Source organism: Vicia villosa, linkage group LG6, assembly GCF_029867415.1.
Source record: "Vicia villosa cultivar HV-30 ecotype Madison, WI linkage group LG6, Vvil1.0, whole genome shotgun sequence".
In the NCBI taxonomy this organism is placed as follows: Eukaryota; Viridiplantae; Streptophyta; class Magnoliopsida; order Fabales; family Fabaceae; genus Vicia; species Vicia villosa.
The window spans coordinates 9,144,576-9,288,754 of record NC_081185.1 but is presented as its reverse complement, the minus strand read 5'-3'; the positions used below and the strand labels follow the sequence as shown (position 1 = coordinate 9,288,754).

Genomic DNA, 144,179 nt, shown 5'->3' with positions numbered 1-144,179 from the left:
GTGTTAGTTGATTAGTTTGTTTTGGGTCTTGTGTTAGGCTTTAGTTAGTTTGGCCCAATATGGGTTTCGTATATATTATAATTTTGCTTTGTAATTGAGTAGAGTGTAGAATCATGTTGTAACCGTTTTTCAATTGAGGAAAGGTTAGTTACAATTTTTCTCTCTCTTCTTCCATCTTCATCTTTTCTGCTGTGCACCGACATTAACATTAAAAAATTCATATTAGTCCCTTAATTTTTTAAAATATATCATGTTAATCCTTTTGTCTAATTAAAAATAGATTTAGCGATCAATTTTTAAAATTTTCCATTAGACGAAAAAGACTAACATGATACTTTGAAGAGTTAAAGAACCTATATGAAGCATTTTTAAGATAATATACTAAAATAAACCCCGAAGTTAACATATAAGACAAAATAAATATTAAGTCTAATAGATTAAAGGGAGCACTCAAATAATTTTTAAACATAAAAGTTCAGATTTTATTTCTAAATGAAATAAAATATTGCTCAGGGGCTGGTTAATAGGGACGACAACGGGTCGGGTCGGGTGCAAGTTTTATACTACCCGCATCCAAAATCGGCACCCGAACCCAAATTCAAACCTAAATATTATTCGGGTGGCAAATTAACTCCCACACCCACACTCGTTGGGTTCGAGTTTTTTCATCCAAACCCGAACCCGCAGCAAAATACATAAAATATATTTTTCCTACAACTTTCCAATATATATATATATATATATATATATATATATATATATATATATATATATATATATATATATATATATATATATATATATATATATATATATATATATATATATATATATATATATATATATATATATATTAGCGGGTGTGATTTCGGGTGGCACCTGAACTCAAACCCAGTCAACTTGAATTTTCATCTGTTGACTTGAATTCGGGTGTGGTTGGGCTCCGCGGGTTTGGGTCTCTTGCCATCCCTATTGGTTAAACTATACTATATAAAATACTCTTGAAAGTATATATATATATATATATATATATATATATATATATATATATATATATATATATATATATATATATATATATATATATATATATATATATATATATATATATATATTGTTGTTAAGAGAAAATAGGAGATACATTGAGAGTGTAAAGTAAATTTACACTGTCAATCTATAAATATTGTGTATTTTGCAAATTATTTTTATATTTTAAAATTATTTAAATAATATGACAGATTATTAGTTTGTTATTGGACGTATCAAATTATTTTATATTGTCAATTAAACTCTTAAATTAAATAATTACTAATGTTTAAATTATTTGAAATTAGATTGACACTCAGGAATAAAACAATAAAATTATTTTAAAGGTAGAGATGGTTTTCCAAGAAACATTGGCACTATTTTTTTTATAAATTCTTTAGGATACATGAATAAAATAAAAATATGTGACATTGATAATGATAACGAAAAGGATATTGATTATCAAATGAATATTAAATTTGAGCGTAAAAATACACTCCCTCTATTATAATTTATGAGCAAAATAAACATATGTTTTATGGAAAAATATAAAAATAATTTTATTTTATTGTTGTTTAAATAAAAAATGAGAAAAAAACCAAATTAATTACGATTTATATTTAATTTATCTTGAAAAATATGATTTTGTTAAAATAAAAATAATTACATAAATTAGAATTGATGTTTTTTTTCCTTCTAATTTGTAACAAGAAAAATGAGTGTTTTTTTTTATAAATCGTTACGAAGGAAGTAAGTTATTGAGTTATAGGAGCAATATTATAGCCAAATAGATACAGCAACACTAACCAAGCCGTATCCCGTTAAGTGAAATTGACTATATGGATCAATTTTTGTTATATTGTCCTATCCAAGACCATGTTTTAATTTGAATTGTAAATTGAGGCATTTCTTAATAACTTTTCTTATAATTTTCCTAAATTTTTCTCTACCTCTAACTATTTGACTCATCTCCATTTGATATGCTCTCATTACCACATAATCTGTAGATCTTCTCTCTACATGTCCAAACCACCAAAATCTATTCTCCACCATATTTTCTACTATAGGTGCTACCCCAATACTCTCTCTAATATTGTCATTTCTAATCTTATCATGTATAGTCTTACCATCAACACAACATCCTCATCTCTGCTACACTTACTTTATTCTCGTGTTGATTCTTAAGCGCACAACATTATGTCCCATACAACATCGCAGGTCTTACCCAAGTTCGATACAACTTTCCCTTCAACTTGAGAGACAGCTTTCTGTCACATAAAATCTCTAAATCCATCATCCATTGCAACCGTCCAACTTGAATTCAATGGTTTACATTCCCTTCTATTTCTCCCTTGTCTTGTATTATGGATATTTAACCCGCGTGACTTGTGAGATGATATGGTCTTCAACTTCCACCTCTAGGTTAGAAACGCTTCTCCTTTTACTGAACATACATTCTATATATTTTGTCTTACTTCTACTTAGAAACACATCCTTTCAGTACAACTTTTTGTTGAATGTTGCAACTTTTCACCTACTGCAACACTTCAGAAATGTTGTCTATTTTGACTGTATTCTACAACACTTCAAAAAGCGTTGTCTATTTTGAATTCAAAATACAAACTTCCTACTACAACATTTCACACAGTATTTCCTAATTAAAAAATAAACTACATACTGCACATTTCAAAAGTGTTTCCTATTTTTAAATTTAAAAAAAATAATCTTCACTTGCATATGTTCTTGTCATAGAAGTACAACAACATAACAAAAATAGTATTACATAGCAAAATAATGCTAAAATATAAAGAAGAAGTTACTTTTAATATTTTATAAATAGATTTAAATATTCTTATCTTTAATTATTCTATAGATTTAATTTGTTGTTTGTAAAACTATTTTTACACATAAACGTTAACTAAAATATCCTTATATAGACACTTAGAGATGTTTTGTTTTAAAACATATCCATACTATAATTAGAAAAGAAAAGTAGATTCTATCTTATCATTTATATTAAGTTCATTATCATGTAACAAACACTCTAGCCAAAAAAATTCTATATAATCACAAGAACAAAAGTACTAGGTAAATCAATTAATTGTAAACAAAACAAAAAAAAACATATTTTATGGTTTAACATTAAAAAAGAAAATTTCTTTGCCAACCTCCCAACTCTCTAGCCCACCTCTGGTGAAAAATCCAAACTACCCCTGACTTCGGAAGTTCATTTCCGAAATGCAAGAAAAAGGTGTTTTCGGAGATGCATCTCCGAAAGCGCCTTTTTTTTTGAAAAAATTGTCTTATTTCGGAAGTTCATTTCCGAAAACAGCATTTCGGAAATGAACTTCCGAAATAATGCGCGTTCTGCAGATTTAACAAAACACTCCCCCTCCCCCATTCATTTACCCTAACTCAAATCAAAACACAACCCCTCTTCAAATTTTCTGCCAAAATCAAGTGTAAGATCAAAGAGCATTCCCAAGTCTTCTTCCAAACTCATCATCAAACACTAATTGGTAAGTTCTACATTGTTTTTTCAAGTTTTAGATCTATTTGAATAAACTCTAATAGGGTGTTTAGAAACTAAAAAAATCACATTAAGATAGGTTAGTACTGATATTAGGATGTTTAGTAGGCATAAAAGTAGTTTTGGTTTAGGTTTTTTGGGTCTGCCATTGAAGGTTGCAGAAAAGCTCTGCGCAGGGGTGTTTCGGAAGTTCATTTCCGAAAACACCCCATCCCAGTTTCGGAAATGAACTTCCGAACTGTATCAGAAGTGCATTTTTTTTGTTTTTTCATTTGTCTCGCATATTAATCGATTTCGATTGTTTACAGGAACATGTCAGGCAACCAGCCAGCACGCATCAGACAGGGCAGGGAGTCACAGACTGCGTCGGCTAGACGCGAGCGGGCGGCGGCGCAGCTGGCGTCGACCCAGGGACGGGGTCGGGGACGCCGTGTGCGCGTTCCACAGGACTTGGTGGAGAGTTCATCTGCTTCAGGCTCTAGGAGTAGGCTGGCTCGGGTATCTTCTTCCCGCCAGCGAGAGGAGGAGGAGGAGGATGAGGAGGAGGTCATACCGGATGTTGACCCTCCAGTCGGGGAGGAGGAGGAGCAGGAGGTGGATAGCTATCCGGGAGGGCCTTTTGACACTTCCCTGCTGATTCACTACCAGGATCACGTCGCTCGGCGGATCTGGGAGGGAGAGGTATTTTTTTTAACTTAGTCGTTTATTTGTCACCATTTTTTATAATTTTACCGTTTATTTCTCGCTTATTTGTTTTTTTTTGTAACAGGAGAGAGAGCCATTGAAAATGGTGAACCACTCCAGGAAGATTTTCGGTCTGTTTAAACCATCAGCTCAGTGGTTTAACGACCATGTGCGAGGTTTAGGGCTTAGCGGGCTCTGCATGACCGGGTACACCACCATCAGCACCGGCATGCAGGGGGCATTTGTGGAGCGCTGGCACAAGGAGACGTCTTCTTTCCACTTGCCGGTGGGGGAGTTGACGATCACCTTGCATGACGTCCAGTGTCTTCTCCACCTGCCCATCAGGGGGTGGCTGTTGGACCACTCCAGGATCCAGAGGGTCGAGGCCATTGAGTGGATGATGCACTATTTGGGCATGCCGCACGAGGTTGCTCACCTGGAGTGCGTCTCGACTTCTGGGTGTCATGTCCGGTTCAACACACTGAGCCTCTATTTTGAGTTCCACCTGGACGCGGCGGCCGAGGCCGAGCAGGAGGGTAACGACCTATTCAGGGAGTACCACCGCGGCTGCGCTCTCCGGTGCTGGTACATGCATGTGGTAGGCGCTGCATGCTTTGTGGACAAGAGTGCCAGGTACGTCGACGTGGCCTACCTCCGCTATTTCATGGACCTGGATACCGTTCACCAGTGGAACTGGGGGTCAGCTACTCTGGCATATCTCTACCAGAAGCTGAATGAGGCCTCCAACTGGAGGACGAGGCAGTTGGTCGGATCCTGCACACTGCTTACGGTACGTTTTATTTTAATACATTATCGTATTTATTTATATATGTTTCGTATTTAATTTTAATACATTATCTTGTTTCTGTTTCAGAGCTGGATCATCTCCTACTTCTCCCGCATCCACGGCTACCACCTCGATCCTGCGTACGTGGACGCCTTGCCCAGGACCGCCAGATACGATCTCCAGAGGGGGAACGATGCGGTGGGACCATACCGTGGATACCTGGACCACACTCTGCACGACGATGTCACCTGGAGGCCGTTCATCGACTACGCTCAGATTGTCCCCTTTGACGGCATTGCACTTTATTCTGGCTGGTTGGCTTGCGGGACCGGCATCATGGTTCGATATCTCCCTGAGCGGTGCATGCGTCAGTTCGGATTCGTGCAGCGGATACCCAGGTCACCCTTTGAGGCTGCTCCCGACACTGTGACCCGAGTGCAGCTCACTGCCATATGGGAGCATTGGGAGGATCATGTGGTACCGCTGGAGTACCGTCTCACTCGGGTCACCCAGGACTGGCACAGTGAGGAGGGATACGTCACATGGTTCTACCGGGTGTCACATCCTCTTCTGAGACCCGACATTCCCGACGCTCCTAGGCCAGCACACGAGGAGATCCTGGAGAACCAGCAGGCCGAGGATGATCACGCCATTGATCTCATGCTGATCTGCCAGCGGATATCGATGCTTGGGCGGGACGCGTTGGGTCGAGGTATCGTGGAGCGGGGCGGTCCAGAGGCAGTCGCCGTGATGGAGATGATCGTCACTGATGCGGACCGTGTGGCGACATACAGGCGGCAGAGGAGGTCTCAGGGCGAGAGGTTTAGGCACACCTAGTAGTGGTCGGGTTTATATATTTTTTGTTATCGGATTGTATCTTTAGCACACTATTTTTATTTTTTTCGGTTTGTATATATTATTTTCATCGGATTAGTATTTTTTTTTGTTTATTTATCATATTAGTATTTTCAGTTTATCTATTGCTTATTTTATTTGGCGTTTACGTTTAATTAAAATGCGAGACTGTTTTAGATAAAACATAAAAAAAAAACACAATTTCTGCATAATTCGGAAATGAACTTCCGAAACCCCCCAAAATCTGAACAAAGGTGTTTTCGGAAGTTCATCTCCGAAGACACCCCCCATGAGGTGTTTTCGGAAGTTCATCTCCGAAGACACCCCCCATGAGGTGTTTTCGGAGATGCACTTTCGAATTAAGGAAATTTTTAAAAAAAAAAAAAAAGCGCTTCGGAAGTTCATTTCCGAAGCAGGGGTATTTTGGGATTTTCGCTGGGGTGACCCCATAGGGAGGTGGGTAAAGAAAAAATCTTAAAAAAATGATGAGAGGAAAACATTTGCTTAATTATACTTTTTTCATTTTCAATAATTGCATCAATTTCAAACTCTCTTCCTCTCTCAACCAACGAGAGATGGATAGTAGATGAGACAGGAAAAAGGATAAAGTTACATTGTATTAATTGGTCAAGTCACCTAAATGCAATGATAGGTGAAGGTCTTGACACAATATCCTTAAAAAATCTTATATCTCAATTGAAGGAACTAGGGTTTAATTGTGTTAGATACACATGGGCAACACATATGTTTACACGTTATTCAACCTATAAAGTTGGAGAAAATTTTGACAAATTTAATATATCAGATTCTAGGTTATTAATTAGATATTATAACCCTTCTTTAGAAAATATTACAGTTGTGGAAGCCTTTGATTTTGTGATAGATGAGTTTGGAAAACAAGATATGATGGTTTTGGTTGATAATCATGTTAGTGATCCTAAATGGTGTTGTGATGGTAATGATGGGAATGGGTTCTTTGGTGATCAATATTTTAACCCAGAAGAATGGTTAGAAGGACTTTCCAATGTTGCCAATCGTGTTAAAAGAAAACCTCAGGTTCATAAAAAATTATTTTATCTCTTTTAAAAATATATTTATTATTATTATTTATACAAAATTAACTCATCTTTTCGAAAGGTTTATTAAAATAACACCAGCACCCCTCAAATTTTAAAATATGTATTGACCTTTCTTGAAGTCTACTAAAATGACACTGACATTCCTATATTTTTTAGTGATATAGTAAAAAATCATAAATATGGATGATATTTACTTAGAGTTTTTCGTATGTTACTAAAAACTAATGTTGGAATATGTAAATTTAGAGGGAAATTATTGCATATTTTAAAACTAGAGCAAATGTCAGTCTCATTTTAACAGACCTCAAGAGAGATGAGTGTAATTTTTCCAAAATTAAAGTATCAACAACATACATATTTAAAGGAGAAATTACACTCACTTGCGATTTATTAAAAGCGCATCAATACCCCCTATAATATTAAATATGCATTAACTTCTCTTGAATTTCATTAAAATGACACTAACATTTTCTCTAGCAGCTAAAAATTGTAAGTATAGATAACATTTACTTACTATATATATATATATATATATATATATATATATATATATATATATATATATATATATATATATATATATATATATATATATATATATATATATATATATATATATATATATATATATATATATATATATATATATATATATATATTAGAGCATATTTTAAAATTAAAAGTGTGTCGGTTTCATTTAACAAACTTTTAAAAGAGGTGAATGTAAGTTTTTCAAGTTTTATCAATAATCTTAGGATTAAATTGAGGTCCCTTGACAGTAGGGGTGGAAATAGGCTGGGTCGAGTTAGGCTTTGCCAAACCTAGGTCTGGCCTGTCAAAAAAATCGAAGTCTAAGCCTGGCATGTGGCCTGTCGTAGGCTTATTTTTAGGCCTGAGCCTGGCCTTTTCGAAGGCCTGGTTAGCCTATTAGCCTACATAAAAGCTTATTTGTTTTGACATACTAACTAAAATAATGTTTGAATAGACTAACTAACTAAAATATCAAGAGATTAAAAATTTATTTGTATTGACTTATTTTAACTTACCTATTAGCATAAGTTCTAAGAGACTATTTGTTTAAGATAACTTATGAAAACAATGTTCATTAGGTATTTTCATCTTATTTTCACAAGTTCTTTAAGATAACCAATTTTTATTTATGTATTTTAATTCAAAGTACAAAACATAATATAACGATAATAAAAAAATTATTCATATTTATTTAAATAGGCCGGCCTGATAGGCTTAAAAGGCTTTTTTTTTGGCCTGGGGCCTAGCCTTTTTAACTAAATAGGCTTATAAAAAATGTGTGGCCTGGCCTGAGCCTTTATAGGCCAGCCTGTAGGCCCCTGTTATCGGCCTGACCTATTTCCACCCTTATTTGACACTAAATTATTTTTTTATAATTTTGTTTTTAGAGATTCTATAATATTAAATAAATATTTCAAGAATTATAGGTAGATAAATCCATTAATTTGACATATTAAAACAAACAAACAACATCTTTAATGGTTGAGTTTTGAATTATATATAGGTTATGGCAATAGGGTTAAGAAATGAAATAAGAGGTCGAAATCAAAACCAAAACAATTGGTACAAATACATGAGTCAAGCAGCTACAACAGTTCACTATGCAAATCCAAATGTTCTTGTCTTTGTATCAGGCTTGAACTATGACACTGATTTAAGTTACTTGAAAACAAATCCTCTAAACACAAACATAGGTAACAAATTGGTGTACGAGGTACATTCCTATGCTTGGTCAAATGGGTCAAGAAGTGATTGGATTGATCAACCATTAAACCAAAAATGTGCCAAAGTAATGAATGGATTGAATGATAACGCGGGATTTATCATGAGTGGTTCCAACCCAAGTGCATTGGTTATGAGTGAATTTGGTATGAACATGGAAGATTTGAATAACATGAATCAAAGATTTATGCCTTGTATAATGACTTATCTTGTTGGGAATGATTTGGATTGGGCTTTGTGGGCAGCACAAGGTGCATATTATGTTAAAAAGAATGAGACTAGGGTGAGTGAGACTTATGGTTTATGGAATATTTATTTTAGATCACTTCGATATGCGGAATTTCCACAAAGGTTTCAACTATTGCACAAGACGCTTCTAGGTATGATATTTTTACTATGATTTTAAATTGTAGTTACGTTTACATATGTAATCACGCATGTAAACATTGTTATTGCGATTATCATGAATGTTGCTATGCACATTTCTGATATTGCGGGCCCAATGATAAATAAGAAGTTATTGAAATACAATTGAAAATTTGTGTATATTAACAATTTTCAATGTATTTATAGAAGATTGATATTTAGGGTTCTAAAATTGAATTTTTATTTTAAAAATTTGAATAAACATAATCGAAATTGTCCGATGCGACCGCTCATGTGATTTAAATATCACACTGCAACTGCGGATGCTGACCACAATTTAAAAATGTGATTTTTTACTATGAAAAAAGTTTGAATTATCAATATAAATAAACTTATATAATATTTTATGTTGACAAGTGAATTTTAATTTTCATAATTGTAGAACCAAGTTCAAATTCAAACAAGTCCTACATAATATATCACCCATTAAGTGGGCAATGTGTGAGAGTGAGCAATAATCATAAACTTGAATTGGGTGATTGTGAGAGACCAAGTAAATGGAGTCAAGAAGGACAACAAATTAAATCGGTTGAAAATGGTGCTTGCATTGAAGCAATTAGTGAAGGATCTCAAATGAAGCTCTCAACTAATTGTAAGAGCAAGCAAAGTTTTTGGAAAAAGTTATCAGCAACAAATCTACATTTGAGTACTTTGGATAGACAAGGACAAAACTTGTGCTTGGAAAGGGAGTCCCCTACTTCACCTAAGATTGTCACTAAAAAATGCATATGTGTGGATGATAGTCCTTCTTGTTTGGATGATCCTCAAAGACAATGGTTTCAACTAGTTGCAACAAATGTATAATAGTTTTATCTAAGTGTATGTTTCTATTAGTTTTTTTAAGAGTCCAAAGTAATTCTAGAGATATAGAATTGATTTTGGAATAGTTTTCTATTAGTTTTGGAAGAGTCCAAAGTAATTCTAGAAATGTAGAATTAATTTTGAAATGATTTTAAGGTGTTTGGTTCTTGTAAAGTATAATTGATTTTGTCTGTAGAATTGATTCTACTTAAAGTTAGACTAGAATTTATAACTTTTGAGTTTAAACGTAATTTTTACATTGAAATTAAATGTTAAACTCACTTATACATAAATTTATCAAAACATTACTTTACATTCAACTCACTTTTAGTTAGAATCAATTTTATAGAATCAATTTATTTAAAATTCTTTTTATGGGAGAACCTAGGACACGCTAATATTTATTTGAAAGTTTTTTATTTATAATGGAAAAGGTTCATTTGGTCCAATATGTAATTTGGTTCAAAAGCTTAATTGACTAAAAATAAATATAAAAATTATATATACTTAAGAGATTTGAGAATCTTGCTATGAAAGAATGCAACTTATAATTTACTCTAAATTATATGCTACATTGGATATTATGGCTTTAAATAAATTGGTTATTTTTATTTGGGGTGAGATTTTGTTCTTTTATTTTTTAAAGTGATCTTAAGATCAAAAGTATAAGTTTTAGAAATACTTAGGAGACATGAGGATTTTGTTATATCTTACCATTTGATTATGATGATCACTTAGTTTGGAAAACCTCCTTTTCTAGTGATTTACTTTTAAAAGATGTTTATCTCTATATTAGACTCATATGTCCTCACATTCCTTATGCTAAATTAATGATCCATAATGGTATTCCAACTTTTAAATCTTTACATAATTTTCATTTGATGCATAATAAGCTTCCTAGTGATGAACATCTCATGAGAACAAGTTATATCATATTGTTTCCTAGTACAATTTAAGTAATTATCATGTGGAAACCAGCAAACATTTCCTTTAGGATTGTCCATTTTCTACTAAGTTATGGAGATGGTTTACTTCAATTATTCAAATCTAAATTGATACTAGCTTAGTGACTAATATTCTTAAACACAATAATGTATTTATGTATCTTATATATTAATCTTTACCTAATTTATTCATGATGTTTTGTATATATTTCTGGGTTAATACCTATTCTCCTCCCTGCCATATGAATGCTCTTTGAAAAATCCTCTGTAAAAATTGAAGATTCTCTCATCATTTTTTTTATTGACTTGGATGGTCACTAGGCCAGTTAATTTGTTTGTTAATATATTCCCACCAACTTTATTTATCTCTTATTTGATACTCTCATTGCTCTTTTACAAAATGGCACACCAGTAAGTCATTATCTCATCTCTTGCCCCCTTTCAATGCCCTTGTAAAAGTAACATAATCATTAACTGAACAACAATTTCCTATTCAATCCGGAAAAACAACAACAAAACAAATCAAACATGAACCATTCAAATGAGGAACAAACAATTGTAAACTGAAAAACTAACCTAAATTTCATGTCTCAAACCCTTCCTATATTGTCCACGATACCTACTTCCTCTAGCCCATATTTCAACACCAAACCAATCATACTTCCCATCAACCCAATCCCTTTTAACTCCTCATGCTTCGACCTGATTGACCATATAACATTGATGAGAATTGGTTGAAGTAAGGCTTTTGGTAAACGAACGTGTGAAGAATAATCGAATAGAGGGTAAACGAAGGAGTGCTAGGTTGATAGAAATAAAAACCGCGGAAAACAAAACGAACACCAAAACAAAATTTAGAATAGTTGGTTGTGAAATGAGAAAGTAGAGAGAGGTTAAGGATAGGAAGATGATGAAATGCAAACGAGTTAGAATCTTGAGAGTTGTGAACTTTGAGGTAAAGGGTGAAGTGTTTTGATGAGTTTTGTGTGGTGTTTGAGATGGAGAAGATGAGTTATTATTGGAGAAGCGTTGTTCATAGTGAAAATGAAAAGGCGTTGGTGAATGCGGAGAAGAAAATGGTGTAACTTGGATTGAAAAATGGGTTATTGGTGTGTCATTTTGTAAAGGAGCGATGAGAGTACCAAATAAGAGGTAAATAAAGTTAGTGAGAATATATTAATGAACAAATCAACTGGTCTAGTGGTGGGGCACTGCAGCTTATAACGTGAAAGACATGGGTTCAACTGCCACTTGAATCATTTTTTAGTAGTTAACATATTTTCTAATATAATCTAAAAAAGAACATAAATAAAATGTCAACATGGCATTAAAAATAAAAAAAAAAATTAAAATAAAAAGTCATTTGGCCATCCAAGTCAATAAAAAAAAACGTGTCACATCAATTTTTTGATGACAGAGAATTTTCAAATGTTAAGGGAATTCATGCAACTTGCGCTCATATGGTAAATGGAGAATTGTTCACCGTGTTCAACGTGTATTTTTAATAAAATAATATTATTTTAGAAAATATATTTTATTTTTAAAAAAATATTTATTTTAAAATTTAATTTGTAACATAAATATAAAATTATGTCACTAACCAATATCACAATTGTATTAACCATAAATTATTATCCAATTATTTTACTTATAATTCATTAATCACTTTTACTACTTCATTAACCAATAATACAATCATTAACCATGTTGACACTAAATTATAAATGTATTAACTGACATTTACACTTCATTAACCAACTTTATTTACTATTTAATTTTTTTTTTATGTTTGAGACCTCATTAATCAAGTTATAAATTGTAATAACCAATTTTATAAATTCGATTAACCAAAATCTGTACTGCATATATTAATTTTTTATGTCAAAATATATATTAACTAAACTTTAAACTGTATTAACTCAATTTTAACATTTTATTAACTAAAATATCCTTTAAAAAATTAAAATAAAATAAAAAAAACTGTTTACATATTTGTGAATCCATACAAATTTGATGTAATTTGATGTAAGAATATTATTTTTCTTTTTTATTTACTAGCTTGCATTTACCAACAACCCTAATATACTTTCTCTATCTAAACTTATTATTGAAAAGAACAAAAAGAAATGTCAGCTATCAAATCAAATGACATACAAATCCCATTCAAAAAAGCACACGTGTCGAAACCAGCATACGGCGAACTCAACTTTTAGTCTAGCAACATCGCCACTCTTCACGAACTTGCCAGAATGCTCCACACACATACACTCTTCCTATTTTTCAATAATTAACAAAATAAATTCCTCTAAATTTTAAATCATCAATTTCTAATATTTAACGGCTACGGCTATTTTTCATATATTTTTATTATTTTATTTTGTCAAATTATTAATTGGTTAGAACTCGTATTTCTGCATCTAATATGTCGCGAGTTCAAACTCAAGTTATAATGTCGCAAATTTGAATGTCGCGAATTCAAATTTGTACTTTTATATTTGATGTGTTACGAGTTTAAATTTGTATATCTTATCTGATCTCTCTGCACAACTATCAACTGAGTCTGATATGAAACTTTCATATTTTTATTAATCATTTAAATTGCTTTGCATATTCTACAAGGATCATAAATAAATTCTTCATTACACTCTCTCTTATTCTTTTCTTCGCTTACACTTTCTTTCAACTAAACTACTATCATCGTTCATCACACTCTCTCTCTTTCTTTCTTCGATTTCAGTGATGGCTTCTACGACGTCGTTTTCTCTTCCTCACACAGTTCCAATTCCATCTCACAGAAACCATGCTCGATGCTTCTCTCACCATCGCCATGGTTCTCTCTCTTTCTCTGCTAAACCAATTTCCCTCAGATCATCGTTTTCGTTCTATCAAAGACACCTTCATGCAAATGGATTTTGCAGAACTCAAACGAAGTTCTCGCGGTTCTCTGTTCGATGTGAAGCTTCAACTGGAAATGGAAGGGTAAATGTAACTGTCACAGTAACAATCATCATCATAATTAACACTTTTGCTTAAATTTTTTTATTTTTTATGATTTTCCTTTTAATCACCTTGCTTGAAACTAATTACAGTTGAAGCTTTTTAGTCTATAAGCTTAAAATTGTTTGAAATTGTGATGTGATTGATGAAGTAAGAAAATACCTACTGTAATTGTAGAACCGTGTAAATTTAATTATCTGCATTAATATTAATTCAAATGATCTCTCTGAAATTGTAAAATGTTAATCAGATTCTTTCCAGTTGATGTTTTTTGGAACTATAATGAAATTAAGTTGGTGATGTTGAGATGCATGATGTACTAGAACGGAGCGGAGGAAAATGAAACAGGATGGCATGATGGAATGGAGCGGAATGGAATAGAACATAGATTTCATTCCATTGCATTCACCCCAAATTTTGGGATGAATGCAATGGAATGAATTCCGTCATATTTCATTCCACTTCATCCATTATTTACAAATCCAGATGATAGAATCTAGAATCTGATTAGAATCTGATTATATGCCATTTAATTCCATCACATTCCATGACTTCAAACATATACCCAAAGATACCCTAAGTGATTAGAGTTAGGGATACATTTGATATTAGATCTAGTAGAGAGCTATGTAGCACCGATACCTCTGAAAAATGTGTGTTCGTGTCAGTGATCGTGTTCGAAACCGATACCTATAATTGTGATTACATTTGATGTATTCAGTTTTTTCAAATTATTATCTTTGTCAAATTATTATCGGTGTCATGTCGGTGTCTATGCTTCATAGGTAGAGAGACAAACATGATTAATATTTTGCAATTTGCAAAAAAAATGTTATACAATTTTTACAGTGAGAGATTATGTTGATATAGTTCTACATTTTCAGGATCAAGTTGAGTATTTACTAATTTAAAAATGATGGTTAAGTGATGAGAAAAAATAAGCTGCATGTTCATGTTGCTATGAAACCCCCTTTGATACTTTCATTGGAGATGCTCTTAGCTTCATTATATTCATTGCTTTGAGTTAAAATGTCGTGTTAAGTTCACTATATCTCTTTTTCTCATTGATAGAGATTCTCTCTGTTTTAAAACACTGTATAGATGAGAGGAAGTTGAGAGAGAAGTGATGAAAGAAAGCAAATTGATTGAATAAAGATAAATGGGAAGGGAATTAGGTATCATTTATTAATCGAAATGTAAGCAATTACTAATAATCTTCTAACTAATTAATCATCAATTGACTAACTAACTAACCAAACTCAACCAATTTAGAACTACATGGATAGTTTTCTCAGCTTATTTGCAAAACTGGAGATTCATAAATTTATATCTTGTTTGTTATGTGTATTATAGTTTGTGAGATATAGCGGTTGATGTTGGGAACTGGGGTTTTGATGCTATGGCAGATTACACAGCAAGAGTTCACAGAGATGGCTTGGCAGGCAATAGTTTCGTCTCCGGAGGTGGCTAAAGAGAACAATCATCAGATTGTGGAGACAGAGCACCTAATGAAGGCTTTGTTGGAGCAGAAGAATGGACTTGCTCGCAGGATCTTTTCCAAGGTTGGAGTGGATAATACTCAGCTTCTCGAAGCTACTGATAAGTACATTCAGCGGCAACCCAAGGTAATCAATTAAGTTTGAACAAGTTTTAATTGCAATATGAGCACTTGCAGTTTTGTATATTGTTGATTGGTTTAAACAGGCCCTAGATATTTGTTTTGGGTTTTCTTAATGTGTACCTCAAAAGCTCAGTTGATTGACTCATTTTCAATTATGTTTAGATTGTAGGGGAATCAGCTGGTTCAATGTTGGGGCGCGATTTGGAGGCATTGGTTCAGAGAGCCAGGGACTTCAAGAAAGATTACGGGGATTCATTTGTTTCAGTTGAGCACTTGGTTCTTGGATTTATCCAGGATCAACGATTTGGGAAGCAACTCTTTAAAGATTTTCAAATATCTAAGCAGGCTCTAAAATCTGCAGTCGAGTCCATTAGGGGACACCAGTCAGTGATTGATCAAGGTAATGACATTTTCCATTTGTATCATTCTATATTTTTTATTATATGATTATGTCTTTGTGCTGTTCATTTTCCTTCTTGTGCTATTAATTTTGTTTGGCGAAAAGGGTTGTTTAAGTTGTTAACTTTGTCCTATTGGAAACTTCCATATGTTTGGGAAAATTGTGAAGTGGATTCATGTTAATTCTTGAACTTCTTCTCTACAAGCTTTTAGGAGCTACGCATTGTATCTGATTGTCTACCTTTGTTATTGATCAAAACTTACTTTATATTCGCTATAGATCCTGAAGGAAAGTATGAAGCATTGGAAAAATATGGAAAAGACCTGACAGCAATGGCAAAAGCAGGAAAACTTGATCCAGTTATAGGAAGAGATGATGAAATACGCAGGTGCATCCAAATTCTCTCTAGGAGAACAAAGAACAATCCTGTGCTGATTGGTGAGCCTGGTGTTGGAAAGACTGCAATTTCTGAAGGGTATCTCCTTAGTTCTTCCTCCTAATTGTTGCATGAGATTGGATTATTTTCCCTTCTATTAAGCACCATAATTATTTTCTTCCTTGCACCATAATTTTTATGCTTATGTTTGTAATCCTTACTATGTTATGCTTATTGACCTATTTCTGTCATTGTCACAGACTTGCTCAGAGAATCGTGCAAGGAGATGTTCCTCAAGCTTTGATGAACCGTAAGGTATGTGCTTTATCAAAATGCTTAGGCCGTTGTTGATAGAACTGGCCTGGTTTGAGAACCGGCAAAAGTGAACCATATAATAAAACTAACTGGTTTTTAAGTTTCTATCACATTTTCAATTTCACTGTAATGGTCCTTACTATATATCCTCTGCCAGTCTAGTTTGTATTTTCTTATCTTATACTCCTTCCAAAGTTTGTATATCGGTTTAGAATTCTAAAATTGATCTTATGCACTGGTCTCTTTTCAGCTTATATCCCTTGATATGGGTGCACTTATTGCTGGAGCAAAATACCGGGGAGAATTCGAAGATAGGCTGAAAGCTGTTATTAAAGAAGTAACAGAATCTGATGGTCAAACTATCCTTTTCATTGATGAGATTCATACAGTTGTTGGAGCAGGTAATATAAGCTTCAAATAGCTGGTTTTTGGAGATTATAAAATCTTCCCGAATTGTTATCTATTACTTGATGCAATTTAGTTTTATACCAAAAAAAACTGTAGAAAATATTTCTGATACATTTCGAAGTAGTTGTAAGTAGGATACAAACACTAACTCATTTAAACAGATTATTTTAATTTAATGGGGTGAATACAGATATACAGTATTTACAACAAACTCTTTATTAACGAGGATTCTGATCATAGATGATGACACACTTTAATGAACTTTTATATATAGTAGCCGAAGCCAAATGGAATTTTAAAATTAACATGTGGATTTTGGATTTTATTGCAATTTCAAATTTGCTTATTTCAGGTGCTACAAATGGTGCCATGGATGCTGGCAACCTCTTAAAGCCTATGCTTGGTAGAGGGGAGCTGCGGTGTATTGGTGCGACAACACTTGATGAATATCGGAAGTATATTGAGAAGGACCCAGCACTAGAACGTCGTTTCCAGCAAGTATATGTTGATCAACCTACTGTTGAAGATACAGTTTCAATACTAAGGGGGCTGCGGGAAAGGTACGAGCTACATCATGGAGTCCGGATTTCTGACGGTGCACTTGTGGAAGCTGCAATTCTCTCAGATCGATATATCAGTGGGAGATTTTTGCCTGATAAAGGTAATTATTGAAATTATTGTAACAATCCTTAAATCTATAGCTCTTGGTTACCGTTAAAAACTAACATATGACCAGAGTTTAGTCTTTTCGGAAGGATTGGTTTTAAATTATCTAGATGTAGTTCTGCATTATATCTCTTTAATTCGACTTCCAAGATTATTGCTTAAAATATTTATCTGGAATGCAATCAATGATGTTCATAAAGCACTAACTGTTAACTGCTAACTTCTTCCAAACTACAGCTATTGATTTGGTTGATGAGGCAGCTGCCAAACTGAAAATGGAAATCACTTCAAAACCTACTGTACTTGATGAGATTAATCGGTCAGTCCTGAAACTAGAGATGGAGAGACTCTCTTTAATGAATGATACAGACAAGGCTTCTAAAGATAGGCTAAATCGTCTTGAAGCAGAGCTATCTCTCTTAAAAGATAAACAAGCTGAGCTGACTGAACAATGGGAGCATGAAAAGACTGTAATGACTCGGATTCAATCAATCAAAGAAGAGGTGTGTTGATAATTAGTATTTAAATTTAATTGTGGAAGATGTTTTATTTTGACTAATGATCAACACCAAATGCTAATGTGTTCTGTATTTATTATGCATCAGATAGACAGAGTGAATCTTGAGATCCAACAGGCTGAGCGAGAGTATGATCTAAACCGTGCGGCTGAATTGAAATATGGCAGCCTAAATTCCTTGCAACGCCAACTTGAGAGTGCAGAGAAGGAGTTAGATGAATATATGAACTCCGGGAAGTCTATGCTGAGAGAGGAAGTTACAGGAAATGATATTTCTGAAATTGTAAGCAAGTGGACCGGCATTCCCGTTTCAAAACTTCAACAATCGGAGAAGGAGAAGTTGCTGTATTTAGAGGAAGTGCTTCATAAGCGTGTTGTAGGTCAAGATCCTGCTGTGAAGGCAGTAGCTGAAGCTATCCAACGTTCCAGAGCAGGTCTTTCAGATCCTCACCGTCCGATTGCTAGCTTCATGTTTATGGGACCTACGGGTGTAGGAAAAACTGAGCTGGCTAAGACACTAGCTTCCTACATGTTCAATACAGAAGAAGCACTTGTAAGAATCGATATGAGCGAATACATGGAAAAGCATGCAGTTTCAAGATTGATCGGAGCACCACCTGGATATGTTGGGTACGAAGAGGGAGGGCAGCTTACCGAAATAGTTCGCCGTAGACCTTACGCTGTTATTTTATTTGACGAGATTGAGAAGGCACACTCGGATGTCTTCAATGTGTTCCTTCAAATTTTGGATGATGGAAGAGTAACTGACTCACAAGGTCGAACTGTGAGTTTTACCAACACTGTTATCATTATGACCTCAAATGTTGGATCACAGTACATTCTCAACACAGATACAGATGACGACACTGCGCCTAAAGAGTTAGCTTATGAAACCATAAAGCAGCGAGTAATGGACGCTGCAAGATCTATCTTTCGCCCCGAGTTTATGAATAGAGTTGATGAATATATTGTTTTCCAGCCTCTCGACCGTGAGCAAATAAATAGCATTGTCAGAATACAGGTAAATTTCACTCCTCCCACCCCTTCTTTTTCCAAAACTTACTTGATTGACAATTCATGCTAGTATGATCAAATAGAAGTCATCCCACTATAAGCTATTCCTGCTATCCTATTTTTGGGTCGGCCGCAGTCATCCCACTATAAGCTATTCCCGCTATGCTACTTTTGGGTCGGCCACTCCACTATCTGATACAGATTACTCTTCATTTGCATTTAACGTCTCTAACTTGTCTCTTATGGTTTATTACAGTTGGATCGTGTGCAGAAGAGAATAGCCGATCGCAAGATGAAAATCCGTGTGACAGATGCTGCCGTCGAACTTCTCGGAAGCTTAGGATATGACCCTAGCTATGGAGCTAGACCAGTGAAGAGAGTGATTCAGCAAAATGTGGAGAATGAACTTGCAAAGGGTATTCTGAGAGGAGAATTTAAGGATGAGGACACAATTTTAGTAGACACGGAAGTTTCGGCATTTTCCAACAATCAACTTCCAACGCAAAAGCTAGTTTTTAGGAAGATTGAAGCTGAGTCAAAATCTTCACCACAGGAAAGCATGGAACACGCTCAACAAGCTTCCTGAATGAATTTTAGTTGCTGCTCCTAATTTCTTAGCATGTAAAGTGACATTTTAAATGTTAATGATGTTTTCTATCAATGAATTAGTACAAACACGAATATATTATAAATGACAAATATCACTGTTGTCCCTCCAGAGCAGTGTAAATATTTTTGTTTAGTGTTATCTAATGGATGAGTTGCATCACTAAATTAATTGTTTTGTTATTAAGAATCATTTGAATAGATATAAAAGGAAGAAGATTTAATTTTTAAACTGGGGCTACTAGATGAGATTGCCTATATATAAATATTTTATATAATTCATCTAGGATTCACAGAAATTTTGGACAGGTTTTTTTTTACAATGCTAAAGAAACAGAAAAAGGAGTAAAATAAAATTTAAATTCTTAAAAATAAAGTGGTTACTCAATCTTTGAGGAAGGGATAGGTGAATTAGAGGATCGATGACATCAGAACTTTCGAGCTTTGTCATAAAATCAACACTTTGATTACCTTTTCAATGAAATCAACACTTGATGCCAGACCAAAATTGAGTTAAAAATAACTCTAATTTGTGACTTCTTTTTGCAAAGGCAAAAAGGCGATCGTCACCTAATGATGAGGGTTGGACTCCAAGAATCACTACCAATTGCATTAGAAAACAGATGGTGAAAGGGAAGGCCTGAAAGGTCTAATGTCATTTTAATTCACTTACATTATGTTGTCATATAGATCATTAAACATAGGTAATTCACTCATATCATGTTTGGGTGTTTGAATGAACATATTCAAGATTTTTGTAGAGATTGAGAATTAAAATTTTATGATTATTAAATTTTTAATTTTGACTACCATAAAAATATTGAAAGGATTAGAAGAATTTATCCATGCCTTCTAAAATCTTTCTCCAATTCATTTTTTCAGTTCCACCATATTTGAGAGACACTGCATTATGGAAACCAAATAAATCCCTCGTTCAAGTTGAGACTGGCATCCTTCATTTATCTTGCACTGTTTTTTTTTTTCAACGCCTTATCATCTCCTAAAACTTACAAACATGGCCTTATGGAATAATTACAGTGCTAAAATTTGTTTTACATGAGTTCGTTCTTACATACTGATAGATAAGGGATCATGCTACACCCTAGACTAAGTACTCTTCATCTGCACAAGTGAAATGCATTTGAAGAGTTTTTCAACCATTTTTTCTACATATGAGATACTGGTAGCACATCATGAACCACTCCAAAAGGCACGTTTTGCCTGCTTTCGCGTTTCCTCTAAATAATCTTAATCTGGAATTTAGCAGATTCAGAAAGAATGATGACAGCTGCAGAAACAATTAGTACACAAGTGTGATTAAATCGTCAAATTAATTTAATCACATAACCTCTTTGTTACAAATCAAGAAAGTGGAGAAACATAAACACGATAATTATGGTTTGCGATACACTAAAATACCTGAAAATCATTGAACTGTTACTCCATCCAACTCAGGTGCCTCTTCTGAATCAGACAATGGTAATAGGGTACATATCCCAATCATGTGACCGTTGAGACACACATAATATTCAATACCATCTTCATAAGAACCAAGCCTGCAACTAGCACTTTGAGGAATCATTTTCGCTTGCTGCATGCTCCAAAGCTTCGCCTTACAATAAGGGCAAACTTCTGTTTGATGGAGCTTAACACCTTTACTAATAAGCATCTTTCGGACCTTTGACGTTGCAAACGACTTAAAAACTCCTCGGAAGAATCCTAAATCTTCTTCTTCACCTTGATCAAGATGCTCACAAGGATCAGACACATACAAAACATCAGTTCTGCATTGTGGCAAAAGAAAGCTCTTCCCCGATGTTCTAGAAAACCGAGTCTGATATACAAAGTGACCAGGGATCTGGTTCTGAATAGTTTTAAACAAGCCACCTTTTGTGCATCCTGAACAGTATGTAAGAAGCTTCCCTAAAGCTCTCCAGTTCCCATCAACAACATGGCTCCCGGTAGATTGCAGATCACACAACATCTTTGGAGCTCTTGTTCCACAAAACTCTTTCCAAAGAACTCGCTTGGCAAGATCATCAAACCATTTGCACACACATGACAGTGTAGCAATTAGCTTTGGATTCCATTTTAAGTTATGAAACACTAAGAAAATCGCATCTTCACTTAAATGACCTTTAGAGCATTGACAGCTAGCGGAATGTATGCATCGGTACTGCTTGGTGATAATCATTTTCTCCACCTAGCAAAACTAAAAGAAAAAAACATTAGTTTACAAAAACTATTATTTGGATAATTTATGCAAAATTGAGTTAAACAATAAATTTCAATGTAAAAATTACGTTTAAACTCAAAAACTACAAATTCTAGCTGCAAGTAGAATCAATTCTTCACTTTAGAACAACCCAACACCTCAAAATCAATTCCAAAAGCTACAATACAAGTTCTACCTTCAAGTAGAATCAGGTAGAATCGATTCTACTTTAGAAAGAACCAAACACCTCAAAATCATTCCAAAATCAATTCTACATCTCTAGAATCCCTATAAATAACAATAACTTACCACAGCACACAAATAAAATACATTTCTGAAAATTTCCATAAATAGCATAACTTAACCCCAAATTAGTTATAACCACTTAACAAAAAAAGCTCAACTATATTTTACCAATCCAAACCAAATCAACCAGTCCCAAGATCATAGATCACCACAAAATTCCCCATGAATTAAATACACATCAGCTCAAAATCACTTTTCATCCTAAAATTGAACACTATATTTAGCACAAACAGAATTCAAATGAAGATAAAAATCAAAACAAATCGAATCGAATTTAGAGTGAAATTGAAATGAATCAAAGAATCACAACAACTTCAAATTCTAGAGAGAGAGAGAGAGAGTATACATCACCTTACTTTATTGACCAGTTTCAGCACAACTTGGAAACCCTAGAAAATTTCACTACTGCGTGCAATAGGAACAATCGAGAGAATAACGAGTTATCAACAAGACGATTTGGTAATTTCACATAATAGCAGGGGTAGAATGGTCAAGGAAAAGGGAAACAGAGGTAAAGAGAGAATGAGTAACGACAGTGCAGAAAGTAATAGCGATTGTTGCAAGTTGCAAGATTTGGTGCAAATCATTGGATTATAGCTCTGTTGTGATCTAAATGTTGAGGCCCAGTTATTTTGCGACACGTGTTAGATGATGTCAGCATTTCATAGCTGGCATTAGGATAATAGTTTTATGGAAGGTTGTTTTAGTAAAATGTTGTTTGTAGAGGAGCATCATTTTTATATTCTTAGCAATTCTTTTCTAAATGTGAAATATGAGAAGCAAACAATTATAAAGGATATGAAATGCATGATAATATGGTTTGGATCATTTGTAAACCAAGTTATTGATCATATTTGTTTAGCTAAGTCAATCAATCTACGAGCCTCATAAATTTTTTGTTTACCATTAGAAATAACAAAAATTAATCAATAAGAGCAACAAAATAAAATAATTGACAGGTTCAATTGTAGCAATCGATCTTTGTTTTGGAATTGTGTCTTGCTAAACATTAATTTTGCATGGGATAATGTATTGAGCCTTACATGAAGAAAACAAATTTACCAAGCTTAAAAGAAAAGAGCTCACAGGAAGTAATACAAAGGTAAGTGAATACCACGCGCCGCTTAATGGAGTTTCTAGTTTCCCGTTGATTGCACCACGCGTTCATTGAATGTAACACTCATTCATTGGTCGCATCACTTGACCTATGTTGAGTTTGGGTCAAATCACTCGTCACCCACTTGTGAACATAGGGGTTGACATGTATTTGGACACTAACGGTATAGAATTTCTGTCAAAGGGAGTAGCCACGTCTCGCACAAGAACAAGGGTAATACGCTCCTAAGAAGGGGAGAATAACAACCTCATGAGTCCAAGAAATCAGACCAAATAAACCTCCATAAATACCTCAACTACAGGGTTAAGACGGGAGAGTCAATTAACCTAAGATTTACATCGACTTAGCTTCTCACCACGCTACGTGAGATTACTCTAACACAACTAACAACCTTAAAACACCATAAATAGTCCTCCAAATACATGGTTATTTCTATTGTACATTTTTAACAAGTACAAAGACATCCATCGTGGACCCTTGGTAAAACTCACTTAGATCACCGTTGCATTAGACAATTAAGATGTTATCCACATCTTAACCCCTATTAAATATTGTGAACAAATGAGTAGCAACTTCAGCCAGCAACAGTTTAGGTGCCTCCATGTATGATTTAAGTCGCCATAATCAGACTTTGGAGGAAAGCGTCCTTCACCTCTAGCAATGCCAACAAGAAATTGACCCTTGAAGAAATAGAGTTTTTAGATCCCCACCCTCTCACTGACGAAATATGAGGAGCTCTTTTGCCAAAAAAATTTAAGCTTTCATCACTGACCATGTTTGATGGATGTAGTGACCCCCAAGAGCAGGTCGCCTCCATCAACACACCAATGATAATTATTGAAGCTTTTGATTTCTTGAAATGCATTCTTCTCTCTAGAATTTTCAAGGATGCAGCGCTAAGGTGGTACATGAGCCTACCACGACTCTCAGTAACCAACTACCAAGACCAAGTAAAGAAGTTGGCACATTAGTATGAAGTATCTGCTATAAAGTATATGCATGAAGTATCTGCTACATGGTAGGCAATATATGATTATCTAGGGGGCCATGAATCCACCAGGAGATGTTATATTGATATTTTGAAGCTGAAAAAATGAAGACTATGGTCCTGGCCCACACCCATCAGCCAGCCACACAAGAAGTTAATGTTGTAGACTTGAAGCCAGAAGCATATCCATAGAAGAAACCTCTCGGTGATGAAGATTAGGTCGCCATATTCTAGAAAAGGATAATGGTGGTAGATGACGGGGCCATACAGAGACCCTAGTATTCTAATCAACTGTCAAGTTAGCTTTTTGTTGTGTTCTGAGGGATAACCGTAAATGGCTGAGAAGAATCATTTTTCTTCACTATCCTCATCTTCAAAATACCCTTATATATGTTTGAGAGAGTATGATGAAATACAGACATTCAAATATTCCTTCTACATAAAAGTTATACCTCTAACTACCTTCTTCCATGGTCCATTATAATATACTACCAAACAAGAACTGAAATCATACTTTTGCATAATCATTTCCATCTCGTTCACCTTTAAATTTGTCTCCATAAAAAAAACTAAAGTGGGATTTTCTACTTGGATGAATCTTGAGAAATGTACAAGGATTCCTCAACCCCTACAATTCCAACTTATATATGGTATTCATTTGTTTAGGCGATGTTGGTTATCCAATAACCCTTTTGGTTGCTTTTAGAAATCACTATTTGTTATCACCGCATCTTGTATCCTCTTTTTCTCACTACCTAGCAAACCCAAAGGTGAGCCTTATGAGATCGTCACATCCACAAATTGCTTCTTGCCCAAATTTGTCTCAAAATCTTTCACCCTTGCCTAAATGTGAAGTCGACTAGAGCGATATCTAGTGCTTTCCGATACGGTAGAGAGGGGAGGATCTGCAAAGTTATCACTCCAACACTCAAGTCAATGAGATGTGAGAAAAGTGGTGATGTGAGTTATAGTGAGAACATACCTGCAAATATTGTGTGGTAAAGCTTATATATGAGAAACGATTAAAACTGACATGTATCCTACGACGTGAGATATAGGGAACATTCTAATCAAATTTGACGACCAATGATCCTTAGAAGGAAGGGATCGTGTGTTTGATCATTTGATGTAGTTCCATCCGATCCTTAACTACTTAGTGAAAGTGTCTTTTGAGTCTCTCATGCAATTAGGCCTCAATCTTTCGCACCTTCGGTTGGCCCGAAATGGCTTTAAAAAACATTTGAATTCGTATAAAGTAATTCTATTAAAAAAATTAAAAAATTATGCATTTTGATGTTATGAAAACGATACACACTTGATATCTAATTCAGTCACAAAAAATTTAGTTGATATTTATTTCAGTCACAAACTTTAGTGATCAATTTTCTAAATTTTATGAATGGATAGATGAATATTATAAGAATCTGTTCTCTAATTTTTTATAATGTTTTTTCTGAGTTAATTGAAATATTTTGAATTAAAGATTTTAATTTTTCACACTAATAAGTTTATGCTAATAAGTTTATGATTTTTTTTTTGGTTTTGTGACTTTTTTCTTCTCTTTGAATTAGCACGATAAAAACGATGAAGATGAAATATAATAGAAGACTTTTCGTAAAAAAAATTACATAGTAATCTGCAAAATATTTTCTAATAAAATTAGAAAATATTTAAAAAGAAATAAAATTATATAATAGGAATAGGAGTGACAATCGAAGAGTAAAATAAAATTCATATTGAAATTTAAATTGTATTTATAGAGAGTAAAGCAAAATTCAAAATAATTTATTCAAATTTAAATGTGTCACTCAAAACTATGTAGATCCAAAATAATTTGGAAGACATTAACCATCTCTTAATTAACTTGTTCAATTAATTTGAATTCTAACTAATTTAAAAAGTTTATTTAGTGTATTGAGCTTAATGATTATTTTGATAGTGAATTTCTAGTTTGATTTTTTAAAACAATTTATAATGTGAACATAAAGGTTATAACAAAAAGCATTCATGAAAAAACAAAATATATTGATCATTGATATGAATCACTGTTTTATTCAAAAGATAAGAATCCATAAACACAATGATTCATGTTTATTCAAACTCAACAATGCAAAGATTATCCTTTCAACTCTAACCCAACCTTAGCAAATAACAAAACAACTCTAACTTCCAAATAACTGTGAGTTTGACAAATTCACAGTCACACTTTAATTTCGTTAAAGTTTAAAATCGTAACTTTAATCAAAATAAAAGTAAATATACTGTGATTCTGTCAAACTCAGTGACAATCTAAAGAAACACTAGTGCATGCTCAAGGTTTTTTTCTCATTGAGAGAGATTAAAGTCTCAAATGCACCAACCAAAGCTTTCACCTTACTTCTTTGAATCTCAACCAGTTTACTTGCTGTTTCCTCAATCACATTATTCAACAATCCTTGTTCATCTTTCTTCCCTTTCACATCTTGATGTCTCAAAACAACTTTCTCGCAACTGGTCTCGTCTTCCCCCTCATCAGAATCTGCATCGTTTTCTCTCAACACTTTACCTCTTTTGAACTTAAGCTTCTTGGTACCACTTTCCTCAATTTGAGGTTCAACCAAAATCACAATCTCGTCCTTTCGCGGTTTCTCATTCTCAACTTTCAAGTCCAATGTCTCCAGACTTTCCTTGTTTTCCTTTTCGTTGTTTGCAAATTCGAAACAAGAATCCTCCTCGAATTCACTAGCTGCATATTCAGATTCCTCTTGATCTTCTTGTGATGAAAACTTGGATGATGAAAATGATTGAGACCGGGAAAGTTCAATTTCCTGGTTTGCATTTTGATCGGATTGAAAAGTATTGTCTTCGTTTTCTATCTCGATGACATACAGAGTCTTTTCTTCTGCCTCAGCCTCAATGCAGTGTACCTCAGGTTCAATTTTTCTAGGCTTTGGTTGATTCTTAACACGCGACACAGTTTTCAGGCTCTTGTGCATATTAATACCCACAACTCTTTTGCGCGAAGGTTTGGGCGAGGAAATAGGCAACAAAGGTGAAGCTATTTGGCCCGTCTTCTTGAAAGTTGATTTCAATGGAGTTTTGGCCGAATAAGTTGATATCGGATGGATTTTCACGTTATGAAAGATTGATTTCGATAGAGGTTCCTCCTTCTTAGAAGATGACATTGATGAAGCTTCAGCCTTCTTGGAAATTGGTTTTGGGGTAATGTCCATCTTAGAACTTGATGAAATTTCCTGCCTCCTAGTTTTGCAGGTAGAGGAGAAATGTGATTTCGGAAGAAGTGGTGATTGTTTCACTTTGACAGATGATGTTTTCGTTTTGTTCACCACGACAACTCCATTGTCAGGGTGGACTGGTCGGCCTGGTTCGGTTTTGATTACCTTGATTGCGTCAGAGGCATTAGAATCAGTTGATTCTCTGCGTTTGGCCAATGACATCCTTGTTGGTCCGAAATCAACTGATGCTCTACGTTTGACACTTGGGGTCACTGCTGCTACTACGTCACCTACTGAACTCCGGCGGAGGTGTGTCCTTTCAGCAATTCTAGGCATTAAACTCATTTTCTTTGGTTCAAGTGCGAGTTGTTTCCCATATTTGCAGAAATCGTGACAGGATCCGGTCGAAGCTTGAAGATAACGAGGAGCAGCTTTTTCTTCATTGTTTTCAGTACTTGTTTTTGCAGAAGAGTGTCTTCTTCTCAATTCACCAACATACGACATTGTTACTTTTTCAGAAATCACTGGTATTGGAGAGAAACAAATCCTGAAACAACAGAAGAAAGAAAGTTAGTTTCAAAAGGCCTATTCAAAATTTCATAATCCTTGTCAGTTACAAACAAAAACAGAATATTTTTGGAAATGATTTTATGATCTCTGATTCAAATTCGAATAATATACATGAAACAATAAATGCAAATTGAAACGCTCATAAAATAAAATACAACTATGAAAAAACTGAAAAGATTGAATATAACTAACTATAGTCTTGTGTCAGCATTGGACACCGACAATTACGGTTGTAATATAAAGGATTTTTGAGACCTCGCAATTTTATTATAACCTATGAAGCAAGGACACGGAAATACGACACCGACTATAACGCATCGATATCAATAATAATTTGAAAAAAAATGAATAAGTTTAACGCAATGACAAGTGTCAGTGTCGGTTTTTGGCACAGACATTGACACGACACGGATATAAATTTTCAGAAGTGTCGGTGCTACAGAGATTATAACTGCAATTTCAACATTACTTTATTTTCTCCTTATATAAAAAGTTTATATAGCACATTTCTCAAAATACGACTGCAACTACAATTTAAAATCATAATCGGTGCTACAAGACCATTTCAAACAGCTAAATTTGGTAATTTTCATCTTAAATCATAATATAAAAATGCTAATAAAGTAATGAAAAATATGAATCCAAAACAATCAGTAAGATCCATGCATCATCATCCATTTCATGCTATAACAAAACACATAACACAAACAATTCCATAATCCATATAAATTACATTCATAAAATTAAAAAAAAAAAAGATTTCAAAAAATCACCTTACACTAATTCCTCAGCACAATCACAGATCAGAAACCAACACAAACCGTTGCAAATTCACCAAAACCAAACCAGTTCAAGAAAAAGCACTATCGATTTCAATAATCGTACACACTTCGAAACCCTAATTCAAGTTTCAATCAAACTCGATCAAAACTCAGATAATAGTTTTCAAAAATCACGTACCTATTTTATAACACCAAAATGGATTAAACAGAAAAGCGATTAAAAAGGAACAGAATGTAACGAATGAACACTGAAACGATGCATTTGAAGGGTATTGAGAATGTGAAATGAAGGTGAAGGTTGAAGAAAGTAACGGTTTCTGGTTTTTGTTAATTGTTCCGTTGAGCTTGTTTCTTCACTGGCGCGTTTGTTATATAGAATTCTAAAAAACAAGAGAGAGAAAATTCTTTATTGTTTTTGGCGCGGGCATAAAGATTATATGCATATTAATTATTAAAATATTTTCATAAATATTTATATAGTGAGATTTAGTAGAATACATATGTAAAGAAAATATATTTTAGTATTTATTTATTAATGTCTAAAGAGTGTTGAGATAGGTAATAAAAAAAAAGTGTGGAGATATTTTCTAAATATTATTGATATGAATTGTGAAATTTAATTTTGGACTTTGAATTTCTTTTGATATGTGTTTGAATTTCAAATTTTGAAATAATGAATTGAAAATTAATTTTGTAACCGGGTGATTAAATGATATAAAATCTTTAGCTTTAACTAATGAAAATTTAATTAAAAAATGAAACTGAAATTTGATCATTTAGTACTACATTTATTTTTTTTCTTTTAACAATAAGATAAAGGATTAAATTAAGGATGGACCGTTTTGATTCATTTTTATTATTTGATAATTTGAATTTGAATTTGGGATAAATGTAACATCCCAAGTTGTCAAAAATAATAATTTTACTTTGAAAAAGCACTCACGACAAACATTTTATGGTTAAAAATATAAAAGTATTAGTTTGTAGGTACCCTTGAAAGCTAAAACATATATTCAAGAACTCAATATAAATTAATGTTTTAATAGTTGCATTTTCATTTTTAAAATTTTTAAAATTTAATATCAAAGTTATATTTATGAATTGTTTAACATATATCATTAAGACATAAGTTAAATAAATCTCAAAAAGTCGTAATGATATCTAAAGTTATTAAAAGGATTTTGTTTAATTTTCTTTGGGGGTCTAATGAATGAGAAATATTTAGATGAAAACAAACTAAATTCATATTGAACACCAATAAAAAGAAAAATAATTTAAATTTTTTAATTTAATTTTTTTAAAATTAGAATCATAGGATAGGATAATTGTGATAAAAAATAAGAAGAAGAAAATTTTAATAAATAAAAAATTGAGATTTATTGTTTTTAAAACCACGTGTTAGATTTATGTCTATCTAAGAATTTTTTTCTAACCATAAGATTTAACCTTATAAATCATGTTATCCTGTAAAAATTATTGAGTTAGCTTTCTAGAACAATAAAATGGAAGAAATTCTTGAAATACATCTAGGTCTATTTATGGTGGATGGATATTTTTTTTCTCCTTTTTTTCTCAATCAAGTCACGCCTAAATATGTTAGAAATTCGAATGATGCTCTTTTTTAAAAATTACGTTCAATCTTAACTTCATCTCTTATGTCTTAGATACACTTCTCTCGCAATGTTAAAAAATATTAAATAATTAAAACAAGTATGTCTTCCAAGATTTTTATATAATTTCTGAATTATCTCTTTTATGTATGGTCTTTCCCTTCGTCCCTAACCTCCCTTCGTCCCTAGCCTAACATAAAAGGTCGTGTGTCATCCCGAGCAAACAATAATAATTAGAATAAGTATTAAATTAAAAAATAGTAACACGTATACTTAAATTATAAGAAAGAAATTTACGAGCTCCCCTCAGGAATAATAACCCATCTTCCATCAATCTTCTGACACTAATCTTCCATCGCAACCACATCGTCCTCCTCTATGGTATCCTCCTCCTCCTCATGGCCGTGTATAGTAGACTCACCCCTACTATTTTGTATGTTTTGAATTATGAGAAGTTCTAACCAGTTTTATAGAAAATAAGATAAATATGTGTGTCACGTATTTTCTTGGATTGGGCATCTGAATGTGTTTAAGGCACAACTAAGTAAAGCAACAAGAGAACTACGTCTTGTCACGTGACGATGCTCCTTGATTGTTTCTCAACTGAGATCAAGTTTCCTTGTCTGTGGTGCCTCAAACTCAGTTGTTATTAGAAGATTGTAGGAGAAGTCTTAGTGTGAGGCTTGTACAAAGATCTAACAATAGTTAAAACCTCTCATGCGATGTGTTAGGTGCCAAATTGTGTTAATATTTAGTCTTGTATTTGGTACCTTTCGACTATTTTATCGCATATTTTTGTGATCCCCGTTTATTTTGAAGTAAATAATAGTAGTTTAGTTAAGTAAGCTTTTGTTTTCTGTTAATCTCTTTTCTAGTTGAATTTTGTATAGGTTTTCTCTTTTAGGTGGAACTTGAGGCTTGAAAAGATGAAATAATTGCAAAGAAGAAATTTCAAAGTAAGCCTCAAGGGCGCGTCGCGAGTAAGTGCGCGCGCCGCACGCTGAAGGGAATATGTTGGATCAAATTCCAGGGGCTTGCGCGCGACGCGAGCTTTAGGACGGTTTGATCATTAATGAGGTTGGCGCGGCGCGGGCAAGAGTGCGCGACGCGCACATGACAGAATATGATTTTTGTATAAATAGATCAGTTCTATTTTTTAGGAGGGAGACACCATTTTGAGAGCCAAGAAACCCTAATACCACTGTAGTAACATAGAATCGAAGAATCAGAGCATTGATCGTCGAGAAATCATCGTTGATGCTTGCTATTCTTCCTTCCTTCCTTCTTGTGCAAGCTACCATGTCTATGGATAGCTAAACACTTTTGGTATCAAGGCTTTCATGTAGTCTTCCTTACCTTTTGTATGTTTTTCTTATGAATATTGTATATGAATAAGTTGTTAATCAATATAGATGATCTAGTTTGTTTACTCTTGAATTTCTATGGTTTAAATGTTTGTGAAATACAATATTTCAACCTTGATCTAATATTTTAATGGTTGATAATCACTTTGTATCGGTTTATAAATGTTATTGTTCAAACGGTTGAGAAATCATTGGTTGAACAATACGGTAAGTCTTGCTATAACGTTGCGGAAATGAACGGTATAGACGAACGATACGTGAAGTATTGGTTGATAACGAATTCATAAGCATATTCGTAGGAGGACATACAATATTAGGTCGATTGAATCAAGTCTTGATACTTTTCTTTAAACTTAGAACTTTCCGAATTTTAATCTTTGCTACTAAACTTGTGAATGGTCTTTTATCAAACCAAACCCAAAGTAACTTTAACTCAAGACAATATAAACTATAGAACTGCGGTGATATCGCACCAATCCCTAAGTACACCAAATATACTTTCAACACAGTGTGAGGGGACTAGATGTACCCTTGGTTGAAAAGGGGAACTAGTATACATCTTTGTATTCTTTATTTTTCTGCATTTAAATTATGAAATTTTGGAACTTGTAATACATGTCACTGTTGATGTCCCAACATTAGAACCTGATGTCAAGACAGATGTTACAACATTTGTTGACAAACAGAATAGAATAAACCGCACTAGATTGTAGGTATGTAGACTTAAAACTACAGAATGATAAACAACAAAGACACCAGTTAAGACAGATGTCTCAATACAAATCATAATGTCAGGATAGATGTCTTGACATCATCTGCTGACATAACACACTTTTTCCAAACAGAAAATCATGCAGGATTAAGAAACATAATGGTAAATAACACAATAGATTGTTAACCCAGTTTGGTGCATCATCACCTACTCTGGGGGATACCATGCTAGGAAGGAAATTCACTATAATAGTATTAGTTCAAAGTCTAAACAAAACTCCCAGTTTACAACTTTTCTCCTAATCACTAACCTGTGCAACTTCTACCTATAAATCACCATCTAGATATGAGAAATCCCATCTCACTTCCAATCACCTTAGTGATAAAACAATCCCAATCACATTTACTATTTAAAAAAAGTTAAAATCTCAGTGACAAAACAAAACAAAATATTACACCTCCAATAAACAATACTTAGTCAAGAACCTTAACTAAGAATAATACTTGATCTTGCTTAAAAGCTTCAACCAAGAACAATACTCAACTTCGTGCTTAAAAGCTTTAAGAGTGAGAACAATAATTTGACGACCATTTAAGTAACAATTAGTCTACCACATGGTATCAAAAGATACATGGGTGACTTAAAACATAAGAGACTCTCAAAACCTAAGACTTTTAACCTTCCCCTAATTTTACAATTTTGTGAGACTTGGTTACATTAGGTCTATGTTCCTCTTTAAATACTACTCACCAGTCCATGGGCTTCAAAATCTTCAAACAAATATTACTTGATCCACAAGATGAGATCTGCACCAATCCTGCAAAGAATCTCCTTAAATCTTAGAACACAACATTAAGTTTCCTAAATTGTCTAAATATTCAATTTAAGAAACTTATGTACAGATGGAGATTTGATCACTTGTTCCAGATTAAATATGTTTCACTTGCGTAAATATCTGTAATATATCCAAAAGAAATATCACAAAATCAAATCAAATTTGTCAATATTTAATACAATCACACCACCATAGTCTTTTGGAGCTTGTAAAATCAGACAAATCCATATATCAAAGATAACACGTTGTTTCACATCTATCCAAAAATACTCCCCTGTCTCACAGAACCAATTTTTTTCACAGGGAGCCAATTCTCCCCCTCAAAAGGAAGAAGAAACTTTTTCTGATGCACAAGAAATCCAACTTGAACTATTCAAGTTCAACATATTAGAATATCATGCAGCAGAAGGAGCACACGTAACTCAGAGCTCAGTATCCAAGACTCTCCATACACCTCGATAGTCAAGATGTTAGAACATCTGGTAGGACATCCTGCACACATCAAGAGAAGCAAGAGCAGCAACAGTACCAACAGTAGCAGCAACAACAATCAACACTAACAAGCATGACAGATGATCATGCTCCCCCTAAATAGTTGAAAATAATAAGCAATCACACTAGACTCTTCTATTTAACATGTCAAGACATGTGACCTACAACACTCTTTACTCCTAAAAAAAAATACTAATCCCACTGATAAATACTAACACATTATACTCCCTATTTTTAGCCAAAATTTGACAAAAATAGAGTGAGTGTACAAAGACAATGAAAACATACTAGAAAGGAAAAAAACAAAAACAACATTTTTGTATTTTTTTTATTTAGACAGAAAACAAAAAAAAAAATCTTTCCACCTGAGTCCTTGAAGTTGACTCAATCTTCATCAATATCTGAGTCAGAGTCATGAATATGATTTTTCTTGAAGGACTTCATCTTTGACATAGATTTCTTCCCTGTTACTGATGCTCTAGTAGATGTTCCAACATTGGACTCAATCTTCTTTGGATCAATATTCTTATCCTTCTTGGCTTCCAGCCGGAGATCCTTTTTATCCTCGGCATTTTTGTTTGATTTTCTCATATTGAAACGTAGCTTGAGATGAGGAACATAAGTAAGGTATTTGAAATGCAAAGAGAGTTACCTTGTTTGTAACGATTTCTTGCTTGTAACGACAGCTCAGTCAATGAGAAAATGCGTTAAATCAACCTTATTAACACTGCACCACTCATCATAGGAGAGATACTCTCTCTCTCTCTCTCTCTCTCTCTCTCTTGTTCTCCTTTTTCTCTTTCCAAGTTTTGACTGCTGAAAAATGTTCCAACATTTGAAATAAAATTTTTATGCCATTGGAACATGTTTCTCTGAATATGTACGTATCACTAGATGAAGAAGGAAGAAATGTTGTTGGCACGTCTTCCAGTCAATATTTGTTATGATTCTTCATCTATACAGAAATTCCCAAATTACCCTTCAAAACTCTCAAATGGAAAGTCTCCAAAGACTTAAAAATATATATCCTAGTTGCTTCTCAAGAGTCCCAAGCTTAGGAGAAACACAATTGCCTGTAGCAAAGCCCTTGACAAGGATATGACCAATAAAAATAACTTTGACTTGTTATGCCATCTGTCATCCTTGAATGTTTCGTCTTAAACCATTTTTCCACAGTACAATGTCATGACATCCTTTTGGACATTGTATTCCTTTAGCATCCAAAAAAATTGAGAGTAATAGCCTCCTTCAGCAAACTATTAAGCCTTTATAGAAGACCGGGATTAGCTCATTGTTGATCAAAGGGACAAAACTTGTTTTTAAATAAGAAACTTTCTTCATAAATCTTTATCAAACTTGACCAATAAGTTTACTCCTAAATTCACCATAATTGGATATTTCCTTCTTGAAACAAAAGGTGATACAAACTCCAAATAATGAATTTCTTTATATAGATTTACTGATCTCTAGAGAAAAACATTGGTGACTTGAGAGTTGTCTGATTTAGTGTGTAACACCTTTCTAACCCACAATTAATATTTGCGATATAATACAAATTAAATCAATTTAAAACATACACACAAGGGTGTCACCTTCATAAAAACTTCATAAATACGAAGTCCTTCTCCGTAACACGGGTTCTCAAAACTATAAAAATTAATTGCTTCTTAAACACAACAAAAATATAATCACTTTACTCGCATCGGAATTCATAGTTTAAAAACATCATTAAAAAAATTCATAAAACATCATTCACGAATTCACCGTTCATGTTTCACAACCAAACGTCATAATACTATAAAAGTATTTCATTATGTTAAAAACAATTCAAAATGAACATATAGTTCCAAAACACACGATCCCGACCTCGATGTTACGTATCAGAGCAGGATTCCCTTTATTCTAAACAAGCGATAGAAAAGACTCCATGAAGCTATCCTCTAACTTCATTGGACTACTCCTGATTACCTGCGCGTTACCCACGTGGAGGCAACATTCAAATATTCAAATAGAAATGGTGAGTATTTCATAATTATTATATAAGACATAAGGAATAAATAATCATCAACCACACATATATCGATACAACGTATCCTAATGCTAGTGGTACATAAATAATCATCAACCACACATATATCGATACAACGTATCCTAATGCTTTACTTACTTACTCACACCTGCACATCATCATCTATCCACAACATCATCACACAAGTCAACCACAATCATCATTTAAATCATTTGCATCACGAATAATCAAACATCATTTGTTCATGCAATGTCACAAACAATGCAATGCAACACCAATAGACTCATGCATGTGGTACCAAACTTCACTGATGATTCAATCATCGTTCTCCAAAGATCCCCACCAATAGGATCGATTCCCTCTTAAAACAAGAGTACTTCACAATATCACACTCAATCCGCACAATGAGATTGAGATTATCACTGGACCATATGTCCTACAAACATCACTAGACTATCGTCCTACAATATGCTATGATGCACAACTTCACAATAATCAATGACCACGACTAGTCAAAATGACATCATCATTTATTTATTCATCAAATCATATAATCATCTCAATATAAAAGCATCATAATCATCTCGATCAACATAACACATTATTCAGAATCAACATTCATCATTCCTCATAACAACATCTCATTGCAAGAAGATGAACAAAATTTGGAGACAAAATAGAGAATAAAAATAGCTTATAATAATAGTGCTTTAGGTTATACTACCTTGACATGACTTGCCCTGACTTATTTATCTTAAGTCTTACTAACAATTATGGACTACTTGTTAAACATTACTTTTTCTGATCACAATTATTCTCTATCCCTTAAATTATACTTTTTGTGATCATAATTATTCTCTATCCCTTAAACTATATCCCCATAGAAATAGTGCACATAATTGTTTTTTTATGCAAGTACATAAACGACACTAAAGAAGGAGAGGTAAATAGACTTTTGAATATTTTAATTGTCTTGGTGTATTTGTTGGGAGCAATTGCTTCAATTTCACTTCAAAATTAGGAAAGAGAGGTACACCTCTTAATTTATATCTTTGTACGGAAATTTCAAATCAAATTAAGGTCCCACAAATATAGGGTTTTTGTTGTTTTTCAATCATTTTGAGAATACTTGTGCTTGTGTTTTATTGTTGAAAGTGATTTTCGACCTCAAAATTCTAGAAAAATAATAATGTTGTGGTTCTTAAAAGTTCCAGGTACGAAATGAACACTCCTAGAGATAGGCATTGGAACTTGCATGTCTATTTAATAATAATAATAATAATTTGTTTCAAAAAATAAAATAATAATAATAATAATAACAATAATTATTATTATTATAATATAATAATAATAATAATAATAATAACAATAATAATAATTATTATTATTATTATTATTATTATAATAATAATAATAATAATAATAATAATAATAATAATAATAATAATAATAATAATAGGACAAGACATGTCAGAGAGGATAAAATAAAATATCACTATCTCTCATGCAATTTTTTCTATATTTAATAATAGACTACAATCTCACATCTAGGTGAAAATTACCTTGTTGCTCTTTTTTAAATTAAAGGTTTATATATGTATTTGATTTAGGATATATTACTTTTTTACAATTATAGCGTTTGTAATTTAATTTTTTGATTTTGGATTTTGCAAATATAAAGCGCTTTGTTTTTTGTTTTTATTTATTTGTTTTAGTTAATGTAAAATTAATTTGAGTTAAATGTAATTTTGAATTTTTTTTAAATTGATTTATCTATTTTAAAAAATTAATTTTTTTAATTTTCAATTTCAATTTATTTTTCCTTGAGTTTTAGTCTCTGATTCTAGTTTATGGTCGACTTTGATGACGTGATAGTAATTAAATAATAAATTTAATTTTTATTTTATATTTTGAAAATAATTTTATTGAGGTGTCATATTAACTTTTCCCTAATAGATGCTAACCCTAAATTAAGGTAAGTGACCGAAACACAAAACTTGAAATTGAATGGTCCAAAAAACTAATATTTAAAATTACTAATATTTAATTGAGTTAGATGTACATAAATGATTCATCTAAGATTTAATTTTTTTTACTATAATATTTATTTATATTTATGTATTAATATAAATAAATTATTGATAATTTTGACTTTTTGTTATACACATAATGGTCTGTTTAGTTTTTTTTTTGTGCGAATCGATAAATTCATTTTGTTCTTTAATAATTTTTAGTTTTTTTATTAATATATTATTTTATTATTTAAAAATTATATTTACAAAAACTAAAATCAAAGTAATTTTAAATTTACAAAGTTGTATATTTGGAAGGTAAAATAATACAACTTTTTACATGAATAGTGATATAATGGAATCTTTTCTATTACTTCTAAAAATGTCGTTTTATTGACATTTTCATGCAATGGTGGGGAGTTACCGGCTTACCATACTTTGTCTCTTTATGTGTATGATCACATGGAAGATCTTTCTTTACATATCATGATGATGATAGTGATTTAACAGTCATCTTCACCAATACTATCTATAGATAAGTTTTTTTTTTTTTTTGACAGGATCTATAGATAATATTTTATAAAGGGTTAAATATTGACCTTGTAAAAACTTCCCATTTAAATTATACCAAACAAATCATTGAAGTTTAGTCATTGATTTAATGATTTTGATGATAATTTTCTTTGATTTTGTTTAAAAGGCATTAAATGAAAATTAAACATAGAAATAATATTTTTATAAAGATTAAACTTTATAAATAGATATTTTATAGGAATTAAATGTTTATTTAACTATTTTTATAAAAAAGTTTATCCCAATATCCCAATAATTAACTTACAATTTGATTTTATATATATATATGGGGACGACTCAAGTGAGAACACTTGGTTATTATGATAAATGAGAACAATGAATCACGACCATTAAATTTTGATTTTGTTGATTTTAATGGACTGGATTGATTTCTCTTTCTATGATCCTTAATATCTATTTTAAATCAATATGGAAAGAGACACCAATCCAGTCCATTAAAATCAACAAAATCAAAATTTAATGGTCGTGATTCATTGTTCTCATTTCTCATAATAACCAAGTGTTCTCACTTGAGTCGTCCCCTATATATATATATATATATATATATATATATATATATATATATATATATATATATATATATATATATATATATATATATATATATATATATATATATATATATATATATATATATATATATAATCAAATTGTAAGTTAATTATTGGGATATTGGGATAAACTTTTTTATAAAAATAGTTAAATAAACATTTAATTCCTATAAAATATCTATTTATAAAGTTTAATCTTTATAAAAATATTATTTCTATGTTTAATTTTCATTTAATGCCTTTTAAACAAAATCAAAGAAAATTATCATCAAAATCATTAAATCAATGACTAAACTTCAATGATTTGTTTGGTATAATTTAAATGGGAAGTTTTTACAAGGTCAATATTTAACCCTTTATAAAATATTATCTATAAAATAATTTTTCATTGAATAAAGAGATTTGAATTCTACTTTATATGAATAATTATCAAATTGTTGTGAAATGTAATTATATAAAAAAAATGTTTTACTTAAATATCAAGTTAGTAATTATATATATATATATATATATATATATATATATATATATATATATATATATATATATATATATATATATATATATATATAACAGTATAGTTGAATATGTATTTGTGTTGGAGTTTGTTTGAAACTCCATATTGTTTAAATTTTTGAGTTGTTGAAGGTATACATATATGAGAGCAATTTTATCCTTTGAGTTAATTTTTGAGATTGAGATTCAAACATATTTAACATGGTATCAAAGTCGGGTTAAAGATTGTAATATGAACATTTGTGTTGCATATGTATTTGTATTTTTGCAATTTGTTTGAAGTCTCATATTGCGTAAGTCTCAATGCTGTTGAATGTATAAATATGTGAGGACAACCTCACCCTTTGAGCTATCTTTTGGGACGAAATCTAAGTATATTTAACAAGTTGAATGTATAAATGTAAATGAAAGAGCCTATCATACCTAGTTATTTTCCCTCGACTACATCCTTTCCATCTTCGTCCTTGTACATTATGTGCTTATATGGGTTGAGATTGACTTTGTTTTATCCATGATGAATCTCTTTAGTAACTCTTTATAGTATTTTGTTTGGTTGATGAAGACTCCGTTCTTTGATTAATGAAGTATTGCAGTTTCCCCATCATAGACTTCTCGAGTTTATTATGCATCATATTAGAAAATTATTTGCTTAAGGATTCATTAATAGCACCGAAAATAATATCAACGACATAGATTTGCACAAGTAAAATGTCATGCTCATAATTTTTTTTAACCATTTGTACCAAGCTCGAGGGGCTTGTTTCAAACCATATAAAGCATTTTTCAGCTTGAAGACATGATTACAAAAAGAAGATTTTAGAAATTTAGGAGATTGATCAACATGCACTTCCTCCCAAATGTAATTGTTCAAGAACACACTATTTACGTCTATTTAGTAGAGTTTAAAATTCAAAATGCATATGAAGGCTAAAATCATTCTTATGGCCTCTAATCTAACTACATGAACATAAGTTTCATCGAAATTTATGTCTTTCTATTGAATGTACACTTTCGCTCGGAGTTTTGATTTATTTCTTAAACAATTCAATTTTAGTCAAGCTTATTATGAAAGACCCATCTGATTCCAATCATTGTATTAAATGATGGTCTTGGAACAAGTTCACATATATTGTTTTTCTCAAATTTATTTTACTCTTCTTGCATAGCAAGAAACTAATGTTCGTTAATGAGAGCTTCATTGATGCCCTTTGGCTTAATTTGGGAAACAAAAGCCATAAGGTTACACACATGGTTAAAGGAGTGTTGAGTTGCGACTCCCTTATAAACATCTCCAATGACATTATGGATTGGATGATTTCTTGTGGTCCTCCATTGTTTGAGAATATTAATGTGTGAATTTTACTTTGATGATCTTCTATTTGACTTTAGTCTTGATCTTGAACTTTATCTTAATTGTGATCTTGTTCTTTGTCTTGATCTCGATCTTGATTTTTATCTTCTAGAGATGTTTTCTCTAAGATACATGCATAGTCAACAACATTTACTTCTACCGACTTTGGATTAGTTTCATCAAAGGTAACATTAACGGGTTCTTCTATAGATAAAGTCCTTTTATTGTAAACTCTAAAAGGTTTACTAGAAGTGGAATATCCTGAAAATATTCCTTCATCAGCTTTAGTGTCAAACTTTCCAAAATTATTTTTCAGTTATTAAGGAGACAACATTTTCATTCGAACACATGAAGGTGAGAAATATTAGGATCGCTTCCTTTATATAACTCATAGGGAGTATGCTTTAGACATAGGTTGCCACGTAACAAGCAGTTCTCCCTACATCAGCCCAAAAGTATTTAGAAAGATTAGTTTCATTTAGCACCGTCCTTTCTAACTCTTCAGGTGATCTAATTTTTCGTTACAGTATCCCATTTTGTTAGGTATTTGGTGGATTATAGAAAGTATGCTCAATTACATTCTTACTATAATAGTTTTTAAAATCCACATTTTGTAAATCATCACCACGATCACTTGGGATTGATGCAATGTTTAGGTCTTTCTCATTTTGGATAACCTTGGTTAATTTCTGTAAAGAAAAAAATTGTCTATTTTATGATATAAAAAGATCTTCCATGTATAGTGATAGTAGTGATTTATAACTACAATGACATAGTATTTTCTGCTAAAACTTATGGTCCTGATGTGCCAAAAAGATCCATATGCAACAATTGTAAGGGAATATTTGTAGAAACAATATTTTTAGAATTAAAGGAGACATTTACTTATTTATCCTTTTGGAACACATCACATAATCCTTGCTTCTCAAACCTTCAATTTTGGAAAATAGATTACTAAATTCTTACGGACTAACTTGTTGTAGATGGTCCATGTGGATATGAGCTACTATTTTATGTCATTGACAAGATTTATCCTTATTACTTATAAGAAATACATAATTTAAAGGGATTTTATTAAAATTCATGGTGTAGGTATTTCCATTTCATGAACTAGTAAAGATGGTTTGATTTGATTTTGATTTTATAACGTTACATCCAGAATAATCAAAGGCTACATTGTTACTTTTGTCGCATAATTGACTGATACTTAATAAATTTTGCTTCAAACTATTAACTAAGATAATCTCCCTAATTGCTGGATTGGGGAACTTACCAATGGTACCAATACCAAGGATTTATCTTTTGTTAGTCACCATAAGAAATATATCCTCCCTTTTTTAGAGTAAAGGAAGAGAAAAAAGTTATATTCAGTCATATACTCATAAATAACCACTATCAAGGTACCACTTGATACTGTAAAGCATTCCTCATCTTCTTCATGTTTTTCCTTTATTGTTATTTTCATTCATAGTGTTTCTCAAAGATATTTACTCTTACACCATCAAATGTTTAAATAAGAAACATGATTTTCATACCAACTGAAGGTGTAAAAAATACGAGAAATGGGGTTTAAATTGTGTTGGGGTTTAAAAATTTCTAGTTTATTAAAATAAAAGTATGTTAAAATAATATGTTTAGGTTAAAGAGACATGGAAGAAACAATACACACAAAGTTTATCTTGGTTCATCCAATAATTCAGAATAATGTTTATTCTCTTGATACATGAGAGATTTTATATATAATCCAACTTATAATTGTTGAAAGTAATTCCTTGTGTCGAAGCAGTTTGTTCGATAGAGACAAGGGAGTGTCAAAAAGATTTTTTTTGTTTAGAAGTGTGGAAACAGTTTGTTACACACAGAGTTTTTTTAGATCTAGATAGATTTAAAATAGATTTTATTTGATTTAGTTCCAAAATAGGTATTTTGGGCTTTTATAATTTTTGGCTTTGGCTTATGAAGCACACTAACCTAAATTTATAAATAGGGAGTAACCCTCATTATTTTGTTATCAAGTTAAAAGGTTGTATTCACAAAATTTGCAGTTGCAAGTGAATAACAAAGTTTTCCACAGTTTGTGGGCCGAGAGTTACTCTACAGAAACCCTAATCTCTTTTCTTCTTTAAATTTCTTTTCTCTTTTCATTGTTATTGTGTGGTGATAACAATCTTGTTCATCAAGATTGATAGAAATTCATCATAGGTTTTGGTGGATTTCCAACTTCTGGTATCAAAGCTCTGGTTTATCGATCAAGGAAAGAAGAAGAAAATCACAATGTTGGTGAATTATGGAAATGGAAATTATGCATCAAGTCTACCAATTCTGAAAGTAGATAACTATGAGAATTTGTACAAATAGATGTAGGTTCTATTCAGGTGTCAAGGTCTTTGGTATCTTGTAAAGGATGGAGTAGATGAGCTTGAAGAAGACGCTTCAGAAGAAGAAAATAAAGGACATGAAGAATCGGAGAAGAATAGTTATAAAGCACTCTTTATAATTCATCAATGTCTGAGTCTAGACAACTTCGAAAAGGTTAGTGATTACGAATCTGCAAAAGAAGCTTGGGAGATTCTTGAAAAGTCTTTTGGAGGCCCAGAAAAGGTGAAAGAGGTGAGATTACAAACTCACAAAAGAACGTATGAATTGCTTCACATGGAAGATAGCAAAAGCATAACTAATTTCTTCACCAGGGTTACAAAATTAGTGAATCAAATCAAGATATGTGGAGAAGCGTTAATAACAAGAGTTGTTGTTTCGAATATCTTGAGGTCTTTGGCCCCGAAGTTTGACCACATGGTGGTAGCCATAGAAGAGTTGAAAGATTTGTCGAAATTGACAAAAGAGGAGCTTCAAGGGATGCTTGAATCTCATGAACAACGAATGGTTGAAAGAGCTAGAGGCAAGTCGAAGAGTGATGTGGCTTTGAAGGCTCAGTCGACAAACGAAAAGAAAGGCAAAGGAAGTTGGAATGGAAATAAAGGTAGAAGTGGCTACAACGATTCGACTGGTCGAAGTCAGCAAGAAGGAAGTTGGTCGAATCAGAGAAAGTCTTCATTCCAAGGCAACCAAAGAGGTGGTGTTGCAGATAGAGGAAGAGGTGGTGGTCGAAAGTCTGACAAAAGTCACATACAATGTTTTAATTGTCAAAAGTATGGCCACTATATGAGTGATTGTCCAGAGAAGCGTGAGAATCAAGAAAGTGATGCAAAGTTTGCAAAACACAAAGAAGAAGAGATGTTGCTGATGGTCACAATAAAAGATGAAGATAAATTCAAGGACCAATGATACTTGGATTCAGGATGCTCATCACACATGTCTTCCAACAACAATATATTTATAAAGATCAACAAGGGAAAACAGGACGGTATCACCCGCATCCTGGAGGTACCCCCTACGACCTATATTAGTTTCCTGGGGTAGGAGGACGTGGGAGGAGATATGTCTTTGTCACAAGTGGTGTGGTGAAAGAGTATGGGGAATAACCCACGTCTCCCTAGGAAATAGAGATTCAATGGTCCATTTCCCTTTACTAGCGGTTTCCATTTTTTAGAAACCCTAAATCCAAGCCTATAAGCCTCTATAAATATCCTAACGACAATCTCATATTTGTTGGACATGAGACTTCACACACAAGAGGGGGCGTGGGTAAATTGTGTGTTTAAGAAAATTTTGATTTTGAAATTTTTTTAGGATCAATTTCAGAGTTTGAAAACATTTTAGAAAATTTTTCGAAATAAGAAATGGAAAATAAAATGCAAAAAATAAAAATTTAAAGGATAGAGATAACACCAGAAGTTAAAGAGGTTTCATAAAAAAGAAAAGACCTAATCATCTCCCTAAGATTTGTTCTTAAGAGTATTCAATAAACTTAAGAGTATTCTTCTTTTCAAACACCAACTTGAGCAGTTAGTTTTCAAGTTGAACTAAGATTTTATATAAACTGATCTTGAACCTGGGTGAGCTTTTAATCCAGGCCGAACTCACGAACCTAAGAGATTTTATACCAGGCTGATCTCCAACCTTAGTAAGCTTTTAACATTGGGCTGAGCTTACGAAGCGAAAAGAGATTTTACACTGGATAACCACCAACCAAGATGAGATTTTAACACTGAGCTAATCTCGAACCAATGAAGACTTTTAAACGGGCTGAGACTTTAAACCGAACCAACGACTTACTAACTAAATCCCCAAACCAAACTATTACCGCGTCTAGATTAATATCCAAATAAATAATTCCTAAATGGATGAATTATTCAACCAAACTAAAAGAAAACTTCATTGGTGAATTTAAATTTAATATTTTGAGAGAAAAATCATCAAACTTCACCATTAGAGAATAAGCTTCCTAAAGTTAAGCTTACTATTCACTAGAAAATAAAACTCTCAATGATAAATTGTTTGATCTTCTATATGGAAGATCAAGTGTTTACTTTGTTGCATAGAGTTGATTAGAGGATAATGACAACTTTGCTCAAGGATGTACTTGAATAGAGAGAGTAACAATGTAAGGACTATCAAGAGAGTATACTGGTTTTTAGAAAGTGTGCCTAGATTATCAAGAGAGTATACAGTGGTCTTTAGAAAGTGTGCCTAGATAATGCGTTAGCAGATATGCTCTCTTATTTTTTTTGTGGATCATTGTATTGAACATTATGTTTTCAAATGTATCTTGAACTCATATGATCACATTTATAAATAGTTTTTCATGTATTTTCGAAAGTACTAATTAATTTGAGATATTTTAATAATACATATATATATATATATATATATATATATATATATATATATATATATATATATATATATATATATATATATATATATATATATATATATATATATATATATATATATATATATATATATATATATATAGGGCATATCATATGAGAATGTCTTTTTTGTATGAGAATGTGAGAATGAATCTGAACCATTGGATTTCAAAATAAATGGTGGAGATTATGTGTGAATATTTTTTTCTCTCTCCTCCATCATTAAAATAAAAGATTGAAGAAAGATAAAAAAAATATTCACACGTAATCTCCACCATTTATTTTAAAATTCAATGGTTCAGATTCATTCTCAAATTCTCATATAAAAAAGACATTCTCATATGATAGGCCATATATATATATATATATATATATATATATATATATATATATATATATATATATATATATATATATATATATATATATATATATATATATGAGGAGGGATCAAATTACACTCTAAGAGTTACACCACGAATTACACTCGTTCAATAACTACATTTCGAATTAATATTTTTTAAATTCAACCGTTGGATTCAAACATAATATCATATAGATCATACCTATAAAGTTTGAGCTTAATCTATAATGATTTGTTATACGATCAAGATATCCAAAGATTAACGTCAAAATAAGCTTTCATATAACGTTAATTTTAATGTAATTCAATGACATAGTAAATCATTATAGATTAAGCTCAAAATTTATAGGTATGATCTATATGATGTTATGTTTCAATCCAACGGTTGAATCCAAAAAATATTAATTCAAAATGTAGTTATTGAATGAGTGTAACTCGTGGTGTAACTCTTCGGGTGTAATTTGATCCCTCCTATATATATATATATATATATATATATATATATATATATATATATATATATATATATATATATATATATATATATATATATATATATATATATATATATATATATATATATATATATATATATATATATATAATAAAATTGTTCTCTTACCCCATTATCACCAAAATAAAAATTAAATGACATTATTGTTCTTTTAAGCCAATTTGGATCAACAAAAGGTATGGCATCAATGCCCAAGTGTTGCCTGTGATGCCCATGGCTCTCCTAGAAGGCTGGAACATATTCAAAAGGCTTCATAAACTATTTTATGCATGATAAAAATAAAACCTATGTCAACACTTTTCAATATTCCAAAATTTCAAACAAATTTTATCATAGCTTATATATCAAACACTCTACAACTATACGGTTTTATTTATAAATAATTATATTTAAATTATTTATTTTCTTATTTTATTTTTTAAATGAATAATAGTCTGATATCATATTTGCACATAGCATAAATTTAAATGAGTTAAATATGTTTGTAGTCCCTATAAAATTATCAAAAATAATATTTAGTCTCTAAAAAAAAAAAAAATTTGACTTTTAGTCCTTATAAAATTACTTTTGCATGCATTTTTAGTCCCTCTTCAAGAATTAAAACTGAATGCAAAAATAATTTTACGTGGATTAAAAGTCGAAATTTTTTTATAGGAACTAAAAACTAAAATTGAGATATCTATAAGGACCAAAAATTAAATTAATCTTAATAATTATATTTTAACATATAGTTGTTTATAATACAAATATATTTTATAAAATAATATTAAAAAAATTTGCATAAATTTCTACTTTAAAACTCAATATTTAGTGGACCTACCTTAAACAAGTTGTATGAACATTTATAATAATAATAATTTTTCAAAAAAATAATATAAAAAAAAAAAAAGAATAAGTTGAATGTTCTCGTAAAAAAAAGAATAAATTGAAGGTTGACAATGATTGAGGTGATGGACACGCCTCATTATTAACTAAAAAACAGATAATTGAAGAGATGGAATACAAATTTGAATCATACATGATGAATTTTCACTCTCATTCTTAATTGATTGATCCACAAATGTGAACGAATTATTCCTTTATATTCTCTCGAAATTTATAAAAAAAAATGTATATCCACAGAACATGTAGTGTTGATATTTATGCTATTGTGATGCAGTGCTCAAGATAAGAAGAGAAAAAAAATTATTATAAGCATGATTTTAAAGAGTGGTATGCAGCTACAATTTAAACGTAACTCAATATACAAAGTTGAAAAATAGTTAAAAATAAAAATTTAGAGCACTAGGAAAAAATTATTACTAAAATTTAAATGAACATGATTATTTAATATGGTTATAATGTCTTATGAGCATATGCGAGGCTCGAAAATAATGATTCAATGATAAAGTAGAAGAAGTCGAGCGCGCATAATAGGTAGGTCATCTCCTCTTTAGAAGTAGACAATTCTGTCCAAGAAATTTTGCTAGATCAAACCAACACTACTGAAAGGATTTTGATCATAGTCGTTCAGAGCGTCAAATTGACACTTTAGCTCTAGACAAGTGTTTAAGGTTGTGATTTATAATTCAATGGCCTCGTAATATGGCTTCTGAATCCTCGAAAAGAGGAGAAGGAAACACCTATCAGAAAGACAAAGAAGAGAAAAAAGGTGCGCAATGCTATAACTGTGAAAAGTAGGGTCACTTGGCTAAAGATTGTTGGTACATGAAAGACAAGGGATCAACAAAAGGCAAGGATGAAGGAGCAAACCTTGCACGCCAGGATTCTGATGATTTTGAAGATATGGTGGTTATGGCTGCAGTTGCAGATAACCATGTTGAATCCAAAATCTGGTTCCTCGATTCAGGCAACTCGAATCACATGATTGATCGAAAAGTGTGGTTAACATATTTCGACGAGTCGGAGAAGAGCAAGGTCAAACTTGATGATAATAGCTCATTGCAAGCAGAAGGTATTGGCGACATATTTATTCAAAAGAGTAATAGAGCAAAAGCTATGATCAAAGATGTACTATATGTACATGGAATAAAGGGCAATTTGCTAAGTGTTAGAGAACTTGTCGAAAAAGGGTTATCAGTGGTTATGAAAGTTGGAGCCTTGGAACTGTTCGACACTCAGAATAATTTGGTCTTGAAATCTCCTCTGTCGAAGAATAGGACATTTAAGACCATGATCAATTCGACTGGGGTACAATGTCTGAAAACAGTTATCGACCACAAGAATAGTTGGTTGTGGAATTTGAGGTTTGGCCATATGAATTTTAGACCACTTAATCAACTGATCACTCAAGATATGGTAACAGATATAACAAGTCTTGTGATGTCTGTCAGGCTCTATGAAGGTTTCTTAATAGGGAAGCAATCCAGATAGTCTTTCGTTTCGACTATGCCAATGAGATCCTCCTTCATACTCAATGTTGTACATTCAAATGTATGCGACCCTTTTGAGGAGCATACCATTGGTGGAAATAGCTATTTTGTTTCATTTGTCAACAAGTGCAATTGAAAGCTTTGGATCTATGTGATTAAGTGAAAAGACGAAGTATTCAAAATCTTTAAGAGATTCAAGATGCTTGTCGAAAATCAAAGTGAGAAGAAGATCAAAGTTCTACGAACAGATGGAGGTGGCGAGTACACATCCAAAATATTTGAAAAGTTCTATGCAAAACATGGTGTCGATCATGAGGTAACTTCTCCTTATACGCCTTAACATAATGGAATAACAAACAAAAAAACAGGACCATATTGGATATGGCGAGATGCATGTAAAAGCAGAAGAATCTACCAAAATCCTTATGGGGTGAAGCATTCACCACTACTGTTTATATTCTGAACAGGTGTCTTACAAAGAAGTTGAAGAACAAGGTTCCTGAAGAACTGTGGAGATTCAAACGACAATCAGTGATTCATCAGAAGGTGTTTAGCTCTATTTTTCCCAAGTATGTTCCTGATGCAAGAAGAAGGAAACTTGATGATAATAGTGAACCTATGATTCTGTTAGGATATCACAAAACTGGAGCATATAGATTTTTCAATCCAATTGATGAGAAGATCATGATGGGTCGAGATATTGTGATTCATGAAAATTTTGAATGGGATTAGAATTCTGGTGATGCATTAATAAGCCATTGATGGATTATGGCTTCGACGAAGAAACTGATTAAGTCGAAGACAAAGCAATTGCAGATATTCTAGTCGAAGTCAAAGTCAAAAAAGTTGTTGAAATTTCCGACCCAATCGAAGTCCTAAAGGGTGTGACTAGTACAAGCCAAAGACCTCAAAGAACTAGAGCTCGTCTAGCAAGACATCAAGACTATGAAGTGACTAGTGATGATGAAATAACACCAGATGGAGAATTAGTTCCTTTCTCTTTACTTGTATATGCTGAACTAATCAACTATAGCGAGACTTTAAAGAATGAACAGTGGAAGTCAGCTATGGTCGGAGAGTTACAAGCAAGAAACAACACATGGGAGTTAGTCGAATTGTCAGCACATACAAAAGCTATCGAAGTGAAGTGGGTGTTCAAGTTGAAGCACAATGTTGATGGGTCGATAGAAAGACATGAAGCAAGATTAGTAGCTCGAGAATTTCTTCATAGAGAAGGACTCGACTACTCTGAAGTATATGCTTCAGTAGCAAGATTGAAGACTATTTGGCTAGTGATAGCCTTGGCATGCAAGCAAGGTTGGTCAACATTTTACTTAGATGTGAAATTAAGATTTTTGAATGGTCCTTTAGATGAAGAGGTGTATGTCACACAACCTCCTGGGTTTTTGATTAGGAGGATACAAGGAAAGTATACAAGTTTCACAAAATGCTCTATGGCCTCAGGCAGGCACCTAGGGCATGAAACAAGAAGATCGACTCATACTTAGTTGGATTGAGATATGTCAAATGCAAATCTGAGTATGGTGTCTATGTTCAGGTTGTGGCACAAGATATAACAATTATCTACTTACATAAAAGGAAGTATGTCAAAAAGATACTCAAGATATTTAGAATGGATGAATCGAATCCTGCATCCTCACCTATCGAACCAAACTTGAAATTGGAGAAACGTGAAGATGAGGACAAGGTCGATGCTACTTTGTTCAAACAAATTGTGGGATCTTTGAGATATGTGTGTAACAGTCGGCCAAATATAGGTTTTGCAGTCAGATTAGTGAGCAGATACATGAGTGAACCAAGGGTGTCACACATGAAGGCTGCAAGAAGATTCCTGAGATACTTAAAATGATCGATAAACTATGAAATTCTATTTCGACGAGACTCTAAAAGCAAAGAAGTTGTGATTAATTTCTATTTCGATGCTGATTGGTGTGGAGATAAGGAAGATCAAAGAAACACAACTTGTTACTTCTTTCAAGTCTTTGGTACCCCAATCTCATGGTGCTCGAGAAACTAACATGTGGTGGCATTGTCATCGTGTGAGGCTGAATATATAGCCAGATCTTATGCTACGTGTCAAGCAATTTGGACCAGGTCTGTGCTGGAAGAGATTGAGGTCGAAGTGAAGAAACCTTTGGCGTTGCAGATCATTAACAAGCCAGTCATTAATCTTGCAAAGAATTCAGTTCTGCATGGAAGGAGTAAGCACATCGAAGCTAGATTTCCCTTCTTAAGGGAGAAGGTAAATCAGTGTGAACTTGAAGGGAGACATTGCTCAAGCGAAGTACAATTGACCAATATTTTCACTAAAGGATTGAAGATGGATAGATTCTTGAATTTGAGAAAGAAATTAGGAATAGTTCAGGTCGACTATGATTAGCGTATGTTCGACAACTTGGATTATAAGGGGGTATGTTGTGATATAATCCAAGTTGTTTAGCCCATACCCAAAGTTAATTAGGTTTAGAGTTTATTACTTAGTATACAAGTTAGTCGTATATAAATAGACATATTGTAAATCAATTTTATATAATTCAATAATATTAGCAATCCTTATTTCTTTATTCTCTCTCTTTCTCTCTTCACTAAAAGTGTCTCACGCACTAACAATTTCAAAAATTGACAACTTATTCCCATGCAAAAACGCAATTCAAGCAATTCACGGTTTACTCCACGCTTTCAATTGTCAACACTTTCTCTAGTTAAGAGGAAGGACATGTCATTTTTTATGTATTCAAATTTATTCTCATTTACATATTACTTTTTCATTCTCCTACTAACTTAAATATTAAATGTTAAACATATTAGTGTCACCGCAACAAACTTTGCCTCTTCATTTACCGATCAATTTTAATTCCACAACAAAACACCATGTAACCTCATGCGCGATAGAAAACCATATCAAAATTGTGTTACGATGGTGTTGCACTTGCACTTACAACCACAGTTACAAATACATGCAATTTGAAACCATGTTTAAAACCACGATGCTGGTCGAGATAGCATCAACTGTATTTGATCGTGATTCTTTCCAATATCAAGAGCCGTGGCATGATGGGATTAAGCAACCACTGATCAAAATCTGGTTGCAAGCACTGTATCTCTCCATAACTAGCCAAAAACATGACAAGAGTGGTCCCTAAATTTTGACACAAAACGGCAAAGAACCAAAAACAAAAAACATTGTAGGAACGTAAGTAGTCACACACGGCCACATGAAACACCAACGTTATATAACCCCACATACACTCTCTCTCTTTTCAATAAACACTAGCATCCATTCTACGTTGCGTAACCGTAAGAACCAGTTCTTTTTTTCACTTCACCAATTTCACATGCAAAATCAAACTCATCTCAATTTCATTTGCATCATCTTATACACATTTATATACACATACACTCTCTCTTCATTTTCCATCACCAATACCATGTGCTCTTCACTACTCTCTTTTATGTAACTAACTCCTTCATTTTCTTACTCTCCCATGGTTCTTACTCTTCATCTTCAACCATGCCCACCTTCTCCTCTTTCCCTAGGTATATCAATTTTTACTTATATTATTACTGATGTTACAGAGATGTTACTGTAACAGCTATCAACTGAACTGATTTAACCGAACATAATAGAGTGTTTTTTTAGTGATATATTACTATGATTTGATATTAGTACTTTTGAGTTTTTGAAAATTGAGTTTTTTTTATAGGTGGATTGGAGGAAAATTCTTGGGAAGGAATCCTAAGAGTACAATTAACAACGTTGGTGATACTAGTGACGACTCTGGAGTTGTCGTCGTAGCAGACGACAACCCAGTGACCAGCGTGGTGGAGTGTTACGCCTGCACACAAGTAGGTGTGCCGGTGTTCCACTCCACCAGCTGTGACAGCGGTCACCAGCCAGAATGGGAAGCATCGGCCGGGTCATATCTAGTCCCAATCCAAAACCGTCCCGGAAAATTCGCGAGAGCGGTTGCAAGGGCAAACTGGGGACCGTTAGGAACGGTTTTGGATCCAAGGAGCAAGCGCGTGCAAGTGTGGAACCGCGCGTTGTTGTTGGCGCGTGGGGTGGCGTTGGCGATTGATCCGTTGTTTTTCTACGCGCTGTCGATTGGGAGGGAGGGTTCGCCGTGTTTGTATATGGACGGTGGATTGGCGGCGGTTGTTACGGTGGCGCGTACGTGTGTGGATGCGGTGCATTTGTTTCATGTGTTGTTGCAGTTTAAGTTGGCGTATGTTTCGAGAGAGTCGCTTGTTGTTGGGTGTGGGAAACTCGTGTGGGACGCACGTGCCATTGCTTCTCATTATCTTCGATCTTTCAAAGGTTTTTGGTTTGATGTTTTTGTTATTCTTCCGGTGCCTCAGGTAAGAATTTTTTTATTAATTTATTTTTATAATAAACTATTTAATTAGTTAAATCAGTTACTTTTATTAGATTTATATAAATAAAGAATAAATGTTGGACTTAGATAGAGTTTACTTTTATTAGTTTATAGTTTTTTATACTCTAGTTGAGTCTAGTTTTATTAGTTTAATAGTTTGAATAATGAGTAAATATTATTGGTACTTTAAAAAGCAATTTAAAAAAATGAAGAAAAAAATTTCCTTAATAATTTTAAACGTTGGTTAAACTTGTATATTTTAAGCGTAATTATGGAAGATATTTTAGTTTTGTATCAATGATTAATTAATTTAATTAGCCTGACACATTTGACATTCATAAATACATAATTTATCTAAGATTATTAGATTTTTTCCGACTTAACTAGAGGATCTGGTTCGAACCAAGTCCTAAGCACCTAATAATAGTGTTGAATTTTTAAGAGAATTTTACTGATCTTTGTGGTGTTCATTGTGGTCGGCTCGGACACAAGAGTTGGGTTTGAATTCATTCCTAAACAAGCAATAATGTTAAAAAAAATTAGGGAAAACTTTACCGTCTCTATTGTAGTCCTCATTGTCTCAAGAAATTAGGGGGTGTTTGTTTCGGAGATACAAATGTTATTCCTGGGAAATGTGACATTGGAATTCACATATTCCTTTGTTTATTTCAAATTTTGATAAATTATTCCCGGGTACTTTTTATTCCCAGGAATAAATTTTGTTCATGAATTTCTTCATTTTCATTCCCATGTAAAAGGATGGGAATCTTACATTCTCATGGGAATATAAAATAACCAACCATAACTTCCCACTCTCATATTATTTTAACACATTTATTTTTTAATTTTTAATTTTTAAAATTTAATTAAAACAAAATCTAAAAATATTCCTAGAAACTTTATTCATTTGCCAAACACATTGATAGGAATAAAGTTCCAAGCAATAATATTTCTAGGAATGATATTCCCAGAATTATAATTTTAATCTTCAAACAAACATACCCTTAGTCTTTATTGTTACCACAAAGATAACCAAATTTTAAAAAAATTATCCTTTTGAAATTTGATGTATTAGACAGTTCTATGTGACTTAAATAATTACTTTAATTGGCCCACACACATTTGAGATTCATAAATATATAATTTACTCAAGAATAAAGGATCTCTTCCCGCTTAACTAGAGGTTCTGGATTCGAATCGAACTCTAAACATGCAGTAGTGTTAAATATTTTTAAAGAAGATACTTTTGAGAAATTATAATCGTCTCGTTAATTTGAGAAATTAGTCTCTGCCGTTTCGTATAAAGGAGACTTGATTTTTTTTAAAATTAATACTTTTGAAATTTTATGCATCAAGTAGTTCTATGTGACTTCCATAATTAGTTTTGGGGCTTAATTATGAAAATTGAATCACTTTTTTAGTTAGATACAAGTAGTACTTAAATAATCTTGTTTTGTTTGCAGGCTGTGTTTTGGCTAGTAGTACCAAAATTGATAAGAGAAGATAGGATTAAAATCATTATGACAACATTGCTATTGATTTTCTTGTTCCAATTTCTCCCTAAAGTTTATCATAGCATATGCATGATGAGAAGAATGCAAAAAGTCACAGGCTACATCTTTGGCACCATTTGGTGGGGATTTGGACTCAATCTCATTGCTTATTTCATTGCTTCTCATGTAAGCAATCCTCACAATGCTAAAACATGTTAGCTTATACATAAGCGCTTATATGATAAACGCGTATACTATATCTACAGGTTGCTGGAGGGTGTTGGTATGTTCTCGCGATTCAGCGCGTTGCATCGTGTCTCCAACAGCATTGTGAGAGAACTGTCGGATGCAATCTCTCTCTGTCGTGCTCGGAGGAGGTGTGTTATCAGTCGATATTACCACCGGGAACCATTGGAAACCCGTGTGGCGGAAACTCAACGATGATGATGAGTAAGCCTTTGTGCTTAGATGTTAATGGACCTTTCAAATATGGGATTTACCAATGGGCACTTCCGGTTATATCGAGCAATTCCTTGGCTGTTAAGATTCTTTATCCGATTTTTTGGGGTTTGATGACCCTCAGGTAACTTAATAAAAAATACTTAAGTACTTATAGTTATATTGATAATCACTTTATTGAATCTGAGTCTGACACTGACATGTGTTAGACATTAGACGTGACTTAAATCTGAAGTATCGATACATAGATCATAATCAAGCCTCTGTGTTTTCTTAATCCTTTCTAATTCTTGCAGCACTTTTGGAAATGATCTTGAACCAACAAGTAACTGGCTAGAAGTGATTTTCAGCATATGCATTGTTCTGAGTGGATTACTACTTTTCACTTTGTTGATTGGTAACATTCAGGTGCTTAAAGTAGATTATTTATAGTTACCGCAAGTGATTACAAAAAGATGAAAATCGGATTGTTTACGTTCATCGGCTTTATGGTGCATTTGCCTGCCGTTGGATTAGCAGAAAGAATCTCTTTCTTAATTTAACGGTGTACAGATAACTGCACCATAAAACCGACGTCGAAGATCCAGGTACATATATTGCAAAACTGTTTCGTACACAAACATGGACCGAGTCTAACTATGAGACCATTCCGACTATGAAGGTATTCTTACATGCTGTCATGGCGAAAAAGAGAAAGATGCAGCTGAGATGTCGAGACATGGAGTGGTGGATGAGGAGGAGGCAGTTGCCGTCGCGATTAAGACAAAGAGTTCGGCATTTTGAACGTCAGAGATGGGCGGCCATGGGAGGAGAAGATGAGATGGAACTTATCAAAGACTTACCTGAGGGTCTAAGGAGAGACATCAAGCGCTATCTTTGCTTGGACCTCATTAAAAAGGTAAGAAAGATATAAAAACCTGCAAATGAAAAAAAGATAACGTTTCCTCAAGGTCTCAAGTTCGAATTTCGTTAAGTGCTAACAATCTAAGTGTTGGGTCAGTCCAGAGTTTTGCTCTGGCTTTAAATGGACCCCTCGCTAGTGGACGGTGGAATTGATGTCTTTGAATTAGTCGGTCTGCAAAGCCCAAAAAATAAAACTATCTAAACAACTTTTCCTAATAAGTAGTTGTGTATGTTTGTTTGACAGGTACCACTGTTTCACAACTTGGATGATCTTATTCTCGACAACATTTGCGACAGGGTGAAGCCCTTAGTCTTCTCTAAAGACGAAAAGGTATTAACGAAATCATGATATGAACAATTGAAACATTCCATTTATAAAAAAGGACTTGATTGTTTAACTCTTTGATATCCTTGTGAAACAGATAATTAGAGAAGGTGATCCTGTACCAAGGATGGTATTCATTGTTCGCGGACGCATAAAGCGAAACCAAAGTCTAAGCAAAGGTCTGATAGCAACTAGCGTCCTCGAACCAGGAGGATTTTTAGGCGACGAACTACTTTCATGGTGCCTAAGACGTCCTTTTATCGACCGGCTACCAGCCTCGTCCGCCACATTTATCTGCCTTGAATCAACTGAAGCGTTCGGTCTCGATGCTCAAAACTTGAGGTACATAACCGACCATTTCCGGTACAAATTCGCGAACGAGAGACTAAAGAGAACGGCAAGATACTACTCGTCGAATTGGAGAACATGGGCTGCTGTCAACATTCAACTTGCTTATAGACGTTACAGGCGGAGGACTAGAGGTCCAGTGACTCCTGTAAGAGACAACGGCGGCTCCGAGCATAGGCTCTTGCAGTACGCCGCAATGTTCATGTCAATTAGGCCACACGATCATCTTGAATAATGAAGTCTCTGCAATGGCATCACAATCACAATTTCGACCGCATTGGTTGTATTTCCTTACAATGTAAAAGCTTGCAGTGTAACCGCAATTTAAAACCGTGTGATAAACCAGTGTCCATGATTGGTTCTATTTTTATTTATTTGTTTTATTATTTTGAATGCTCGAAATCGCAAACACATTCTCGAGTGTATCTTTTGTTAGTAATTTTAATAAATAAATTTATTGACGAAAAAACACGAATAAGATAAGATAACATTTCCTAAGATAACGGTTTCGGTTGTAACTAAATTTGGATATATTGGTTGGAAGTGAGGTCATCATTACATCTAAATATAGCAAACCATATCTGCCAATCCCCTTTCCATTTTTTTCTCTCTCTCTTACACCAACCTATCATCACAACATGGATCAACAATGTTGTAATCACCATCATCATCATCACCTTTCATTTCATTATTCTCTGGGGTCTCCTGAATTTTTTTGGAGCCCTGGATTTTTCTTTTTTCTGCTTTCTCAATTTTGAGAGCTACTAATCTGCTACTACATGTTCAGATTAATTAGGTAACATGTTTTTGTTCTTATGAAATCTCTGTCTTTTATTTGTTGTTTTTTCCAAACGGTTCTATGAAAAATTTAATCATTGTTAATAGAGACAATCTTAGAACAAGAAATGTGCAATATAGTCTCTAAATTGCAGTTGCGGTTATTCTGTGAATCTCTATATTAATGAAAAATGAGATCGATATGGTCAAACGTTGATGCATAGACCATAATTTAAAATCATGATTATGAGCAGGACCGTCTTTGAGGGAGTGCAAAGCGGGCTATCGCACATGGCCTCAAATTTTTTATGATTAAACGCTAACTAAAAAGGGCCTCATAAATATTTGTCACTATTAAAATGAGGTTAATTAGGGCCTCTAATTATTTTGTCATGGTTAAGCCAGGACTAACCTACACAGAGCCTCCAAAATATTGAGACGGCCTTGATTATGAGGCGAAAAACAAAGATAGTTGATATTTCACCTTTGTAGTACTGGCATTTGTGAAAAAAGATGTGTCGTTGTCCGTATCGGTGTCGACGTGTCAGTGTCGATGTCGTGTCTGGTGTCTGTTTGTGTTATACTTCATAGAATTTCTCAATTTTTTAGACAAAAACACAAAACTATGTAGCTAACCTTAAAGAATATTTTGTTGTTGATGTTGTTGTGATAGGTACCTTATTGTCAGTGTGGAACCTGGCATATCAACCTAAATGGGGTTGAAACTAACAAAGCAGGAACCACCCAAAATCAACAGTCCAACAAATTTGGAAATACATCATCGCATGATCCATTACCTTACCAAGAATTTCATTCGTAACTTGGTATCCAAGCAAAGGAGAAGAATTCTTATTGCTGGCTATGATCTTGACATGTCATATATCACAGATAGAGTTCTGGCAATGTCATTTCCTGCCGAACGTATGAGAGCAGTGTATAGAAATCCTCTCTGGCAGGTTAAATCTGTGTTGGATATGAGACATCAAGAACATTATAAGGTGCGAAAGTTTAATCCACCATCGCGCATAATGTATATATGTTAACTCTGTAGCACCGACACCTCTGAAAAAGGCGTGTCGATGTGTTAGTATCTGTGTCGTGTTTGTGTCTGTGTTCGTGCTTCATTCTTAACCACTTTGAAATTTTCAGGTCTATAATCTGTGTATAGAAGAAAGTTATGATCCAGCACACTTCTACGGTCGTGTGGAAGCATACCCTTTTGATGACAATCATGTGCCATCTCTTCAAATGGTTAAAAATTTCTGCGAAAGTGTCGATTCATGGCTGTCAAAAGACCCGAGAAATATTGCTGTTATTCATTGCATGGTATGAGACTTCACATTCACACTTCCAAAAGAGCATAAGTTCCGGAGAATCATAATTCAAATCTTAGCTGGAGCAATTAAGTATCAACAATTGCTCCAGCTAAGATTCGATTCATAGCTGGAGCAATCATTTATCAGACTTATGGATCAATAGTTGCTCCAGCTAAGATTCGATTCTTAGCTAGACCAAACTCGATATTTTCTCATTTGTATTATTCGATTCCGATAATGCAGGCAGGTAAAGGTAGAACTGGCTTAATGGTGAGTGCATACCTAGCTTATTGCGGCATGTCAGCAGATGAAGCTCTTCAATTATATGCAGATAGAAGAACAACAAATAATGAAGGAGTAAGTTAATGTTAGGTATAATTCCAACAATTTGAAATGTAAATTTATCTCGATCAACGTGCATCGTCGATAGAAATATGTTTTACAATGTTAATAAAACAGAACCGATAATATGTGACTTTGGAAATGAAGTTTTTTGATGATTTAACGATTATGACTATGTTCGACTGCATTTTTACATGGGATTAGGTATCAATACCGAGCCAACGTCGTTACGTAGGGTACTGGGAAAGTCTGCTTTCTGTCCCTAGAGGGATTGGATATGGATCTCCAATTGTGAATTTGCCTCCACCCTGTAGCAGAGAATTACGGCGAATCCGATTGTACGATACTGCAAACATTGACACGGTTTTCTTTGTTATATCAGAACTGCAGGAGGTTAGTTTCTCCTCAATTTAACTACGAAACATTTTCGTTACCTCGTCTGGTTGAAAATACGTGTTCTTCTGTTTTCTGGTTCGACAGATTCCTAACGAGGTCTACCGTCCAGCCATCGAAATTTGTAGGAGCTGCTGTAGAGAGGTTAAGAAAGGTTATCAAAGAACAAACAGTCCGCGCTATTATATTTCTATACCTGAAGGTGATGAAGATGGAAAACAATCGGAAATAGAAGAACCTCGTGTCGTAGTTCAAATGGATACAGAAACTCCTGCGATATACCAGAAATCTTGTTTGGACCATTATTTTGATAAACCTATACAGGTAAGTTACGAGTTTTTATCGAACATAATACAATATATTTCGATTAAATGTTTAATTTGCTTCCTGAACGATAGAAATGTTATTCAAAGTCGATAAACTATTCTCGATCTATCAGGTAATAGGAGATGTTCGTGTGATATTCTATGAGAAAATGATCGGAGGCCGTCTTTTCTACTGTTGCTTTAATACAGCTTTTATTAGGAACAGCTTACTACAGGTAACCTCACCCTTCTCGGGGAAATCGATTTCCGCCATTTATTTGAGTTCGATCGGCTGACATCACATGTAACTATTTTGTTTTGCAGCTCACAGTAAAGGATTTGGACAAAGTTGGGAAGAAAGGAAGATCGATTTGTGGACCTACATTCTGCGTAGAATTATTGTTTGGACCTGCGAACACAGGATACACGTCTTCAAATATATCTCTTGGGGAAAATTTCACCGATGATTCACTATAAAAATACAAGTCATGTCCATTCGAAAAATAATATGAAAGGTCGTGTCCGATTCTTCACGCAACCTGTTGTAATATATTTCCTGCAAAACGATCCCAACAATGAGAGTCCCTTACTGTGTTTTTGTAATTTCATCAGCTGTCTTCTCGTCTAATTTTTTCATTGGCGAAAGGCCTAAATGTAATTTTTTGTATTGTTTATTGATTGAATAGCATTTTGCAGATGATAAAAGGATGAGAGCACTATATTGCACAACACAAGTTCATCGGTTTTCTAACTCGTTTTATTCTGTCATAATCTTATCAGACGTAAAAGCATTGATAAAAAATTGTAAAATAAGACACATCAATCATTCTTTTAGCAAAGCTTTTGAACTTCATTGACTATAAATTATTACAATACAAACTATTGTACGTCAAAATGAATCGAATCGAACTAGGAACACAAAACCCTTGTCCTTGTAACTAGGTAATACCTAAAAACTCAACTAAAAAACAGTTTCGCAATAGTTGATATCGTTTCCCATAGTTAAAAAAATTGGGATAGTACACACATTGTTGGAAATGTTACATTTTAAACAAATGCATAATATTGTACGGCGAGTTTTTCATTGCCGTGATTAAGGCCTGTGCGCGCCAAGCTTCGGCTAATGCAACGTAGCACATGCTTAGCCTGTCTCCTTGTTAAGAATGTGCGAACATAAAATTAGAAGTAGCTTAATTTCCTGTGAATGGTTCTAGGTCAATAATGCTGCCTTGCGCTTTGCGTAATCTTCAACAACACTGATTGCGCTATTGCTATGACGCAACGAAAACTCTGCTAGTAGAATTTGTCTTTCTTCCACTGTTAAATCGCCATGCTGGCCCTGCAACCGTAGCGAGAAATTCAGACTTCGCTAAAAAAAACAAACGAGATGCAGCAATAATGCAATAACGATGCAAAATAAGGTTGATCTAACAATGCTATGAGACATAAAGTATAAATTAAGATCATTACCGTTCGAGAAATTCTATCGCAAACAGCATGGTGCATGAGGATTCCTGCCGCAACTGAAACATTGAAAGAGTCCACCATCCCTTTCATTGGAATACTGCAGTGTAAGTCTGACATTGCCAAAGCCTCGTCGCTAATACCCCTGCACAAAAAAAACATGAATCTCATTAGAAAAGTTAAACCCGAGTTACAAAATCGAACAAATTTTTTAAATTAAATTTAGGGTAATAGTTTAAGATTCTTAACCTATTTTCGTTCCCGACTACTATTGCAGTTGGACAAGACCAGTCCATGTCATAAATAGAAACCTAAACACAGCAAGAAAAGGTTAGTCAACTTCATTGTACGAAAAATATTTGCACTTACACATATGCAAGTACAATACATCAATGCATGATTACAGGTTGAATTGAACACGATTTCTCTGGATATTTATGAACTAACGAAAGTAGTAGAGACGAATAATACCGCATCTATTCCAACATGAGTCGTGGCAATTCTATAACCGCGTGATTTCAACGTTTCAAAGCACTCCTTTGTAGAGTCCCACAGTTCAATGTCCAACCATTTCTCTGCACCCATGCTTACATGGCGATTGTCCTTATACCTGCAAAATTTGTAAGATCCTAAAATAGAAGATCGTAACGAAGATTAAAAGATCCCACCCAATTCTTTTTATAAGATCGAGAAGGGATAGCAAGATCGTAAAACAATAGGAAGATCCTACTAAGACAAAAATAACACTATATATTTGAAGTACTTTTACACAATATTTTGATAGGCAAGTGTTTCCGGGAAACGACCCTCTTTCAAATGTAAGTTTGTATTTTTATACTTTATTAACATTTTCCGCAATAAACATTCGTTAGACATTATGAACATATTTGGCCCATTGCTTAGTTTACCATAATCCCCTTATTTAAAACAAACTCTACAACTGAGAAATTTATTCTATAAACCCTAAATATGAAACTTCATCATTTCAAATGGCATGCATTCACCGCCCGAATCATTGTGCATTTGCATCTTGTCAACCCTTCTCGGCTTGCAATGATGGTGGTCGGAAAACGGCCAATCACGGCCGGAACTGGCCAGGATTGCACAAAATCAACGTTGCCTTAAGGTTACGATTTTGGAGCGATCTTACTACCACGATACACGATTCTACTTAAGATCTAGATAGTTGAGGTAAGAGAGATCGTAAAGTCTTAAAATTTTAAGATCTAGATCGAGATCTTGACAACCATACGATAGAAGACATCCCTTTGCTGTGGCCATGGCCATGATTAAACAACACTAACTTTACAAAAGTGAGTTCAAAAGTAAATTTTACTGTAAAATCACGTTTATACTCAAAAGCTACAAATTTTAACTTCAAGTAGAATCAATTCTACTTGAGAACAATCAAACGCCAATCAAACATGTCAGAATCATTTCAACACATCCAGAATCAATTCTAAATGCTTCAACCGCGAAACCAAACATACACTATAATATATTCAAAAGCAATAAATTGAAGAACCAAAAAACCAAAATCTCATATTCAAATTTCACCTCAACAACAATGTAAACACCTTTTGTTAGCTTCAGAAGAAACAACATGAACAGACTGAACACCAAGAGCATCAGCAGACCGAAAAGCAGCAGACACATTACCGAAATCACACAGCCCTTCCACCACAAGACAAACTGAGTAGCTTCGGTTCCGAACCGCGTTCCCGAACCTAGCTTTCCTCGACTCCGAAACACAAGGACCAACAGCTTCAATAACTTCGTCGCTGGTGAGTTCGAAACCGTTCCCGCACCTGAAACTGTCTAGGTAAGGGAACCACCGAGGCTGAGGCTCGTGAAGAAGAGGCTTCCGTTGCATTTTCATGATTCCGGTAACTCCTTCGTTGTTTGTGAGGATGTTTTGGATTTTGTCCTTGGGTTGCGGGTTTTGTATTTGTGGGTCTTGTATGGATGAAACGACGGCGGTTTGAGATGGATAGTAGCATCGTGACGGGGATTTAAGGTGGAGGTGGAGGAGAGGAGGAGGAGGAGGAAGAAGAGAGAAAGTGGATTTGGATTTGAATTTGAAGGAAGAAGAGAGGGATGAAGAGAACATGGTTTTGCAACTACTCATGTTGATGTTTTTGTTGTTCCTATGATTCCTTTGGATAACAAAACATTATATCACACATGTTTTTTATTTTCTTTCAAATTTGTAAAAAGTAAAATTACTTAAAATAGTTTTAAATTTTTATAAATTTTGACAATTGTAGTAAAATTGTAATTAGTTAGTCAAAGACGAAAATAAAATTCTCAATAATTATGTTCTTGAAAATAATATTCCTAAAATTATATTTCTAATTTTTGAAACAAAGACACTCTAATTAGAGGTGGGCTGGTCGGGCCCAATCCGTGAGAGTCAAAACATATAAAATGGCTTAAGTGGATCGGCCCGATAATTTTATGGGCTGTCAAAAATGAGTCCGACCCAGTTAGTAATAGGCCATGTCGCCTTGTGGGACAGTCTAATGGGTCAGTCAATCCTTTATTTCAATATTATAATTTTAAATTTATAAAAATCATGTAATGAATAAAAGCTACATAACATACGTAGAGAGTAACGATAAATTAGTTAAGTGATATTTAAAATATTCATCAAATCAACATTCATATATATGAATCCATGAAAATATCCATGTAAAAGTAGAGAGAAACTGAATATTATCTCTAATACTTATAAAAAAAAATCTTTATCTCACAACTATTTCCTTAACCATATCATCCTATTCAATTGAAATACTCTTATGCAATTATATCTTAACTCAATATTTTTTCTCCAAAATTATTTCAAAATTTTATTTTTAATGGGCCAGCCCGAAGTCCGCCAGCCCGGTCCGGCTCATGAAAAACATAAGTCCGGTGGGCTAGCCCAAAAAGATAGGGTTGTATTTTTTAAAGGTTTTTTGTGGTCCGGTCCATGATAAAATATAGGGCTTGTGGGTCGGCCCAATGGACCGAGTCCATTTTGACAGCTCTAACTCTAATAGAGATGAGAATGTCTTTGATCAAACCAAACTTTAAATATCTTGAGTTTGACCTACAATAAAATTATAAGGTTTGAGTTTGGTATGGTATATAGTTTATTATAGTTTTTTTCTTGGTTTGATCTTTTGAAAAAGTCCAATCCGACCTTAAAACCTATTTAAATGTTTCTTTTACATTAAGAAAATTAAATAGTCCATTTTTTATCTATTTTTAAATATATTACCCTACCTTTTATATATATATATATATATATATATATATATATATATATATATATATATATATATATATATATATATATATATATATATATATATATATATATATATATATATATATATATATAAAAGACAGTTTATCAAATTTCATATGCTTTTAGAATAGCCTTAGTATGGCCTATATAATTAAATAAGCTTTTTAAAAAAATTATCTAGTCTTTTTATTAAATATGTTAGGTCATATGAGACTTAAAAATATTATGTTATATGTACTGGTCAAAAAGTACAGGTGTGTGTATTACCCCTTGCAAGGACATGGAGACTTAGAGGTCTTAGTAGATGTATAACATGTTTTGATGATGAGGGCTTGCTCGCGGCGGCGAGAAGCCCTGTACAATGGTATTTGAGGCTGTTTAAGGGACCAGCTCACGTGAGGTGAGAGGCCCTGCTAGTGGCCGACGCTACTTGATTGTAGGTGGGCGGTTAAGTTAGTCGTGTTTTATGGTTACAGTGAGCGTGGTGCTCTTTTAGGTTGTGAAATATGTGTATGACTTAAAGTCTATCCTTTTTCCCTTGAGGAGTGAGATATTTATAAAGACCCTTTTGAGCCTAGGGTTTTTACCTCTTTTCATGGTCTCAACCGTTCCCCTCTTACTAGAGGAGATTATTGACCACTTATCTTCTAAGACTCTGGAGACTCTCTCTTCCTTGACTCCCACATTTGCGGAGGCCCTTGGGTGAGTCCCTTAAATTCTGTCTGGGCGACACAGTTAGGGGGAGTGGGCGCCTTAGTCTAGGATTTTTACAAATATAACACTACATAGTCCCTTAAGCACGGCGACTTTTCTTTAAGGGTGAAGTTTTAAAAACTATTCTCCCCTCTTTGAAGTGCACCCATCGCCCTATTGACGATTCCCTCGATTGAGAACGATCTCGTTTGGTGGAGGCGTTCCTCCTTTAGGGTCGAGTTCCTCAACGAAGGGAGAATCCCTCAACTAAAGGCGTTTGAATTAGTATGTGAGTCCCTAAGCGAAAGGTGAGTCCTTAAGTTGACGGTGTGTGAGACGGCAGGCGAGTCCGTCAGTTATAATTCTCGCCCGATGAGACAACTTCTAGGTGTCCAATGCTTAACTAAGGTATGACAGCCATGGATGTCAATCAATCTCATTACATGTGTGTTTGCTTTCATTTAATGTAATCAACGATGGCCTATTCTTCGAAACTTCAAATGTTAATGGCACGTGTAGGTAATGTGCAAAGTTTCATAAAAAACTAAGGGGACTCTGAGAGTTGTATTATAAAAGGTTTTTCCTTTCGCATTTTGCCTCATTTTCTGCAATTTTCTCTAACTATTTCCTCTCTTCATCGATGCGAATTTTTCCACCTTTTCGCAAATACGAACTTTTTCATTTTTTCTAATTTCTTAGAAAGGGGGCTTATGTGCTAGGAATATGATTTCTAGATTAGTAGTTCCTTTTTGGTGGTCGCTGCGGTTGTGGTGACTTCTTTTTGTTCAACTATTTTCTCAGGAACAAAATCCCTTCCTCCTCCGTCGTTTCCAAAGGCACTGGCAACTTTGTTTCCACTTATACTTTTGAGGAACAAATATACGCCTTTCCACCAGGAGTGGATTTTTCTTCCTCAGGGGATAAATATTGGGCCATTCTAGAGACTTGTCTACCATCGAAGAGGGTGACTTCGCCCGTCTCCTCCAACCCTTCTTCATCGTACCACTACTTTTATCCTCCCTTTATTAAGGACATGGGAGTCATTTTCCCCTTTATGCTTTTTCCACAAAGATTCTGAGAGTTCTCAATGTCGCTCCTTCTCAACTATTTCAGAACACTTAGGGCTATGTAAGGGCATTTGAGATGGTTTGTGAGGGGCTAGACATCAACCCGACTACGGGGGGTCTTTTTCTCTTTTGTTACCAAACTGAAGAAAGGTAGTTGGGGGTCTTTTTCTCTTTTTCTAATAATTTTTAATTAAAAATGTTTTTTTCTTTTTGATTTATTCACAACATTTTCTAAACATTTTTTCCAAATATTTACTAAATATTTTGTAAAAATACATTGTTTGAAAATTCTGGATACAATTTTTGATGTAAATATGTACAAAGTATGCATAAATTTTTATAAAAATATGTGAAATAATTTTAAAAATATGGAATAGTTTACATTTAGCACAAGTGAACCATAGTTAGTAGGGGTGGCAAACGGGCATGCCCACCCCGTTTTAGCCCGTCCCGCAAAAGCCCGTGAAAAAATGGGGCAGGGTGAGACAGGCTTACTTGAGAGTGCGAGTATGAAAAAACTCATGCCCACAAAAGCCCGCAAAAAAATAGGGCGGGCGAGGCGGGCACATTAAATGAAGCGGACCTAAAACTTTATCGCGCCCCGCGAAAAAAGTGCGGGAAAAATGGACTTTCCCCGCGGTTCGGGCCCGTTTTGCCACCATATGATCTTAGTAAATTTTCTACATATTTAATAAAAATATACGTTAAAACTACATAGTTTAAAATTTATAAATATAACTTTTATACATTTTCTATATAAATATATAAAAATATACCGAAGTTTCTAAAATATATATAATTATTTTGAAACATTGAATTTTTTTAAGTAATATTAACCACAATGCAACGATAGATAAGTTTTTCATATATTTAATCTAAACATACGATATTACACATCGTTTAAAAACGATGCATTATTTTTTAAATGGAGATGGATGATTCTTAGAGGGAAAGGTTCGTTATGGAAAGATATATTGTTGACAAGATACATTAATTTGAATTATCAAATTCTCTCTGGTCTATCTTCTAGATCCACTCATTCCAAATCTGCTTGGTGAAATGATTTGGTTAAGTTGGAGCAGCGGCGGCCTGAGACGGTTAAGTTGGAGCAACTCTATCTTGTTCTGGAAGGTTAATTGGTTAAGGTAGGTAAGCCTTATAGCTTTGTTCCCAGATATGTATCAGCAGAATGAAGGAGGTAATGTTTGGCAATGAGCGGTTTGGGCATTGGTTCGGTGTTCAGCCAGGCGGAACATACCAGCTTGCATTTTATGCTTTCTATGTTATCTGTGTTTGTTATGGTGCTAGATGTTCTTGAAAAGGTGTGTTGGAAGCCATATATTCAGTCGGGATACACTATCAAATCGAGTTATGGTATATTATCCAATTTTCTTGAGGGCAACAACATCGATGAAGGCCTCTCTACGACTCTTGGATCTCTTTGGAAATCATCTATTTCTTATAGGATTAAAGCGTTTGCTTGGAGGTGCTTTTTGAATAGGTTGCCAACGAGGAATCTTCTCTTCCGAAGAGGTATTTCTTTATCCCATAGTCCTGTGCGTGTTTTGTTCTGGTGAGGAGGAATCGGCAGAACATCTCTTCTTTAATTGTTTTATTTCTCAGTATGTTTGAAAATAGATGGAGATTTGGTCGGGTATTCTTTTGGTTTCTTAAGAGATAGCTTGGAAAAGTAAACTCAATTAACATGTAAGTTGCAGGAAGAAGAGAGTGAAAGTTAATAAGGAATGTATTGTTTGGTTGACGGTGTCATTGAGAATTTGGTGTTTGAGGAACGAGATCATTTTTAACAGTGGTTCAGTTAATGTTTTTGATCGCTTGGAAGTGGTCCTTCATTGGAGAAAATTCTTATACCAAATGTAATTTTTATGAATTTTGTCAACATCCCTTATATTAGTAACTAGTACTTAGACCCGTGCGAGGCACGGGTTAAATATTTGCTAAGTAAGGAAAATATCTTTAAAACACTTATAATTTAGAAATTTTACTTATAGTAAAATTACTATTGTATAGATAAAATGTCATTGTTATTAATAGTATACATAAAAAATTTAATTTAACTAATTTATTAATAAATCATGTAAGTTTTAAAAAAGTATTAATTGTCTAGTATTTTTTGTTGAAACAAATACTATATTCAGTTTTAGTATAAATGTTATTCCCTCGGTTATTTTATAAAATTGATTTTTTATTGTCATGTTTTTTATTTAAAACCTATATTTTCACATAATAATTAACGATTCTAAAAAATATGTATGACAAAATTTAGCGAACGTTTTGGTTTTCAAAGCTAATATAATAGTTAATTTTTTTAATTTTAAGTTATTGAATAATTATTATTTATTTAAATTTGAAACTATGACCAACGCAAAATACTACATAATTTAAAAAAAAAAAGTAGTAATGATATTCTGAATTTAAATTCTAATTCAATTAATAGAGAAAGAGAAACATTTAATAAAAATAGAATGGAATGGGTTGAAAAACATATATATCATTCCAACTTCAATAACAATAATGAACGAAAATAGGAAAAATTGAAATTGTCCTAAAATAATATATGAATTGGAAAGAACAAAATAGAAATAAATTTGACTATTAATTGAAATAAAATAGATTAAATAGGTAATAATTAATGAGTATATTAAGGAAGCAGGCCATAAATGTAATGATGGTCTTAATTGTTTGAATTTTTATGAACTTATTATTTAGAGGTTTGAAAAACTTGTAAGGAAGTAATAATGATGAAATCACTTAAATTTTTTTAAAAATTAAAAAAAAAGAATATATATTAAAAATTTAAAATAATAATAAAAACACACATGAACAGTGTATTAGGTGTAGGTGTATGAAATTGATGTCATGATATAATTTCTCTTATAAAATGCAGTGTTAATTATGCCTATACCTTTAACAAATAAACAAAAAACAAAATACATGTTTATGTAGCATGTGAATTCAGGTTTGAAGTGAGGGACATCACATTGAAAACAAATTCAAAATTCGCTTCTGAGAACCAAGACAGTCACTTAAATATTCAATAGAGTGAAAAAAATTTATATCTAATCTTAAGCAATGTTTTAAAAACCGGACCGGTCATCGAACCGGCGAGGGTACTGGGTCACTGGTTCATCGGTCGAACCACTGGGTCACTGGTTGAACCGCATGACCAAACCGGATTAAACCGAATAACTCGGTTTAATAAACCTGTCATTATAACCAAACTATATAGATATAAAACCGGTTAAACCGAATCATTCAATGTCTAAAAAGTTATAATTAGCACTTAAAAATTATAATTAGCACTTAAATAGTTCAAAATTACCATATAAAAAAATATATACCTTGTTAATGGATCATAAAGTAACAAAAAAAATACCAGTAGGCGAGAAACAAAAAAAGACTTTGAAACAAGTTCCCCTTTCATATTTCTCCTTATTTTGAAAAATACCATAATGTGTAATTGTATTTCTACAAAGACAATACAAAATGTCCACTGTGTAGAATTTAAAACATGAATGTCCACTGTGTAGAATGTCCACTGTGTAGAATTTAATCATGAATACGGAATGTCTCCATAGTGATCCTACAAGAAGCTTGGCTAGCATAATCTTTTTTTTTTATTCTGTGTAATTAGTTTTCATTATACTTTCATATTTATTTTCATTATACTTTCATATTTATTTATGAAAGTTCTAGTTCATATTCACATTTCACACTCAGTGACAAAACCAACCAAAACACTCCCAAACACACACTATAATCATTCATCTGTGACTGTAAATTAAAAATATAAAATAGTTGTTGGAGAAACGTGGTGTCCCCTACACACACCAATTAGCTTTCGGAGAAACCAACAGATTCCAACTTCATCATTGGAACAACAACAAGTGCCGAAGAATTGATATACAATAGAAGATAAAACTCTAGACAACAACAACAAAATCAATAATTTCAATTTCAATTTGAACACTAACCCTAATTTTTAACATATATCAGAATAAAAAATAAATAAACATACAATGGTGCAGAGGGATTGCAGATGGAGGTGTGGTGGCGGAACAGGAAACGACCGGCGTTGTTGTGTAGACGGAGGTGCGGCAGCGCAGGGTTGCTGTACTTCTTCTTGTTCCGCGACGGAGGTACTTTAGTTTCTTTTCTTTTGGAATTTTATTTTTGGCTGAAGAATGAAACAAACAAGTTAACAAATAGAAAACAATTTTATTTTATTATTTTTTTTAAAATTTAAAAACCTCAAAACGACGTCGTTTTGAGTATAAAAAAAGTAAAAAAAAAAATAAGCAGTTGGACCACCGGTTTACGAAAATCACCGGTTTTCCCGGTTCGTACCGGTTCACACCGGTTCACTCCGGTTCTGAGACGAGGGCGATCGAAGTAGTGAACCTGGCCGGTTACCAGGCCGGTTCCCGGTCCAACCGGTTCGACCGGCCGGTCCGGTCCGGTTTTCACAACACTGATCTTAAGCTTACAATTTGAGTATTTCTTAATAAAAATCAAATCTTTTCAACAATCTTCCTAAAGACCACAAGAACCTAAACAATAAACAAAGACCACTGCATTTGCAAAACACAAAACGCCACACAAAGACAAGATTCAAAAGTGGAATTGATCATCGACTTTTATCTGGTTTTGATTCTTCCGCATTAGATTATGTTCTCATTTCATCTATATTCTTCAAGCAAACAATAATTGACAAATAAACTTTGAATGACACAGTAAATAGGAACAAAACTTTATTGCATGGACATCGGCAAAACCCCTGCCGTCGAAAACAGGACAATTTGACAGGTTGATCATGAGCTTGAGAGAAGGAGAACGAAAAGGATGAGGCGTTGATAGGAAGATTCCTATCAAGACTATAAAATTAGGGTTTGCTAACTAAAAGGGGAAGAACACTAAAAGTAAATAAAATTAAAATAAAAGATAAATTTGATTTTTCATTCATTCTCTAAAATGTGTCAATAACACTACATATATAATGATTTTAATGGATAAATAACTTAAAGCCCAAAAGCTATTAAAAGCCCAAAAGCTATTAGGAATATTCTAGAAAATATAATAACTTTTAATATATCAAAATACTAATAAAATTAATAATAAATTATTCTATTGAACTCTATATCATTGCGGACGGGTTCACTTGAACCTTGTCCTCAAGGTTCTAAAATAACTATATATAATTTTTTTTTCCTCTTTTACATCTCAAGAAAAATGGTAGAGTCATTAATTCCAAATGTGCTGGATGGTACTCAAAGGAGTCCAATTTTGATTGTGTGGAGATTTTGTTTGGTTTGTGATGAGAGAAGAAAAGTTTAATGAAAAATTGTTGGAAAACAAAGTGGGAAGGTGATGGTGACGTGACCCAAAGGTTGTACCTCCTTTTGTGTGTGTAGTAAGCCATGAGTTGGATGATATGGTTTTGTCCCTTTTCAATGTAAATATTGGGTCCATTAAAAGATAAGGAACCCTGTAGTTTTTCAGAAAAAACAGGTGATAGAATGGCTACTGAAGACGTGTCACATGGAGGGGTTAGACATCTAGATATGATGTAATCGGATGACCCATTTTTATTTGTAGTATTTTGAATCTCATCCAACGGCCACTGTGATTCTAGCGGATCAGTAGTTTGGTGAGAGACTGAATTAGCATGACTACCCACATCTAATTTCTTAGAGTGAATTTTCTTTCTAGCATCCACAATTTTATCTCCAACAGCTTCATCAAAAACCTTCTCCCAACTATTTTCCCAACCTTCCTCAATATTATCCGTCTCAAGTGACCCCTCGTTCCAATAGATCCAAATCCATTCCTTTTCAACCCACATCATTACATACTTTATCAAAGGTTCCAATACGAATGAGGTTGTCTGTTTCAATGGCGGAAGCTGTCTGGACAATAAGGGTATGGTTGCCGGAGAGTGTAGATATACCCATTTCAAAAATGGCGTACGTGTGGCTCCGAAACTGAAATCGGGGGGTTTTTGTAACAACTCAAGGAATGGATTAAGGATTATGTCAGGAGTTTTTAATGGTGGTTTCAAGGGTGGCAACGGTACTATAGTTTGATTAGAGATCATTGTTGGTGGTGGCTCCGGTGGAAAATCTGTCTCTCCATCATACATATTGAGTTTCTGAGTTTGTTTTTTGCACATATATGATGCTTCTATTTGTTCCAATGGTTTCAGAAGCAATGGAAAGAATGAAATCAACAATAAACATGAACCTTTCTTTTTTGGTTGTTTTGCTGATGGAGACATATTTGGCTGAACCGAAAATTTTGGTGATTTTTTTCCTGGGTTTTCCTCAACAATAACAGGTGTATTGTTTAAAGAGTTGTCAGGGAAAGAAGATACCTCCTTAGACTTCAAGGATTCATCTTTTGTTTTTTTTAATGATGGCGGATCTGGTGGTTCTGGTAACAATGTCGGAGATGTCGTCGGATGCTGTTTCAAATATGATAATTTTGCTGGAGATGACATGGGGGTTGTCGTCAGAAGTGACATAGGAGATATCAGAGACGTCGGGACTGTGGCCGGAGTCGAGAGTGTTGCCGGGGAAGACACCGGGGTTGTCGTCGGAGCCTGCAACGTCATAAATGTTGTCGGATAAGACACCGGAAGTGTTGTCGGAGAAGACGCCAAAAATGTCATCTGAAACAATTTCTTTTCTGAAGTAATAACTGTGACCTCAGTTTCTTCCTCAGCAACCCATTTTTCTGGTGTAGTGGCAACAATAATTTTTTGATTTTCTCTGCAGCTTTGTGAAATTGTTTGAGATCTTTGCTTGAAAGATCGAAAAGAGGTTTGATATTTTTCATCAATAGCTCTCTTTTCATCCTTATATTTTTCTTCAGCTAGATGCAACTTTTGGAAAAGCTCTTGAAAATCATTTGAATAAGTTTGAGTTTGTTGTTGAGTGAATGATTGATTTTGTTGTGGAATTGGAGTGGGTGAAGGGTGGGTGTGATACTGGTAAGGATTATTGACTAAAATTTGGGTGGGTGAAGGGTGGATGTGATACTGGTAAGGGGTAGGTGTGTGAGGGTCGTTTGATTGGTTTTGAAAAGTATGAAAATTAATGTTGGTGGAGTTAGGGTGTGTGTGTGATGTTGCTATGGGAGAAATCACTGGTTGTTCGTAAAGATTGTTGTAGCAGGTCGAGGAAATATGTGAATGAGATGGATATGGGTTATAAGGTGTAGGTGGTGAATATCTATGATTTACATATAAAGTTGGAGATGATGATGAAACATGAGTGTTGGAATAATAAGGTGTAAAAATTTCCCATGGAAATGAGGGTGTGGTAGGAGTGGTGTTTATGGTGGAGTGAAATTGGTATGCCATGGGAGGATTTGATGTTCAAAAATGAAAGCACTAATTGATAGGAAGATTCCTATCAAGACTATAAAATTAGGGTTTGCTAACTAAAAGGGGAAGAACACTAAAAGTAAATAAAATTAAAATAAAAGATAAATTTGATTTTTCATTCATTCTCTAAAATGTGTCAATAACACTACATATATAATGATTTTAATGGATAAATAACTTAAAGCCCAAAAGCTATTAAAAGCCCAAAAGCTATTAGGAATATTCTAGAAAATATAATAACTTTTAATATATCAAAATACTAATAAAATTAATAATAAATTATTCTATTGAACTCTCTATCAGGCGTCAGTGTGATTTGATCGGAGAAGATGAAGAGAGTTGCCGCCGCTCTTGAGCTTGAGAGAATGAGAACGAAAAGGATGAGGCGTCGTTGTGATTTGATCGAAGAAAACGGCGGAGGGTGAGGTTTTTACAGCGCAGTCACAATTTCGATGGTTAGGGTTTTGTTGGAGAATGAATTATGATGCTCCCAATATTTATAAACTATAACAGTACATTGATGCATTTGAAAACATAAAAAATTTGATGAATCAAGAATTGGAAAAGAGAAAGCATTGATTTATGGAGGACCCGAGGATGATTGGAAGTGGAAGGGATGGATTCAATTATTGATGTCTTCAAGAACACGGGTTTCCAAGCGTGCATATTTTCTTTTTGGGTGATGATTATTTTCTTGGGGAAGTTGAACCAACACAGCAATATATTCAATATAAAAGCCCAACAATTAAGAGAAAGTAATTTAATACTCCCTCCGTTCCTTTATAATTGTCACTTTTTAAGTTTTTCCACATACCAAGACAACCAATAATTATTGTTACTTTTTAAGTAATGATTATTATTTTTCCAATAATACCCTAAACTTTTTAATACTTTATTTAACTTTTTATCTCTCTCTATCATAACGATTAGGGGTAATTTTGACAAAACAACAAAAATATTTTCTTGAACTTTGAAATGTGACACTTAAAAAAAACAAATTTTTTTCACAAAAGTGTCAATTATAAAGGAAGGGAGGGAGTAACAAATAATTAATAATTAATAATTAATAATTATTTTAATAAGATTGATATAAATGGAAATCTTTCCTATCTATAATATAAGAAAGGAAAATGTGATGGTTAAGACACAATAACCCTGCCTTAATTATGTGACAAATATCACTTATGGGGGTAATTTAGGTCCAAAGTAATCATTTGTCAGGCAATTAGTTGATATTAGTTACATAATTGATTTCTTTTGCCCATATCATGAGCTGCATCCATTATTTAATATTATTGTTACATTTATCAGTTGCATTTAACCGAAAACTGTGAAGAAAAGGTGTCTGCACAACACCGAAAACCGAAGAAAATGTGTCTGCAGAGCAGGTGTTCAGTGATGGTCTTCCCAATGACCACTGTTTACAGGTTGTAATCTTTCTTTCCTTTTCTCTTTCTTTCCTTTTCTCTTCTCTTTACTGTCCGGAACAAACCCTAAATCGAAGAACAATTTTCTTTTCACTATCTCTTCCTTTTACTTTCTCAAATTGTTTTTCTGGTTTTGTAGACACAATAATGGCTAGACCGTTTGAGCCGGTGAAGAACATTGATGATACGAAGGAACTTTGGGAAGTGGTTGTTCGTATCCATCGCAAATGGACGGTTGTTAACAAGAACAAAGAACATTTTGATGAGTTGGTTGTCGTTGATAAAGATGTAAGCATGTCTATTTGGGTGTTTTGTTTACTACTCCTGTTCATCGTTTTTGTTCTTCTTCCTGCATTTTTTTTGTTAAAATGCTTTTGTCCATCTAAACTTTTGGCTTAGTCAAACTTTGGGTTTAATGATGAAGATCTACGCATGTCAAACTGGGTGTCAAATTTCTTTCTTCTCTTCGTCCTTTTAATTTTTTCCTGCATTTTATACGAAACTGTTCTTTTTGTTGTTGGTGGTATATCATTTATTTCCCTGTTAACATAACATAAAATGGTGATACCAATGTATTTATACTTTGATTTATTGTATAAACAAACTTGTGTTTTCATGGAAACATTGTTATAGCAACACTGATTTGAAATTAACATCTTTATTTGTACTTTGAAATTTGTTCAACTAACATCTTTGTTCAAATGTGGTTGCTATTTTTCATATGTCATTGCTCTTTGAAAGTTTGATCAACTAACATCTTTGTTCATATGTCCTTGCTCTTTTCATATGTGGTTGCTCTTTGAAACTTTGCTTTTTGGTCTATCATACAGGGTTGTGACATCCATGTCAAAGTTCCACATCCTTTTAAACAAGCTTATGATTCACTTTGGTATATTTTTGTATTGATTTGCATGTATTACTAAAAACCTCATATGGATTGTTCAGATTCTTACCGATCTCTTTCTATTCAAGGGAAACCTGTGAGTTATCTTAACCATAAATTTTTGAATCTGGTATATTTTTGTATTGAAGAGGAAGATGTTTTGTTATCTTAACCATAAATTTTTTAGTTATCATAAACTGATCACAACTTTAATTTTTACAGAGAAAAAAGTGAAGGAGAAAGTCTAAGTAGACTTCACTATGGAATTAGAAGCTACGTTGGGGTGAGTAGAAAAGTTAGTTTTTATTTGATTTCTTGGAATGTTTTATGATGCAATGCTATTGAGGTGTAGTTGTCAAGGTTTTAAAGACCTTTTGTGATTTCGTTCGGTTCAAGTGTTGCGACGGCTATAGCGATTCAAAAAACTTGATTATGTGAATCTAAGTTTTTTTGCTCTTATTTTGCAGCAAGTATGTCTCATATGTTTCCAGTTTTTGAACGAGAAAAATTGATTGAAGCTTTTAAGAACACTTCTGGTTCTCAATATTTTTGTTATTGCCTAGGTATGTTATCTACTTTAATTGTATATGTGGTTTAGTTTAAGGGAGGGAAACTATGCTCTTTTGGTTTTATACATAGTTCTGAATGTTTGATAGTTGTTGTGCGAAAGAATATTCTGAAAAAGTTCAAGATAAAAAGTTAACTCACTTTGGTTTAGGATGGAAAATTTGACTATGTTTTTCTGTTTATTCTTATTTAGATCTTTGGGAAAAACTCAAATGAATGAACAGTCTTCTAAAATTCATTTCGTATTCACTCTTCGAATATACGGTGTAAACAAGTTGTTTGGACCTGTTTAACCTGCACTAAATTGTGATTTATTGTCTCTTTGTTCTGCTAGAGCACTGACCAACAATTACAAGGTATTCTAAACCTCCATTTTCTGCAGCAGCGAGATTGTTTCCAGACGATTATGAGTATTGTTGTATCAGTCTATCGCCAGTTATGCACCAGGGAAAGGAGGGGTGGATCTGTTATTCACATTGCTTTATAACTTTGCTTACAAACAATTGAATGGATTTCTACATTTAGAGATTGTCATTCAAGATACAATTGTTAACACTGTTATGCTTTCCTAAACTCTAATTCATGATACTTACTTGTTTTTATAATATTACTTTTATTGTATATTTGATTTATCAGTTCCCTTTCATATACCTAGGGCGATGAAGTTTATGTTATTTCAAGATTAGTTGAAGCTTATCTTTTATTCATAGTTGAAGCCTAAACATATATGGAACTTTATGAACCATATTTTCTTGGACAAATGTGTATTTTAAAGATGTCATATATCCATAAATTGATTTGACAAGTGTGTATTTATCAATTTTTAACGAGGTTTGGCAGCTTTTGTTGCACCAACACATGACAACATGAAGTTTTGTTTTGGTGCACTCTTTTTAATGAATAAGCTTTTTTTTTTTTGTTAGTTTTGTAAATCCAGCCAGCTTTTTATTGGTTTCTTAACTTAATGTATGTGATTAAGGTACATAAAATTGTTTCCTTTATTTGTTCGCAACCTTAGGACCCAATCTGAATGGTTTGTTTGGGAGACAATCTGGGACAACTCCTTGATACTTCTATTCTGCGGCTAACAAGAACAAGGTTGTGAACGGGATGAGAAAGCCCTGTATGAGTACTTGCTTAACCCTAAGAAGGTACAACATATTGATCGGTATTTCAGTGTTTCTTTTTAAATGACATAAAAAAGTCTCTGTCAAGTGGGTATTATGATTTGTTTGATGCTTCTTTGTACAATATCATTTTAGGATTTAGATTTTTCTATTATGAATAAGTTGTTGTGCTGTTAATTTATTATGAATATATTACTGAGTAGCATCTATTTGGAAAGTTTTGATTCCTACTGAAGTTTAAGTCATTTTAAATTGCTTGCTCATGATTCTTGTAAGTAAAGGTTTATCTTGGCATACTTGGACACGAGCATGCATATGCCTAAACATTTCCACCTAATGCTTTTGAATGTGTATAACATTTTCGGTTTCCTCTGGAGCTGCTATTGCTGGAAACATGTCTGGTGATCATGTATCAAATAGACCTGTCCCTCGACGAATGAATGTTGGCAAGCAAAGAATGCATCAGCTGCAAACTTATAACCTCCCAGGTATGTCTCATCACAAGACTGAAAATTATTACATGGCCAATTTTTCAGCTTAATTATTTACTTAAAAAAATGATTGTATAATCTAAATTTTAGGGACTTATATAGATCTCATACATTGTTGTTCATACATTGGTGTTTGGCTTGATAACATATTTTATGGTGAATTTTTTACTTATTGAAAAAATATTTTATGGTGAATTTTGAAAACACACTTCTAATGTATAATTGTATTTATTGCAGTGAAGTTTTTTCTCTATCTATTGTTCATGTTCCTAACCTTTGTATACTTCACCTTTTACTGAATGATGGCAGTTTGTTTCACAGCCTCATGTTTCACAAGCAGAAATTCGACTTGGTATCTGGAGTGAAGAATTCCAGTGTAGAGTCAAGTTGTTTTAATCATCATGGGAAACAAGGTCATTCAATTGGAGATGGCTTCACATGGGTGTTTAATTAATACATAAAATTAAAAGGGGAATATTTTTTTCACCCTATTTCTTTGATGTAATACAAAATTTTGTAGCTATCTAATTCATAACAACAAGTCCCAATCAATGATGGACTTCCGTAGCATGGTTAGTGAGCTAGATCAATGATATTTTTGTTTCTTGAAATTAATAATTTTAAAAGGTTTTGCAAATCACTTGTGACTTCTATGGACAGAAGAATAATATTGATTTAGTCTTGCAAATAACTTTTTTGACAAATTTTGAGGATGTAGCATTTAAGAAATTAAGGTAAAACTGTAAAAGTAGTTCTCAAACAGTTTGGTTTTGCATCTACTTCAGAAAAATAAAAGAATAAGCAGATAATTATTGTTAGTAAGGTTGAGTGAAATACTTACAAATAAATTTTTGAGAATACTTGATACTTACAAATAACTTTTTAAATTTGTACTATTTAAAAATGCATTAACGATATAAACCTTATTGAATATTGAAGTGACCATGTTTAATTTAATACTTTATTGCATATTTTTTATTTAAATATTTATATTAATCTAAATATTTTTAGAATAAATATTGATCTAAAAATGGAAAAAATGGTATATTTTTAGTGTAAATATTTATTGATCTAAATATTTTTATTCAAATATTTTTGATTAAAAATGTTATACGGGAAAAAATATATTATTAATCTAAATATTTTTATATACGAAAATTTACTATTAATTTAAATATTTTTGTAATCTATACCTAAAACAAAAATAATATTTCTATACCTAAGTATTTTTATATACGAACAATAGTATTTATGATCCAAAAAATACTATTGAGTGAAATACTTACTAATAAATTTTTGAGAATACTTGATACTTACAAATAACTTTTTAAATTTGTACTATTTAAAAATGCATTAGCGATATAAACTTTATTGAATATTGAAGTGACCATGTTTAATTTAATACTTTATTGTATATTTTTTATTTAAATATTTATATTAATCTAAATATTTTTAGAATAAATATTGATCTAAAAATTGAAAAAATGGTATATTTTTAGAGTAAATATTTATTGATCTAAATATTTTTATTCAAATATTTTTGATTAAAAATGTTATACGGGAAAAAATATATTATTAATCTAAATATTTTTATATACGAAAATTTACTATTAATTTAAATATTTTTGTAATCTATACCTAAAACAAAAATAATATTTCTATATCTAAGTATTTTTATATACGAACAATAGTATTTATGATCCAAACATCTATTTAACTATTTTAGAGTAATTTACTATCGTTTGGTATTTGTTCATATATATCGCCTAGAATTAAAAATATTATATCACATAATAGTATCTATAATGTAAAAAGTCATTAAAACATAATAATTTGAACTAAATTTTAATTTTATGATACAATGTTAATATCATTTTGTATAGTTTATACTATACATTATTACAATAATTATCACTTAGAAAAACAAGTAAATATACTTATAAATAATGTATGATTTTCCAAACAGGGGGAAAATAATATTAAATAAAAAACTTATGATTCAATTTTTTTTTATTAAAAATGTTATACGAAATTTTTTTTATTATTCATCTAAAGATTTATCTACAAAAATTTACTATTGATCTAGATATCTTTTGTAAACGCTACATAAACAACAACAATGTTTGTATACAGGAAAAAATCTATTATTAATATAAATATTTTTATATATGAAAATATTCTATTGATCCAGATATATTTGTAAATGATACATAAACATAAATAATATTTGTAGACGAGAAAAAAATCTTTTATTGATCTAAATATTTTTATATACGAAAGATGATATTTATGATCCAAAAATGATATACAGAAACAAAATTATTATTGATTTAAATATTTTTATATACGAAAAATAGTATTTATTATAAAAAAAATTATTCAAAAATCATATACGGGAATACATCTATTATTGATTTTAATATTTTTTTTAATTTTCTATTTAAAATAAATATATTATGTTAGCAAATGCGCATACCAGACCAGAACCCGTGCGTACGCACGGGTTAGTTACTAGTAATAAAAATAACAAAAATAGAATACTCTATAAAATGATTACACTTGGCAAACTTGCCAAAGTTCTCATCTAGCTTTTTTTTATTATGAATGATGGGAGGTTGAGATATTGACATGCAAATAGATTTTATATATATATATATATATATATATATATATATATATATATATATATATATATATATATATATATATATATATATATATATATATATATATATATATATATATATATATATATATATATATATATATATATATATATATATATATATATATATATATCAAAAAGTTTAATCACTTAGAAGCAATTTTAGCAAACTCTCGTTCTAAAAATACAAATTGTAGGAATGTACAAATTGTATATTTCATATAAGCATTAAAAACATATTTAATCTAAAGATTAATACTAAAACTCCACCAAACAAGATAATGACATAATTTAAATCAATAACTTTTTTTTAAAATAAAATAATGACAGAATTAAGCAAGAATATTAAATTTTATTTATGGTGTAAAATCTGTCTATAAAAAGCAGCATTTGAAGGAAGCAAACACACAACCATCATTCTTCCATTACAATTCACAAAGTGTATTAACCAAAGAAAACTCTCACTCCACAAATAGATGATAGTGACACCCTCTTAGCCATGGTTCTAGGTGCCAGTATGGTGTTTCCTGAAGTTCTTAATGCTGCTATTGAACTCAACCTTTTTGAAATCATTGCTAAAGAAAGCATTGATGGATTCATGTCAACCTTCAAAATTGCTACGAAGTTACCGGCTCAACACTCTGACTTGCCAAATGGGCGCGAAAGTATGTTGCGCATGCTTGCTAGCTACAATCTTCTTTCTGTTTCCACTCGCGCCAATGACGATGGTAGCACTATGAGAGTTTATGGAATCACATCTTCTGGAAAATACTTTGTTGATGATGAAAATGATGGTGGTTATTTGGGCTCTTTCACATCATTTATGTGCCATGCGCTTTGTTAGGGGTGTGGTAAACGTTTCTATTTTGCTTTAGAGCCGTCTTAAATTTTTGAGAATTCAGAAAAAAAAACTAATTTAGTCATATTCAACCGTGACAAAACATAAAAACCCTAATTTACTACGGTTTAACTGTCGCAAATTTAATGCCCCATGTCCTAACTCACCTTACACTTTAATAACCGATTTTCCGATACTTAAAAATATACTTATATACATATTGGTAATGTAGGTTGAATTTTAAGGAAGCGGTACTTGATCCAGAGATTGATCAACAAATAAACAAACTATTCAACAAATCAATGACTGATACATGCAATGTTCACATTAAAATTTAAAAGAGTGCTTGACATATGCAAAGGATTTGAAGGAGTATCAACTTTGGTTGATGTTGGAGGTGGCAATGGACAAAGTCTCAAATTGATTATAGAAAAATATCCATATGTAAAGTCACACATTGAATTTTAGAGTATGAACTTTCTTGTGTTCCTCTAATTTGTGTCTTAGTTTTGAAAGTGGCACCTCTTGCAATTGAGAACTTGTTCCATTGCATAATTCCAAAATAAGGCCATTTCTTTTTCTTTCACAGTTGATTTTTCCTTTGTTTTCATGTATTGTGTTTTTCAGTTATTTTCATGCATTATGTTTTTCATTTCTTTTCATGTATCATGTTTTCGTATAATCTTTTCAACCCTTTGTTGGAGTGTTCCTAGTGTTTCAGGCTTTCAGCTTGAAATTGTTATTGATTTTTTGTTGTCTTTAAGTGCGATTTTTTCGCTGTTTCCCTTGATTGAAAAAGGATGGTTAATTATGAGTATCTTCACAAACACAAACAAGTAAATCAACCAATTAAAAGAAGAAACAGATATGAAGTTTTTCTCTATTTGGTTGTCTAACTCAGTTCTGTGAGCAGTACATTTCACTCTTGATTTAAGTGTAAAGATAGAGAGACTTACAAGTTACAAGTTCAAGAAGAAATAGTGCTTTTTGAGATGACATCAAAGGATATTCCATTTTGTTGAAGTTTCTGTTGGAGATCGGTATGACCAAGTACGATTCCGGGAGGGTAAACGCCTCCTTTAGGTAGGTTTTTGCGCTGGCTGAGAAGAATGAGAGCACACTGAACAAGAATTATTGGGGTCGTGACATATCCAATTTCAGGTCCTGTTACTCTTGTTACAATTTCCATGTCAGGTTTTGCGTTTTCCTGTGAAGCAATACTCTCGTTACTAAAACCGCGTCCGACAAACCACATCTTGAAAGATGCGCTTTCGACTTCCTCTTCGGAAGGGCCATTCTTCCTGAACCAACCAAGGCTAAATAAAGAAGGAAATTTCAAAAGAAGCCACCGTCCAAAACCAGTGCTTCCAAAAAGGCCAATACAAATTCCAACCATGATGATTCTTAAAATGCCAAACAAAGACTTTGAGCCTATTTTCACACCAAAATGAGCTGGCTTCACTGATGACCAGAAGGCCTCTCTTTTTTGAACAGTCTCAGAACTTTCATTCGAACCGGGAAGACCATTGGGGTTTTCTGTTAGGGTTGAAAGTGTTCTTCGAACAACGCTAGCATCTGCTGAAGGAAGTACTACTGCCCAAAGGCCAATTTTCTTCTGGTGTTCTATAGTCTGTCCTTTAGAAGGAGAAGGCCCAGGAATCTACAACCATGAAAACAAAAATCGATAAAAATAAAACAGTATCATTAATATTAAAAAGTACAAGAATAAAAGGCAATAAAAGTTCAATAGAAACACCACACAAATTTGAAATCAATGGACAAATTGACAAATAACAATTAACAAGGCTTAAAATCAAACGACGTCCCTATCTGACAGGACCAACCAATTGATGGTGCACCAGATTGTAAGATTAACATTAAAAGCAGAAAGAAATGCTTAAGCTTTTATAATGTATAAACAATAATCTCAACTCCTCCCCCAATGACTGTACTGCATTGCCTAATTCTCTCCTGCCATGTCTTTCTTCCTTCGACCGAAGGTGTGTCTTATGTCTGACATGTATCAATGTCCAACAACAATACATCAACATATGTGATTACATTAAATATATCTATTTTCTAAAATTATTACTATAGTCGACATGTCTGAGTGAGTGTGGTGTCCAAGTTTGTATCTATGTGATAGAGAAGAGAAATTATTTAGATAAATAATTTAGTTATTTATATTAATGCCTAATTTATATTAGTAAGTACTTTTATTTGTATTGTTATGTAATTGGGCTTTTAGTAGTGTTTGGGCTTTTATGTTATTATTATCCATGAAGAGTCTTATACAATGTAGTCTCATAGAGACATTTGGAATCAATCAATGAAAAATCAAATTTATCTTTTATTTTAATTTCATTTACTTTTAGTGTTCTTCCCCTTTTAGTTAGCAAACCCTAATTTTATAGTCTTGATAGGAATCTTCCTATCAATTGGTGCTTTCATTATGCACTCAACCTCTTCCATAGCATATTCTTGCTACAACCATCAATTTAATCCCACACCACAACCTTCATTTCCATCATTCCCATGGGAACTCTTCACACCTTACTACACTCATGGATCTTCATCACCAAAATTTTATCTAACTCATGGATATTCACCTCATACACCTACCTCATATCCACCACCATCTAACTCATATTCATCATCTCATTATCCATTCTACTACAATAATCATCGTCAACCACTGCAACCAACAAAAACCTATCACACATTTAAAAGAGATTTTGAGAAGCATTTGCAAGTCTCAAACCCTTGTTTCAAGAAAAGATCCAAAAAAATCTCTCAGAAACCCATTCGATCCTTAACCCATCTCTCCACCTCCCGAAAACTGCCATTCCTTTCTTCCAACCCTTTATCACCTTCCAAACCCGAAAAGGAAAACAACAATCCAAATTTCACTCTCCCATTTCAAAAAGAAAAATCCCACACAAAAATTAGGGATTTAACCCAACTGAACAACCCAGAACAACACCTGAAAGGTGAATCTCGAGGCGTGGCTATTACAGAAGAGCATTGTGTAGTTTCTAATGGTTCTGTTGATGAAAGGAGGAAAGTTGATGTCGTTGAATGGCTCTGCCGCAAACAAGAACTTGCCGCCGCCACCGCCGCCGCATCAAATCTCTCAGTTGAAGACGACCCCCTTGCCGTCAATTACGGCTTCGTCCCGCTCATTGAGATCCAATCAAAGACCTCTGTTGATGTCAACGAATGGACACGAGTTGAGGCTCTCGATGATTCAGTAGCGCACAAACCTGTCAAAATCTCGGATGATGCGAACTTGTCAATTCCACCAAAACCTCCAGATCTAAGTTTCTTGAAGATGACAGTGAAATCCCACGATTCAACAAAAATAATCCAACCCCGATCACAGTCTGATTCCCTTGTTTTGAAGAGGTTAAGAAGAACTAGGTATCAATCGTTTTTTCACGGTGACGCTGACCTTGTGGTTCCATCCAAACCTTCTGATCAGCTCAACATTCAATCATCACCGCCATCCCTTTCGTGTTGGTCAAAACAACCCATTCAAGATTACATGGAGAAGGACGACGAGGAGTTTAGGGCTTTCCTACATAATTTTTCTCATTTGTCCCATACAACAATCACTTGGGAGGATGTGCTTATCCAGAACTTAGAAAGAGTAAAAGAGGTAAGACTTCCATATCAATATGCAATAATATTTTCATTGATAAAGGGGTTGAAGTTGAATGTGCTTGAAGCATCTAAATCCAGTTGGTTGTCATTTTCAGTTTGCCCTCATAATGGTTTGACAAAAGTGTCATTTTTTCTCTAATTTCATTCATCAAAAGGTTTTCAATGAGCTGCTGTCCATAGTACTGATTAACAGATATAAGGATTTGAGCTTGGTTAAGAAAACAATAATACAACCAAATGGTCATGGTGAATTGAAACATAGATATTGGAAAATTCTTAATCCTATTCATCATAGTAGATTGCTGGATAATCATATGATTTTGGCATCATACTGTAGCATATTTGGGTTGGTGTTCCCTACATCTTGTGAAGATTCTGTTGACTTGCATATAGCTAGAGTTAACACTAATGACAATATGCAGCAAGGGAGACTTGTTTATTTATTTTTAGAATGGCCTAATCAAGAAGATGATATTTCACAATTCCTTTCAATTTATGCACACAGGGGCTGGAAACAACTTATCTATCTATGGAGAAGTTCCTGTAGCCATGATAGTGTTATTTCCTACCAAATTATATCAAACTGTTGTTAGATAGTGAGTTTGACACTAATAACTTCTTTGTGATCCATGAATCACTTGTATGCTTGGGGGAGGAAGAAAGAGCTTGGAAAAAGATTTGTCAAATATTGCATCAAAGTGCAACAGGATATATATGGTGCTTGTTTTCTTTCATTGATTATCCATGCTGCTGTCACAATTTGGAAACATACAAGACATTGGTTGTTTGCTGGAAATTTGTACAAGTTTCAAAGTCTTTCTGGTTCAAGCAGTGGGATCCAGGAAAGTTATTGCAGCAATAAAGTCTTACAACCTTGAGGACAAGGTTGTTTTTGAAGGGGTTGGTAATGATAGAGAAGAGAAATTATTTAGATAAATAATTTAGTTATTTATATTAATGCCTAATTTATATTAGTAAGTACTTTTATTTGTATTGTTATGTAATTGGGCTTTTAGTAGTGTTTGGGCTTTTATGTTATTATTATCCATGAAGAGTCTTATACAATGTAGTCTCATAGAGACATTTGGAATCAATCAATGAAAAATCAAATTTATCTTTTATTTTAATTTCATTTACTTTTAGTGTTCTTCCCCTTTTAGTTAGCAAACCCTAATTTTATAGTCTTGATAGGAATCTTCCTATCACTATGTGGGTGCTTCATAGATCCTAGAGAACTAGGCTTACTATTGTTCAAGTCTAATAGCTAGTACATACTTTGTTCTATCTCACTTCTCACTACTCACATTCATTTTCTTATTCTCTAACATGGACGCCACAAACACCTATCTCACTGCTCACAACATAATCATTTTCTCCTCAAACACCTATCTTCAATGTTTTACCTACCAATTTCAACATGCATGTTATGTGAGTGCATGTGCACATGTGCAAACACAACAAAAAAAAAACAATCATCTGCCAAATGGAAAATTTATCTTGCTCTTTAAGGTACTGCACATACAAACAGAACTAAATTTCTCAGTACAGTATCCATCAGTGAGGCAGTAGCCAACACTGGAATGTCAACACTTAAGAACATACATCTTGCTCCATCTAAGAATTTATTAAACTTCAACACACCTACTCTGTCACAAACCACAAAATTCTAAATTGCCAACTTGGTAAAAACCATTACACTCTTCAAGTTGATTTCTACTACAAGAAAACTATGTAATTAACCAACAATTGCATGCAGAATAACAACAATTGAAACTAGACTCTGCAAATGCAATAATAATTTTGTTCGACCCTTATGAGTGCAATAAATTCTATTGCCTAATTACCTCCATCCAGTCTCCTAGTCCCTAAAGATTTACCTCATCAGAGATGAATACTTCATTTTAGAGAGTAAAGTAATGAAAATTGTTGGGAAAAACTTATGGTTAATATTCCAAGACATCCTTGGTATAACATCAACACTTGATTTTCTTATCAATAGGCGAGATTATTTAATTTATCCTCTAGAGTGAATTGTTCATTCTATAGAGCCAAATCCAATCCCAAACAAACACTTATACAAACAAGTAGAAGAAGCAAAAATCGTACGGTTATCATCATACAAGGAAAACATTTGTTCAATTAATTACACAAACATCTTAATTCTATCATATCATATATTTGTAAAAAAGAAAGCATAATTCAATATATCAAGGTGAAGGTAAAATTAAGAAAAGAGTAGTACTTCAATTTAGACTTGAAAACTATCACTTCCCTATGTGTGTTAGTTAGTTATGGTTCAATCGTGACAAAATAAATAGACCCTATTTAGTTATGGTTTAACCATGACAAATCTATTATGAGACCCTATTTACTCACAAATTTATCCTGAAATAATTGAGGCCCTGTACTATAGCTCATCTTGCAGATCCTCAAAGACGGTTCTGCAGCTCATCTTGCACATCTTCAAAGACGGCCCTGTCTGAGAGAGCACTAATGAAAACAACTTTGACATGTTCACATGCTCATTTCCACCTGCTCTATACAGTATAGCTTATTGAAATAACTTATAAGTTATACCTTATATGAAAACATTCTTTACCCATACTACATAATACGAGGACAGTTTAAGCATATATGGAAATAACTAATACCTTACATGAAAGCAGTTTAAACTAAAGCACATATTGAAACAGTTTAAAGTAAGCATATATGAAAACAGATTAAAACAGCTTAATCTCCCAAACAAACAAAGTTCAAAGCTGAGTTTACCTGAGGTCTAGGTCTTCTTCTTGTTATAGACCTCCTAAAAGCCTGCAAATCCTTAGCATTCGCCACACCAAGAACCGCAGACTCATAAGTAGCAAAATTCCCAACAATCCTCTTCCTAGACTCCAACCCAACATACGCCACAACCCGATTCGGAACCGCCTCCCCCACCCACTGCCCCAAATTAAACAACAACCCAATCTCCGCCGGAACCGAATCAAAACCACAACCCGAAACCACCAAGGAGCCAGTCTCATAAGCTCGATTATGATAATCACTCTCCATTCTCTCCATAAACTCCGGCTCACCGCAAATATCTAGATAATCGCAACCCGAATCCACACATGCAGACACCACGGGCTCCCCGTGGAGGCGAAAGGGACCGATGCAGTTGAGGATGAGGCGGGTTCGGGAGGCGATGGAACGGAGGGAGGAGGGGTCGAACGTGTCGGCGAGGAGAATTGGGACGGGAGGCGGTGGGTTGGGGTGGGAGGACCAGATTAGGGTTTTGGCGAGTTTTGTAGGGTTTCGGCCGGCGATGGCGATGGAAGTGAGAGGAGATTGAGTGTTGAGGAATTTGAGAGCTTCTTTGAGAACGTATTTGCCTGTGAAACCTGAAGCTCCCAGGATTATCAGATCGAATTTTTGTTCCATTTTTTGAATCAACTTGTTGGAGAAGATGAGTGTGGTTTTCAGTATCACAACACTTTCATGTAAAAGACAAAGTCATAATAAAAGAATGAAAATGAATTACCTATAATAAAAAAATATTTAAATCTAATTTTTAGACTTAAAATAATTTTTAAATGTTAAAATATTTTTTGTTAAGTACTATGAAGAAGAGAGGAAGAAGGAAGTAAAGAAAAAAAAACTAACAAATAAGAGAATGTTAGAGAAAAAGCACTATGTTCCGGACTTGGATCCTCTCCTTCAAGAGAGGATGGAGAGGAAAGGAGGGAAAAATGAAGGAGATGATCCAAAGTGCTATGTTCCACTTCAAGATGGCAAGACCGAAACCCTAACTCTCAATAGTTTGAATCTTTGAACTTCAAGTTGAGGAGTATTCACCTTTGTGAGAGACACGTCACTTATCCACCTAAAACTTTAAGGTGATACGTGAGTGGGGTTTTTCACTTATAAATGTTTAAGTTACCACATATTTCTCCACTTACTCACACTTGCATTATTATTCTAACATGATAAACATGTAACTATTTTTAACAAATTTTTGGCAGTTTAAAGGTGGCTATAGGTTTGAAAATTGTTGTTGGAGTGTTTGAAGCGCATACACCGATTTTCATGACACAACCATTTTTCTGTTTTATTATTATTATAAGGATGTTTAGTTAGAAAACCATGTAAATGAGCTTTTCAGTTATAAATATATACTGATGTTTTTGTTTCTTTTTCGTCATGAAGTCCTTTGAATTTGTTTTTGCAAGGTTTCAAACTTGGATCTGAGAAGCACACAACAGAGGCAATAGTAGACAAGTCTGGTGCACTGCAATTGACTTCTGATATTAAAAGATTATCAATTTTGAATCAGTCGTTATTTCAAAGGATGATTCCTTTTGCAAAATTCGAACTACTTTAGTATTTGGTCTTTTTTCCAACCATGCATGAATCTTACTACTACTTTGCACTATATTTTGAATGTCTAAAGATTCAAAATTGCATTCGATTTATTTTGTTTCGAATGATGTTTCAAAATACCTTTGCTTGCTCTAATGTCTCAAATGTGACTTAAATTTGGTTTCACTAATGCATTATATCACTTTAGTTTGCAGTACCATGGTAGAACAAACTTTGACAAAACCAACTCTCTTATGAGCAAATAATGAATAAACACATTATTCGCATGGTGTATGGGAACTTCCAAACAAATGTGATTTTATTCTTGTTGGGCCTATGCTGTCAAAAGCAACCAAAGGTGTAGTTGAAATTCTAAATAAGTTTTAGGATGTAGAGTTTACATGTTAATACAAGTTATAGTGGGAAGTTTCCTGATGTTGTTGCGGCAATTTCAAGGTAAAAGTTATCAAACTGAGTTGTGAATATTATGTTTGAGGTCTGGTAGCATCTTGTTGTATCAATTATGAGCATTTACTGAACAAATTGAAGCGGCATTTAAATTAACAATTGGCTCTGGATTTGAAATGTTGTCAAATTTGTAATAGAGCCTATAAATTGGTGTTTCCAAACAATCATGTTCTGAGAGTTCTAACACCTGCTTTAAGGAATCTCTTTGTATATCATGTCAAAACAAATGAAAATATATTTATATCCTTCTACTTAAATTGTCTTTAATGGGAAGGCGCAACTAAGCATAACAACATTTGATGTCAATGTCGATGAGATAACATAACAAGAGTAACATTCCCATCAATTATTTTCGAACTCATTGCAATTGCATTCTAAAAAATATGATTCCTTTTCTACGACTGTTTAGGTTAAAATGGTGGTTGATGAGACTCAATTAGGATTTGACTTCAGTAGAAGGAATAAAATAATAAATGCTAAAGCGGTTGTTATTGGATTTCTTCTGTTGTTGAATTTTGAACTTTTAACAGGTAATGTACTCTTAAAAGGAATAGGTTTCTTGGACATCATATACTCCACGTCTAATGCTCTAAATTAGACGTCAGGCGTGTTTGGACTATGGTTGGAATTGCATTAGCATTTTTTCCAATGCTGGTGCTTCGAATCATGTTTATTGGTGAGAGTGCTACAGATTCTGTGAAATTAGAGTATGTTATATTAGTAATGAGGTTTCTTTTTTGTATGTTTTGTATCTATTTGGTAGTGTAAGATCATAGTGAGTTTAGTTTGTGGCTAATGTACAACCTTTTATGTATTTTTTTCTGCATGTTATTTTGAGTAGCTTCACTATATATTTTATGATTTTGTTACCGCCCAGAAGAAATTGAAGCAGGTGTTGAGTTTGTAATATGTACTCTAATTAATATTTTGCATTTTGTTTTACATTTTGTACTTCAAATTTCAGCCAAATGAAGTTCAATATGTTATTTAACTCTCATATTCAAACCATCACTAAGTTCAATATCTACAACATAAATTTTCGAAATATTAAGTTTAAACATGATTTAAGTAAAGTAAACCTTGTCACTTGACCTTCCTTTTGCCCATAAGGCCAAGAACTTCATCCCAAAGGCCAACACTTCCAACATTCCCCAAATCAACAACACTTGGACTACAAGCAGCCACAGTCCAATAACCAGCCCTAATTTCATCTTTCAATTGTTCTTTCTCCCACCCACAATACCCATCAAAGAATCTAAAATCACCAACCTCAACAACCTTCCTCTTCACCATTTCAGAACCACACCCTACACTTTCCTTTGTACCATAATACAAACCCTTCATCACTTCATCAAAAACACCACTTACTCTCACCACACCATCATCTTTAGGACTCACCAAAAACAACCCTTCTTCTAAAGGTCCTCCAAAATACAAAGGACTATTAGAAAATGTACCCTTTACATCAAATGCTGTTGATCTTGTTTCTTTAATGGACATCAAAGACGGTCTATTGAGTATGATCCCGGACGGGCCTATTGGGCCGTTTGATAAAAGAAGGATCACCGTTCGTTCGAAAATGTGGACCCCGTCGAGCTTTTCTGTTGCTATTAACAAACAACCTCTTTCGGGCTCGTGGATTATATGAGCCCATTTGTCGCCAATTGTGATTAGTGATGGTTGATCTGCAACCGCGTCTGGATTAGTCACCGGTGAAAGTAACTCCGGGTTTTGTAATTGTTCTCCGGCCACCAATTTTGCTCGGAAAGTTCGCCAATCGGTATTAACAGTTGGTTTGTCATCATCTAACGGCGACGATGATGATGACATGTTGCAACCTGATGTTTGATCACAAGCTTTCAAGATTAGAATATGAGATTAATTTTGGTATACACATTTTATATCATCTACAAATCAGAATGAATGGTATATTTGACTACAATACAATTTCTTAGACTATCAATTATCAAACATCATGATTGACATCATGGCCACATAGAGTGGCAAATGGGCATATCCGTCCCGTTTAGAACCGTACCACTAAAGCCCCAAAAAAGATCAGGTGGACATATTAGAGGACAAAACAAGCATGTCTGGCGCGACGGGCCGGACCCGTTTTGCCACCCGTAATAGCAACTCTATCTAACTACAACTTCTTACAGACTATGATCTGATTTTTTTACTGTTAAAATTTTGATCTTAGTGAAACTAGGAGAGATAGAGAGAAGAGAAGAACTTACATGATACATGAAATGGAATTCCAACTTTTCTTGAATTGAATTGTTGAGAAGATCTTTTGGAGAAAGTTAGAGATCCAGCTCTGATTTTGGTGAAGGAAGTTTGGGAGAGGAAACAAGCATCCATGTTATTTGACTAATTATTTTTTTTTGTTTAGATGAGAGAGTGAGTTAGGTGGAATATGTATATTGAATAAATTGAAAATATGGTTTAATATGCACCACAGACAAGTGTTTTGTACTATATCTTCATTTTATCCAAAGTTGGGTTGTGTTTGACAATAGTATAGGCTAATGGATATGCTTTGACACATGGCAAATAAGACAATTAACACATAGTGCTACACGCAACTTTGTGCTATAGTTTTGCAACAAAAAAAAAAGTTATTTTGTATGATTTAATTAATATATACACAGTAAAAAATTGTCATTCGATAATACAGTTAGATCATTGAAAAAAAGTAAACATTACTCATATATATTTTTAAGACCTTTTATTTGATTGTTTATAATTTAGACAGTTTATATTAGACATTATTCATATATTGAACAAAAATGGATTTTTGTTTTTTAATAATCACTATTTTAAAAAAAAAATCTAAAATAACCACAATTTTAAAATATTTCATTTATGAAAGTAACCACATTTCAAAAAAAAATAAAAAAAATCGGCACACAGAGGAGGTGTCACTCTGTGGCACATGCACCTAAATTAACACAGAGACGCTACTCCCTCTGGCGCATGCTCCTACGTATCGTCATCCTGCATGGCGCATGCACTTAAACTTCCGGAAGATCAAAATCAAAATCAAAGACCGCGAAGGCAAAATTTTAGGCGTATTTGTTTTATCGACGGGCTTTTGGGGCATTTCGGTGGAGGATGAGGACATTGGTAAAAAAATTATCAAAACTTCTTGTAATAGTGTTTTCAAATGAATGTTATAATAGTTTTATTTTTATTTATATTTAGTATTAATTTATTTAAAAATATATAAAAACCAAAACAAGAGTAGCCGTCCTGAACGGCTACTACACTTAAGGTTTAAGTGCATGCACCATGTAGGATGGCGACGCGTAGGAGCATGCGCCAAGGTGGTTGGCGCCTGTGTTAATTTAGATGCATGCGTCACACAAAGTAATGGCGCCTGCTCTGTGATAAAATTATTATTTTTTGAAATATGGTTAGTTTGGTAAATTTTTTGAAACTGGTTATTTTGATTTTTTTTTTTGAAAATAGTGGTTATTTGAAAAAAAATTCACAAAAATGAAAAACAAAAATATGCAAGAACACATGAATTGAAAATTAGAGAGACATGCATGTCGAATGTAGAGTGAAAAAAATGCAGATCAATGAATGGGGCGAAATATAATGATAATTAAAACTCAACTTCTAAGTGCTTTTATGCTTATGCAAGAAGTTAATGACAATTCATGAGTGAGTAAATGAGTTGTTAACTATTCTCTGCGACTGCATATGTATAAGAATTTACCAAAAACACAGTTGGGGCTTCCCCCGACAAGTAGGTAGTTGTAGAAATAACCTTATTCTCAAGTAAATGTCTGAGTTTGGTCGCCAACATCCACCAGTATGCGTATTTACAGCAGTGCTTCATTTTAGAACAAGTGACAGACAAGAATCATCTTTGAGAATTCTCCCTTTGCAAAATATCCCCTTTCTTTGACTTTACAAGAATTGCAGGATGCTTGTACTGGTAACATAGGTTATGGTATTCCACCAAGGCCCCTGAATACCACATTTGTTTTGCCAAACCGATTTCTTGGCATTTAGTAAACCAGCACTGTGCATAAGCATAACTACATTATGGTATTCATTTCTCGAACTGTAGGTATGATTTCAGCTGTGCATAGTGATGTAATCAAAATCATATTCATCTATGATATCCCAGGAACATATCCAACTTCCCTTAGGTCTTGTACCAATCTATCAATCATATTATATATATCATCTGATTTAGGGTGTGACTGATCAAGTACAGTAAATTTGTGTACTTGTTCTTCTACCTCAATGGAACTAACCCCGGAAGGCTTTTGACCTCCTTCCATCTTCATCAGCAACCTCACTTTGCCAACATTAATCCAATCACCAGCCATGGCATAAATGTTTGACAGAAGCGAGAAATTCCCAGGATCTGATGGCACCAATTTAAATAAATGTTCACATAGAGCTTTTGCGAGTTCAATATCATTATGCATCCGACAAGCGGCTAAAAGAGTACCCAATATAATGGCATTCGGTTCCATAGGCATGCTGCGCAGAAGCCTAAAAGCTTCTTTTAGATGTCCACCTCGGCTGAGAAGGTCAATCATGCAACCGTAATGCTCAATTTGGGGAACAATCCCGTATACTCTTTCCATTGAATAAAAGTAACTACGCCCTTCATTAACAAGGCCTGCGTGGGTGCAAGCACATAAAAGGCCAATGAACGTATATCTATCGGGCTCAAAACCTTCGTGTACCATCGTAGAGAAAAGCTCAATTGCTTTTTCACCGTGTCCATGTATGCCAAACCCATGTATCATGGAATTCCAAGACACCAAATCTTTCGTCTCCTTCATTCCACTAAAGACACGAAATGCGTCATCCAAACAACCACACTTTGCATACATATCAATGAAGGAATTCAAAACCTTAGTACTACATCTAAACCTACACCTCAGAACCGAATCATGAATTTTCTTCCCCAACCCAAGCATACCAGACTCAGCACACGCAGACATAATACTTATCAAAAACCCATCATCCGGCCTCAATCCAATCTTCTCCATTTCATCATACAACTCCGTCGCCTCCCTCACCTGCTCCTTCTCAGCATACCCAGATATTATCGTCGTCCACAACACCAAATTCTTCACAGGACACCTATCAAACAACAACCTTGCCATTTCCATATCCCCGCTCTTACTATAACCACAAACCATCGTCGACCAAGAAACAATATCCCTCTCACCCATTCTTCCAAACAGCTCAGACGCCTTCTCCATTTCACCCGCTTTCACAAACGCATCCAACATCGTATTCCAACTAACCCTATCTCTCTCCGGCATTTCATCAAACATCTTCAAAGCACCCTCAAAATCCCCACTTTTAACCAACCCACCAACCATACTATTCCAACTCACAACATCCCTTTCCTCCATCCCCTCAAACAGCTTCACCGCCATCTCAACACCCCCACACCTACAATAACAATCAATCAACGAATTAGGCACAAAAAGATCCCCATAAAAACCCAATTTTTCCACATGCCCGTGAACCATTTTCACCAAACTCAACCAAGAACTACCACTACACCCTTTCAAAAGAAAAGGGTAAGTAAAATTATCCGCCAGAACACCATCCAACTGCATCTTCAAGAAAACATCAAACGCAAGCGAACTGTTTGATTCAATGCCTGTGAGAGAATATGCTCTGATAAGGTTATTATAAAGATGCACATTTGGGTCAGGGACTTGGTTAAAGACGTTAACAGCGGAAGAGATGTGGTTATTGAGTGAATAAGAAGCAATGAGTTTGGGGGCAATGTAAAGGTCTTGGTGGAGATGGGATTTGATGAGCTGTGCGTGGATTTGTTTGATGAAACTGAGGTTTGTGCATTTGTGGAGGTTGGTAATGTTGTCTTCTAGGTATCTACGAAGAGAGAACCATGTGAAGGCTCGAACTCCTGATGTTATTGGCATTGTTCTCATGTGTGTGTTGTTGGTTAGAGATAGGTTTTCATAGAATTTGGGAATGGTTTGAAATAGGGTTTTGGGGAGTTTGGGTATGGGGAGAATGGGTTTGGAGACAAAGGAGAAGAAAGTGGGATGCTTGAAATTACTTGGTTATTTTTTTGAAATTTTTCTATCTTTTAGAGTGAAATCAAAATAGGTTTAATTCTATTGAATTAAATTAAATAAAAAAATACTATATTCTTTTGATGTGTTTGATTCTTTTAAATAAAATCGATTATTCTTTTAGAATTGAGCATTCTATTTGAAGTATAGGATTTTAAGTTTTAAATTTTATTATATTAAAATTTGTAGTTCATCATAGCACTTAAAACTAATTGAATCTATAATAAAAATAAATTGTTTTGCTAATGTTTCATGAGTCGATCATTGTTAGGGTTTGCCAATGTAAATCAAAAGACATTATCAGAAGAAGACGTTCTGAAAGATATATGCACCAAAAAGATTAAAGATAGAGAGGAGATACATATTCCCTTATCCATCAATCAGTCAATGGACAATAACAACTTGTATAGTGAAGTTGATAACATAAAGAACACAAATGTGGTCCCATATATGGATATGGTGACTGGAAAAAATTATGATGATAAGGAAGAGGTGGAGGATCAAATTACTGAAGGAATTTGGGAAGTCAAAAGAATAGAGGAAGGTTTAAGGATTATAGAAAACAAATATGGAGAGTATGATTGTCTTGAAATTATAATATTTGACGTGGAGGAAAAGAGAATTGCTAAGCCCTAGAAAAAAGGAGTGATAATCAAAATGTTGGGAAGAAGAATAGGATACAAGACTATATAGAATAGACTTCAACAGATGTGGGCAAAGAGAAGGGTGTTGAACATAGTTGATTTTGGTCAAGAATACTACCTAGTCACATTTACTAGTGAAGAAGATGCAATTGAGCAACTTGCAGTGTGGGTTAGAATATCAGGACTCCACATTGAATACTATGACAATAAAGTTCTTGTTAGATGAAGGCAACTTATTTAGAGGGGTGAATAGATCCCCAATTAAAGTTCTTGGTGAAAAAAAGTTTTAACTATGGACAGCAGAAAACTCTCAGATCGATTCGTTTAATCCAAATCGTTATCGGAAAACTCATATATATGTCAAAATCAAAGAGAATTACAATGATAATGAAAAGCAACTAAATCAATATATTTCAACAATTAACACAATACATTTGAATTTAAATACGCGAGTAATCTATTTTCAATGAAATGATAAAATAAAAAATGAGTGAAGCAATTTATCGAACACTTATTGTGCAATCAATTTTGATTTGAATTTTCTTAAAGTTTTGTTGATTTGAAATCCAATTACAATCACAAGGATTGTAATTGACTCAACATAACAATTTTATAATGGTAAAGAATCTATATAATCATATCGATTGCATAATTACCGAATTCCACAATTTGCTATTGAAAGTAAATGAGAAAGATAGAGAGATGGAGAGAGAACATAAGGGCTTGTTTAGGCAGTTCACCAATTGTCCTTGCTATGGCTTCGTATGCCCCCAATTCCAAACAAAATTGATATATATATATATATATATATATATTGGTTTCAAGTTTCTATCAAGGTGGAGATTGTTGGGGTTGGTTGAAAATATTCATGTTGAAGAAGTCTCACATCGCTTGGTTTTGTGAAGGAAGAGGGATTCCAAGGTTATATATAGGATTAAAAGTTCTTCTAAGTCCCATATTGCTTAGTTTAGTGATGGAAGAGGGAATACAAGGCTATATATATAGGATTCCAGTTTTTATTTACAAGATGTGCCAATCGAAAGCACTTTAAGTTTGCATTTGACTTTTTTATATTTTCATTTATACTCTTGTTTTAGAGTGTTGTGAGGGGTAGTATAATATTTTCTTTGGAGAGTGTGGGTTTATTGGGACCTTGGGGTGGTTGAGAGTAATCTATATGTTGTAACAATTTTCACATAATTTTATTCTCGGGTTGTCATTTGACAATGATCGTGGTTTTTTCTTCGGTTTTGGAGTTTCCATGTTATGTTCTTGTGTTGTGATAGTGTTCCTCTTTTTTCGCTATGTTTATTTTTTTCCTAACATATCCTAGAGTCGGTATATATTTTCTCGTGACTTGTGACTTAGCTATGACTGTATGTTTTAAGATTTTTGGGTGGCCAGGGTGCCTGGTAATTTTTCGTATAAATCTTATACTTCTTTTTGAGTTCTCTCTCTCTCTCTCTCTCTCTCTCTCTCTCTCTCTCGGTGATAGGATTAAGTTTAAAGGTGGTCTTGATATGATTTGGCATTTAGTTGTTTAATATATTTGGATTGTGCAAAATGATATTATTCTTTATTTCTTAAACAAATGTGAAAGAGGTGGAGGAAAAAAGCATTTTCCCAACTTGGAATTGGTTTCTTGGTATATTCGTGGCGAAATCATGTACTTCCTTTGATTCACTTCAAAACCATATCATTTATCTTAACCAATAATGCATCGAGGGTTTTGATTTGGTTTAGAGATTGTTTTGTGGTTGTTGTGAAAACAATGCCAAAAACCGAGTATAATATGGAACACAATGGGAAGCAATAAGAACAACAAGGATTAGTTATAACTGATACTGTTTACTTTCATTTTCAATTAAGATTACAAATGTTACAAGAATAACAAATAATCCTCTCACCCTAAATTAGGATTTGCAGTATGCAATGATGAGAGACTAGTATGCTATTTATAATAAACCTAACATATTAAACTAATGGGCTTTTTTCACAAGTGTTCATTATAAGCTAACTTAGGATACAAGCTAAATTAAATAATTGGACATAACAAACAGGCCCAATTCGAAATACTATCAACCCTAGCATTTTGACCCCCACATACTAGAACACTCTTCGACTATGTTATGTAAGTCTTTGACATCAGCATGTGAACATACTTCGACATCATGCATAAATCATGTCGAACCAGAAGCTATCCTTCGATCCACTAGAGTTCGATCCAATATCTCACAAATCTCCATCTTTGAACAAACTATAATATCAAAGAACAAACTAGCTTTTGTCATGCAACTTTATCAACTGCATACAGTGGAAAAACTTGTAACTCGATAATATCTTGGTAATCATATCAGCAACATTATAATTTGTCGAAACCTTCAACACTTGGACTTTTCCACGCTCGATTACTCCTTTGACGAAATGCAACCTCACATCGATGTTGGTTTTGATTAATTTTTGAATAAAGTAATTGAAAATATTGGTTTTAATTGGAATTATTGAGAATTATGGGAAATAAGAGTTAGGCCAATGTTGCTTTTAGTAGAAGGGGGTGTCAATTGTGAAGCCCATTGCTAATAATAAACTTATTTTCATAAAATAGAAAAAGAGAAGGATTTGTGAGAATAGAACCAAAAGAGAAGAGAAGTCTGAACGTGAAAGAGTAGAGAAGCGAGAAAGTGCGAAGAGAGGAAGAACGAATAATCAATCTTCGGGTAAAGGGGGACTCTTCTGTTTAACTTCTATTATGGGGTTATAGATAGTAGGATAGATTGAACATGTTGTTTGTATCAATTGGGTTATGTTTAGGTTTTAGGATGTTAGGGTTGGGAGAATTGTTGAATTGTTTGTGTTGATCGTGTATGGTAGTAATTGGGTGTTTGAAATGTGCTATAAATATGCCAAATTGTGTTTGTTGATGCTGTTTGATGTTGTAGTATGTTATGGTACATTCTGGTATGGATTGGAAGTGATGCAGGTGTTGTAAGAATGGTGATTTTGGGTTGCAGACTCGAAGTAATTGGTTACCATAGGGTGGGTAATCGATTACTCATAGTAAAAACAGCAAAAATGGCATATTTTGAGTCAGTAATCAGTTATCGAAAAGGCAGTAACCGATTAACCCAGTGTTTTAAAAACCGGACCGGACCGGCCGGTCTGGTTCAATAGTCAGATCGGGTATGTCATTAAACCGGTGGGAACCGGTAAAAACCGGTGAAAACCGGGAAAACCGGAAAAACCGGGAAAACCGGAAAACCGGCGATTTAATTGCATTTTTAATTTTTTTTAAATTTTTTTTTAAACTTCTTTTTTTTAACTTTTCTTTTAAACTTTTTTTTTAATATATTTAATTGTGTATTACTTAAATAACATTCTCACATAATTTTTTTCGTTAGTGACAAATTAAAAACTTTATTGTCTATTTGTTATCTTTGCTAATAAATTTTGTTAAATAGCATAAACATATCGAATTTTATTTGATTTTCTTTTTAGTAGGATCCTATTTTGAATTAAATTTGGTACACATTTGAGTTATTTTGTTATAAACTAATCAATTAAATTATGTCGTAATTAGATTTTGTTTGCAATTAGACTTTGTAATTTTTTACTATTTTGTTATGTGTGATACCTTTGTTTAAAATTTGAATTTAAGTTATAAAATTGTGAATTTATGATATGATATTTTTAAAAAATTTAAAAGCTAGTTATATTTTTTTAGAAACTGAATCATCCGGTTCGACCGGTTTTATACCTATATAATGACAGGTCTATTCAACCGAGTTATCCGGTTTAATCCGGTTTGGTCGTGCAGTTCGACCAGTGACCCAGTGGTTCGACCGATAAACCAGTGACCCAGTACCCTCACCGGTTCGATGACCGGTCCGGTTTTTAAAACACTGGATTAACCATATTAAAAATAGCGTGAGGGTTATTTTTGTTAGTTAGTAACCGGTTACCCTGGTTTCAGTAACCGGTTACCACTGATGCTTTTTGAAAAATTGTTTTATTTTCTAAAACCCATATCTTTCAAACTGTAAGTCAGATTTTAGTGCCGTTTCGAGCACGACGAAGCTAATTAGATGTTTTATTCAATAAAATGGTGTTTTGAGTAGTGACTTGATTTTATTTTAAAACACTCGATTTTATTTGGTTGTGATGGTTTATGCGTACAGGTACAATGGTAAATGTTTGACATGTTATATTACTGTGGTTGTTACTGATGGTTGATATGCATATATTTGTTGATGGGAAATATATGATTGTTATGGTTGAGGATAGCATAAACTGTGTGTGGCAATTGATTGTTATGTTGGTTGATGATTATGACTTTCAGTTGATTAATGTTGATGATTAGCATTTTGTATGTGATGCATGCATTTCATAATCATGTTGTAGGTTGTATCCCTTATGGTGGTGGGACAGCGGTAGCTAATTCTCATTGTCTGGAATTAGTGAGAGAAGTAGCCGAATCTTTATGGTGGTGGATCGGTGAGATGGGTTATCCCATGTTTGGTACTACATGCATATAATTGCATTGCATTAGGCTACTTGTGATATTATAACATGAATGGAAGATTGTCCAATGTTATAATACATATTGATTGTGTATTGTTGTGACTAATTGTGTTGTTGTGAATCTGATCGTAACTGTAATTGGGTGAATAATATGTGATTGATATTTTATTATTTATATCTTATAACATTGGTTAAATGTGAATGAGACTCACCCTTACTGTTGTTATTTTTCATATTGAGGTATAGCTTTTGTGCTTGGTGAGGAGTTGCTCGTCGAGTAATCCGTTTGAGTCGGTTGGGTCTGTGTCATGCTCTGGTCGTGTAACACTGGGGTCGTTATTTAGAGTTACTTGATAAACTCTTATTTTTGGTTGTGTGCTTTATGGTTGAATTACGAGTCTCTGACTCTAGATGTTTAATTATTCAGATGTTAAGAATATTCCGCTGTGTTAACATGTTATCTGGATAATTTTGTTTTAACGTTTCTCTTTATGGCATGACATGAATTTTGTTTATCTGGCTAGAGTTGTAATGCCCTTTTCATGTTTTAATCTGATTATTGTTAATTTTCCGCGGGGTTTTAGAAGAGTGTTACAATAGTGTTAATTTTCTGAAGTGTTGCTTTCCAACTAATAGTTGTGCCAAACATAGTGAAAGCATATCCAAAAATAGATTTTCTGGAATCCATACAACCTACATAATCAGAGTTGACATATCCTTTGATTACTGCTTTACTATCTTTACCCAAGGCTCTACCATGAATTAGGACCCTGTTTAGAGACTCATTTATGTACCTTAGAATCCACTTTAATGCTTTCCAGTGAGCCTTTCTAGGATTCACCGTGTACCTACTTACAAGACTTACTGTGTATGCTATGTCGGGTCTAGTACAGACCATAACATACATGAAAGAACCTATTATATTAGCATATGGGATGCTATTCATATAAGCTCTTTCGACATCAGTATTGGGACACTGATCAATACTCATCTTGAATCGAAGGTTTGTCACAGTCACAGTAGGCTTTGAATTCAACATACCAAAATTTTCGAGAATCTTTCGTATGTATGCCTCTTGAGATAAGCATAACTTAGACTACTTTCTATCTTTTCGAATGTCAATCACAAGAATCCTCGATGCAGCTCCCAGATCCTTCATATCAAACTTCTTATTAAGTTCAGCCTTCATGCTCATTACATCTTCGACATTGTTGCTTGCTATGAGAATGTCATCCACATAAAGCAACAAAATAACAAATGAATTACCAGGTCGAAATCAGAAGTAAACACAGTGGTCGAAATGGCTTCTAATGAAACTTTTGCGTGTCAGAACTTGTTGAATCTCCAATTACACTGTCGAGGAGATTATTTCAGTCCATATAAAGATCTCTTCAGCTTGCACACATATTCTTCCTTCCCCTTTTCGACATACTCTTCAAGTTGCCTCATCAGAATCGTTTCATTTAGATCACCATACAAGAACGCATTCTTCACATCCATATGTTCCAGTTCAAGATTTAACTGTGCCACCATGGAAAGCAATATTCGAATGGACATATGCTTCACAACAGGAGAAAACACATCATTGAAGTCGACACATTCTTTCTGAGTGAAACCCCTTGCGACCAACCTTGCCTTATATCTTTTCGGCGCCACTCCTTGGATTCCTTCCTTAACTTTGAAAATCCATTTGCAGCTTACTAACCTCTCTCAAGCAGGTTTCCTGATTAGTTCCCACGTGTGGTTATCAGGAAGAGTTTTCATCTCATCATTCATGGCCTTCATCCATCCAGTCTTATTTCAACTCTTCATAACTTCCTTATAGTCTCTAGGTTCTTCGTTTAGAATCTCACTTGCAGAGATTAAGGCCTAAGCTATGAGATATGCATACCCAAGTCTCTGAAGTGGCTTGATGACTCTTTTCGACCTATCTCTTGACAATAGGTAGTCATCGACAGTTTCCTCAGTTTCCTCAGCATCTTCTGCTTCTTCTTCGACTTCATCTGGGATATGCAATTCAACATCAACGTGCTCCACCTAAACAAGAATTTATACATGTTATAGCTTTTTGTCAGATATTTCTTCACTTAGACCAACATCATAAGTTTTCTTAAAAGTCATTTCAGCTTCATTGAAAACTACATATCGACTAGCGATACTCCTTCTATGACCTGGCTCTAGGAACCATAGCCTATAAGGTTTGAATCCTTCAGGGTATCCCATGAACATGCGTTTCAGAGCTCTAGGTTCGACCTTGTGTTGTCTAATGTGAGCATAGGCTACACAGCCAAATACTCTCAGTTTGTTGAGATCTGGTGAATGTCCTGACCTTCTTCAGATGTCTTCATATCTAACGCAGTTGAAGGACATCTGTTTATCAGATATGTTACTATCGAAATAGCCTCAACCCAAAACACCTTATTTAACCCAGCACTAGTCAACATACATCTAACTTTCTCCAAAATAGTTCGATTAAACCTTTCAGCCAAACCATTTTGTTGTGGAGTACCTGCAGTAGTTCTATGCCTTGCAAAACCTGAGGCAGCACAAAAACTGTCGAACGCCTCATTGCAAATTCAAGGCCATTATCGCTTTTGAACCTCTTGACCTTTCTACCAGTCTGATTTTCGACCAAAGTCTTCCAACTTTTGAAATTCTCAAAAGTTTCATCCTTAGTCTTCTGGATGAATACTCATAATTTTCTAGAATAATCATCTACTACGGATAGAAAATACCCCACTCATGAATGTGATGGACACCTTACAGGCCCCCTAAGATCAGCATGGATGTAATCAAGGGATCCATATGTTCTTTGTTTGCCTTTGTTGAACTTTATTCTGCAAGATTTTCCAAGTACACATGGTTTATAAAACTTCAGCTTTTCGACTTTGTCTCCACCAAGCAGATTTTGTTTCCCTAATTTGACCAGACCCCTTTCATTGATATGGCCCAATCTCATGTGCCAAATCTCAGTCTTCGACAAAGGTTTCGTGGATGCAACATTTGTCGAACCACTTACAACTTTAGCCTCAAGGGTATACGGGTCTTGTTTCTTCACATCTCTCAAGACTTCCTTCAATCCCTTCATGACTCTTAGGATACTTTTCTCTCCTTGGAAAACATATCCCTTCTTGTCGAATTCACCAAGAGAAATCAAATTTCTCTTCAAATCAGGAACACACCTAACTTCAGACAACAACCTTATTGACTCATCATGGAGCTTAAATCTCACAGATCCAACACCTGCAATCTTGCAAGCTTTGTTGTTTCCCTACAATACAAATCCACCATCTTGATTACATAATTCCTCAGACAAGTCTTTGTTTGGAGTCATGTGCCAAGTGCAACCTGAATCCATAATTCACTCCTTACTCGAGTCACTGCTTGAAACCACAAGAACATCAAAATGATTCAAAATCATCTTGAATAATGGTTGTGTTGCCATTATCCTTACCTCAAAGATCTTTCAGGCGTTCAGGGCATACCTTTCTTGTGTGACCCTCCTTCTTACAATGATAGCATCGAATACCAAATGCTTCGCCACTGTAAGACTTCTGCTGAATTTTACCTTTCTTCTTGTCGAACTTACCATCCTTTCACAAGAATTTTCCCTTAACGGCCAAAGCTTCACCAACCATCGAATGTTTCTGCTCCTTTCGTTCATTCAAGTCCTTAGAATACAAGGCTGATTAAACTTCTTCAAAGGTCAGGGACTCTCTTCCATACAAAAAAGTTTCTTTGAAGTGAACATGTGACCTAGGCAAAACGCACAACAATAACATCGCTTGATCTTCATCATCGATCTTCACATCAACATTTTCAAGATCAAGAGTCAGCTTGTTGAACATATATAACTGCTCAGACAACACTTTATCTTTAATCATCTTGAATGAATACAATGCTTGCTTCAAGTAGAGTCGATTTACCAACGATTTGGTCATGTACAATTTTTCAAGTTTCACCCATAACCCTTATGTCGTCGTCTCCTCTGATATTTGTTGAAGAACCGTATCACGAGGCTTAACATAATTGCATTGTGAGCTTTCTCTACCATGGTCATCTTTTCTTTTTCCGTTAACGCAACATCCATAGTTGTCGCTCCCTTCAACGCTTCCAAACAACTCAGCTGGACCAGTAGGGCTTTCTCTATTATGTAATTCTTTTACCCAACACTATTAAACAAAATAATAATAAAATTCATTTACCCACTAACTATTAACCAAAATAACCTACTATCCGCTTCCTAATTTTATAATTTCCTAAATTTATTTTTAAAAAATTAATAATAATAATAATAATAATAATAATAATAATAAATTTCAGTTAAAATTAATAACAATAAAATTTATTTACCCACTAACTATTAACCAGAATATTCCACTACCCACTTCCTAATTTTAACAATTTCCTAAAAAAATAAAATTAATTAATTAAAACCGACATTAAAATTGTAAAAGAATAACATTAACCCACGTTAAATTTTTAAAATCCACTGTTCAATTTCCTAATTCGAAAATTTTCTAAATTTATATAAAATAAATAAATAATTAATTAATTAAAATAAAATAAACTATCATAGTCGATAAAGGCAAATAGAAAGAAACTGCCCACACATGAAAAATAAGGACTTTATATTGTATCCACTATCCACCTTCTATCTATCACAATGCAATGTCTTTTAATCATCCCACTACTTCATTTCACAAACCCACTAACAACTACTTCATACAATGCTTTATAAAGATTATTTTTGTTTTTTTAGGTAAGTTGAAAAAGTTATAATGTAATTTTATTATTATAAAAGAGTGTTCTTTCAATTGTATCTTTATTTTCTAATTCTTTGACATGTTTTGTTTGTAGGTACATATATCTCTGAAATACAAGGAAACATGTTATTTTTGTAAGATTATGTAAGATTGAGAATTAGAATTTTTTTTTTTAAACTGAAAATATCAATAAATCAAAAAGAAGAATTACAAAATACACAAGGGGATCAAACCACACTACGCCAAATTTGGCTTTTAGCAGCACCCCTACGAAAGCGCTTTTAGGAAAAGCGCTGGCATAGGCTTCGCTAAAGACAAAATTAAAAAACACGCTAAAAAAGCGCTCTAATAGTGGGGGGGTATGAAAGCGCTTTTAAGAAGCGCTCTGGTAGGGGGGGGGGGGGTTATGAGAGCGCTTTTCAAAAGCGCTCTGGTAGGGGGGGTACGAAAGCGCTTTACAAAAGCGCTCTGGTAGGTGGGGGGAACGTGGGGGGAACGAAAGCGCTTTTCAAAAGCGCTCTGGTAGGGGTGTTTAATGAGAGCGCTTTTTGTCAAAAGCGCTGGTATAGACCAGGCTATGAGAGCGCTTTTCAGAAGCGCTTTAGTAGCCTTTATTACTAAAAATTAAAAACCAAAACACGCGTTACTGTTTCTCATTTCTCTCTTTCGTTTTCTGCAGAACCCTTCCGTCCACCACTGTTCTTCATCCACAAACCCTCACTGCACGCGAAACCCTTCCGTCCACCACCATCGGCAACCACCGTCGGCGTCCCTCCGTCGGCTTCTCCTCCGTCACTCGTTTTATCCACCGCCGGTGAGTTTTAGGTTTAATTTTCAGTGAAAATTTTATTTGGTATCAAAGATTGAACTTCTGCCTGCAACTTGTTTGATGAAATGCCTGAAAGAAATGATTTGAGTTGATAATTGATGAAATGCCACAATCCTTAGTAGGTATTTTTAAATTCTAAGTTGATTTACTTCCGCTTTTCATGATTCAAAAATCCATGGTTTTTTGGCTGTAGTGTTGATAAAATTCTGAAGTTACTGAATACAAAATAGACTTGCCACTGTTTATCACAAAATTTTGGCATTTCATCAAACAATAGTAACATAGTACGGCTAAACTTGCACCATGAGTATCACAAAATTTTGGCATTTCATCAAACAATAGTATCACAAGTGTAGCTTATTAATGTATTAGAATGAGACTTTTCTATTAGAATTGAGTTAACCAAATCTTTGTGCCATCTTCAAATCTTTGTCTCTGGTTTCTACTTTAAAATATATATTATATACTTTTATTTATATATAATAACTCTATGATATATATGTTGTGTGTGTATGAGATTGAGAGTGATGGTATATATATATTGTACAATAAATTGGCTTGTTCAAGGATGCCAAGTACTGTAAAGTATGAGAATGACAGCACATAGAGAAATTAAATAATAAATAATATATAATAATAGTAATAATATATACCTTATGAGAGTTGAATTAATGAGGAAGAGAGAAGGTAAAGAATGAAACAAGAGTGAGTTAATGTATATAGACAAGGATGATTCATAAGGTTTGCTTTTGAGCAAAAAGTTTTATAGCTTCGTGTTAGTAGTGGTGTATTTAATTAACTGCATCGTGTGTCTTGTGTTAGTAGTGTTAGTAGTGGTGTATTTAATTAACTGCATCATGAGCTATTCACCCATTCTTATTATAATCATACATTGAATTGAATTTCTTGTATAGGTCTGACTGGATTGATAACTTTGGATCTCTTTGGAGCTCGTATCATTGACTCTGGTACTACATATTTAGGAGTATGTACACACATCAAACTATTGTTGATTTCCTTTGTTCAATCGATTTTGTCTTGGTGGTTACTAACTTTGTGAATTTGCTATAGGGGTAACTTGTGTATAGTGAAAGTTTGATCGTTTCCCAGCCTAGTTCGACGTTTGGCGTTTTCTTGAGTTCGGTAACATCCGAGGTAAATTTCTTTCTCAAATTACTGGTATTATGATGAATTTGTCTGAAATTGTGTGATTATATATGTTACGTTTTATTGCTTCGGATTCATTCCGTTTATACTTTGCGTTTTGACAGAAACACATTAGTTTTATGTGTTTAGAGAGTTAATATAGGAGGTACTTACTAACTTTGTGAATTGAATTCGCCATAGGGGTTACTTGTGAAGAGTGGAAGTTTGACCGTTGTTGTTTAGCTTAATTAAGACATGGATAAGACATGGATGAATTCAAACCGATTGTCGAAAGAGTACGAGAAAGGGGTATGGGAATTTGTTGAGTTTGCGGTTGCGAACTCCAAAGACCCGCTTCGAATGCTGTGTCCTTGCTTGGGTTGCTGTTATGCCGGGGGTAAGGTTGACGGGAATCAGTTGGGATCTCATTTACTACGGTTTGGAATTGATAGAAGTTATACATGTTGGACAATGCATGGTGAGAAAAGTACCGGGAATGCTGGGTCGAGGTGTAATAGGAAGTATGCTTCAAACGACGATTGCACAGACACATACGATTGTGATCGAGTCGAAGAGATTGCAGAAGCGCTGGAAGAAGATCTAGCGGATTGTCCCAAAATGTTTGAGAGGTTGGTAAGCGATGCAGAGAAACCGTTGTATGATGGTTGTTCAAAATTCACAAGATTGTCTGCGGTGTTAAAGTTGTACAACTTAAAGGCGGACAATGGATGGTCGGATAAAAGTTTCACAGAGTTATTAGCCCTTATGAAAGATATGCTACCAGAGGATAATGTTCTTCCCAATCGAACGTATGAAGCCAAAAAGATGTTGTCTTCTATTGGAATGAGCTATGATAAGATACACGCATGTCCAAACGATTGCGTTTTGTTTCGAAACGAGTATGCAGCGTTGAATGAGTGTCCTAAATGTGGTGCCCCTCGATATAAGAAAAAGTTGTCTCCTGCTAAAGTCTTATGGTATTTTCCTATAATTCCGAGATTTAGACGCATGTATCGTAGTGAGACCGATTCAAGACACTTGACTTGGCATGCAGATGAAAGAATTATTGATGGAAAGTTGCGACATCCGGCAGACTCACCACAATGGAGTAAAGTTGATACTGAATATCCTGAATTTGGAAAAGAAGCAAGAAACCTTCGGTTGTCATTGTCTACTGATGGAATGAACCCGCATGGTATTCAAAGTATCTCGCATAGCACATGGCCTGTGATTCTTATGATTTATAACTTACCTCCGTGGCTATGTATGAAGCGTAAGTACATGATGTTATCTATGCTAATTTCTGGGCCTAAACAACCAGGGAATGACATAGACGTATACTTGGCACCCTTAATCGAAGATTTAAAGTTTTTGTGGGAGAGAGGTGTGGAGGTTTACGATGGGTATAGGAAAGAAAGTTTCAACTTGAGGGCGATGTTGTTTGGAACAATTAATGATTTTCCAGCATACGGAAATCTATCCGGGTACAGCAACAAGGGTCAAAAGGCGTGTCCTGTTTGTGAAGATGAAACCGATACGACACGATTGGCGCTTTGTCAGAAGAATGTCTTTCTCGGCCATCGTAGATTCTTAAATTCTAATCATCACTACCGTGGGTGGAGAAAAGCATTCAATGGAGAGGCCGAACATCGTACAGCCCCGCCTTTTTTGTCAGGTGATCAAATTTTTGAAAAGGTGAAAGATGTGAGCACTCAGTTTGGCAAGCCTTTTGCACATTCAATTGTCAAGGGTGGGTGGAAGAAGAAGTCAATTTTCTTTGAACTTCCATATTGGAAGTCGTTGTACGTAAGACATTTGCCAGCGCTTTTACTAAGAAGCGCTCTTAAAGGGGGGTCTACCAGAGCGCTTTTTCCAGGAAAGCGCTCTTATAGGGGGTCCTACAAGAGCGCTTTTTCCAGGAAAGCGCTCTTAAAGGGGGGGTCTACCAGAGCGCTTTTAAAAGCGCTTTCGTAGCCTACGCCAGCGCTGGCTTTGGCAGCGCTTTAAAGCGCTGTTAAAGGCCAAAAAAAGCGCTGTGAAAGCCCTTGTACGGCGTAGTGCCAAGACCCCTTATGAGTAGAGCCTAAGCCAAGGATACCTTCCCTGTCTAAAATATAATCCTTAAATAAGCCAGGGGGAACAAAATCAAACCAACAAAAAGATTTACAAGAATGCCCAATATTCGCAAGATAATCAGCACAAAAATTGGCTTCCCGATAAACATGAGATACCATAAACTCAATATTTTGAGAATAAGCATGACAATAAAGCCAACGAAATCTGATTCTCCAAAGAACAAGAGCGAAGTCAGTAAAAGCTTTAACCACAAGATGAATGTTACAAATTTATTTTTTAATTTTTTTATTAGTCAATATTATAATATGTTATGTTATTTTAATTTTATTGATTTTTATTAATTTTTGATTTTTTTTTTGTTGGTATTGATTTTGAAATTCCTTTAATTTTATTGATGTTTATTAGTTTTAATTTATTTTATCATTCATTTATTTTTATTTCTATCTATTACTTATGCTTTCTTTTAATTTTTTTTATTATTCTTTTCTTATTTTGTTTATCATAGTTTTTCTAATTATTGTAGCTTAATTTTGAATTTTATTAATTACCTATGTAAGATAATAAGTTAATTTCTAAAATTTGATTAGTATATGAATTTTTGTTTATATATAGTTTGTATTTTTTAATTATGTTATAAATATATTTATTTATTTATTTTATTTATTTCAAACGATTACATTAATGATATTTTTTTTATAAAATATATAATCATTTTGTATTTTTTTATATCAACGCCATGACTTTTTTTTTAGTTGACAAAAAAGTAAATTAAAAATTATATGTAATTTTTTATTTTTAAAACTATTAACTTTAAAAGTGTAGAAAGTTTGACCAAATTTAGAAAAACTTGAATTATATGTATAAAATTATAAATTTTCATAAAGAAGTAGATTATTTGTATTAAAATATTTATTCATCATTATTTATAAAATAGATATGTATATATATTTTTTAATCTATTTTGTAAACTATCAACAAATTAAAATATATTCTTACACTACACAAGCAAACATCTAATAATAATAATAATAATAATAATAATAATAATAATAATAATAATAATAATAATAATAATAATAATAATAATAATAACAACAACAACTTGTATAAAAATTTATAGGCTTAATTGCAACTTTAGTCCCCCTATTTTGTCTTTTTTTGGTTTTGATCCCTCTATTTTAAAAATCACTATTTTAGTCCCCTTTTTAAGTTTTCTATGCAGTTTTCGTCCCCCTATTTTGCTTTTTTCTGCAAAATTAGTCCCTATTCCTATCTCTTTTTCAATAGAAAACTCAAAAGAGGGACCAAAATCGTGATTTTAAAAATGGGGGACTAAAATCGAGAAAAAGACAAAATAGGGGGATCAAAGTTGCAATTAAGCCAAATTTATAATATTAAAGAATATAATTTTGTTATAAGAGAATTATAATTAGGAGAAAACATAAATTTTAATTTTATTGTCTCCAATTAAATATCTCACGTCTGATATGACAATGATTGTGCCAATAATTTGACAGCTTGCTTGGAAGTCGGAACCACGTTTTTAGGGTACCATAGTTGCCAACAATGCTAATGTATTTCCTCCACATGCCAATGATCTAATTGATTTCCAATTCCATGATGTAATCAATTTACGACTTTATTTAATACTCTTTGCATCTTATAAAATTGTCGTATTTGTATTTCTTTATCCGTTAAAATAAATGTTTTTTTATTACTCCCTCATTTTATAATAGGTAATTTTTATTTTTATTTGTTTTAAATTATTTATCTCTTTAGAATACTAATGTGATATTTATTATTTATTTTTATTAATTTATTCTTATTTATTGTATTTTAATTCATATAACAACTTCTCTATTTATTATTACTAAAGTTATTTTAGTAAATGAGACTTATTTTATCAATGAAATCAACATAATTAATCATTAGCTTTAAAAGTGTGGAACTTTCCAAAAGAACACTTATGGTGAGACAAGGACGAATCTACTTGAATGGTAGTGTTGTGTTGTTTCTTTATGTTGATGATATGATTATCACTAGCAATGACTCTGTTGGAACTGAAGAGCTCAAGAAATTCCCGTGTGAGCACTTTGAAATGAAGGATATTGGACTATTAAGTTATTTTTTGGGACTTCAGGTCTTATCTTCTAGTGATGGATTATTAATCTCACAAGCTAAGTGTGCTTCTGAACTTGTTTCTCGAGCAGGTCTTACTGATTGTTAAATTGAAAATACTCCTCTAGAACCCATGTTTGGTTTACTCCTCAAGATAGTATTTTGCTTGACGATGCCTCTCTTTATCGATAACTCATATGTAGCTTGATTTACCTCATAGTTACCAAACCAGATATATCATATATTGTTTATTTGGTTAGTCAATTCATGGTCTCTCCATGTACCACTCGTTATGTTGTCATCAGAATTATTCGATATATTCAAGGCATCATGTTTTATGGTTTACACTACTTAACTACATCTTCATTGATTCTTATAGCCTACTTTGATGCTGATTGGATCGGTGATCCTAGTGATCATTGGTCAACCACATGTTTTTGTATTTTCCTTGGAGATTCCCTTATTTCTTGGTGGAGCAAGAGACAAACTTTGACTGTCCGCTCTACCACTGAAGTTGAATATCGTCCTCTTGATGATACAACATCAGAGATATTATGGCTTTGTAGGCTTCTTGGTGATTTAGAGATATCTCAACCTTTTCTGACATATCTTTTTTGTGATAATCATAGAGATATTATGGCTTCCTAGGCTTCTTGGTGATTTAGAGATATCTCAACCTTTTCTGACATATCTTTTTTTTGATAATCGTAGTGTCATTCAAAGTGCCCACAATGATGTTTTCTCTGAGCGTACGAAATATATTGAAATTGATTGTCACTTCATTCGTCAGCATCTTCTCCGTGGTGAACTTCATCTTATCTCCATAAGCACTCTTGAACAACCAACACAATTTTTCATAAAACCTCATTCTCCTAGTCACTTCCGAACTTTAGTTTTCAAACTCAAGTTGTTTACAACGCCATCTATTTTAATTTGAGGAGGATGATATGATATGTTATGATTGTCTAATTGTTGTAATTTATATTAATTATTGTAATTTATATTATAATTATAAATAGGAGCATTTATTTGTAAGAAATTAAAATATCGAATACACAAATATATTTATATCCTCCCGAGTTTCTACAATAATAAAATTTATAATTGGTTGATGAAAACTAACCTGCAAACTTATCTTAAAAATAAGAAATTTTACTTGCTTATTATTAGTCCCCTCGCTCCTTCTCACACACCTTCAATCAACAAAACATGAAACAAAATGAAATCTTGTATATGGAGTGAACTTTGGACTAATGTGTATTTATCATTATTATAAATATAATATAAAAAATAATAAATTGGAAATAATACATATTATAATCTTAATTAGATGGTAAGTTATTAAAAGAATTAATATACACATTATTGAAAATAATATTTATTTTAGACCAATTTTTTATTATAAATGGAATGCTCAATATAATGGAACGAAGGAGTAACTACCATAATTACATTTGTTATTAAAAAGTTTAATTTATCTAACACTTAACTTGTTTGTTAATAAAAGTGTAAGAATGATTTTTTTGTTGTTTTAATTTTATTTTAAATTTTATTATAATGCAAACCTTTTACTTCTTTTTTTTATACTCTCACAACTTGCTTAATTAGAGTCAAACACGAGTATTTTTCCTTGCAATAGTGGTCAAGCTCAAGTGAGAAAATAAGTACAATTACATAAAAACCAATGATTGAGCAATTGCTTGAGTTATCATTCTGCAGAGATATCGTGTACTACTAATGTACTCAATTTTAATGCGGTTTTAATCTTGATGCCACTTGGTATTTAAGTAAGGATATGGGTTATCTCAGCTAGTGGCATACACCATGTACTATACTTTAGTTAGGTGAGTTTCTACATTGGTGACTATTTAGTCTATGGAGCAAGGTGTCATTTAACATCAACTAGTAGTTTCCAGTGTTCTAAAAGCCGGGCCGAACTGGCCGTCGGACCGGTTGAACCGGGAACTGACCAGAAAATCGGTTTGGTTTGAATGCTGAATCGGATATGTCAATAAATCGGTCTGAATCGGTCAAATCGAAAAAATCGACGGTTTTTCAGAACCGATGGTTTAAATGCATTTTTAATTTTTTAATTTTAAAAACTTAAAACAACATCATTTTAATTATTTTAATAGCAAATTAAAATAAAAAAATAAAAATAGAAAATAAAAATAAAAATAAAGATGTTTCGGATGCGGTTGATTTTGTTGCAGATGATTTTGATATTGAAGAAGAAGATATCAACATTGAAATACTTTTTTCTTCTTTGAAATTAAATTTAGTAGACAATGAAATTATTTTATTATAATTTATTCAATTAGATTATGTTGTGATTAAATTTATTTGCAAATATATACTTTGTAATTTTGTATTATATATATATATATATATATATATATATATATATATATATATATATATATATATATATATATATATATATATATATATATATAATGTGAATTTAAATTATGAACTTGTGAATTTATTTAGGATATGATATTTTTAAAAAAATTAAGTGTCAGTTATATATTGTAGAGACTGAATCATCATATTCAACATGTTTTATACCTATATAGTTTTGTTATAATGACCGGTCTATTCAACCGAGTTATATCTATTTTAATTCAGTTTAGTCATGTAGTTCGACCAATGATCCAATGATTCGATCGATAAACCAATGATCCAGTATCCTCACCGGTTTGATGTCTCATTTGGTTTTTAAAACACTGGTAGTTTCATTTTTCATAGTGATTAGATTTGTCAAAAGAAAAATTGAATACAAAATGTGCTTATTCAATCTCGAACATTCTGTAAAAACAAAATATTCTCACATCCAAATTAAAATGTAACGATAGAATTAGAGTTTGAGTTACAAATATATTTTTGCGCACATTTTATTTTTTTTCAACTCTAATTTTATCATTATATTTTAATAATTTGGATATATATATATATATATATATATATATATATATATATATATATATATATATATATATATATATATATATATATATATATATATATATATATATATATATTAAGTATGATTTATATGATAATATATTTCAATCTAACGGTTAATTTTAAAAATTAACCGTTAGATTATATTTCAATCTAACAGTAAATTTAAAAAATATTATTTAATATAAAATTATTGAACGAGTGTAACTAATAATATAACTTTTCAAGTATAATTTAATTTTTTCTTTTGTATATATATATATATATATATATATATATATATATATATATAATTTTTTTATAAACAGAATCATAGAAGTATATTTATTTTTTACTAAACTAAATATTAGCTGGTTGTTCATTTTTTAATCATGAACATACATCAACTCATGTAAGACAATTTAAAACCTTATCTCCTCTACTAGTAATACTACTATATTTTTAATAAAAATATATTTATTTTAAATTATATTTTAAATAGTAAATAATTTTAATTAAAATATATTTATTTTAAATTATATTTTTTATTTAATGTTTTCTATTTCCATTAATTATTCTATTTTTTACTTAAATTATATATTGATATTTAATTTCCTTTAAGGAGCTAATCTCTACCTTGGTGCAAGGAAACAATTCCGATTCAGAAAGAAACAAAAAAATGTTACTAGAAGAAGAAAGATTTTAGTGACAAGTTGAAAGAAGAAAGATATTTCATGGAATTTAGAGATTTAAGATTGAGCGGTCCTCCATTTACCAGCTTTAAATGCCGGTCTGCTCACGCCATTTTCTGAACTGTACTCTCTTTTTCTAATTGGTTAAGGTCAATGCAACTTGCACAAACAAACAAACACTTTCAGATAATCATATAATAAATTTAAAATCTATAAATAAAAAATATAAATATTATAAATGAATAATTATTAATTATTGTTAATATAAAAACTAAAAACTGATGTCAGAAAAAAGTCTTGTACTGATGGAAAAAAAGAGTCAAGTCTTTTCAAAATCTGAGTATAAAAAGAATGAATAATATCTCTAATAGGTGGACAAATTTTATTCGTCCGATTCAATTGACCGACCCGTAGATTGTTTTGTGCAATCGAATTCCGATCGGGTCAGATTAAATATTGGGTTGATTTAGTTGTTTAATTTGGATACTACAATTATTGTTGTCGGCACAGATGATTATTTTGGATTCGTCAAAAATCGAATCTGATTGAATTTAATTAATATTTATTTTATTTATTTTTATTAAAGCTAACATATTATAAAAATAAAATTCACCATATTATAATTATCATGTTATTATATTTTTATAGTTTAATGATAACGTTGTGTTATCAGAATAATAATAAAATATGCACTATCAAATTTTGAATGATATTTAGTTTGTAGTTTAAAGTGTGATAATGACTAAAATAATGTCAATAATATTATTGACAATTAAAGTTTGTAGTTTTGTTTATTTTTTATAATTAAAAAATGGATATGTTATGGATATGTGAAATTTTATAAAAAATAATAATTTTAATGATTTTATTTCAATAAATATTAAAACGATAAAACCCACTCGACTTACTCGTTTAACTGATTTAACTAAATTCGAAGAAAATTGAAAATTTTTGGTCGAAATTAGATAATTAAAATAAAATCACGGTTTACGTCAGATTTAAGTTTTAGGCTTGATACCGATTTAAACCGACCGATTATCCACCCCTAATCTCTGTAATAAAAGTTGGAAAATGAAAATGGAATATTGTCAAAACAATAACGACAACAAAAACAAAGTATTTTATTTTATTCTTGGACATACAAGAGTGTTAAATTTTTTAAGAAGAGTTAGTCGTCTATTATAATCCTACAAAACTTGAGAAATTAGTCTTTACAGTTGCGTGCAGAGAATATCTGATTTATAAAAAAAAATTGAGTATTTTATTTTTTCGGTTTAATTTACTTCTACTTTAGTTTTCTATTTTAGTTTTAATTGAGTAAAAAAGGTATATTAGATTTGATTTTTATTCTTATTTTCATTCCACAATAATTTCAAATTTTATAAAATTAATTCTAAATAAATAATACATTAAAGTGTAAAAATATTATTTATTTATTCATTTATAGATAATTTGGACAATTATTACAAAGAAGCTAAGAAGTGGACTTTATGTATACACTGATTACACAAACACACACGAAACTAAAAAATCTCATCATTTTCTTCATTTTTCTTTTTCTCTTTAATTTCCACACCAACCACCAACCGCCGCAAACCATGTCCACCGCCAATCCCTCCGACACCGACACGGCGTCACCGCCGACACGTCCCACCATCACCCTCCCGCCTCGCCCCTCCGTCGAAGCATTCTTCGCCGGCGCCGCGAGTCCCGGTCCGATGACACTTGTTTCGAGCTTCTTCGCTACTGAATCCGCCACTTTCTCTCAGCTTCTCGCCGGAGCTATGGCGTCCCCGCTCGCGTACTCCTCCGCCGCGGCGGAGAATTACTTCGTTAAAGAAGATGACGGTTCTCAGAGAAATACCGGGTTTAAACAGAGTCGGCCGATGAATTTGATTGTTGCACGGTCGCCGGTTTTTACTATTCCTCCCGGTTTGAGTCCGTCTGGGTTTTTGAACTCTCCTGGATTCTTTTCTCCACAGGTAATTGACCTAATTGTTCAATTTTTGGAAAGTGATTTTGTTTTTTGGATTGTTTTGGAAAAGTGAGATTTGAGTTTTTTTTGTGATTGGAATGGGAAATTGGAGTTTGAAAAGTGTGGAATTTGGGTTTGTTTTTGTATGAAGTTAATTGTGATACTCAATTATTGAAATTTGATCTCAATTTTGTTATATTGTTGTATTTTAGATTTAGTATAGTTGTATATAAGGGGATTGATGCTCTAGTCCTCTCTTAGTTTGGTGTTTTTTAAGGGATTGATGAAGCTAGAGTTTTTGGCTCTGTAGCACTGTCACCTCTGAAAAATTGGGTGTATGTGTATGTGTATGTGTATGTGTTGGTGTCTGTAACCGATACTGACACTTGTGTTTACGTTTAATTTATTCATTTATTTGAAATAATTACTAGTGTCGACGTGTCCAAGTGTCTATGTTGTGTTTCTGGTGGTGTCTGTGCTTCATTGGTGTTTGGATCTCATTTTTTACAAAATTTGTGTGATTGTTTGTATATATGATTTAGGGTGAAGTGAAATATGTTTTGGTTGCTTTATAGTGATTTTCTTGTGTGGTAGTTTTGATGAGGTGGTTTTGTGGTAGCTGAAATTTGTGTTTAGAATACAATCTTTTGCAATTGCAAGACACTCCATAGTGAAGAGCTTTTATGAGTTTACATTATTTACTAAGAATCTCAAAGACTGAATTTACTTGTCTTCTAAGAATGATAGATTATACCTTAGCATTCTACTTGTTTATGAGTCATGACGCCGTTTTGCATTTAGAAATACTACACCCTTCGGTCACTATTATAAGTAAATTTCATTTTTTTGGTTCATCCAACAATTGATGTATCTGGATTATATATGGACTAGATACATCAATTGTCAAATAAACCAAAAAAGTCAAATTTGCTTATAATGGTGACCGGAGGGTGTATGTGCTTGGGTATTATGCTCATGTTAAGTAGTCTGAGATGCTAGATGGAGTTTTTAAGTGACTTGATTCTTCAGCTTTCATAAATATCTTTTGAGCATTCTCCAATTGCTTTAATACTTATCATATGCTCGTGCGAAGTTTTTACTATCTCTTCAATTCATTGTATACAGAGCCCATTTGGGATGTCACACCAACAAGCTTTAGCTCAGGTTACAGCTCAAGCTGTCCTAGCGCAATCTCATAATATGCACATGCAACCTGAATATCAGCTGGTCTCATTAGAACCTCCCACTGAACGAATGGTAGAGCAGCCGTCTTATACTCGTAATGAAGCTTCGGAGCAGCAACTGGCAGCAGCACCTGTACCAGAATCTAGAAATGCTCAAATGGAAACGTCGGAGGTTACACATTCTGATAAGAAATATCAACCACCTTCCCTACCGATTGACAAACCTGCAGATGATGGCTACAACTGGCGCAAGTATGGACAGAAGCAGGTTAAGGGGAGTGAGTATCCGCGGAGCTACTACAAATGCACGCATCTGAATTGTCCCGTCAAGAAAAAAGTTGAGCGTGCCCCTGACGGTCACATAACTGAAATTATCTATAAAGGTCAGCATAATCATGAGAAGCCTCAGGTAAATAGGCGTGTCAAAGAAAATAGTGACGGGAATGGAAATGCAAATGTTCAACCTAACTCAAACTCACAAGGTTGGTTAGGAAATACAAACAAAACTAGTGAAAGTGTACGTGATTGTTCGGTGCCTGAAAGTGATTTGATCTCCAATCAAGGGGCTTCTAGGCCACTACCGGGATCAAGTGAAATTGTGGAAGTGGATGATGCAGACAATAGGGAAGAGGGAGGCGACTCTGAGCCAAATCCAAAGAGAAGGCAAGTTTTTTTTATGTTAATTCTTCACCATTCAGTTACACTTATTTAATTTTTGATCCCCGGTAGATGCCCCATGGCTTAGACGCTTTGGGACTAACCTGTGGATTGGCAGAGTGACATCCTATTTGTTTCACATGGGGTTGGACTCTGTTGCAAACGGGAAACTCGACGAATCAAACTCAGTTATACTTATTTATAATTCTTCACGATATATGCCAAATCTGTCTTTCAGGAGCATTGAGCCTGTGGTTCCTGAAGCACCACCTGCGTCTCAGAAGACTGTCACAGAACCCAAAATCATTGTGCAAACAAGAAGTGAAGTTGATCTTTTAGATGATGGCTACAGGTGGAGAAAGTATGGTCAGAAAGTGGTGAAGGGAAATCCTCATCCAAGGTGATTGCTTTAATCATTCTTCTATGTTTCTTTTTAAAAGCCATAAAAAGTTGTTTCGTTTTAAACGTTTCTTAGGTTCTCATTTCTCTGAAATTCAAATTGTTTGAACTTTGAACCTTAATATAATTAGGTCCAAAGTATGAATGTGAATGTTTCTTAACAAGTCAATATAATTACGAGAATTAATGACATGTTAAGAAAAGTTCTTTCTCTTAATTCCAAGAGTAAAAAGAGTCCTCTTTATTCCACACTATTAGTATTCTTATCCAGGATAATCTTCTGTGTACCCCCGTGTACATCGATATAATTCTGAACTTTTGCTGCTGATTCTGGTCACATCAGCCAACTTTTCCGATTTTTAGCACCGGTCAGTCTGAGGCATGTTTGTGCCATTTATTCATGACATTATATTTGTCAGTTTATTTTCAACGTGGGAGAACAATAGCTTCCGGACTCAAATTTTTTTCTCCGATTCTGTAACATCCCTGCGAATGTGGTTTGTCTATTGCTGTGACTTGTTTGAGAAAGTTTGAAGAAACAACTTACGACAAATTCATAGCTGTTTTCATTTTATGCAAACAACTTATAGCTTATGAAAATAATTTATAGACAAGCACTTATATGTTAAGTGCTTATACTACAAGCATTTAATTTAACTGTTTATCCACGCAAGACCTTTGGCAATTTGTATGTACTTTGTTTTCAAGTTTTTTGAATTAGTCTAATGCTGAATTTCTGAACAGGAGTTATTACAAGTGCACAAGTGCAGGATGCAATGTGCGCAAACACGTTGAGAGAGCATCAACGGACCCAAAAGCTGTGATAACTACATATGAGGGAAAACATAATCACGACGTCCCCGCCGCTAGAAACAGCAGCCACCATACAGCTAATAGCAATTCAATGCCATCAAAGCCGCAGGCTAGGTTGCCAGAGAAGCACCCTCTGCTTAAAGATATGGAGTTCGGAAACAATGATCAGAGACCTGTACATTTACGCTTAAAAGAAGAGCAAATCATAGTATAAAAGTCCGGTGCAAGAATCAGCGGTGCCGCCGGAATCAGAAATACAATACACCTGATAGAATGAAGTTGTGTAGAAGATGAATTGGTTGTAAGAATCGGCAATGGCCAATGTATGTTTCATGTATTCTAGTTTCTTTTGTATGTAACACCTTTTTGTATATTATTGAAATTGTGGAATTGCTTTTGTATAAGATATTGTTCATATGTATGAAGATCATTTCAACTGATCTATGGACATTATTATTATAAATTCATAAACCATGATGCTCTTGGTAGGTACTGTCTAATAAAATTGAAAAGATGGTATCACTCTATTGAACTTTGTTGTATTTTATAGAAGTTGAATGAATTGTTTTGACAATGTTATTTTTTATCTTGTATGGATTTATTTGTGTAGCTATTTGTACTTTTCATGGAACAGAGATTTAGGCTTCACTGTTTTATTTGTTTTGGAACATTGAATTGTTGAAATCTTATTCTAGTAACGAAGTGTTGATTCATGAGCTATGTTTGCTTAAGGAATTTTTTAAGGTGATAAAATTGATGAATTTGGAAAACAATCCACTGATTCATCAACAATCAACTAAATTAAATTATAATTTTGATTTTTTTTCTTAGCTCATTTACGGAATGAGTTCATTTATTTCAAATTCGTTATTGGTAATTGCTGTGGGTACTTGGTGGAGATTGGAGATGAGTTCAAGATGAGTTCAATTGTCATTCTTACTCACATATCATTTATTTATTTATATTTATTTGAGGTTATAATCAACAATTTTTTTTAAAAAATAATTTGTCTTATTTTTATCATAAATTACTTTTTTAAAGACTAATATAAAAAACAAACATGTGTGCTATCTTGACATCATCCTTATACATAATTTTGACACCATATGTACTGTACATCGTATTTATACGGTAGACATTGTCTTTTTTTAAAATTATTTTTTATAAAAAATAAAAAAGTATTTATTTTCAATTTATTTTATAATATAAATATAAAGTTGTGTTATTAATCAACTTCACAATTATATTAATTACAAAAATGTATATTATTAACTAATTATTTTACTTATAATTTATTAACAACTTTTATTGTTTGATTAACCAAAAAAATACATAACATCAACCATGTTCTGACATTAAATTATAAAGCTAATTAATCAATTTTTAAACTTCATTAATTAACTTTAACTTTTTTTTTTTAAATATTTGAGAACTCATTAACTAATTTATAATCACTTTATTTATAACATTAATCAAAGTTGGTTTATCACGAAAAACTTAGTTTTTAATGTCAGGACACTAATGACCAAATTATATTAACCAACTTATAACACTCAATTAATCAACTTTGATAAAAGCTTAAAAATTAGATGAAAAAGAAATTTGGATACCCAATAATAAAATCATTTTATTTGATTAACCAATTTTAGTATATAGATTGGGTTTTAAAAAATGGAGCAATTTGAATATTAATTTGATTATTGGTAACCAATTTTTTTTCACACTCCTAATTATGACATTGGTTTAAGTGGAGTCATCACCAACTTTCACACGGCTAACAATCAAACACGCACGCATGCTGCAGTTCTGCTACTTTTTGTTACCAAAAAAAAAATACGTACGAGTATACTATTAATTCATACCTCTTGTAACTCTCAATGGTTGAAATCTAATTCTAGGTAGGAAATATTGAACTATATTTCAAAAAATATTTTCTTCACCATTTTTAGTGCTTTTGAAATTTCAAAAATACTTTTGTTTGTATTTGAATTCGGAAACTTTTTCTCATACACAGAATTTATAGTTTGCTTTTGACAAGGGATGTACAAACCTTTGATGTGAAATAAACTCTAAATTATTTTCATTAGCAAATTACAGATTATCGCTTAGTTCCTCGACCATTGATAAATAGAAGGTTCAAATATGTATACTTAACTGATAACATCTCTTCTTTTGTTACTACTCACATTTACACAGAGAAGTTAATTATTGCGCAGATAAATTGGCTTCATTATCGGTTTTATTATGCTTATTTTTTTATCAATTGTGTTTGGTTGAATGAAGTCCTTGTGTCTGTTAGAGTAGAAGTTATCAAGAATATGCGAGATCTTCCTTTTGTTTAATCATTTTTGCTAATGTTCTAGATGGTTTTGGCTGATATCCCCCCTCTCTTTTCTTTTAATATAGATTTTTAGCCTTAGTAAAAAGTTGAAAATTTATTAATATAGATTTTTAGCTTTAGTAAAAAGTTGAAAATTTATTGAGAAAAAAGTAAAAATCAGAGGACATAAAATTAACTAATAAATAAAAATAAAAGATAATATTGGGGCATTCCGAGAATTGAACTCGGGACCTCTCGCACCCTAAGCGAGAATCATACCACTAGACCAAATGCCCTTTGTCCTGTTTTCCTTTTAATTTAGTTATATTTTTATTTTTATTTTTTATAATTCTAAATAATGGTTAAAAATATTTGGTTTCAATAAAATACAAATTAAGTTTAATATAAAAGATATTCACACATAAAATAACGTGTTAGAATTCGATTTCATTAACTATTCTTTTAAAATATATCTTTTTATTTTTATTTCTATAAAAAATTAACTCAATTTTTCTCTTTCACACAAGTGACACTCCCCAACTTACTTCAAACTCTATTCTAAGATATGGCGTCGATCATTATTTTTCTATATATGTTGTAAGACTGAAGTTTAAAAAAGAACAACATGGTTCAAAAGGGATTACCCCCTAAACTTAATTCCAATTATATCCTAAGACACTAGGGTAATCATTTGTTAGTATATTTTTTACTATGATCAATCATTCACTAACAAGTAATCTTATTTTTTTCAAAGTGGTTATTCTCTCAAAATAAAATAAAAGTGTCTTGATCATATCCTTGAATCATACACATTAAGTAATAAGCAAAGATTGAAGCAAAATCAATATTGTGAAGTACAATGATGCTCTCAAATATATTAAACATAGAATGCTCATATAAATGTCTAACTAGGTCTTAAACTATTTTGGGCGGGGCCAAAGACTCCCCTTATATGTAGATGGATTCCATTATTGCAGTTACATCAGGTTCATCTTCTTCAACAAATAATGATGCCAAAGACTTCCCTTATATGTAGAGGGATTCCATTATTGCAGTTACATCATGCTCATCTTTTTCAGCAAATCATGATTGATACGAGTTTGTAATTTCTCTTATGTCAAATGCATATTTATCATGGCCTATGAATATTACATAACCTTTCTTCCAACCACTAACTCTTTCTTCTTTTTAGTTGGTATTGTTAATTTAAAAAAAAAATTTCACAATCTTCTAGTTGAATTTTGAAGAGTGCCTTCAAAACTTCTTCCATTTATGTCTAGTTATGACGCGTCATATGTCATTCGTCATGCCCAAATCTTATTCTTCTATGTCAAAGATGAAACTACTTTCAGAGTGAAAGGTTTTGGTTGAAGCATTTGTGTATAAAGATCTTAATTTCAGTTTAATTCGAGTCAGAAATGTCAACAGTTGTTGAAGCATCCATGCGGGAACCTGTTTTAAACTTTCTTATTGGTGTTGTGGTGTTTTGATTCATTTTGGCTATTTGTGGTAATGGTGTGTTTCATGTTTGGTTTTATGTTGATGAGAGTATTAATACAAAAAAAAAATACATTTTACCAGAGTTAAAAAATATGATTTCACCACGTGTGATGAACGATGGTAACAAAGGGTGTGCTAGTAAGTGTGCTACTTTCCACCACAAACGAGTTATTGTGGTGAGAAACTAGGTAGCATGTAACATTTCACCACTGTTATGACAATCAACCATGATAAAATGTCACTAGGTCATGAATTCGATTCCCAACCATACTATGCGTATAAAATATTTGGCGCTCCACTTTTCACCAGAGTTGGCTGATACAACCGTAGTGATTTCCTTTGTTATTTTTTTAAATAAATTTTTTTCAAATTTTCATATATACCATATTTTTTTAATTCTTGTATTTTAGACCAAACTTTCTACCACAACAAAATATGAACCAAACATATGTATACAATTTTTCAACAAAATTATACATTATATTGAAGCACTAAAATGACTTCTATATAGTGCGAAAATGTTAAACAAATCAAAATATTATTTATATAAAAATATTGTATTGCAAAATTATATTACAAAATTAGTGTCAGGTTGGCTTATAAATCTCATTCAAATCAAATGACACCAATGTGTCAAATTTAGTAACATGACATTTCAGATAACTCTTTATCGCATATTCATATAACAAAATCCATCGTTGGATTGAAATATATTATCATATAGATTATGTCTATAAAATTTAACATCAATTGAAAATCATTTGATATGTTAAAGAGAAGGACCAAAATTAATGATTTTGTTGAAGTTTTATAAGACATTAGTTTTTATTCATCTCATTGACATATCAAATGATTTTTGATTGATGTTTAATTTTTTAGACATGATTTATATGATAATAACTTTCAATCAAACGGTGGATTTTGTTATACAAATATACAATAAAGAGTTATCAGAGGTATTATATTACTATGTTTGACACAATGATGTCATTTGATCCTGACCTCTCTCTATCCGTTATATGTATATATAAAAGTCAACATCCATTATATTTATATAGAGTTTGTTAATATATCAAAGACTATTGGAATACTTGAATAAATCTAAGGCAAAAGATACATAATTAGTGACGACAGTACTCCTGAAATAGATACACACACACACACCGAGAGAGAGAGAGAGAGAGAGAGAGAGAGAGAGAGAGAGAGAGAGAGAGAGAGAGAGAGAGAGAGAGAGAGAGAGAGAGAGAGAGAGAGAGAGAGAGAGAGAGATGAAAACACTCGTTGATTTATGATTTTTTTTCAAATATGACTTTTTATTCCTTAGACACTCTTTAGTGGGGATAAAAATGCAATCTACAATTTTTCCGATATCTTGGGACCATAACTGTTCCGGACTGGGCCGAGCAGGCCCAACTCTTCTTGCCAGCCGAGCAGGCCCAATACGTTTGGGCCCATTTCCTTGATTACCGTTACGAATCAGTCAAACACGAAGACCACGTAACGCTTCAGCGAAGGATCCGGTCAACCTCCTCCGATTCCTACGCCGCGCTCACCCAGAACGTGAGTCACCTGCTGACTCAGCCCTAGCAGAGGTTGTTCTGGCAGTCTCCTAGCACGTGGGCCTCCAGTTGGATTTGGCCCAATTAGGAGACCTTGGCCCAGCGCTGGGGGCCATAAATACCCTCTTTCACTAGAGGGTCAGGTGTTCATTCTCTACTTAAAAAACCCTCATTCTCTTTGATAGCTTCTGACTTTAGCATCGGAGAACCTTGCAGGTACCCCCCATCTCGTTCATCAAGCCAAATCCAGCCGCCTTGACGATCCACTCTGATCAGGTTAGATCAATAACCTACATATTATGTGATGACTTATTAGAGTTCTCATTATTACGAAATAAGTCATTTTGACATCCATTTATATTGAGTTTGAATTGAGGATTATTTCATTGGATCTATAAGAGAATATCCTTTATAAAAAGTCCAAACTAAGTATGAAACTGTTGGGCGAGCGCCCAAAGTAGTGTTGGATGCTCAGAATGCCCGAAACAAGGTTGGTCGCCTAAAGCGTCTGAAGTAGAGTTAGTCGACCTAAGCAACTGAGGCATATTGCAAGTACCCAATAGGGTTGGCCCTAAAATTTACGATCTGCCTCATTTGACATATGAGATATGTGAGGTGTCCAAAAAATAATAATATAAAAATATCAATCAAATAGAAAATCATCTCCTCCATGTTTTGAGGAAGAATCAATCTTCCTCTATGTCACTCACTAGTTCCTCAAAACTCTAACATACAAATTAAAATAAAGTGTCTCTCACCATCCACGCGTGAGCCGAGCCGAGCCGAGCCGACTCTTTCCAATATTCATTGAACATATACAAAGTTGATTTCAATTAATGAAATATATAATTAATCATCCAATTATAAATTTAGTTATTTTTATTACTTCATTTTATCATAATTAAATAAAAGAATATAATAAAACAAAATCCAACCCATGTAGTATTGGACAACACAACATAACATATAACACAACATAACATCTCTTTATCGAACAACCAACCCAATGAAAAAACAATAACATAACGGTTACATTACATTACACCTTTCTCTTTTTCGCTCCTTTTCTTTCTCTTTCTCTTTCTCTTTCTCTTTCCCTCACACCATCACCAAAAGACACAACTCACCAATGCACACATCACCATGTCCCACAATTCCCTCCCAACCATTCTCCCAAACCCTCCGTAGATCTCGCTACTCACTCTTCAAAAAAATAGTTGGATTGCATTCCATTCTGGAAGAGAGAGAAAAAAACCAAACACAAAAACAAATCATTTTTCTCTCCTTTCACCATGTTTCTGATTCTGGCTCTTCTTCCTTTTCCTCTCTGACCATATCATTTTGTCTCGGAAGCGGTCTCCCGCTTCCGAGCCGGCTAAAAATTCCGGGTCACCGGAGTTTTTCTCTTTTTTAATATATCTTAAATGGGTTGTGTGAACTCCAAGAAAGGTCTGGCAGGAGAAACCAACACGGTTTCTCCTGTGGGACCTTATGTTTATACGGGTTCGCGAAAAAGGAGCAATGGTTCTGGGAGGAGCATGGTGGTGGAGGCTTCTTCTTCTTCTAGAGGACATTCTGGTGTTTTGGTGACACAACAACAGCATCAGCAACAGCAGCAACAGCAACAACAGCAACAGCAGCATGATGAGGTGAAGAAAAAGGAAGAAAGGAAGAAGGGAGATTTGAATGTGAGGATTGGTTTCTCACATAGGTTTGTTGAAGGTGAACAGGTTGCTGCTGGTTGGCCTTCTTGGCTTACTTCTGTTGCTGGTGAAGCCATTCATGGTTTGGTCCCTCTCAAAACTGATTCTTTTGAGAAATTAGATAAGGTAGTTCTTCTTTCTGACATATAACATTGTAATAGTTGCATTCGCGTCGCGATCATTGATATGCAGCCTCAATCGGGTTGCATTTGCACTCAATCATATGCAGCCTCATTCGAGTTGCATTTGCGTCGCAGTCATTGATATTGCAGAGAATCGCGATCTTATGAGGCCTTATTCGGGTTGCATTTGCGTCGCAATGGTTGATATTGCAGAGAATAGCGATCATATGCAGTCTCAATCGGGCTGCATTTGCATTGTGGTTTTGATAGCATAAAATATTGTCATGTCGCGACGATAGCAGTTGCAGACATTTATTTAAAACCCTAGATTCCTATTTTTTCATTTATAGAAAAAAATTTCGGATGAGATGGTTTGTAGCTCGAGTCCAAGGCCGAGAAACCACGAGAGTTATGGTCAAATGTAGACGCGCTGTTATGCTGTGGCTCAGATTGCAGTTTCGAACCTTTATTAAGGCACTGGATTCTTAAATTTTGTTATAGGACATTTTTTGGATGAGTGGTTGCAAAATGCGAACAAATGCAGCCTTACTGTGGTTGCGAACCACGATTTAAAAATATGATTGTGTCTACCCGGGTTTATGGTAGAGAAAACCTTTCGGTTCTGATACAATCCTTAAATATTTTTGGATGTTTATTTATGTTTCTGTAGGTTGGACAAGGTACATATAGCAGTGTTTTCCAAGCTCGCGAAGTCGAGACAGGGAAGATGTTTGCGTTGAAGAAGGTGCGGCTTGACACACTTCAACCGGAGTGCATTAGGTTCATGGCGCGGGAGATCATAATTCTCCGCACACTTGACCACCCTAACATCATGAAATTAGAGGGTATAGTCACTTCACAATTATCAAATAGTATATACCTTGTATTCGAATACATGGAGCATGATCTCGCTGGCCTAATATCTAACCCCGATATCAAGTTCACAGACTCACAGGTTCGCCAACATTTCCTTTGTGAAAATTTCGTGGTTTTCATTAGTTACGTTAACAATTCGTATAAAAATTCGTTATGTTAATTGTTGTTTCATATTTTCTTCAACAGATTAAGTGTTACATGAGACAGCTATTGAGTGGAATCGAGCATTGTCACCTACGCGGTATCATGCATCGAGACATTAAAGTATCAAACATATTAGTTAACAACGAAGGAATTCTAAAGATCGGAGACTTTGGATTAGCAAACACCATTAGTCAAAGTAGCAAACATCCGTTAACAAGCCGCGTAGTGACTCTATGGTATCGTCCTCCCGAGCTTTTGATGGGATCGACAAACTATGGAGTTACAGTCGATCTGTGGAGCGTAGGGTGCGTGTTTGCCGAACTTTTTCTAGGGAAGCCCGTCCTTAAGGGGAGAACTGAGGTGGAACAATTGCACAAAATATTTAAGCTTTGCGGGTCTCCGCCTGAAGAGTTTTGGAAAAAGAGCAAGCTTCCGCTTGCAACAATGTTTAAGCCTCAGACAAGTTACGAAAGCTCGCTTTCGGAGAGATGTAAAGGTTATATTCCTTTATATGCTGTGAACCTACTTCAGACCTTACTCTCCATTGATCCATCCAAACGCGGTACTGCCTCTTCCGCGCTTATGTCCGAGGTAAATTTCATCTGCATTATAGTTTTCTCCCAATTTCAAATATGATATTGAAGTTCCATTTTTCCTCGTGTTCGCATGAGTTAACTTTTTATGCATGCTCTGCGCGGTGTTGATTCTGATTTTATGTTTCATGCTGTTCCTTTTATAGTATTTCAACACCGCGCCGTATGCTTGTAATCCATCACTTCTGCCAAAATATCTACCAAGCAAAGAGATGGATGCTAAAAACAGGGAAGACCAGCAAAGGTAAATTATTAAGATCTTTTCCATTCATAGGAAATAGTCGTTGGTATAGTTTTTATTTTTACTCGAATTTTATCCAGCTTTGAGACTATGTTCGTATCGAACGAAGCTTAAGGTTGTTGTTAAGAGTCCTACATCAGACATTATATGACGTGAACATATGTTTTGATAAGTTTGGGGCAATTTTCACCTTACAAGCCGGTTTTGTAAGATTCTGTTAGGCCCAACCACAATTCTTAAGATAGTATCAGAGTCTCGTTCAAGATCCGTTGAGCCACTTGCTATCAGGTTTCAGTTATTGGGTCAGCGATCATTTATATATACGCACCAAGCCTCGGTTTTCTAATGAAACTATGAACTTTTTTTCCAAATTTTTGTGGCTAAAGTTTTTACCTCACCCTCAGGAAAAAGAATGGAGCTAAAGTGCGAGAACGAGATGCTGTGACGTCTGGAAGGCAAAGACGGGCACATAAAGTTGTGCAGGATCCTCACAATGTCAGCAAACCAGCTTGGAAAGAGGTATTCTTTACTTAGCATTGTCAAATAACAGCGATATGCCAATGCGTAGCAAAGTTTGAAGAAATTTCGATTTAGTAAAAAGTGTTGTTAATATCAAATAGAGACTATAGCGACGTTATAGAATCGTAACTTTTTTTATTTACTTCTCTTTCTTATTTTTGAAGGGAATGCATAATATTTCTCTAAACTCTGGTAAAGACGGCGACAATAAACCGCATCACACAAAGGGAAAAGGAGGAGCTATACACAAAGAGCAACAAAAACATCTATATGATACAAAATCAGACACTGCAGATAAGATGAATGGTTACAACGGCTATAGTGCGTACACAGGACCGACACAAGTCTCAGGATCTAGCGGCTTTACGTGGGTGAAAAGAAGAAAACCAGAAGCTTCGTCAATATTATCAGACGGCTCAAGAAGCAAAATCAGCGCAATGGATCCAACCTTCGCGAAAGGCACATATGACTTAACGAAAAACGGGACAGACGTTTCAGAAAGGAAACATACTTACAACGCAAGCCATCGCGACGAGGCTTCCAAGCATGCACTATCAAAGCAGCAGGGTCGTAATGTTCAATCTGAATCGTTTGATGTTGCTGATATATACAGTTCCAACTATTACATGGATTTCGATCTCGCAGAAAAAACGAATGCTCATACAAATGCACAGGTAAGTTCGAAATCCTTAAATAAATATATATTTGCAAATGATATTGATCGAGATTCGAGATTCATAATTTTTCCGCTAATTTCTTTTACAGGACCATACAAACTATGGTGAGCCTGTGGAGCTATCAGTACCAACTACGACTCAAACAGATAAAAACGGCGAGTTAAATTGGGACGAAAATAACAAGTGGCGACAATCTCTTCGAAAATCAAGGTTGGGAAGAGGTAAGGAAACTTTTCTTGTGTAACAAGTTATGTTATGTTACATACAATACAAGACTTTTGTGTAATGTTCAATTCAATATGTTTTTTTACAGACAAATGAATAGATATGTTATAATCGCATCGACAAAGGGTGCTTTGCTTGACTTAAACATTGTCGCGAACGATGGACTCTACTATCGACGAGATTCTAACTGTATTAACTTCTGACTTGAGCTCTTTTGAAAGCTTTGGCACTATCTCTCTCCATTTGTTCATTACAACAAAAGTGTTCATACATAGGAGCAACAGTGAAATATATAGGATGATATACATAACAGTGCCAACATTGAAGATGAAATGATTAAAGAAATGTTTTAATTTTTTTATGATAGATATTGTGTTTAGTTTAGTACATAAAAATGTCTTTATTTATATATTTATTTTTCTTTATGTTCTTAGTTCTTTGTTGTGTATATATGTTAAAAAGTGAGAAATCTGAAAGTAGTATTGTATATCTTAGAGTGTTCTTGGAAAATCTTAATATACTTAATTAGCCAACAGAAAGAAGTTAGATAAAACAAAAAATTAACACACATAAATTGTTTACACAAATTGATCCAAAATGATTCACTCTAGAGTAGTGAACAGTTCTTTGATCCAAAACCATTCAAAGTATTATGACACTGATTTCAAGACAATAGTTGTTACAAACACTTTTCACTTTAACCTAGATCCTCAAATTTGGGAATTTCTTAATCCATTCTAAGAGGTGGAAAAAAACTTTATGCAAAACTGAAAAATATCCTTTAGTTTTCGGAAATATATTTTCAGACATATTTTTAGACGCATATTTTGTATCACACGCCAACGAACAAAAATGGATTCACCTTACAGTTAAACTTAATGTTATTATGGAGATACATCTCCGTAAAATAGTATCAGATAAATTGTCTATTGCCTATTTTAGGGAGTTATACGTAGATGTATATCCGAACATTTAAAGCGGGAATTTTAGAAATATGTCACCTTTGTATGTTAGATTATTCCGGAAATACATCTCCGAAAAAAATTAAATGTGTTATTGCTAAAAAAAGTCACCTACATGATCATACCTCATTTCTCTTTTTTCCCATAAACCCTCCCCAAAAACCCTTCAATTCTCAATCAAGCTTTTCACTCAAAAACTTCATTCTTGTGATTCATCAAATCAAAAGGAGCAAAAGAAGTTGGAATTTAAGGTAAAGTTCATTTATTCAACCCTCATTACTCACATTAATCATGTTTTGATGCTGAAAAAAGTTACGCTATCTCTGCAAGTGTATCTCCGAATTCTCTATGAACTCATTCGAAGATGCATTTATGGAAACTGTCTGTTTTGATTTTCCAGCAATATGTTTTCTGTTTTATATGTTTCTTAGTATTTTATGTTTTTGTTTTCATTAGATATGATGCATCCCAATGTTTTCCACAAACCTATTATGTCTCTGGATGCTTCACTTGTAGTTGTGAAGGAGGTAGATGTTGGCAACCATTTTAGAAATGAACATGAGTTTGAATTTCGTGATCAAATGCTTCAATGGACTCGCACAGAGGCATCCAAACTGGGGTTTGGTGTTGTAATCAGAAGGTTTGATAATGGTTCAGATATAAGTATGGCATTTGTGACATTGACATGCAAAAGAAGTGAAAAATATAGACCTCTTCTTCGGAACTTCAAACGAGAAGAAATCGGTTCAAGAAAATGTGAGTGTCCATTTAAGTTGTGTGGTTATCGGTTGGCAAAAAACAAATAGAGATTTAATGTGACATGTGGTTTACATAACCATGATTTGTATGAAAAGTTAGCTGGTCATCCAATTGCATGTCGCCTCTTTCCAAAAGAGAATGAATGTGTTTCTGACATGACATTGAATTCGGTACAACCGAAAAACATAATTGCAATTTTGAAGCATAAAAGACCCGAAAATATCGCAAATATCAGGCAAGTGTACAATAGGCGCTATCAAACTAAATTAGCAATGAAGGGGGAATAGAAATGAAATACAACACCTCTTAAAACTTCTAGATGATAACAATTACGTATCTAGGTACCAAACCTGCGAGGATGGAGTAACTATTAGAGCTATATTTTGGACCCATCCTGATTCCATAGTTGTTCAACACGTTTCCCACTGTGCTCATAATTGATTCAACGTATAAGACCAACAAGTACAATTTGTCATTATTGGAAATTGTTGGTGTTACCTCCACTGTGAAGACGTATTCTATCAAGTTTGCATTTCTAGAGTGCAAATAAGAGGAGAGTTTTACTTGGGCTTTAGAAGTGTGTCAGACAATGCTTAAGAATTAAGAAGAAATGCCGAAAGTAATTGTTACCGAATGCGATACTGCTTTGATGAATTCAGTTGCAAAGGTATTTCCTATTTTTATGCATTAATTTGTAGGTATCACATAACAAAGAATATGAGAAGTCAGGTTAAACACGCGGTAGGGAGATGTTATAATGGATGTATGGAATGTTATAATAAATTCTTCAACAAAAGAGTTATATGGAGATGCTTTTATACAATTCAAAAAGGTTTGTAAGAAATATCCAAATTCACTGAAATATGTTGAAAGTACAATTTTGGACTAGGTTAAGGAGAAAATTGTATGTGCTTGGACCGATCAAGTTAGACAGCTTGGTAACACAATAACAAACCTAGTTGAATCTTCCCATGCTACTTTAAAGAATTGGTTGCGAAATAGTAAGGGTGATTTGTGTAGAGATTGGGATTCTGTGAACCAAAATGATACAAAACCAGCATAATGAGATACAAACATCATTTGATTGTACCATCACAGTGTTGGAACACAGGTTCAAAGATAACAGTCTATATTCTCTATTAGTCGATAACATATATCGATCAAATCTGAATTATATTTTTCAGGAAGCCAAAAGAGCTGATAATCTAGGTTCTGATAGCTCAGAGTGTGGTTGTACACTTGTGAAAATCTATGGTCTCCCATGTGCTTGTGTTATATCTAAGAAGGTGAGACTTGATAGTCCGATACAAATGGACAAAATTTGCACTCATAGGAAAAAGCTTAGTTTTGATGATGAATGGTGTCATGAAAGATGGTAAATCGAATATCTCTATCTTGACCGAATGGAAAGTGATACCAAAAATATTTTTGAAAGCTAATGACAATATGAAACTCCACATCGAAAAGTAATTCAGGAAGGTTGCATATCCGGAGACCACAGACTTGAAACCACCCTCTCAGCCGATAAAAACAAAAGGAGCACCTAAGAAGGTCAAACATACACCAAGTGACAATTCAATGATGCAGAGTCCTTCATGTTTTGATCATGTTGACAAATTTTTTCCTGATTCAGCAACTCTGAAATCTCAGAAAAGTGTTTTCAAAGGAACTCGCATTACTAAACCACCTCCTTCACTGCCTCCATAAAAATTCCATTCATTGAGGAGATGTCGATTTTTATGCACAAATACATTGAACGTATCGTCAATGTCAAGGGTGACGATAAATTCGGTTTTGGGCTGTTTCTGCTTTGCTTAATAAAGGAGAAGAGGATCACACACATGTTCGCCATAATCTTATCCAAGAGTTGAGGGGCAATAAAGAATCATACCCACGGCTATACGTTAATAAAGGAAATTTTGAAAAAATTATCACTCTCTTGTTCCTTGCATTAGTGAACCTGCACCAGAGGATAAATGGATGAGCTTCCCTGAAATGGGTCGTCTTATAGAAAGTCTTTCGATTCACTTTAGTATTGATTTATCACTTTATTGTAAGTATCATTGTATTAATGTGTTATGATGTATATTATATACATTTTGAAGTTTGTAAAAAAACTGCATTGATTACATGCTCTGCTTTTGTTATGTTATATTCTGCCAGGGAAGGTTTTGGAAATACATTTCTGAAATAAAGGATGGTACCGAAGATGCATCTCCAAAACGTGCCTTAGTACAAGATAGAATTTGTGAGGTCCATATTAGTCTACAACTATTATAAATATAGGGCACTTGTCATTTTGTTTCATACCAATACACATTACACCAAAATGAACATCATTTGATCTGTCGGAAATGTTCACTTTAACGGTGTGATATCCCTCAAGAGAACTTAAGATCACTGAGTACACGCCTCTTGAAGATATGCAATACACACTGCATGAGCTCTTATCATATGGCGACAATCACAAAATTTTGAAGATCGAGTAACACTTGCCATTCGTTGACAAAGAAGGAAAGATTGAGTTCAGCAACTATGAGCTGAAGAAGGCAGTTGATTTAAGGGTTATGTGGAGAACTTTTTCTGTTTAGAATCAAAAGTTTTAATCAATATGGACACGACTGTTCGAGATCGGTCGATGATATTATCAAGATGTTGCAACGTCCACCTAAATATTGAAATGTAATATTTGATCTATGTTAAAATCCCTTATGTGTTGCTGATTTTATGATATCAATGGTAATTTTATTTTGTCAACATGTTGTTTTTTGATTATGTTTTTCTGCTTCTATAACACTCCAAAAATACATCTCCGGAAGGTTTACGAATATACATATCTAAAATAAAAGACTCATCAATATAAGTTTGGTGCGTCCGAAGATGCATCTTCGAAACCTGGAGACATTAATGTAACACGATACACTAGAGAAGTATAAGAGGCATTGAGAAATTCCCTCAGTTTTTTTATCAATGCGTCTCACATTTAATCAAAGTGTTTTTAGCAAAACTCAAAAAACAACTTCCCTTCAATTTTCGTAGAGATTTTAAGACATACAATAAATCTCCACCTTACCTTTAAATTGATATTAATTTAAATGTGTTTGTCATTTCATGATACACTTTATGATGAGTCAAATGGGTTGTACTTAAATTATCACAATGTTTCTTTCCACACTTTTGAGAAATTCCTATCTCTTCAATCATACCTCTTAGCTGATTAGTTTCTTTGACCCTCTTAACTAAGGAAATTTCTTTACTCGAGTTTTAAATAACACAATAATGACTTGTTGATTTTCATTCCGACTAATAGTGGCTCCGAATAATATAACCATAAAACCAACAAGAATTTCTTTGCATCCACATTGCCAACATATTCTGCATTTACATATCCCTCCAAAATGTCTTTTCTTTGAGGTTGTATTGTGTACTTCTAATCACCCTTTAAAAATCCATTCTAATATATCAACACCCCCTTAAAATCTTCCCAATACACGTGACTTAGATTTTCCATAAAGTGACTTACTATACTATAACAATATATGCTATGTTCGATCTACTACAAATCATCCCGTACATAAAACTTCCAACCCCACTTGCATGAGGAGTAATCTTCATCTCCTTATTCTCATGTTCGTTATGAGGATATTGCATAACTGAAAGCATAGTATGATGACTCAAATTAGTGTCGACGATTGTAGCATCAAACATTAAATCATTTCACCACTTTGTTCTAGTAATTAGATCGAGGTAAGAACAATTCATATCTTTTCTAGTTTCTCATGATATCTATTCATAGAATCCTCTTAGCTTCACCAAGATCTTCCATCTCAAATTCTCCATTCTATATCTCATCGAGCTTATCAATGTCTTTTGTTTCAAAACTTGTCATCAAGATATCATCAATATATAGAAATAGGTAGATAATGACTTCCTAATTCTTCTTCAATATGTATACACAATTTTCACACCTATTTCTCCATCTTATTCTTCTCATCTTTATTATGAGGACATTACATGACTAAGAGCATAATACGATGACGTAATCTAGTGTTGACGATTATAGAATCAAACATTAAATCGCTTCACCACTTTCTTCAAGTAACTAGATTAAGATAAGAACAATTCACCTCTTTTCTAGTTTCTCATGATATCTATTCAAAAGAATACTCTTATCTTCACTAAAATCTTTCATCTCAAGTTCTCCGTTAAATATCTCAAACCACCATTAGGGTGAAATTGTTCATACTTGGGCCGAGGCATGAATAAAGTCGAGCTATTAGCGTGTGGATTTGTAGGTTAAAATCAAAATCGGTCCTACCTAGTTTAAACCCTAAACCTGGCTTAATGTGAAGGAACCCAAAATAGTCATAAGTCTCAAAAGATAAAGATATTTATTACAAGAGTCATGTTAGGAGGATGACATTTGAAGGAAAAATATCTATTTAGATGTCATGTGTCGGGCAAAAGGTTCTAAGACATGTGGAACATTCATTGACCAACTCTAAAAATCGCCTGTTCCAAGCAAGAAACCTATGTGTAGGACGGTTAAATAACAAAATGAATTATATATTGATATTTTTCAGCCAAGAAAGCAAGGATTAAAGTTAAAGGATGAGGCCTTTAGAGACCCTAATATGACCCTTATATAAAGAACCATATACATCAAATCAGGGTACACACTCTTGAAAACCTAAAATCATTACTCCTTATTCACTAACTTAAACGTCGCAGTGTTTTGAAGGTATCACCCCATTACTCCTCCTAACTGGAGGGAACCCTCAAAGACGAGACACTATTGAACATTGTCATCTTATTAATTTCCAAATCAATTTTGAAATATTTCGATCTGGATAAAATATGTTATGTTATAATTATTAATAAATACTCCCTCCGTCCCAAATTATAAGAGAAATTCACTTTTTAGATTCATTGAATAATTAATGTATCTGGTCTATATATGGACTAGATACATTAATTATTCAATGAATAAAAAAAGAGAGTTTCTCTTATAATTTGGGACAGAGGGAGTAATTAGTTAAAAAATAAATAATTTTTCAATGAATAAAGAGATTTGAATTCTACTTTATATGAACAATTATCAAATTGTGAAATGTAATTATAAAAAAAATAGTTTTACTTATATATTCATACTTTATAAATTATTTTTATTAACTCTTCAGAATAGTTTATAAAAATAGTTATTGTATTATATTAAATTGGTTTGATGTTATTTACATTTGTTATAAAAATTCTTTATATAAAAACATTTATATGATAAGCAATTATGCAATAAGCATTTAAATAAATTATTTATCAAAACAAGTGAATGAAACTTTAGTCATTGTATCAACAAAAGGAAAAAAAATCTACATCTATTAACACCATTTGTCATTAATTTCAATAATACAACATTTTCAAATGTTTACAATTAAATTAAATAATAAAAAAATACTTGACCTTTCATGTCATTTTTGAGCAATACATGTTAATCATCCTCTTAACTTCTTTTTTTTCTTTTGAATGTACATTTTTGAATATAAATACATAAATACAGGAATTTGCATATCCAATAAAAAGCTCTCATTTTTTTTTCTAGTAATTTAATAGTTTGAATTTTGCTCATTAAAAATAAAGAAATTGGGGCAGTTCGGATGTGCACTCTTGCAATCAGATGTCTCTCTGTTATATTTGAACTAAACTCCCTTTTTTTTTTTTCTCAGCTAATAAAGTAAGTAAAGTTAATATATTACATATATTAGTTTATATATTGTTGAATGCTTTTCTTCACATTTCATGAAAATTCTTAACATTCACCATCAAGGGTCACTAGCTTTGGTATTTGGTCATTGTCACCAAGATCAACTTTGTTCAATCTAACACAACATAGTACTTTCTCTGGAAGCTCTTCTTGTTTCTGTGCCTGGTATAAAAAAAATAATAGTATTTATCAGAGTCGTCTCTAGCTTTTGAAGATTCTGGATATGACAAAACAAATATAAATTCTAATAAATTACGTTATAACATTGACAATATTTTTTGAGGGTCTTATTTAGTCACAGTTTAATAGTAAAAAATTTTGGGCTATGTGCGGTAGTCTGACGTTTACGCCTTCAAAATCCATCATGAGTTTAATTATAATTTTTGATTGATTCTTATAAATTCGAGTCGTAATTTGCGTATTCCCTCATTTTGCTTGATATGTAGTTTCAAAGGGAAACCTAACTAGAACATTCACTTCATTCAAAACAAGTACCTGAATGGTTAGGCCAAGATCAAGTATGCCTTCTTTTAGACGATCTCGAAACGCATCAAGTCCTTTTCTTGATATGAAGCTAAATCGGTGAATATCGAGATCAATCTCCAAGTAGTTAGGACCCTATTAAGAACAAAATTAAACAAAATCATTTATTTATCTTTAAGGTTTACATAAAAAAGTAAATCTCGAAAAACAGTCATAAATTTCTATTTGAAAACAATAACTTGAATCACAAGTAACAGAAGATAACATCTTGTTATAATTCCGTTATACAACAATACTATAATACTGTTATATCTGCAGATAACATTTTGTACGAAATAGCGTTATCGTAGAACAATAGATATATGCTCAAAAATTCCGCTTAATATAGCACAAAAGCGGAATTTGTGAGCTTTATTTACCTTGTAAAATTCATGTTGTGGTCTTGAGAGTACAGGTTTTCCATTATAAGCTTGAACAAGCTTCTTTTCGGTCGAACTCAAGTGCATATCTTCCGGGTTTGCAAGTCCTACCATAATCTTAAGCCTTTCTCTAAAAGGCACATTAGAATCTTTTGCAAAACCTTTTACCTTCTCCATCTCATCATCAATGAGTTTCTGTATCATAAAACGAGTGACATAACTAAATTATAAGCCGATCTTTTGTTTACAAATCTAAAGAAAAGTTGAATCGCGATACATGTCACATCACGCGTATCTTTGAATTGATGTACCTTTATGTTTTCTTGAAATTGGGTAGAAATGTGTTCATCAAGAGTCTCGGAAACCTTAAAATAGAGTACAAGACTCAGCCCTTCACCGTCGCTATCGCCTAGGAACATTGCGGCCGGATATGTAGGCAACTGCCACAAAGCATAAAGATGAGAATCGAAAATATCATAATACCGAATTCGATTTCTACTCATCAGAAAATGAATTACCTGAATATTTACAATAAGAAGTTGAGGGATTATTCCATTGGTTTTCACATTTGGAAGCTCAATGTGTTTAGCAATATGATGTATCTTTTTCGGACAAACAAATAGATCAACACCAATTGGAATGTATGGACTATGATTCGGCGCAGGTGTCTTTTTTTTGTCTCTGAAAAAAAAGTGAACGATTACGTAATTATGTTTCCATTATCGTCCGGACAGACACTAGCTAACGTGTCTTTCCGTCTGTCTGTCTGGCAGCCTATCTGTCTATTTTTTTCGATAAAAATAATAGAAATTACAAAGTCTAATGCGATATCAAACCAACTTACTTGAAAAAGTTTTCTCCTCGGAGTTGAAACGTCGAAGGTGGAATTTCGGACCAACATCCGGTAGACATTTTCTCTCCGTTCTGACACGGAATTATAAGTCCCGCTCGTGGACGAATCAAACATCTTTTTGATTGACCTTTACATATACACACAATCAAAAAGCTTAATCAGAATAATAAGTGCTTGCATTATCCTATGCAAAGGAATGAATATTTAACGGATTCAAACACTTACCAAGTTCGGGCACTTCTTCGGCATCACACGATTTTCTCTTGAACGAAAGCTTAAAAATCGTCGATAACTTTTTCCCCGGGCGATTATTAAAACTAGCGGTCGGCGCTAACCGATGCAAGCTTAACCTCTTCGCGTTCTCTTGACCATTCTCTTCGATTTTAACTTCTTTTACACCCTTAAAGCTTTCTTGATTCTTTCCTAACCGCGAAAGTCCACAACTTCGCGTACTCATTAACTTATCCGCGTTATTCCCTCCATCAACCTTAACATAACTTTCATGATACTCTTCATATTGACAATTATGTTCTCGAACACACGTCGATCTTTCTTCGTATTGAAGGACTTGGCTACACGGTAAGCTTCCAACCGAGCCTCCGACCAATGCAAAACCATCTTCAACGAAGAAACAACAATCAGAATGATGCAAAAATGATAATACTAATATTGAATTAAGCGCTTATCGTATAAGTACTTATGTATAAATTTATTACCTCCATAAACACTATTGAACTCGTCGTCGGAATCAGAGTCTAGAATACTCACGGAATCGAAGTAATTTTCTTCTTGGCAGACTACTACAAAAACAAGCAAAGAAAAAACAATGTCATTATGAGTTTCTCAAGTGAAAACTCAAAAAGTGATTAAGCAAAAAAAATCAATTATACAGTTTGCATCAGCATCATATTGACTACGATGCCATTCAAGTTGAGTAAGATGGTATGCAGAATTAGAAACTTCAGATCTTCTACATTTTGTCGTTGCGCCGTTTTCGAAATCCATATGAACAAATTCACTGACTGAATAATCTGTTACTTTTAGTCCTGCATTGCTATGCATCTTCTTGATTTCATTAGTAACCGAATTCGAAATCTTTCGACGACGGCGTCTTATTATTCTTCTGTGAAGCTTCTTTGGTGCTTTCATTGCTTTTGAAGGGACTGACACACAACCACCCATTGTATCAAAGATTGTATCAGAATCTGCACAAGCATAATCAAAGATAATTAAGCTCTTATGAAAAGTGCTTATATATAAAATATTTCTATAACAAAAGATAAAATAAAGTCAAATTGTTTTATAAGTCGTTTTCATAAGCTATATGAATCATTTATGAAAATAAGCAGATAACAAATTATAAACATGTCATAAGTTGTTTTTAAAAATGAGCGCTGTTAAACATTCTTACAAATATTTATATCAAACATTCTTACAAATATTTATATCGGTAGATAATCTCAAATAAGTCAAGTCATACGCTCAGAAACTTATAGTTTAATCAAGTGTTAGGATAAGCAAGCACTTATGTATAAAGCTATTTCTATAACAAATGATAAGTGCTTATATATGTAGTAAAAAATTGAGGAAAATTTTGAGGTTGTTTCAAGGAACCTACATCAATTGTTGTATGAATGTGTCTTAGAAAAAAAAGAAGCAGAAAAAAGCAAAAAATCCAAAAGTGAGACATGAAATAAGCCAAAAGCATGTAAACTATAACAAAAAGATAAAATAAAGTCAAATTATTTTATAAGTCGTTTTCATAAACTGAATCATTTGTGAAAATTTATAAGTCGTTTTCAAAAACGAGCGCCGTTAAACATTCTTACAAATATTTATATCGGTAGATAATCTCAAATAAGTCAATTCATACGCTCTAAAACTTATAGTTTAATTAAGCATTAGGATAAACACTTATGGATAAAGCTATTTCTATAAAATAATAAGTGCTTATGTATGTAATAAATAATAGAGGGAATTTTTGAGGTTGTTTCAAGGAAACTACATCAATTGTTGTGTGCATGTGTCTTAGAAAAATAAAGCAAAAAAATCCAAAAGTGAGACATGAAATAAGCCAAAAGCATGTAAAGAATAGAAAAGAGAATGACACATTAACAATCTTGAAAAAGGAAAAGACATAATTATGTTTCTGTTCAATGCATTTGTCAAGTAACATTAAAAATGGAAAACTTTGATGTTCTTGTCTTGGTTGCATTTTTATTGATAAAATAAACATTACATAATAATAATAATAATAATAATAATAATAATTAAAAAATCAAAAAAAGTTGTTAGAAATATTATTTATTGAAACACATAAATCAAGATAATGCAAAATTCACAAACAACAAAAAAAAAAGTGTTCAAGAAGACAAGAACACATGAAAAAAAAACATACCTGAAAAGTTATGATAGGATTAAGGTTTCTATCTCTCCCTCTTCTAAATAATGACGACGAGGGAGAGGAAGAAATTACGCATGTGGTTCCGACAGAAAATAACGTCAGATCCAAATGCTGCAAAAAAACACAAGAACTTTGATGAATGAACAATGAAGAATGGAAAAAAAATGAAAAAATAAAGCTAATAATTAATGGCTAGATTAATTTATTCAGAAAGGTGTTTTTGATAAGAAGATCAGGTAGAGAATGGTGTATTATTTTGTTGTTTGGTTGTGATTAATGTTAGGTATTATTGCATGAGATTTAGATGTATCTATAGAAGGAAAGAAGAAACTTCCATGTTAGCAAAACTATATGACATGCTGTATTTTGTAAGATTTCATCATAATCATAATCTGTTTTTTTTTCTAATCTGAATCTCAATTTGGATAATGATGCTAATATTTCTCCTTTTACTTTGTAACTTTACATCATGTTTTATGACTATTCTAGTAATTATATTGAAATTTTCTATTATTATCTTCTTTTTTTTTTTTTAAATTAAAAAATTAGTGATAAAAGTTAAAAATAAAATATGTTAAATCTGTCTCAAATTATGTAGTGCCAAATTTAGTAATTAGTAAATTAGTAAAGAATTTTATTTTATTTTATTTTTACTAATTTTAATTGAGATTAG

General features: G+C 33.2%; 14 protein-coding genes, 1 long non-coding RNA gene and 1 other non-coding gene across 20 annotated transcripts in view; 8 read left to right on the top strand and 8 right to left on the bottom strand.

Moving 5' to 3' along the window:
* The window catches only part of LOC131613175 (glycosyl hydrolase 5 family protein-like), a 10,243-nt gene extending 300 nt beyond the window's left edge, over window positions 1-9,943 (top strand). Inside the window, exons 2-4 of the mRNA XM_058884868.1 lie at window positions 6,373-6,938; window positions 8,496-9,093; window positions 9,522-9,943. Coding sequence (XP_058740851.1) covers window positions 6,373-6,938; window positions 8,496-9,093; window positions 9,522-9,943 — 1,586 coding nt within the window. The remainder of the gene's footprint in view (window positions 1-6,372; window positions 6,939-8,495; window positions 9,094-9,521) is intronic.
* Window positions 9,944-13,508: 3,565 nt separating this feature from the next.
* On the top strand, window positions 13,509-19,916 carry LOC131608860 (chaperone protein ClpB3, chloroplastic). Its single transcript, XM_058880440.1, has 10 exons — window positions 13,509-13,863; window positions 15,288-15,506; window positions 15,665-15,902; window positions 16,182-16,377; window positions 16,539-16,593; window positions 16,844-16,994; window positions 17,354-17,662; window positions 17,905-18,170; window positions 18,273-19,205; window positions 19,455-19,916. Exons 1-10 carry the CDS (start codon window positions 13,624-13,626, stop codon window positions 19,782-19,784), a joined length of 2,937 nt encoding a protein of 978 aa, XP_058736423.1. The 5' UTR covers window positions 13,509-13,623; the 3' UTR covers window positions 19,785-19,916.
* Window positions 19,917-20,712: 796 nt separating this feature from the next.
* On the bottom strand, window positions 20,713-22,887 carry LOC131608861 (EID1-like F-box protein 2). 3 transcript variants are annotated; one of them, XM_058880441.1, is made up of 3 exons: window positions 22,677-22,887; window positions 21,224-22,016; window positions 20,713-21,092 (listed from the first exon to the last, which is right to left on the bottom strand). In XM_058880441.1, the coding sequence occupies exon 2, from the start codon at window positions 21,996-21,998 to the stop codon at window positions 21,231-21,233; it is 768 nt and encodes a 255-aa protein (XP_058736424.1). In that variant the 5' UTR covers window positions 21,999-22,016; window positions 22,677-22,887; the 3' UTR covers window positions 20,713-21,092; window positions 21,224-21,230. The 3 variants fall into 3 exon arrangements, with proteins under 3 accessions (XP_058736424.1, XP_058736425.1, XP_058736426.1); XM_058880442.1 differs by having other exon boundaries at window positions 21,224-22,007; XM_058880443.1 differs by having other exon boundaries at window positions 22,682-22,887.
* A 3,669-nt stretch (window positions 22,888-26,556) lies between these two features.
* LOC131611207 (uncharacterized) lies at window positions 26,557-28,223 on the bottom strand. The gene has a single exon (XM_058883299.1). The coding sequence runs from the start codon at window positions 28,147-28,149 to the stop codon at window positions 26,731-26,733; it is 1,419 nt and encodes a 472-aa protein (XP_058739282.1). The 5' UTR covers window positions 28,150-28,223; the 3' UTR covers window positions 26,557-26,730.
* Window positions 28,224-52,351: 24,128 nt separating this feature from the next.
* LOC131608857 (cyclic nucleotide-gated ion channel 2) lies at window positions 52,352-57,406 on the top strand. The gene is made up of 8 exons (XM_058880436.1): window positions 52,352-52,646; window positions 52,814-53,468; window positions 54,949-55,164; window positions 55,245-55,561; window positions 55,734-55,845; window positions 56,099-56,335; window positions 56,585-56,671; window positions 56,763-57,406. Exons 1-8 carry the CDS (start codon window positions 52,621-52,623, stop codon window positions 57,246-57,248), a joined length of 2,136 nt encoding a protein of 711 aa, XP_058736419.1. The 5' UTR covers window positions 52,352-52,620; the 3' UTR covers window positions 57,249-57,406.
* A 245-nt stretch (window positions 57,407-57,651) lies between these two features.
* On the top strand, window positions 57,652-60,851 carry LOC131608858 (phosphatidylinositol 3,4,5-trisphosphate 3-phosphatase and protein-tyrosine-phosphatase PTEN1). The gene is made up of 8 exons (XM_058880437.1): window positions 57,652-57,809; window positions 58,464-58,788; window positions 58,940-59,116; window positions 59,350-59,463; window positions 59,653-59,841; window positions 59,929-60,165; window positions 60,281-60,382; window positions 60,471-60,851. The coding sequence occupies exons 2-8, from the start codon at window positions 58,504-58,506 to the stop codon at window positions 60,621-60,623; spliced, it is 1,257 nt and encodes a 418-aa protein (XP_058736420.1). The 5' UTR covers window positions 57,652-57,809; window positions 58,464-58,503; the 3' UTR covers window positions 60,624-60,851.
* A 116-nt stretch (window positions 60,852-60,967) lies between these two features.
* Window positions 60,968-63,763, bottom strand: LOC131608859 (uncharacterized). Its single transcript, XM_058880438.1, has 5 exons — window positions 63,188-63,763; window positions 62,082-62,220; window positions 61,860-61,921; window positions 61,617-61,755; window positions 60,968-61,485 (listed from the first exon to the last, which is right to left on the bottom strand). The coding sequence occupies exons 1-5, from the start codon at window positions 63,736-63,738 to the stop codon at window positions 61,357-61,359; spliced, it is 1,020 nt and encodes a 339-aa protein (XP_058736421.1). The 5' UTR covers window positions 63,739-63,763; the 3' UTR covers window positions 60,968-61,356.
* Window positions 63,764-81,612: 17,849 nt separating this feature from the next.
* LOC131608855 (isoliquiritigenin 2'-O-methyltransferase-like) lies at window positions 81,613-82,694 on the top strand. Its single transcript, XM_058880435.1, has one exon. The coding sequence runs from the start codon at window positions 81,727-81,729 to the stop codon at window positions 82,069-82,071; it is 345 nt and encodes a 114-aa protein (XP_058736418.1). The 5' UTR covers window positions 81,613-81,726; the 3' UTR covers window positions 82,072-82,694.
* On the bottom strand, window positions 81,856-89,232 carry LOC131608853 (probable mitochondrial saccharopine dehydrogenase-like oxidoreductase At5g39410). Of its 3 annotated transcripts, none has more exons than XM_058880433.1 (3): window positions 88,498-89,232; window positions 83,022-83,725; window positions 81,856-81,988 (listed from the first exon to the last, which is right to left on the bottom strand). In XM_058880433.1, the coding sequence occupies exons 1-2, from the start codon at window positions 89,146-89,148 to the stop codon at window positions 83,033-83,035; spliced, it is 1,344 nt and encodes a 447-aa protein (XP_058736416.1). In that variant the 5' UTR covers window positions 89,149-89,232; the 3' UTR covers window positions 81,856-81,988; window positions 83,022-83,032. The 3 variants fall into 3 exon arrangements, with proteins under 3 accessions (XP_058736416.1, XP_058736415.1, XP_058736414.1); XM_058880432.1 differs by having other exon boundaries at window positions 81,970-82,108; XM_058880431.1 differs by lacking the exon at window positions 81,856-81,988 and having other exon boundaries at window positions 82,930-83,725; window positions 88,498-89,231.
* A 2,260-nt stretch (window positions 89,233-91,492) lies between these two features.
* On the bottom strand, window positions 91,493-93,037 carry LOC131608854 (uncharacterized). The gene is made up of 2 exons (XM_058880434.1): window positions 92,775-93,037; window positions 91,493-92,372 (listed from the first exon to the last, which is right to left on the bottom strand). The coding sequence occupies exons 1-2, from the start codon at window positions 92,896-92,898 to the stop codon at window positions 91,618-91,620; spliced, it is 879 nt and encodes a 292-aa protein (XP_058736417.1). The 5' UTR covers window positions 92,899-93,037; the 3' UTR covers window positions 91,493-91,617.
* Window positions 93,038-93,191: 154 nt separating this feature from the next.
* LOC131608852 (pentatricopeptide repeat-containing protein At3g29230) lies at window positions 93,192-96,619 on the bottom strand. Its single transcript, XM_058880430.1, has one exon. It carries the CDS (start codon window positions 96,477-96,479, stop codon window positions 94,665-94,667), a length of 1,815 nt encoding a protein of 604 aa, XP_058736413.1. The 5' UTR covers window positions 96,480-96,619; the 3' UTR covers window positions 93,192-94,664.
* Window positions 96,620-107,054: 10,435 nt separating this feature from the next.
* Window positions 107,055-108,839, top strand: LOC131611206 (uncharacterized). The gene is made up of 4 exons (XR_009286791.1): window positions 107,055-107,368; window positions 108,298-108,368; window positions 108,455-108,538; window positions 108,731-108,839. It is a non-coding gene; the product is annotated as an uncharacterized LOC131611206 (long non-coding RNA).
* A 9,002-nt stretch (window positions 108,840-117,841) lies between these two features.
* On the top strand, window positions 117,842-121,901 carry LOC131608851 (probable WRKY transcription factor 4). Its single transcript, XM_058880429.1, has 4 exons — window positions 117,842-118,343; window positions 119,462-120,183; window positions 120,416-120,577; window positions 121,321-121,901. The coding sequence occupies exons 1-4, from the start codon at window positions 117,852-117,854 to the stop codon at window positions 121,601-121,603; spliced, it is 1,659 nt and encodes a 552-aa protein (XP_058736412.1). The 5' UTR covers window positions 117,842-117,851; the 3' UTR covers window positions 121,604-121,901.
* A 2,032-nt stretch (window positions 121,902-123,933) lies between these two features.
* On the bottom strand, window positions 123,934-124,005 carry TRNAP-AGG (transfer RNA proline (anticodon AGG)). The gene has a single exon. It is a non-coding gene; the product is annotated as a tRNA-Pro (tRNA).
* A 3,922-nt stretch (window positions 124,006-127,927) lies between these two features.
* On the top strand, window positions 127,928-132,275 carry LOC131608850 (cyclin-dependent kinase C-2 C-like). Its single transcript, XM_058880428.1, has 8 exons — window positions 127,928-128,597; window positions 129,264-129,548; window positions 129,656-130,204; window positions 130,353-130,450; window positions 130,852-130,966; window positions 131,131-131,640; window positions 131,732-131,864; window positions 131,957-132,275. Exons 1-8 carry the CDS (start codon window positions 128,193-128,195, stop codon window positions 131,962-131,964), a joined length of 2,103 nt encoding a protein of 700 aa, XP_058736411.1. The 5' UTR covers window positions 127,928-128,192; the 3' UTR covers window positions 131,965-132,275.
* A 6,752-nt stretch (window positions 132,276-139,027) lies between these two features.
* Window positions 139,028-143,872, bottom strand: LOC131611205 (uncharacterized). Its single transcript, XM_058883298.1, has 10 exons — window positions 143,501-143,872; window positions 141,993-142,307; window positions 141,819-141,902; window positions 141,328-141,720; window positions 141,094-141,229; window positions 140,768-140,930; window positions 140,561-140,689; window positions 140,250-140,444; window positions 139,843-139,965; window positions 139,028-139,509 (listed from the first exon to the last, which is right to left on the bottom strand). Exons 2-10 carry the CDS (start codon window positions 142,282-142,284, stop codon window positions 139,393-139,395), a joined length of 1,632 nt encoding a protein of 543 aa, XP_058739281.1. The 5' UTR covers window positions 142,285-142,307; window positions 143,501-143,872; the 3' UTR covers window positions 139,028-139,392.
* Window positions 143,873-144,179: the final 307 nt, after the last annotated feature.

Bases quoted from the DNA above. Each gene is read 5' to 3' on its own strand.
- LOC131611207 (XM_058883299.1), bottom strand. From the start codon at position 28,149: ATGTCGTATGTTGGTGAATTGAGAAGAAGACACTCTTCTGCAAAAACA.
- LOC131608858 (XM_058880437.1), top strand. From the start codon at position 58,504: ATGGGGTTGAAACTAACAAAGCAGGAACCACCCAAAATCAACAGTCCA. The intron at 59,117-59,349 runs GTATGAGACTTC...CCGATAATGCAG, and splicing joins TTGCTGTTATTCATTGCATG to GCAGGTAAAGGTAGAACTGG. The intron at 60,166-60,280 runs GTAAGTTACGAG...TCGATCTATCAG, and splicing joins ATTTTGATAAACCTATACAG to GTAATAGGAGATGTTCGTGT.
- LOC131608861 (XM_058880441.1), bottom strand. From the start codon at position 21,998: ATGATTATCACCAAGCAGTACCGATGCATACATTCCGCTAGCTGTCAA.
- LOC131608855 (XM_058880435.1), top strand. From the start codon at position 81,727: ATGGTTCTAGGTGCCAGTATGGTGTTTCCTGAAGTTCTTAATGCTGCT.
- LOC131608853 (XM_058880433.1), bottom strand. From the start codon at position 89,148: ATGGAACAAAAATTCGATCTGATAATCCTGGGAGCTTCAGGTTTCACA. The intron at 83,726-88,497 runs GTAAACTCAGCT...TCATGGTTGTAG, and splicing joins GAAGAAGACCTAGACCTCAG to ATTCCTGGGCCTTCTCCTTC.
- LOC131608854 (XM_058880434.1), bottom strand. From the start codon at position 92,898: ATGGATGCTTGTTTCCTCTCCCAAACTTCCTTCACCAAAATCAGAGCT. The intron at 92,373-92,774 runs GTAAGTTCTTCT...ATCAAACATCAG, and splicing joins AATTCCATTTCATGTATCAT to GTTGCAACATGTCATCATCA.
- LOC131608851 (XM_058880429.1), top strand. From the start codon at position 117,852: ATGTATACACTGATTACACAAACACACACGAAACTAAAAAATCTCATC. The intron at 118,344-119,461 runs GTAATTGACCTA...CATTGTATACAG, and splicing joins CTGGATTCTTTTCTCCACAG to AGCCCATTTGGGATGTCACA. The intron at 120,578-121,320 runs GTGATTGCTTTA...ATTTCTGAACAG, and splicing joins AAGGGAAATCCTCATCCAAG to GAGTTATTACAAGTGCACAA.
- LOC131608852 (XM_058880430.1), bottom strand. From the start codon at position 96,479: ATGAGAACAATGCCAATAACATCAGGAGTTCGAGCCTTCACATGGTTC.
- LOC131608859 (XM_058880438.1), bottom strand. From the start codon at position 63,738: ATGAGTAGTTGCAAAACCATGTTCTCTTCATCCCTCTCTTCTTCCTTC. The intron at 61,922-62,081 runs GTATTATTCGTC...TGCTGTGTTTAG, and splicing joins CTCATGTTGGAATAGATGCG to GTTTCTATTTATGACATGGA. The intron at 61,756-61,859 runs GTTAAGAATCTT...TTTTTTGTGCAG, and splicing joins GTAGTCGGGAACGAAAATAG to GGGTATTAGCGACGAGGCTT.
- LOC131608857 (XM_058880436.1), top strand. From the start codon at position 52,621: ATGCCCACCTTCTCCTCTTTCCCTAG. The intron at 53,469-54,948 runs GTAAGAATTTTT...TTTTGTTTGCAG, and splicing joins TTATTCTTCCGGTGCCTCAG to GCTGTGTTTTGGCTAGTAGT. The intron at 56,672-56,762 runs GTATTAACGAAA...CTTGTGAAACAG, and splicing joins TCTTCTCTAAAGACGAAAAG to ATAATTAGAGAAGGTGATCC.
- LOC131608850 (XM_058880428.1), top strand. From the start codon at position 128,193: ATGGGTTGTGTGAACTCCAAGAAAGGTCTGGCAGGAGAAACCAACACG. The intron at 128,598-129,263 runs GTAGTTCTTCTT...ATGTTTCTGTAG, and splicing joins CTTTTGAGAAATTAGATAAG to GTTGGACAAGGTACATATAG. The intron at 131,641-131,731 runs GTAAGTTCGAAA...TTTCTTTTACAG, and splicing joins ATGCTCATACAAATGCACAG to GACCATACAAACTATGGTGA.
- LOC131611205 (XM_058883298.1), bottom strand. From the start codon at position 142,284: ATGGGTGGTTGTGTGTCAGTCCCTTCAAAAGCAATGAAAGCACCAAAG. The intron at 141,721-141,818 runs GTAATAAATTTA...TCTTCGTTGAAG, and splicing joins GTTCAATAGTGTTTATGGAG to ATGGTTTTGCATTGGTCGGA. The intron at 140,445-140,560 runs GTACATCAATTC...TTTATGATACAG, and splicing joins AATTTCAAGAAAACATAAAG to AAACTCATTGATGATGAGAT.
- LOC131608860 (XM_058880440.1), top strand. From the start codon at position 13,624: ATGGCTTCTACGACGTCGTTTTCTCTTCCTCACACAGTTCCAATTCCA. The intron at 13,864-15,287 runs GTAAATGTAACT...ATGCTATGGCAG, and splicing joins CTTCAACTGGAAATGGAAGG to ATTACACAGCAAGAGTTCAC. The intron at 18,171-18,272 runs GTGTGTTGATAA...ATTATGCATCAG, and splicing joins TTCAATCAATCAAAGAAGAG to ATAGACAGAGTGAATCTTGA.